Raw genomic sequence first — 106436 nt, 5'->3', positions numbered from 1 at the left:
GTGAGCCGAGATCATGCCACTGCCTCTAGCCTGGGCAACAGAGCAAGACTCCATTTCAAAAAAAAAAAAAAAAAGACTCCGTTCCCTTAGGGCTTCTGGTTCATGCCCAGAAGTCAACAGGACATCAAGCATATACACGTGCTAAGCACCTGACTGCAATGGGGTTGATCACAGCAGAACTTGTGTAACCTTGAGCGGAAGCCCTGTGTGGCATCTGCAGCTGGCCTCCCGGTGGGTGCAACACCCCACTCAGCCCGGGGGTGCAGCTGCTTCATGATGGAAGGGGTTGCGAGAAGAAAGGCGGTGCTTGCTATGGGCCCAGTGAACACTTAAGGGCCAATGAAGGTTGGTGGCAGCTTACATTCCTGGAAAGGTTTTTTAAACCCACTTTTATTAATTAATTGTAAGTAATACAAATATTCCAAAAATATAAACAGACACTTAATGGCGTCCTGCATTTCAAGTTTTTGAATACAACAAATTTATCAAACCATGAATCTGTAAGCAAGGTAGTCAGAATCCCATAGCCCAGTCACAGTGGGAAGCAGATCCCCTACCCTCCAAATGGCATCTTGAAGGGGCAAAGCGGCACGAAATGGAACATGATAAGCAAAAAAGCTCACGAGGCCCAAAGAGGAGGGTCCGCTCCATGGGCAGGCCCTACAACGTTAAAAGAATGGGGCAGCTGGCCCGACCTCTGGCCTCCTCTTCCCTGGCTGAATGTAGATATTTACCAGCATTTAGAAAAAAGGAGAAAAAGACAGAACTAAACCCGTTTAGGAAAAAGGGACCGAGGGACAGCAGTGGTTAAGTAATCCACTGAGGACCTGAAGGGGAAAATGGACTTACCTTTCTCATATACTTGGCCTGGCTAGGACACTGGGTGCCAGACAGCCTTCTGAGGGGATTTTCTTTCTAAATGAGGCCTCAGGAACAGGTAGGGGCAGCAGAATAGAATAGCATCCATTTCCCAGGGAAAGACTGCCTTTACATTTCCCATGCTTTTAGCACAAAGCAGCGTCTGGGCCACTGTTACCAGAGGTGAGTTTATACATTTACAAAATGCTTAAAATCTTTGGGAAGCAGGAGGAAGCTAAACAGAAGGTCCCATGTTAACTGAAGGCAAATTCACTCAACCTCTCTAGTAAGGGACCCATGGGCCTACAGAGTGTCCCCTCTACAATGTGCAGAGTGGAAACCCTTACCTGACCCTTTTCCAAACTGGTCCTGTGTCCAAAGCTCCCCCTATGAGAGGGACACGAACATCAGGCTTTTGATTTAGAAGCCCAATCAGAGAGACACACTGTGTCCCTGAAGAGGCACCTTAAAAGAACTGAACCTGGCAGGTAGGCAGATTCCTGGCATGGCTTGAATTGGTGCTGACCAGGCATGGTGGCCTATTGCCTCCCAAAGACCAGTCTCAAGTGGGAGGGGCTGATGGTGGGAAGCCCTAGAAGAGAGTCTGGGATGAAGCGGCCTCCTCCCTGTCTTGCCCTCCAAAATTGAGTCTGGCCTGATTCCTTTGAGGAGCAAATTTTACAATCATCCCTCGCCCTAACACACGGTGAAACTGGAAACCCGACAGCAAATAATGACTAGGCTGGCTCTCGTCCACAAGAACAGACCCTGGCTAGGTTTGGCCGAGTAGCTTCTCTGGGGCAAGTGGGAATGGCATTGCTGTGGGGGAGTTGCAGGTGGGCAGGCAGGGTTCTGATGGGAGTGAGGCCTAAAAAGCAGGGGCTTCATGCAGATGCAGCAGGGACACTCCCACCAAGCCATCCTGGGCTTTGGTCATGGGTCCCACACCAAGCACTTGGACAAGCCTGTTAGGAAAGGGGGTGGCGCATGCTCTTCCGCCATCTGGAAAAACATGGAGATCCAAGGGAGGGCGGAAAGGGTCCTTGCAACTCAGTCAGCTTAGAGCCTCTTATTGCTTATTTAGTCAGAAAAGCCTGGCTGGGCCTAGACGGCAAAAGATTTGGCCAAGGGCTAACCCTTAGGGTGGGGCTTGGAAGAGAGGCCCCTCCTGCAATATTAGGATAGCAGCCTAGGTCAGGCCTTGGGTCCGAAGCCACAGCTGGCTCTAAGAGTCTGAGCTCCTGCTTTCCTTCAAGAGACAGTATATTTCTGGCTAGCACATGGGGTCCTTCTCCCTTTAGGTACACCGGGACCCCACAGGCACCAGGGAGTGATGCTGGCGGAAATGGCCACATGAGTTCTGGGGACTCTGTTCCACTTTATGATTCCAAAGAGAAAGACAAGGCCTTATAACCTTGGGACAAGGAGGGAAGGTGGCACCACAACGCTAGAGAAAAATGCCAGCCAGCCACCCCTGAGAGCACCAAGCTGCTGCTCTACCACCTGCTTTTCTCAAAACTTGTTAGTTCCTGAGGCTGGATCTAGGGTGTGGCAATGGAAGGGATGATGGGGAGGAGTCCTGAGTGGGTGGTGTCCCTGCACCTAAAGCAATTCACAAATGCTTTGTGATACCTGCCTCCAGGGAACACAGAGATGGGAATAGGAGCGCCCTCCCACCCCAGGAGGAGGGAGGGAGGGAGGAGAGAACCCCACCCACCCCAGGGAGGCCACGATTAAGGCAGTGATGCTGAGGTGGGGCTCCTTTTTGGGAGGCCCCTTGTGCTCCCAATTACAGCAGCACTTCCTCTTGTTTTCCACCCTGGGAAAACTTCCATTTCATGATGACTTTAATTTTAAAGCATTCACTATTAAGAACCTTTGAAAGCAGGAGACACCCAGAGTGCAGGTCTGAGGGGCTCACTCACTCCTGTTACCAGAGGCAGAAAGCATGCGCATTAGGCTGGCAAATGGCAAGAACACTCATTCCCCCTCAGCCCAGGAAGAGCAAGAGTTCTGAGGCCCTTAAGAGGAAAAGCAACAGCCAGGAAGGATGAAGGCTGGAACAGACAGAGCTCGGTACAGGACAGGCCCTGGGGGAAGACACAACAGGAAAAGAGCCCTGCCCAAGAAATGGGAGGGGCTGGGGCAGCTTAGTTCTTCCCAGCCTTTGGAACAGAAGTCCTTGCACCAGCACCAGCAGAGAATCCCTGAAGAGCAGACTTATGGAAATGATCCCGAGCTTAGCTGATCCACAAGCCATGGGGACACACGTCCACGCTTTGAGGATTTGTCTTTTCCCTGCAACCCCAGCGCCGCCGACATTCATTACAGGCCCAGGACTGTAACTTTGTCAGAAACAAACCAGGCCCAACACTCTGTGTTTAGAAAGAGAATTTTAAAACACAGTCAAAAGAACGGAAATCAGTTATCTGTCCTCTTCCCGGGCAGGGAGAAAACCTCCTTCCCCACAGGTTTGAGACTATGGCTAGGTGGTGAGGAAGGCAGGCTCAGCACCCCAGCCTTGGGGAGACATAGAAAAGGCCCATCCCAGGCACTCAGCCGGAGGGAAGCATAGCCTTTGGGCCACAAGACCTGATGGCCACTGGGTGCTGATCTGGAAACAAGTTCTCATCTTCCCAGAAATGTGATCTTTTGTCTGCAGCAGCTGGCTGGAGAAGGATTTCAGAAAGGTGTGTGCCTGGAGTACCCAAAGGCATACCCTTCCTTTATCCTTGGCATAGGCCTTACAACACTGAGGAAAGGCCATGGTTTGGCAATGGAGTCTTCAATAGTCTTCATCCCTATACAACTCAGTGGCTCTTAGGGTGACAGGAGAGGAGACAAGCTAACTTGGGAAGAGTCTTGGTCTTTCAGCTTCTCCCCCACTGAAACACTATACACTGGGGCCACAGTTCATGGCAAAACACACACACAAACACACTCTCTCTCACAGTCAAACACACATCTCAACAAGTTGGCGGCAGGTAGCTCTGGGTATCGTTGGTCTAGCATTCGCCCACTCGGCATCTAAGCTGTCCTAAAGCTCTTTCCAGTTACTTCTCACTGTTTCCGGGCCATGTGGTGAGGCACTCCAGCTTCTACTCTGTCACGCTGATCGTAAAGGCACAGTGTGGCAAAGTCCCCTACTGGGATGGCCGTCGCTTGGAAGCAGGGCAGGCTAAGGGGCCCGCAGCTGCCCAAGGCTGGTGTAGACGTCCTCTGCTCCGCTCAGCTCCTCAAAGATTGGGATCAGGTTCAGCAACTCAGTGTCTGCCATGTCATCAAACCAGGACTGCACAGGCACCTGGTGGGGGGAAGATGTGGTGTCAATCTCCCGACTGCTGCTTCCCCCTCCCTCGCCCCAGAGCCCTAGAGGGTGGCTGGGTCTTCCTGGAGGGGTGTACTTCTCTGGTGGAGCCCACAGTTCCAGTCTGCTTCCTCTCCCAATCCCTACCGTGGAGACGCATCAGGAGCACTCACTGCATTCTCGGGGTGGAATATGTAAGAAGCAGGCGAGTTGTCCAGGATGAGGGTCTTCCTCAGGTCCCTCCCCAGGCGGCTGAGGTCCTTGACGTAGCAGCCCTGGTGGAACACGCAAGACTCACGGAATAGGCGGGCCCGGAACACCCCACACCGGTCCAGCAGGTCTGTCACAGGGTCGGCATACTAGGAGGAGAGAAGATGCCTTAGTTTGGATACACTCCTGGTCCTCCTGTATAACCCTAGGGACCAAAAGGGAGCTGCTGGACCACCCCTGTGGCCACCACACCCACTCCTGGTTCTTCCCTCTCACCCCTAGGTACCTTGGCCAGGCTGGCAGTGAAGAGAACACATTCAAAGAGTTCCCCCATGCGTCTCAGGAACTCATCCACATAAGGCCTCTTGAGCACATACACCTGAGGAAGAGCAGAGCAGCCTGTTGGAGGCATCCCTGTGATGAAGGTTTGCAGCACTGGGTACCTTCACCAGTTACACAGCAGCAAGGAGCTCTCAACCCCTGCAGCCCAGCCTCCTGGGCTACCTGGCTGGAAGCCTGCGGCCCCCTGAGACCCCACAGACCCGGAGAACTGGCTGTACCCCCTCACCAGGCTTCCAATGGATCAGTGGTCCCAACCTCAACCTGGCTCAGGAAGAAGCGCACACACCATGTCCCAGGAGCCATCTCTGTTTCCGGCGGCGGACCATCAGCTGCCTCCAGAAACAAGTAATCAAGAATAGGCCTCACAGATGGAAACAGCCTATCCTGGATTACTTGAATCCAGCCACAGCCTCTATGGGAGCTTTCTGTCCTTGGCTCCGACAGGACAGTCTGTCCAGGTCATGATTAGGTAATGAATTGCACCAGGGAGAAGTGACTTTTTCCCCTCAATGACAATAGACTAGACAGACACCCTGCCGAGTCTTGCTCTGCACCCGATCTTGTGCTTGCTTCTGCCAGCCACCACTAACACCTTTGTCCACCGTTACGATCTTGCACATTTTGGCAAGTCCTTTGGCCACCTGACCCCCCATCGGTCTGCATTCTATTGCTTCCATGACTCTAGCCTACACAGCTGCTACTAGAACCATTTCCAAAAAGGTCCTTTTTCTTTTCTTTATTTACTTATTTTTTTTAGAGATGGGGTCTTGCTATGTGAGGCCAGGCTGGTTGTGAACTTGTGGGCTCAGGCATTCCTCCTGCCTTGGCCTCCCAGAGTGTTGGGATGACAGGTGTAAGCCACGGCACCTGACTCCCAAAGCTCCTTTACCTGCATTACTCCCGAGCTCAAAGAGAGTCGGCCTGCTGTGACTCTCCCTCCTAGAGTAGGCCTGAACTGGCCACCAACTCACCAGACCACTCAGAGCTCTGCAGGAACCCTCTGTTCTAGGCAGCCACAACTTAACTTCTGTTAGCCTGCCATTCCTTCGACCTCCAACAAGCCCCTTCCTCATCCCAGCTTTCATCAAGTCTGGCATCCTTTCACCCACCTTGGGCAGGTAGTGCTCCCTCATTTTAATCTCATCCTTTTAAAAATTATTCATACCCTTCCTTGTTAGCCAGGAGTTCACAGTGTATATCTGTTTGAAACTATGCCTTCATCTTTTCTACAAGGGTTTAGCACATCCCTATACCCTCAGCTAGACTGTCAAAGGGCTGCTGGACCAAGCCTAGTCCTGACCGGGGCCTGGCGCTGGGCATGGCAGGCCTTCTGGGCAAGCAAGCTGAGTAAATGGTCTTTCACTAGCAGTGTCACATGATCCTTAACCTGGGACTGCCTGGGCTGCAGGCTGGAGCCTGGTCTGTTTAGATTTGAGTGCTCTTTACATTGACAGACACACACTGAGCACTTCCTCAGGCAGAATCCAATGGAGGGCCCCAGGGAAGGCAGTCAGAGAAGGCTTCACAGAGCAGGAGATGTCTGGGCTGGGGAGGAAGAAAGTCACTAGCTATTCACAGTGGGGGTGGCAGGGGGAGCATGGGCAAGAGGGCATTCCAGGCAGAGAAAATGGTTACTACTGATTTCCCTGCCTGTTACAGGCAAAGAGATACCTGGTTAAGGTATCTTAACAGGTATAGATACCTTTCTTAAGGAACAGAGAAATGTAATAAATCATTTAACAGTGCTGGCCACGTGAGGGGATGGTGGTTAACAAACGATAGCTATTATTATTATTAAATAAAATGTAAACTATTCTTTTAAACAGCTTGGTTGCAAAGAGAAAACAAGGGAGACAGCTGGGTGGGATATGGGGCTGAAACTCTTTTTTTAAGGTGAGAAAGCCTTGAGTGAAAGATACCAATAAAAAGGGGAGGCTGGAGTTATAGAAAAGGGATCAACTGACAGAACCCAAGCCCTGAGACGGGTGGAGGACCCCAGTACAGGTGAGGCAGAAGGCAGACCCCCCACCCTCTGGGCTGGGTGTGGTCTGGCTGGCAGCTCACCTGGTGAGTGGTCCCCTCAATCTCTATAGGCACTATGAAGTCAGCATTGTTGATTGGCTGGAAGGCAGAAAAGTTAATGCTGTCAGCATGGTGGCAAAGAAACATGAGGCCCCCACCGTACCCCTAGGTGGGTGGGGAGAAACAGGTCTTAGAGACTCCTGGAAGTGCCTCTGGCCACCTCATTAAGGGGTTCTCACCCTAGTTCAAGATGTGATACCCCATTCTGGTTTTCCCTACTCCTTAGCACCTCCACTCTGACAAATTCTACCTGGGCTGAGAGTTTTGGGGCCTGAGTTTCCTGAGGAGACAAGCAGGGGCAAGGGCCAAAGGTGATCCAACCACTCTTTTAGGCCTGCCCTGTACAGAGCCCTCGTGGCTGGCTTTCTGTGCTATGTGGCTCGGGGGCAGATGCAGCCTGTTGGGAGTGACTGGAGATAGCAGCCCTGGTGGAACACACAGGGTTCCTACTCAACATTCTTCAGTGGGGCCTCTAGATACCTGTGACACCAGGGTGGCCAAAATGCCAGAGGCCTGGCCTTTTCCCTTCTAATCACTCTTCTTTCCTCACCTTTAGGCTGCCTTACACATCTGTTGTCAGATTCACAAGAAGGCCCAAGATAAAGGTAGGAAGGGTTCCAGACATTGAGTTACCTTAAAGGAGCTATGCACAAGGGTTTCATCGAGGTCAATGACCACACAGATCCTTCCTTGATCTTCCTCTGTCACCTCTGGGAGCAGGCAGGTCCCTGGGATCTAAAACCAAGCCAGGTTGCTGAGATCTGCCTACCAAGAAAGCCCAATTGTACCCCTTGGCATAATTATGGGAAGAGCTGGGTTGTTTGTGGAGACACAATCACCAACCCAGGATAGGCACCACTTAAAGGCCAGGAAGAAAGGAGTTGTTTCCTTGGTTTCAGCCTCCCAGTGGGACTATTAAGTGATCTGGACATTGGAGGTGGTGGCCAGGGCAGGTGTGGGATGGACAGCAGCTGTGGGAAGAGGGCATGGAGCACCAGCTGTCCCCTAAAATCTAATGCCTTGCACATAGCAGGCCCTCAACAAGTATGGGGAACAAATGGCTTCCCAGGTCAGGGAGGTGGCTGGCCAGGCACCAAGGACTATGCACATCACCCTGCCCGTGGAGCTGGCAGGGATCACAGGGTCCTGGCTTCTGAGTACTTACCAGGCCAGAGTCACATACCTGGTAGAACTGGTACTGGAGACACTGGAGCAGATCCGACTGAGGACGAGAAGGAGGTGGTCAGCGCCATCTCACCGCCTTTCCCACCCCATCCAAACCCACTGCTTCTGTCTTAAGCCTGGAGGGCAACTTTCTCCCCCAGACCCAGCCACCTGGAAGCTCCTACCATGTCAAAAGTGACTTTTCCTAGGAGTGGGGCAGGAAAAGGGAAAGGCTAGAGCTTCCTTTCCACATTAGGCCTGATGAAGGATGGAGAAGACAAGTGTCCCTGTTTTCGGCTGCCACTGCCTCTCAACTGGACAAAGTGAGGAACAGGGAACTCAAGTAACTGATTCAGGGACACAGAGTCAGAGGCAGAACCAAAGTCTGAATTCCTCACAGTGGCAAACTCTCGCTAAGTCCTTAAACTCAGGCTTCTCCTTGAGAACATGTTGTTTTCCATGCCCTCCTTAGGGGTTATGTGGGGGAACAAGCCCTATAAAACATCAAGTAAGCCACATTGTGGGTACCCAAAATGTGAGGGGAGGGAGTGCAGAGAGATCAGCAAGCCCCCCACCCCAATTTTTGCTAATACAAATGTTATGACCGCCGGGCGCAGTGGCTCACGCCTGTAATCCCAGCACTTTGGGAGGCTGAGGCGCGCGGATCACCTGAGGTCAGGAGTTCGAGACCAGCCTGATCAACATGGAGAAACTCCGTCTCTACTAAAAATACAAAATTAGCCGGTCGTGGTGGCACATGCCTGTAATCCCAGCTACTCGGGAGACTGAGGCAGGAGAATCGCTTGAACCCGGGAGGCGGAGGTTGCGGTGAGCCAAGATCGCACGCCATTGCACTCCAGCCTGAGCAACAAGAGCGAAACTCCATCTCAAAAAAAAAAAAAAAAAAAAAAAGTTATGGTTTTAAGTGTTCTTAATGAAAACTTTGAAGAAAAATTAAAATCCTAGCACTTAAACAATGTGGCATTCAGTGTACTGCCTTCAAATCCGTGTCAGCAGACTTTTTCCAGAATGCTATATAATTACACACTCTGCCTTTTTACTTAATGTTGCAACTCAATACTTCTCCATGTTATTGAGAACTCTGTAAAAGCTAATCACTCAGTAATACCGTCATGTTGTATTTTATTTAACCATTTCCCCTACTGCAAAATGCAGTGATTTTTCACACTGATGTATGTCTTCAGCCTGGTCTTGAGAAAAAGGAAGGACAACCAGACCTCAGTGTTTCAGAGAAGTACCACTGGCTTTTGGGGCAGAATAATTTTTGTTGGTTGGGGCTGGCCCCACCTGTGAAATACTAGACATATAAAAAATACCCACAAAATCCCAAATGCCTTGCATGAGTACAGGAGAGAACTGCTGACAGGAGTTATTAACAGCATGGTAGAGTTTCAATTCCTTGGTTCCCTGTAACTCAGGTAACTTGGAAGTTAGCTTTGCATAATTGAGAACAACAACACAGGCTTTAGAGCCAGAGAAATCTAAGTTCAAATCCTGACACTACTATTTATTAACCATGAACTCTTCAGGTGCTACATAAACCCTCTACATAAATCCATATCTGCAAAGTGTGAATCCTATGATCTCCTTACAGGGCTGCTGGCTGGATCACATGAGACAATATATGCAAAGCACCTTGCCTAGTTCCTGGAACCTGGAAGGATCAGGATCACAGGGGCCCTCAGAAACCACAGTGACATGTGAATGGCCCACACCGCAAAAGGGAAGGAACAGAAAGGAAATACACTACTTATGGAAGGATGGAGGAAGGGCCCCCTCTCAGCCAGAAATCTTTGCAACTTCAGGCAAAGCTTCCTTGTCCGGTTGCCATTGTCTGCAGGGATCTCCCATTAACAGTCCCTTCATTGCTGGCATCTTACCACCCCAACCCACCTACCTTAGCAATGGTGTTTGCTTCCTCCTTATACGCAGCGAGCTCAGTGGAGGAACTTGACTGGCCAACATGCTGGGCGCGAAAACAGCAGAAAAAGGCCTTGAAGATGTTACGTCCACGAGGCTTCTTAGGAGAGGACTTGGAGACCAGGCCTAGGGTGGAGAGAATGACAGAGGCTTTAGCTCTAGGGACATTAGTTTCTGTCCACAGATACTACCATGCCCATAGCTCTTCTAGTTTGTAAGCTCTACTAGGGCACACAGTATACGGCTGGTGAACAACCACATACAGTTAACAGTCAAACATACACGTTTATTCCAGCCTTTTCTCTTTAAAGCAGGAATGTCAGGAATCCCCACTCTCTGGCTTGGGAGACCTGAGCTACAGAGCATTTGTTTTTCATTCCATCGGGGAAGATGGGGCCAGGCATAGAATCAAGGTGTTCTGCTGCTCCAGCTGCAGCACACTCAAAATTAATTCACGAAGATAAAAATCCTCCCTAACGTCAATTCCCAGGAAGACCATCGGTTCCAGACAACGGAGAAACCTGGTCCCCTTTGAGTTAGTGGAGCTGTAGTTCTGTTCAGCATCAGCTTCCCTAGATACTGGGTTAGTGGAGGCAGAACTGAGCCCAATTTGCCTAAAAACTTCAGGCTAGAGGCCAGGTGCGGTGGCTAACGCCTGTAATTCCAGCACTTTGGGAGGCCAAGGTGGGTGGAGCACGAGGTCAGAAGATTGAGACCAACCTGGCTAACACGGTGAAACCCTGTCTCTACTAAAAATACAAAAAATTAGCCAGGTGAGGTGGCGGGCACCTGTAGTCCCAGCTACTTGGGAGGCTGAGGCAGGAGAATGGCGTGAACCCAGGAGGTGGAGCTTGCAGTGAGCCGAGATCGCGCCACTGCACTCCAGCCTGGACGACAGAGTGAGACTCTGTCTCAAAAAAACAACAACAAAAAAACAAACAAAAAAAACAAAACAACAACAACAACAAAAAACCACTTCAGGCTAGAAACAAGAGACTAGGAACTCCAGAGCAGCCCCAGCCCCAAGGAAGAAACTACACTTTTTGTTTACAGCCTTGCCTCCCCTCCTCCACTCCAGCAGCTCTCTTTAAGGCCCCCTCCCCTCAAGGATGGAGAGCCTAATTGGTAAAACACAGATACCATGGATTAGCCCCTTAGAACACACATTCGCAGCCTCAGGTTCTAGGCTGATAGCCTTGCTTCTGCACTGCAGCTGCTTAGTCCTACCTTGATAATTTGGGCGGTGGAAACAAAGTCATTTTATTTTTATTGATTTTATTTATTTATTTTTTTGAGATGGAGTTTTGCTCTTGTTGCCCAGGCTGGAGTGCAATGGAGCGATCTCGGCTCACCACAACCTCCACCTCCTGGGTTCAAGCGATTCTCCTGCCTCAGCCTCCTGAGTAGCTGGGGTTACAGCCATGCGCCACCACGCCCAGCTAATTTTGTACTTTCAGTAGAGATGGGGTTTCTCCACGTTGGTCAGGCTGGTCTTGAACTCCTGACCTCAGGTGATCCGCCCACCTCGGCCTTCCAAAGTGCTGGGATTACAGGCGTGAGCCACTGCGCCTGGCCACAAAGTCATTTTAATAGAAGACTTGGCAAGACATCCCCAGAAAGGCCAAGCAGATACAAAAAAAAAAAAAAAAAAAAAAAAAATTATGAGCATTACAGGATCAACTAGAAATGGACTTAAGAATATCTTTTGTGCTGGGTGTGGTGGCTCACGCCTGTAATCCCAGCACTTTTGGAGGCCGAGGCAGGTGGATCACTTGAGGTCAGGAGTTTGAAACCAGCCTGGCCCACATGGTGAAACCCTGTCTCTACTAAAAATACAAAACAGCCGTGCATGTGGCACGCGCTTGTAATCCCAGCCACTTGGGAGGCTGAGGCAGGAGAACTGCTTGAACCCGGGAGGTGGAGGTCGCAGTGAGCCGAGATCATGCCACTGCACTCTAGCCTGGCCGACACAGCAAGACTCGTCTCAAAAAAAAAAAAGATTATCTTTTGCAAGTTCCTTTTGCTATAGATGAAATTTTCTGATGACTGTTGAGCAAGAGTGGAAAGATACAATGGGCACTGTGGCCAGGAGGTGGCGCTGCACAACCACTCACAGAATGGTCCTTGGTCCCAGTTCTCTTCTCCAGAGGGTCTTGAGTTTCCTAGAGCCTGAGCAGGAGATGGGCCCAATGATTAAACCCAAGCCATTCCAGTTTAAAGCACAGGGCAAACTACTGTGCAGGAAAATGGATGCCGGAAATGCCTCTGTCTTTGTGGGGAAAAGAAACGAAAGCAGAATGTACCACGAAGGACAAACTGCCCTGTGTTGTTCCTTGGGACAGAGATAAAGGGAAGAGGAAGACAATGTGGTAGGGGCTACCTAGGAGCAACACACCCAGAAAATGTACCAAGGTGGCCCTTGCAGAAGTGGGTAATGGAAGAGCCATTTAACATCCAGTTACTGGGCTGCCAGTACCCCCTGGAGAGGAGCAGGGAAAGATCAAACTATTCCCCAGGACCAAGGGTGAGAAAATGGCCTTTACACAGCAGTTGGACAAGTACAGTCAGCATCACCTAGGATAAGGGACTCAGCTCTGCCTCAACAGAAAGGCAGAGGACTTCCTGCAGGTGCAGGCTCAGCCTCCCCAGTTGGCCGGTACAGAGCTTGCGCGCGTGCTCTCTCTCTCTCTCTCCTCCCTGGGTTAGGCCAGATTCCTTAACATTGGTATGGCCATTGGAAACTTTTTAGAAAATGACTGGGGCTTTCCAGCAATTGGCCTGAAAGCCTGGACATCACTTTCAAGCTCCTGGCTCTGGAAGAGGAACCAAAATTTCCAGGGACAAGGATTTTGTCATGAAGTTGTGCTGGGGACATCCCCCAGAGCCCTTTATCAAGGAGAAAAAATTCAGCAGAGCCCAGCACTCAAAGAGACCAGGATAAGCTGAGCACGGTGGCTCACATAGGAGGACTGCTCAAGCTCAGAAGTTCAAGACCAGCCTGGGCAACATAGCAAGACCTCATCTCAAATTTAAAAAGAAAAGACAGGGCGGTCGTGGTGGCTCACACCTGATATCCCAGCACCTTGGAAGGCCGAGGTGGGCGGATCGCCTGAGGTCAGGAGTTCGAGACCAGCCTGGCCAACATGGTGAAACACCGTCTCTACTAAAAATACAAAAAGTAGCCGGGCGTAGTGGCACACACCTGTAGTCCCAGCTACCTGGGATGCTGAGGCAGGAGAATCACTTGAATCCGGGAGGCAGAGGTTGCACTGAGCTGAGATCGGGCCACTGCACTCTAGCCTGGGCAACAGAGCGAGACTCTGGCTAAAAAAAAAAAAAAAAAAAAAAAGAAAAAGAAAAAACCAAAAGACAGCAAGACAGAGGTTCCTTGGACTTTCCCTATTTCTATGCTGAAATTGGAGGGAAAGGACAGCTTCCCCACCTTGCCTGTATGGCTCACATTAAATTCTAAGCTCAGGGACTCAGGACAGACGCTGACACAAAGCTCCAAGACCAAAGCTGAACCATCGCTTTCCCTTTGGTTTATGGTTTCTTCATGCAGAACCACAATCAGAGGCTTAACCCGGGCACAGAGTCTTTTTTAAAAGGCCACACAGCCTGGGCTTTTCCTGAAGAGAGGCCGTCAGGAATGCACTCAGCATCTTAGTGACAGACGCTGTGAAGGCTGAGTAATCCTGAGAGGTTGGGGGGGTGAAAGGGGCAGCTGGCTGGGGGCATGGAAAGGCCTGGCTTGCGCCCGCTGCAGGGAGCCCAACAGGCAGAAGCGCCTCAGTCCTAGACGGGGAGGGAGCTTGGACTCTGCAGGGGATGAGGGTCTTCTCAAAAACCCAATGTGGCCGGCAGCCCCTGGGCCTCTGAGACCACAAATGCCTTGACCTTGGGGGCAGGAGCTTGAAGCAGAGTACCTCAGACCCACAACAACAAGGTCAATACCTCAGGCATCCCTCATTCCCCACTCCCTTGATGGGGCCCTGCTTCCCTCCATCCTTTTCCAGGCTGGCTGTCCTCCCTTCCTTTCTAAATACTACTCCAGAGAATTCATCAGAATGCATCAGCCTCTCCCAGCATGACTGCCTCCCTGCAAGGCCTACAATGGCCCCAACCCAGTGCATTCATCAGCCTCCGTGACCCTCTGCGTACCAGGTGCTCAGTAACTTTGCCTGGCTGAGTGAATGACTCCAGGGGCCTCCAGGGCCTGTCACGTCTACAGAGCTAGGACCTGGGGAAGCCTCCACTAGTTTGCAACAGCCCAGAAGAGTTAGATAGAGAAGCCTCCTTTATGTGAGGAGAGGAAGGTGAGCACTGAGGGAGCTGGGCCCCTGAGGCAAACCACTGAGTCTTTCTAGGCCACCGCCATGTTTACTGAGCATCAAGGATGTGCCAGGTCTGCGTTAGACACTTGACATCATTACCTCATTTAATCCTTACTATTAACACTTCGGTAGGCACTAGTTCCCCACTTTACAGAAGGGAAACTAAAGCACAGAGAGGTTAAGTAACCTGGCTCACGGTCATGCAGGTAGTATGACAGCAGAGCCAGGATTTGAACTCAGATCTGCCTGAACCCAGAGCCCAGGCTCTTAACCATTACCCTGTATAGGGTCTCATACACATTTACTCATGCAACAAATGGGAGGTGTAGGGGCACTCTCAAGGTCTCTTCTGGAAAACTTTTTTTTTTTTTTCTCTAAGACAAGAGTCTCATTCTGTTGCCCAAGCCGAAGTGCAGTGGTACAATCATGGGTCACTGCAGCCTTGATGTCCCAGGCTCAAGCAATCCTCCTACCTCAGCCTCCCAAGTAGCTAGGACTACAGTCTTCTTGGGAACTTTTGCTCTCTGCCTCTCTAGGATGAGCTGGTAAAGGACCAGTCTGGGGTCTAGCCCCTACCCCTTGCCCCAGGTTTTCTTGGGCAGGATGTCAAAGTTGGAAGGGGTAAAACAGCACAAGGCTCTGGGATTCCACTCCAGGGAATCCACCCCCACCCCTGCCTGCACCTGCTCTGACCAGCAGATACCTCTGGGGGATCAAGATGACAATGGGGCAGAGGAGGAAGGAGGGGTTGGAGCCAGGAGCTTTGGTCCAAGACCTGCATTGTTCCTTGGGTTTAAGGGTGAGGGAACCACAGAGTTCAGAGAGGGATCTGAAACTTGTGTCAAAGAGCCTTTCAATGGCTCCTTTCAGCCAGCACTCAGCATTGTGTCCTTGACAGCCAGGTGCAGGCCATCCCCTACCCATCTGTGTGTGATGGGGAGGGGCACAGCCTGCCTTTCCAGGAGAGGAACACTGGGCACAAGAGGATTTACAGGCCCACAGGGATTTCCTTCTTTAAAAACAGAACAAAAAAACAGAGGCCGGGCATGGTGGCTCATGCCTGTAATCCCAGCACTTTGGGAGGCCGAGGTGGGCGGATCACCTGAGGTTGGCAGTTTGAAACCAGCCTGACCAACATGGAGAAACCCTGTCTCAGCCGGGAGTGGTGGCTCACGCCTGTAATCCCAGCACTTTGGGAGGCCGAGGCGGGCGGATCACCTGAGATTGGGAGTTCGAGACCACCCTGACCAACATGGAGAAACCCCGTCTCTACTAAAAATACAAAATTAGCCAGGTATGGTGGCACATGCCTATAATCCCAGCTACTCGGGAGGCTGAGGCAGGAGAATCGCTTGAACCCAGGAGGCAGAGGTTATGGTGAGCTAGAGATCATGCCATTGCACTCCAGCCTGGGCAACAAAAGCAGAACTCCGTCTCAAAAAAAAAAAAGGAAAAAGAAAGAAACCCTGTCTCTACTAAAAATACAAAATTAGCCAGGCGTGGTGGTGCATGCCTATAATCCCTGCTACTTGGGAGGCTGAGGCAGGAGAATTGCTTGAACCCAGAAGGCGGAGGCTGCGGTGAGCCAAGATCACACCATTGCACTCTAGCCTGGGCAACAAGAGCGAAAATCCGTCTCAAAAAAAAAAAAAGGGATGAGGTCTCACTATGTTGCCCAGGCTGGCCTTGAACTCCTGGGCTCAAGCAATCCTCCTGCCTCATCCTCCCAAAGTGCTAGGATTACAGGCGTGAGCCACCATGCCTGGCCCCCGTAGGAAATTCATTGTACATGGTTTCCCCAACCAGGGAGGGCAGGACTCCAGCGGATGCCATGTAGCCCCACTACGAGCTGCTCTCCCTCCTTCATTCCCTGCTACCCTCTGCGGACACCCAGCCCTCCTCTCCTGCCCAGATGCAGATGTGCTTCTGCTTTCTCTGCCCCAAACATTTGGTTTGGGGCTAGATGTCTGAGAGGACTAGCACAGACCCAATGAGGGAAGCAGCTCTGGCTTAAGAAGAAAGTGAGCTGGTGGCTGAAGACAGGGAAACCAGGCCAGCCATCCAGCTCACTGCTGCGAGGCTTCCTACTGAGGCGGGGTGTGAGGAGAAGAGGGGATGTGAGGAGTATGCCCCCACTGAGGATCATCAGGGCTGGGGTCCAGGCTCTGCCAGTTACTGACTCAGCCACACAGCCTTTTGGAGCCTTAGTTTCCTCATCCATAAACTGGGATAACAGGAAGCCCTCACTCAGGACTGAAAGGATAAACGAAGTTAGAGAGTAAGGCACTGTGCTAACTCTAAAGCTAAATGCTGCGCTTGTTTTAATTAATTATCCAAGGGGAGATGACCACTAAATGGCAACATCATGGGCCTCATTCCAGGAGGCCAGCAACAGACCAGGAGCCCTCCCACCATCATCACGTGGATGAAGCCCAAGAAGATGAGGGAAAGGTGCCTGAGAGCTCTGATCATGAGCAGGTTTCAGAAAGTCAAAACAGCCCCTATACCTTCTCCCCAGTCCACAACAAAATTTGTTTTCCAGCTCACAAACTCCCTGACTGGGTATTCTGTGAAAAACAAAAGCAAGTAAGACTGTTTCACTTGAGACAAAAATCGCTGTCTCCCCTGGTATTCATCCCCACTACTCTCAAGAAGTATCAGGTAAGGACACTATTTGCCCCTATGCATGGGCCGGGGTAGGTGGCTCAAGCCTGTAATCCCAGCACTTTGGGAAGCTGGGCCGGTTGGATCACTGCAGCTCAGGAGTTCAAGACCAGCCTGAGCAACATGGCAAAATCCTGTTCTACCAAAAAAAATTAGCCAGGTGCACCTGCAGTCCCAGCTTGGCAGGCTGAAGTGGGAGAATCACCGGAGCCCAGGAGTTTGAGGCTGCGGTAAGCCGTGATTGCACCACTGCACTCCAGCCTGGGTGACAGAGTGAGATTTTGTCTTTAAAAAAAAAAAAAAAAAGTGTACATGTACAAACACGTGAACACGTGCACACATACACACAAATGAAGACCAGAGTGACCAGGGCAACACTGTTTTTAATCTTCTCCTGAAAGTCAGGTCCAGATACCACTTTTGTCAACAACACAGCTTTGTGTCCCAGCAAAGGAACTCCTCACACATCTGCCTGCGATTCAGCAGAAGGTAACCTCTGAGGCAATCAGATTTTAACAAGCCCATTCAGGTAGAAAGTTGCTTTCTTTTTTGGTTCATCCCCAGAAGTACTTCCTTCCCCACCACCTCCCATCCCCCACAGCAAAGGACTTAGCCTTAGCCTGGCTATCACTATAAAATGGCCCCTCTGAGGGGCCTCCTTCCTCTCAGCTATTGGAGGAAGGAGAGTATTTGGAGCATTTCCGGCCCTTCTTGGACGGCTGCCTGAACCCTGCAGCCAAGACACATTTGACTGGGACTCCCCCATGGAGAGAAGTCCTCCCAGGTCCTCTGCAAGGGGCATCTGTTCCTTGGCTATGGACATGCCCTAAAGTGCCAGGTGGACGGAAGAGCTCCTGGGACCAGCAGGTGAGTCGGCAGGGAACAAAAGAGGGTGAGATGCCTAGACAGCCCCCACACACAAAAGACTGCAAACAATGGGGAGGGTGTACTGCTTTCATGCCTGGCCACTGACACTGTTCTCTACAGCTAACAAGCAAGGCAGGACCGGACCCAGCTTAGCACCGGCTCCTGAAGTTCCAAAAAGTAGCTGTGAATCTAACTGCATGGGCATTTTTTGAAAAAAGCAGTTTTACACTTTGGGGGGCAAAGGCGGTGGGGATCACTCAAGGTCAGAAGTTCGAGACCAGCATGACCAATATGGTGAAACCCCATCTTTACTAAAAATGCAAAAATTAGCAGGGTATGGTAGTGAGCTCCTGTAATCCCAGCTACTCCGGAGGCTGAGGCATGAGAATCACTTGAATCCAAGAGGCGGAGGTTGCAGTGAGCCGAGATCACACCATTGCACTCCAGCCTGGGGGACAGAGCAAAACTCTGTCTCAAAATAAATAAATAAATAAATAAATAAAATTAAAAAAATTAAAAAGCAGTTTTAGCCATGTTGTTTGGCCCATACCAACATGTTGTATGCTAGTGCCCTCTCTGCACCAGCAACTGGGGCAGCTCTACCTAAGCCAGTGTCTCCATTAGTTCCCTTTCCCTGGGCAGGAGAGCTCCCTATATGGCTGTCTCTTCTTTCAGACCTGAGTCCTTAATGCCACCTGTGGGGCGAGGGTCACAGGTCACACACTTTCTTGTCTCTGCCCCTTCAGCAATCTGTTCTCTGACCTCAGCTAGAGAGGTAAGAGGACTCAGTTTTGGGAGCAGGGGATTTCTGGCAAGTTCTAAAGCACGCTGATTTCAGAATCAGCCTCTAAAGGAGGTACTGCCAAAACACCCTCCTGGGCAGCTCCAACGTACTTTAAAAACGTGCTGGGTTGGGGTGGGCCTCCAGAAGTAGCAGATCCTGGACCAGAGACAGAGGAGGCGTTTCCTCATAGACAAGTCAGCTGCAGGCTCAGCCCTGCAAGCCCCACTCAAGAGGACTCTTGGGGGATGTCAGGAAGTGATCTAATAGCCCACAGGGCAGCAGGGACAAGCCTGAGATGCCATCCAAGAAAACTCAACGGACTGGATCCTGCCCCTGCCTCAGCAGGAGACCCTGCCCTATGTAGCACCAGCCAGAGCAAAGGTATCATTGTGAGGGACTGGAAACCACACTTGCCTACCTGGAGTTACCCCTCCTTCCCCCTAAGGAGGTGTATAACAAGCCCCTGTGGGAGGGGCTACACACAGACAATCTCTCAGTGAGTGTTTCAAGTTCCTGCCTTGGTGCTGTGCCCTTGACTCCTGGAATGCTTAGATATAGTTGAAGCCTAGGAAGAATCCACTGCTTCTTTCCCTTCCAGGTATGTAGGCCTGCTTTAGGTTGATACAAACGTGAGCTGGAGAAAGCAGTGAGGACACAGGACAAAGCAAGGGTATCTGTTCTGACCAGGGAAAAATACAGTGGTGACACAAGGCACCCAGACTTGAGTTCGAATCTAGGCTCTGCCATGTGTAAGGTATGCAGCCATGGGCCTCAGTTTCTTCATCTGCAAAATGGGAAGACTACCTATTTCTCAGTGTCAGAATTGCAGGGAGCTCAGGGAGTGTCCTGGTCCTAACAAAAGCTTTGTAAGTGTCAACTGCTACTCATTAAGTGCAAAGTACTTTCATACTCTTACCTCAGTCTCCATCTCAAAATGTTCACATTAAAGGGACCATAGAGATTTCTTCTAACTCATTTCAGAGGTAGTAACAGGGCCAAACTGGAAATGATGTTTTCCGGGACTCCACAAAAACCAGTCGCACACACACATACACACTCATTGAGGCTGGCCAACCAGTTCCTCCTTCATATGGCTGGCCTCTGCAGAAGGAATGGAAGGAGTCTGCCAGGGAGGCGCCCATCTCCAGGGACATTCTCCTGCTCCCCCCACACCCCTCAGCTTCACCTATGACCAGCCAAGCCATATAGGTGAGTCCACTTGAGAAAGCACTGATCTAGAAGTCAGGAAATCCAGCTCTTGCTCCAGTTCAGCTTTTCAACAGTTCCGTGGCCTTGCTAGGGCACAATTCTCTGGGGTTCAGTTTCCTCATAAGCCAATCTGGAAAGGTTTCCCCTGCATGGTCCCTTAAAAGGTGGCTTCACCTGAAGCATGCACCTGAATCATGAACTCAAAAGCACTCTAAAAGGTGAAATGTTAGGCCGGGCGCGGTGGCTCAAGCCTGTAATCCCAGCACTTTGGGAGGCCAAGGCGGGCGGATCATGAGGTCAGGAGATCAAGACCATCCTGGCTAACACAGTGAAACCGCGTCTCTACTAAAAATACAAAAAATTAGCCGGGCGTGGTGGCGGGCGCCTGTAGTCCCAGCTACTCAGGAGGCTGAGCCAGGAGAATGGCATAGACCCAGGAGGTGGAGCTTGCAGTGAGCTGAGATTGAGATCGCGCCACTGCACTCCAGCCTGGGCGACAGAGCAAGACTCTGTCTCAAAAAAAAAAAAAAAAAAAGTGAAATGCCAGACAATGCAAATGTCTGACTGACACTAGCCATGTACCCTTGGGCAAAGTCCTTCCCTCTCCCTGTGAAAGTTTTCCTTACCTGTAAAGTGAGGTTAATTCCTCTTATTGGAAAGGAAAAGTTGTCAGGAGAACTAAGTGAGATACGAGATATACAATGCTAGGAATAGTACCTTGCCTATGGCAAGTACTCTATAAATATTGGCTGTAACCATTACTGGGTAAACAAGGATGGATCATTACTCTGTCCATTTACTCTGAAAACTTTAGGACTCCCCTTGAAGAACCACAGATCTTTAACATACAGTAAAACGGGACCACCAAGAGGAATTTTCCTGCTCGGGGCAAAACAGGCAGTTGGGGCCACTGCTGTGCCTACCTGGCTCTTCTCCAGGGGCACCTGTCAGAGCCACAAGGAGCATTTGGAACACATGCATGCCTGACCCACCTGCCCATGCGCTGATTCAGTAGATCCCAGGTGGGGGGTCTGTATTTTTAGCAAGTGTCACAGGAGACTCTGATGTGTGTCCCTGGCTGAGAGCCAATATCTAAAGGTTGCCAGGGTCTCTGACTAACCCAGGGCTAGAAGGCAATTCAGCCAAAGTCCCCTTGGCCCCTCTCCCCACCATACCTGCCTGGCTCAGTGTTTCTGCAAGCCTTAGAGGACTCATGCCTAGGATCCAGTTTTCTTCTCTAGGGGTAGTTCTGTGTGACGTGAGTCAGAAAACCTGGGTCTGCTGTCTCTACCTGCAGGCCCCTGTTCCTGTGAAAGAGGGGTCCTAGCTCTATTCTGCTGCGGGAACAGAAAAGCTGGGATCTACTATCCAGGAAGCCTTCTGCAGGCAATTTGAGCCTTTCCATGAGTCTGCTTGGCTCTCACTGGGATTGGGGCCATATTTGTTCCCTGGGAACAATGCAGGTGGGAAAGTGCAAATTCAAGAGGATGGAAAAAGCTGTGGCAAGAAATAAAAGAAGGTATAGAATAAAAAGAGAGTAAGAGCAAAGTCTGATTTGGGGGCATGGGGGTGGGGGAAGGACTAGAGCACCTGGGAGGGAAATGGAAATGTCAGATCCACTCAGAGATCAGGTTCAAGGCTAACTCCCAGAATAGCTAACATAAAACAGGGCATACACACTTTTGCCTAGAGGGAGGCTGTGGCGCTCACTGGAGTACCCTGTGATAACAGATCCTGGTGCAGGCATACTCAGACCTGAAGGGCTGGGCATCTTGCCAGACAAAGAAACTCCATTCTATTTGGTCTCTGGTCCAGAGATGCTTCCAGTTTTAAGTCATCAACTTATCCACTTTAATTTCTAGTACTTTCTTTGTAAGATTTGCGTGTTAATGTGCTCATCTGCATCCCAGTTCAGAACTACTACTCCATTTCAGAAAAGTGAGGGAAATATGTCAGGGCCACACCCAATCCCACGTTCCAAAGACAAGCGAGTTAATTCCATGCTTCCCAGAGCTGGCCAGACTAAGACAAGATGAAAAGCAGATCAATGCTGCTTTTGTACTTTCTCAATGTTGTACCCCAAAACCACAGCAGCAAACAAATAGCTTAAGAACATCTATTTCTCTTCAAACCCCATTTTCTTTTTCCCCCTCTTATTAAAATTACCTAAAAGAAACCTCAATCTCTCTGAATTCATTAACTCTCAAAGCAGACAGTGAGAGAATGTAGCATATAGTTGTCTTGAATATTCGTTATATCCATATTTGAGAACCTCTAAGGAAGTTTAGAGACTCACAGGGGGCACATGCCTGGCCTTCTCCCACCCCCAGATGCCCAGGCACCAGACAGAATGGCCAAAGTCCCACAGCCCAGCCAGATAACAAATCACATCCCAAGTCACATGACACAAAGGGGTCTGTGCAGCAAGGCTGTTTGTAAGCCTAAGAGGTTGATCCTTCCAGAAGGCCCAAGCCCCCACAATCAGTGTCCCCTCTGACCCCCGGCCACCTGTCTTGAAAAATAAAACCCACAAGACTACGTGCTGTTTACACTGTGTCCTTGGGGGAATGGAGGAGGGCGAACAGAGTAGTCTAACTATGTAAAAAAGGAGGACATTAATATTTATCAAGCACCTACTAAGTACCAAGTATAATAGAAGGGTAGATATCATTATTACTACTTTATAGATAAGTTACTCAGAATACTAAAGTGATTTATCAAGTCTTATTGCAAATAGGAAAAGAAGGTATTTGAACCCAGGCCTGAAGCAATTTTGCTTCAGAAACAATGCTTTGAAGTAACAATGAAAACTTTAACCACCATCCCTGACCCTGGTCCCCACTCTATCCAATCTAAGAACCAAACTTATCATGATGGGAATAAAAGACAATACCCCAAATTACCCAAAAGCTAGCAGAAAAAAAAATTGTAGGAGGAATTGAAAGGGAAGCTATGTATTGATATGTACACACATACACACAATCCCATATATATTTACATATTGTCTTTCTTTTCCATGCTTATTTACAAACACTTTAATTCTTCACAGGTTGGGAGCATCAATTCACGTTGGCTAGAAATGTGACTTCTTTAGTATTTACCATTTTAACAAAATCCATGATAAGGGATTTGGAAGGTCCCATGGAGAGGATGAAATGACACCTCTCTGCTACCCCGTTTCTTAAAGACCTCTACGGTTGAGAAGAGAGGACAAAGGAGCACCCCCACCTCTGCCATCCTCCGAGGGATTTTTCACAGCAATTCCAGTGCTGCTCAGTGGAAAGCTCTGCAAGTCAACTGCAAACCCCCAGCCCCAGATGTTAGGCATTTACAAACTTTGTTGCTGATTTATCAGCGCTCCTCTGCAATTTTGGGGGCAGGAGCAAACACAAGCTTAAGTCACCACGCAGGCTCCAACCCTTACCCAAAGATGGGGGAAAAACTCCAAAGGAGATGCAGGAGGGAGCCTCGGCAGTCACTGTGAGAGCACAAAGAGGCCAAGACCCAGGGTAGGCAAAGGAAGGTGAGAGGCACCAGCAGGGCAGGAGGAGGAGCCAGCTATAAACATGCAGGCTTCCCGCCCCCTGCATAGCAAGCTATGGAAGGAAGCTCCAGCAAGATTCATGTCTAAGCTTTTCAAGTTAAAGGCTTGGCTACATCTACAGTGAACGGTGTCTGAACAACTTCTTGAGGGAATAAGGCAGAATTTCTCCCTTATGCGGATAACAAAAGAGCTAGCCATCCTGAAAACTTGCCACATCGTAATTTTCAGGGATGGTCAGTCTCTCAGAAGAATCCTTGCGATTAGCTATCAGAACCTGTCCAGTTCAGCATGTGAGAAGGTAATCCAGGGCATCATCGAGAGGAAGGGGCATCAGGATTCATGGACAACAAAAAAATCTCTGATTCCTCCAAAAGGCGTGTGGGTCACTGAGCTCCGGAAGAGGCTGCCTCCACCAGGTCTCATTTCACGTTGGGAGGTTACAGCGTGGGTCTTGTTTCCTTGGCTTTTCCCCATCTAATCCCAAAGCCAAGGTCACAACCTCTTAGCAATGGGGTGACAATCTCATATAGAGCTGCAATAAACAGCCATTCCTGCCAAGCTGATATTAACATTTCTTTTTTCTTTTTGATGTTACACACAATCCTGTCCTTGCTGTACCAGAAAGCCATTTCACCCATCTGTCTGGGAAGATGATCCAATTTTGGTGCTTTTATCATCAATGCTTTCAGCAACTTTGTTCTACTTCCCCTACTGTAATTACTTTTGAATCATCAACGCACCCAGACAGCCTTAAACCTCAGAGAACAGAATGCTAAAAAAGAAAAAAAAACCTGCAATGGCAAGTAACTTCACTAAATAGCCACCCAAGCTAGGAGCAATTTGTTTCTTTCCAGAAATTTGCTTATTAATAATAAGTACCTCACACTCCTTCTTCCCCTTTTTCCAAAGGCAGGCAAGGCATGGAGATGGGATGTTGTGGAGAGGACGGAGTGGGGAGAAGGAGGAACTCCAAAAGGAGCTAATGAAAACGTCTGCTTCCCCCGTCCCCCAGCTTTTGTTTTTTGTTTTGTTTTGAAGACGTAGGTTTTGTTTGTAAATGATGTGGGACTCAGAAAGTTGGTTTAGTGGTTGCTGGGTGCCTAAGCAGCCCAGGAAGAAAGTATGTCTTCTCCGGAATGCAATCAAATTACGTGGGGAGGGGCCGGGCGCGGTGGCTCACGCCTGTAATCCCAGCACTTTGGGAGGCCGAAGGGGGCTGATCACCTCAGGAGTCGAGACCAGCCTGGGCAACTGGCGAAACCCCTGTCTCTACTAAAAATACAAAAAAATTAGCCACGCGTGATGGCGCGCGCCTGTAATCCCAGCTACTTGGGAGGCTGAGGCAGGAGAATTGCTTGAATTTAGGAGGCGGAGGTTGCAGTGAGCTGAGATTGCGCCACTGCACTCTAGCCTGGGCAACAGAGTAAGACTCCATCTCAATTAAAATAAAAAATTACACGGGGAGGGAGAGACCCAGTGGCTGCTGGCTTAAACCACACACACAAAAAAGGAGAAACATTAACTCCAAGAAAAGCCAACACCAGCAACTTAACACTGTCAAACCAGTTGCTTTGCTTTCTGCTGTTATCTATTCTGTAGCCTGCCATTCACCCTGGTGGATGAAACTTCCAGCTCTGATTTCTAAGACGCCCCGGCGCAGTCCAGCTTTCCCTTACTCCTCGCGTGGCCCCACGATGCCCAAGGCACACTCCCTGCAAGAGAGTCCCTGCAAGAGAGGAAGACCTAGTGGGGAAGCACAGGGCTCCTCCCCCTACTCATCACCACTGCCCCCTCTTGAATCCCCCCACATCTAGGTTTCTTCCCCTCTGGCTAGCTCTTAGGGTCTTTTCCTGGGATAAAAAGGGAGTGGGAGGAGTCAGGAGTGAGCTATAAACACACGCAGGCTCCCTTCCTTTTTCAGCCATCAGCACAGTTGAGCAGCCAGCAGAGGCGGTGAAGTTGCTGCCTGGGTCACAGCCTGGTTAGTGATGCAGCCAGGAGAGCAGAAATCATGGCAACACCGAGGTCAGGGAGGCCGGAGCCTTCTCGGGGGTTGGGATCTGAGTAGGCAAGGCTCATCCCTTCTCAGGGCAGGCTTATTTAAAGTCCGGCCAGTGATGCAAGAGGAACACACTGCCTCCCTCCCCCCACCCTTCCCCCCTCCCAGCTCCTCTCGTTCCACTGAGGGAATTTGGGAGAGGCTGACACCACCAACTCAGCGGCTTTGCCCCTAGGGAAGTTGGGGGAGCTCCTTGGAACGTGAACCCCAGGAATTAGTGACCTGCTGACTAATGTTGCCAAACGGGGAGACGTGGGGCGCACGAGGCCCCGAAGCTGGCCGCCCACCAGGCTCTAGGCCTCAGTGTGTTCAACTGCAGCACTGGCCCTTCGCGCTCGGTGGAGAAGGGGAGGGAGCGCTCCGGATTCGGCCCCAGGAGCCAGCTCCCGCCCCAGCCTCCGGGGCCAGGTGGCCCCGGTCGGGGGGCTCTCCAGAGAAACGCCACACTCGTCCTTACACCCCGCGGAAAATCTGCCGCTATTTTGGACACATTCCTCAAGGCCAAAAGAAGAACGTGGCGGAGGGGGAAAGAGTTTCGAGTCTCCCACTGTGACCAAACTAAGAGGTTCCACCCTCGGGCCCCAGCTTTCTCCCGCCCCGGGAGAGGCCTCGGCCTCCGCCTCACCCCCGCGAGGGCCTGCGGGCCCCCTCGCGCCTCCACCTGACGCTCTGGAAGGCGGGGGCCGCCAGCCGCTGCCCACAGAGAACTCGCACTTTTTCGCTGCGCGATTCAGAACCACGCCGGGTCTGATGCCATCCGGCGAATTATGTAACCAGGGACACCGCTCCCGGGCTAAACAAACGCGGCTCTGTGTGTGCAGCGGCGGCCCCGGGGGAGCGCACCGGGCAGGGAGGGGCTCTGGCCGGGCCTCCGGGTCGGGCTTGTTTGCTCAGCGAAACTGGCCAGAGGCAGCCGGGCGGGAGCCCGACGCCGCCAAGGTCCCGGGGCCCGCGCTGAGCCGGGAACCCGCCACGTCTGGTGTGCCAGGGCCCGGGCCCCTCCCCCACCGCGACCGCCCCCGCCTCCAAGAGGTGAACTTGGTCCCAAGTCCCGCCGGACGCCGTCACCGCCAGCTAGCTGCCGGAACGACCTCGGGCTTGGGGGGGCCTGCAAGTGCTGGACTCCAGTCCCGGTTCCGTTCCACCTGGGGCTCCCTCCGTCACCTTCCTAACCCCTCCCCGCGATCCCGGGGCAGCCGCGCGCGGCGGTGAAGGAAAGTGACGACCCCACCCCCAACTCCGGAGGCGGTGGACGCGGAGTGGCCCAGTGCTTCGAGAGCGACCCCTCCGTTTCTCAGCCCCGGGGGGGAGGGGTTGCGGGACAGGGTGACAGCTGCGCCGAAGACGCCCTTTCCGCTCGGGCGCCGGGATCCCCGTGCAACCCCCACGGAGGTCTGAGTGCCAGCCGGGATGCGGGGGCGGATGGACCGGAGGGGTCCAGTCGGGATCGCTGGCTCTAAGCCCTGGAGGTCAAGGGCCGAGACCTGGGTTCGGGGCTGTGCTAGCCCCCTCCGCGCCCGGGGGCGACGCAAAGTTTTGGGAAGTTGCTGCCCCTACCTTGCTTGGTGAGCACCAGGGCGTCTTCCCTCCGCGCCTGGGTGATGATGGAGCCGTGTTCCATCTAACAATCCCGCGGGCCCGGGCTGGCTGGGCGGGAGGACGGGCGGGCGCGCGGGCTGGGCTGGGCTGGGGGGCCTGGGCGGGGGCCCGCTCCGGCTCCCGAGACTCCGACTTCCACAGCTGTTCACATCCCCCCTCTCGTTTCCTCCCCGGACCGGGAAGGGAGGCGGCCTGTACAAAGGGCGGGCGGCCCGGGCAGCGGCTCCCCCGGGTGCCCCCGGCCCCGATCCCCCAGCGGCAGCTCCGGGCTCCTCAGTTTGGGTCCAACATGGAGAATCCGGAGCGAAAACAAGAGGAGGAAATGGGACACGGGGCGGTTTCCAGGCTCCCCCCTCCCCTCCGTACTCCAGATAAACAACCCGCGGCTGCAGCGCCCACCCCCGCGCGCCTCCCGGCTCTCGACTCGGCCTCTTCACGGCCAGCTGGAGCTTCCCGCTGGGGGCTGCGTCCTAGGCCCTGGGACCCTCCATCTGTGAGCGGCCGGGGCTGCGGACAGTCGGGAGCTTTGCTATTTTGTTACGGAAAAAGCGAATCCTCGAGGGGGGTGGGGTGGCGGGCGGGCAGGCTGGCGGGGGAGACTTGAAACCGTTCCGGTGCTCCGATTGGCTCTCTTGGAGAAAAGGGGCGTGGCCCCTCCTTACTATGCGGTGAGAGGACCTAACAACATTCCAGGCGCCACGGCCACGCCCCCGGGCCACTCCCCCCGCGCCAGACTGCGGCCTCCCAGTCTCCTCGGCCACACCCCCTTCCCAACTATTTAAAAGGCCACTCCGAAGCTCACGTTCTGGTGCTCTGTGCTGGGGTGTTCTTGTCTTGGAGGGCGCACTCGGGGAAGGTGGAATGGTTTCGCCCTTCAGGGGTGACCAAGACAAGCCGCTAAGCCTAACCTGACTCCAGCAGGGGATGGGGCGGATCGGAAGTTACCTGCTTAGCCCTAGAATCAAGGACGTACCAAGTCACGTAAAAGTACAACCGTCGAGGCCGGGCGCGGTGGCTCACGCCTGTAATCCCAGCACTTTGGAAGGCCGAGGTGGGTGGATCACGAGGTCAGGAGTTCAAGACCAGCCTGGCCAAGATGGTGAAACCCCGTCTCTACTAAAAATACAAAAAAATTAGCCGGGCGTGGTGGCGGGCGCCTGTAATCGCAGCTACTCGGGAGGCTGAGGCAAAGACTTGCTTGAACCCGGGAGGCGGAGATTGCAGGTAGCCGAGATCGCGCCACTGCACTCCAGCCTGGGCGACAGAGCGAGACTCTGTCTCAAAAAAAAAAAAAAAAAAAAAGTACAACCTTCGAATCCCGAAAGGGGTGTGTGCGTGTGGGCGGACCTAGGACTCCAGAGTATAAGAGCTGGAACTGACCTCGGGACTGTGTCCCCCCAAACACTGAAAATGAGACCTGAGGTGCTGGGCTTTCCTCACAGCCACCGACTTACTCCCATTTAGGCGGCCCCGACTCCGCCCCTCCTCCCTACCTCCCTCATCCTACCCCTCTCTTTTTGCCCCCACAGTCCCAGCTTCCTTTAGATGGATGGAGGTCTCTCGGAGGAGCTTCAGCTTTGTGGACTCAGGCTGCCTTCCCCACTTGCTCTTTAGGCCTCGGGGCACGCTCCGCTGGCTACGGCTCCTGGAGTCTCTGCTCAAGGTTGTGGGTGCTTTTGTTCCCCAGGGGTGGTAGCTCCAGAAAGGCTGGTTTCAGCTCAATATCAGGTCTTTTCCAGTGATCTACATCTGTCCACAGGTGACATGGGCTGCCTTGGGACAATGGTAGCTGTTCAAGTCAAGGCCGGCAAGAGTGGTGTAGAGTGAGATTGCACTGGGTGACTTCTGAGCTAAATCCAACCCCAATATTCTGTGATTCAGTGGCACTCACCCTGCCAAGGAAGGGGCTTCCTTCCTGCTGCAGTTCCCATTGCCCAACATGCATCAGGTCTTACTGATGATTAGAGGACAACTAGGTCACAGCTAAACTTGCCAGGTACTATCAGACACCTGCTTCCTATGGTCCCTTCCTCATGAGGACAGGTGAGGTCATGATCTGCATATGCCTGTGTGCCATACAGTGATCATGTGTGCCTGTTTCTGCTGTTCCTACGCACGTATACAAAACCTTTTTATATAACATCATTTTAATGGAAATGCTGTTTTTCCAAAATGAAAGTGGCTGTTACAGATCTGAATGATGCTTATGTAACTTTAAACACTGAATTTGGGTAGATCTTAATTCATTAACAGAAAGGGAAACGGAGGAGTTCTGACATACCCACCTCCCATCATTAAAACAGTAGATCTTTAAGGTAAATCTTCAATAGTCAGGTTGCTAGGGGGGCCTTTTTAGACCCTTCCCCTGCCCTCTTCTAAGGTAGATTAGTTGCAGTGGGAGGAATGCAGGCAGGAGCTGAGGACTGAGGATTTAGGGGGGCCTGCTACCCATAGCACTGTAGGGCAGGACACTTCACTTCGTTATGCTTCCATTTCCTCATCCATAGAGACAGTACCTCCCCTTTTGTAATTTACAAAGTACTTTCACATATATTATCTATTTCATTTGATCTCTCACTTCTTTGAGGTTGATAGAGCAGATATTATGCCCATTTTTATAGATGCCTGTTTTGTAAATGAGGAATCAGTCTGGGAAGGTTAATTGACTCACCTGAGACCTCACAGCTTGTTAAGAAGAGGAGACAGGATGTCTTTGGACTTTAAGACTAGAACCCTTGACACTTTAACATAGTTCCCTTCTTATCTATAGGATGGAGGAGACACTAGAACCTAACGCTCAATTTTCCTGCTGTGAACTCCAATTGCATCACCTCTCCTGGAAGCCCTCCCAGATGCCCGCCCTCATGTCAGGGTTTTATAGCCTCATACATACTCTCTCAGACCACTTGGCACCCTATCTTGCAACTGTGTGCTTATTGGCTTCCCAACCAGAAGGTGGATTGAGACTAGGGGATGTCTTATTCTTTACTGGATTTCTTGTGCCTAGCAGAGTGCCTAACACAGAACAGGTGACTTGTACATGTTGAGATGAAGTCTCACTCTGTTGCCCCAGCTGGAGTGATGTGGCGTGATCTTGGCTCACTGCAACCTCCGCCTCCCCGGTTCAAGCAATTCTCCTGCCTCAGCCTCTTGAGTAGCTGGGATTACAGGCACCTGCCACCATGCCCAGCTAATTTTTCTATTTTTAGTAGAGATGGGGTTTCACCATGTTGGCCAGGCTGGTCTCAAACTCCTGACCTCAGGTGATCCACCTGCCTTGGCCTCCCAAAGTGCTAGGATTACCAGTGGGAGCCACCATACCTGGCCTTGACTTTATGTCTGAACCAGTGTTCTTTTGTCCAGGGATTTGTTCAGTGACCTACAGCAGGAAACACATTTTATGTTGTGAGATAAATGATACAAAAGTTTCATGGACAATACTTACCCTGGCTATGTGTGCACACTCATATTTTCTATTGCACGTATTGTGTTCTATTTGATGGTTTTAAGGTGCCAGCCATGACCTTCTAAATTGAATTCACAAACCACCACCGGATTGTGACCCAGTGTTAAAACAATGCTACTTTCACTCCTGGATGCAGTAGATGCCTTCATGTGTGTCTCAGGGCTCTGGCTGTCCCTGAAAGATGCAGAGGAGATGGTCCTCAAGCATTTCTTGCTCTGAGGTCAAAGAAAAATTTATGTATAACAGATAGAACCCCTTCCAAGGCCAGAGGCACAGGGGTACAAATAGAACCCAGCAAGGAGGGGTAAATGAGGGAGGAGGGGCAGTTCCCAAGAGGCCTGGTGAGGACCCCTGTGCTTCCAGAGACTACAAAAGCAGTGGAGGCGCTCCTGGAGCCTGGAACCCCAAACATAGGTGGGGCTTGCTCTCTTGATGCCACAGGCTTCTCACTGCTCTGTCCACAGATGACTAGGAAAAGGTCTGCACTCTGGAAAGCTCTGTAGGGTCATGGTGGGCCTCTTTCCTGTAGTTGAAGTGGTGAGGGTGGTGGGAGGCAAGTGGACCTTCTAACTTCTGCCTAAAATAGCCTCAAAAATAACATCCTGCCTACGGGGCCTGGGCCAGTTGCTGGTTGTGTAACTTTAGGTGGTTCATTTTAGGTGGTTCAAGGGAGATAGCTGAAGCCAGGTCTAACAACTCTCCCAGGAGAAAGCCCACTGACTCTCACTTGGTTCCCTACCTGCTGTATCCCCTTTCCTCTGGCCTCTCTGACTGCATGGTTGGTAAGAGGCAATTTGGAAACAACAGCAGTGTCCCCATTACCCCCAAATGCTAGAATGGGGGGCTATGTGGGGCAAACATGGAGTGGCTGTCCCTCTGTCTCCTGCTGTGGCTACTGAAGTTGGACTGGGTGTCCCGAGCCAAGGCTGGCGAAAGGGAAACAGCTGGAGGAGCTTCCTCCATGGGAGATGCCTAATTGCCCTTTTCCCCACAGAAAATAAGTACAAGGTTGGGCTACCGACCTTTCATGATTATCTCTGATGTCACTGAAATATTACTTTTTTTCTTAAAACCTTTTTTTTTTTAAAAAAAGGAACACACTGATTTTCTTGGTTTTTCTGATTGTCCCTGCAGTCTCAGTTCTGCTTTGTATTGTTCATGAGTAGGTGGATGTCAATGCCAAGATTCCAGAGCTTGGTGCCCTCCTGTCACAAGGCTTGTATGGTATGGTCCTGTCCTGGCTTCCCAGGGCAGAGTATCGGGGCTGAGATGGGGTGGGGTGAGGGAGAGAGACCCAGTGGCTAATGACTGAACTGCTGTGAGGGTGCCAGATGCTGAGGGCTGCAGAGGGAGGGAGGAGCTAGTGGTAGCGGGGATAGCTCCTCTGTGCAACAGCGTGGGAAACCTCACTGCCTGCAAGGTGCAGGCATGCTCATCACTCCAACACCACCGCTTAATTACTTAACCTCTTGACTCAGTTTTCCCTTAAGATGGAGAGAACAATAGTACCTACTCTGTAAGTTATTGTGAGGATTAAATGAGATGATGTATGAAGTGTTTATGCCTGAAACACTGAGTGCTTAATAGATACTATGCTCATCATCATCATTCTCCTTTCCTCCAAAGCTGTTCCTTCTGCATCCATCATCTGCCCAGTTCCCCAAGCCGGAAACCTGAGGTCACCCAATTCTCTCCCACCTAACTCATGCCTACCCCCTATCAGTCCTGAAAACCAATGGCTCCTCCACTCCCAAAGGTTTGTCAGGCCTTTTCCTTCTTTCCATTCGAATGCATGACTGGCTGCTGTCTCAGGGGAGGTTGGCAACAGGCTTCTCATCAACCTTTTTCATTCTCTACATCCCAAATTCAAATCCATTCCCAGCTCTCCTAGAAAATGCAAATCTGACTCTGTCTTGTCCTGATCCTGTCTGTATGGAATGATTCAGCAGTTCCCTGAGACTTCCAGAAGGAAGCTTAGATGCCTAACTGGGCACCCATGGTCCCCAAGATCTGTCTTCTGTCAGCCTGCCCACCCCATCTCCAGCACTTTCCCCCACAGCCCCCTGTGCTCCTGTCAGGAGGAACTAAATGCCTGGGATCCTGTTACTGACCTCCTATGCCTCCCTACCTTTGCACAGGCAGTTCTCTCTGCCTGGATGCCCTTTCCCCCTCCTCTGTGAGCTAACTCCTTATCCTTGAAGATACAATTCAAGTGCCACCTCTTCCTCAAATCCTCCCAGGTCCCAGTCTGACTTAGAAGCTTCTCGGAGCTCCTGTATTTTCATTCTGGTTTACTTGTCTGTTCCCCCACTGCAGTGTAAGCTCCTTCAGGGCAGGCGCTGTCTCTTTCTGCACACCCCTAATGCCTCTCACAGAGCCTGGCACACAGTGCTCTGTTGGAAACCAGTTCCAGCGGGCACCTTCCTTTCTGGGCACTGCTGATCTCCCTGGGGCACTGAGCCTGGGAGGCGGGATGCCAGCCTCCTAGGCACTTTCTCCACAAGCCAGTCAGTGATGGAGTTTCAATTCAGGGCACAGCCTGCCAGCACCCTGCCCATCACCCCAGGCAGCAGCAAGCCGCCCAGGAGTCAGATGAAACAAGACCGAGGCCAACTGAGGCTTGGAGAAACCCACAGGCACACCTTGCCTTAGCATTCAGAAAGCGCCTGGGGCGGATGAATCCGGAGCAGCGCAGCCCCCCGACCTTCCCACCCCCACAGTCAGTGTTGGGGAAGTGTGCCATAAGGACAAAAATAACTACTCGGGGCCAGAGCCGGCGAGGTTGGCCGGGATTCCTGCCTCCCCTCTACCCACATCGGGAGCAGCCCCCTAGCCTCGCCCCACCCTCCGGTCCTGGGCGGCCACGTGACCTGCGCCCCAAGCAGCCACTGAAAGCCTAGCTCCAGCCCTTCTCCTAAATTGGGAAGCGACGAGACCCGATCGAGTTTCCCGGCCGGTATTTACATGTTCCCTATTTACAGACCAAACCTCCCTCTTCCCACGCTCCTCCCTGCTCCGGCAGTGGGCAAAGGAAAGAAGGGGCCTCTCCTGTGCCCCACCCCCACCTCTCCAATCCTCTAGCCCGGGTGCTCTCCGCCCTTCCCTCCCTCCCTTCTCCGCCGCCTGCTGGCCCCTTTGGGGGCACAGCTTAGGTCGCTGTATTCCAAAGCCCGGGTGGCTCTTTGAGGTCAAGTGGCGTGGTGGGGGTGGGGAGGGGACCGCCCTGACCGGGGCGGGCGGCCTTGAGGCCTTTCAGTGATCAACAGATTGGGGGCCCTTCTCCCGAGACCTCCCGGGGGCCAGCTTCGTTCTGGCCTCAAGAACTCAGTGGGGAGGCAAGGCAGGTTTTCACCCTCCAGCGCCTGCGGTGCTAAGCGGTCCTCCAGTCCTCCCTGTACCCCCAGCCCAGACTGCATACCCATCCTACTCGAAGACACTGGCTGGGAGTCACCGGGGCACGTGAACTTGAAGGACTAGAATCTCAACTCTTGGCCTGCAAAATGGATGGGAAAGTGAGAAGACTGGGAAGGGCCAGCCACTTAGTTTAGGCCAAGATCTATCCTTGTCAAGCAGGCCAAAGTCCAGAGCTAACTGGGTACCCTCTGTCGAGCCTGGGTCCTAGACCTCTGAGAGCTGTACTTTGGGCCTAGGGAAAGGGAAACTGAGAGAGGATTGATTTCCTTCAGAACTGGGTAGACAGATATTCCCTAAGCAGCTCATTCCAGTATAGTACAAACTCAGATAGCTAGCAAAGCCCTGGAAAAGCCAGCCACCATAGCTAAGGCAGGAGGATTGCTGGAGCCCAGGAATTTGAGGCTGCAGTGTGCCATGATGGGGCAACTGCACTCCGGCCCATGGGACAGAGCAAGACCCATCTCTTAAAAAAAAATTAAGCCCTGTACTGGAGCTGACCCTGGTCACATGAAGGGGCCCTGGCTTCTTTATTGGGATGAGGCAGGAGTAAATGAATTGGAAGTGGAGCACTGGCCACAGCCAACTTATTTGAGAGGGTGTGACCTTGTAGGAAAGAGGGAGAGTAGATGGTAGAATGGAGATGGCAGAGAGAGGCAGACTTTAAATATTGAGGGGGAGCCTGCATTTTTTGTGACTAATTAATTCACTCAAATCCTTTTTGAGCCCTTACTAAAAGTGAGTCATGCATTCATCTATTTGCATAATTACTGACTCCTTAACCGTGCACCAGGCCCTGTCCTGAACCTACAGTGAATAAGACAGAGTTTCTGGCCTCATGGAACTTACAGTCTAACAGTGAGGGGCAGTTATGGTACAAAGTGCTAAAGGCTCCAGCAGGGAAAACAGAGGAGGAGGGGGCGGGGAGGATCAGAGGGAAGGGGAAGAAGGGGAGGAAGGAGGAAGAAGGGGAGGAGTGCGAGGAGGGAGAGGGGGAGGGCAAAGTGGGGATAGCTCAGATGAGTGGGGAGAGCAACAGCTATGGAGGAAATGTTATCTGAAGTATAAACTAGAGTTCAGCATTTGGAAGGGAGAAGAGGAGGGAAAGCTAGCCTTCCAGGTAAGGGACACTGTGAGTACCTGTAAAGCCTTACAGGTATGTTGTAGACACTTACTTTTAATTAATTTAAAAATTATTTTAAATTAAATAATATTTAAATTAAAAATATTTAAATTAAAAAATTTTAATTTAAATATTTAAATTAAAAATATCTCTACAAAAAAAAAAATTAAATTTTTTTGTAGAGACAGGGTCTCTCTGTGTTGCCCAGGCTGGTCTTGAACTCCTGAGCTCAAGCAATCCTCCCACCTTGGCCTCCCAAAGTGTTGGGATTACAGGTGTGAACCACTGTGCCTGACCTCTAGAAACTTATAGTTCAGTACAGCCACCCAGTTGATGGCTGCTACAGGAACAGGAGGAGATGGAGAAATTGCGTTTGTGAGTGGAAGAGGGTTAAGCTGATGATGAATAATACCTGTCCAGACAGGGTGAGGGTGGAGGAATTCCTGCTCCTTTGGGTCCACACAGTCCTGCAGGTGTGCTGTAGTGGAGATTGTGGCACCAGAGTTATAGTTGCTTTAGAAAATCAGTATTTATTTTATCAGGATAATACATACACATAGCTGAAAAATCAAATAGTGCTAAAAGGCTTGTAACGCAAACAGAAGTCCCCCCGGCTTTTCTCCCAGCCCTTATCCTAGTCCCTAGGGTCAACTGCTTTCAAGTCTCAGCTGTTTTTTTTCTGGTATTTCCTTCCTTATTTCTACTTTTTTTTTTTTTTTTGAGACGGAGCCTTGCTCTGTTACCCAGGCTGGAGTGCAGTGGTGCTATCTCGGCTCACTGCAACCTCCGCCTCCCAGGTTCAAGTAATTCCGCCTGCCTCAGCCTCCCAAGTAGCTGGGATTCTAGGTGCACACCACCATACCTGGCTAATTTTTGTAATTTTAGTAGAAACGGGGTTTCGCCACGTTGGCCAGGCTGGTCTCAAACCCAAGACCTCTGGTGACCCACCCGCCTCAGCCTCCAAATGTGCTGAGATTACAGGCATAAGCCACCATTCTTGGCCTCTTATTTCTAAATAGTATATGTACTGCCATTCTGGATTCATCTAATTTGTTGACTTCTTGTCTTGGTAGTGGAGGATTTTGATTCTCTACTCGCTTCTTCACCTCCCCCACTTGTCAGGCCTCTGAGCCCAAGCTAAGCCATCATATCCCCTGTGACCTGCACGTATACATCCAGATGGCCTGAAGCAACTGAAGATCCACAAAAGAAGTGAAAATAGCCTTAACTGACGACATTCCACCACTGTGATTGAGTTCTGTCCCAACCTAACTGATCAGTGTACTTTGTAATCTCCCGTACCCTTAAGAAGGTTCTTTGTAATTTTCCCCACCCTTGAGAATGTACTTTGAGAGATCCACCCCCTGCCCGCAAAACAGTGCTCCTAACTCCACCACCTATCCCAGAACCTGTAAGAACTAGTGATAATCCACCACCCTTTGCTGACTCTCTTTTTGGACTCAGCCCGCCTGCACCCAGGTGAAATAAACAGCCTTGTTGCTCACACAAAGCCTGTTTGGTGGTCTCTTCATACGGACACGTGAGACACCACTCACATTATGTTTATATCATAATCTATAGTTAAATCCATATTCAGTGATTTCATTATTGAATTTGTAAATATTGTTTATTCTCGAGGCAAGTATTCTGGTTACATTTCCTTTTCTAAATAACTTTGTCATATACTCTGTTTATATTTCCTTCCTTGTACAACCTTTTTGTTTTTTCTGGAATTAATTGCCTCATTTTTAATTTGCTTGGTTTTTTCTTTGAATCTCTGGCTCTGTCTTCCCACACCCTTCAACAGTTCTGTAAAACGCCCTCTCAGTACAATTTTGCATATGGCCAAACCTGTCATATAATCTTACTGGTTCTCTTCTTCCCTTGGAGACTTTTGTCCTGGGGTGCCCCATCCTTGCACTTTCCTCCGGACGTGTTGCCCTCTGGGCTGTGGTACACCTGTCATCCTGGGTTTCTCATCACCTTTGCCCTTGTCCTCTTTCCTGGACTCAGTGTTTTCTTCTTTCTTGGTTTACTCCCTTGTTTTGGTGAAGCACATCCTCCAGTAGCTTCCTGAGAAAGAGTGCCTGGGAGGTAACATTTTAGACTTTCGTGTTACTTAAAATGGCTTTATTCCATCCTTACACTTGATTGATAGTTTTGGCTGGGTATGGAATTTTAAGTTGAAAATAATTTTCCTTCAGAATTTTGAAGACATTGTTCCTTTATTTTTCAGCTTCTAATTTTGCAGTTCAGAAGTTCTTGCCATTTTGATTTCTGAGACTTTGAATTCACCTCCGCCCTTCTCCCCAACCCCCACTTTTAGGATTGTTTTCTTTTATCTTGGCTATCTTGAAATGTCACAGTATATTGCTGTGGGTTGCTTTTCATTCATTTTTCTGGGTACTTGTCAGGTTCTTTAAATCTAATACAGTGGTTCTTAAAGTGTAGTCCCCAGTCCAGCAGCATCAGTATCACCTGTGGGAACATGTCAGCAATGCAAACTTGGGGCCCCACCTCACACCTACTGAATCAGAAACTCCGGTGATAGGGCCCAGCCATCCGTGCTTTAACTAGCCTACCAGGTATTCTGATGCATGCTAAAGCTTAAGAACCTCTGTCCCAAAACAATTTATGTACTTTAGTTCTGGGAATTGCTTTATAATTTCTTTGACATTTCTTCCTCCATTTTTCCTGTTCATTCCTTCTGCATCGCTGATTACTTGGATGCTAGGCTCCTTGGATTGATCCTCTAATTTTCGTATTATTTCTCTCTTATTAACCATCCCTTTGTTCTGTTTTCTGGGAGGTATCCTCTATGTTATATCCTAATCTATTTGCTAAGTATATTGTTATTACTCTTTTTATTTTTTCTTTATATAATTTTCAAGAGTGCTTTCATGTTCTCTACCTTTTCTTTCTTTTAAGATAATTTTTTTTAAAGAGAAAGGGTCTCACTACGTTGCCCAGGCTAGAGTGCAGTGGCTATTCACAGGTATGATCACACTATTGGTCAGCATGGGAGTTTTTGGGTTTTTTTTCCCAGGACAGTCTTGCTCTGTCGCCCAGGCTGGAGTGCAGTGGCGCGATCTCGGCTCACTGCAATCCTGGGTTCAAGCAATTCTCCTGCCTCAGCCTCCCAAGTAGCTGGGACTACAGGTGTGCACCACCATGTCTGGCTAATTTTTTTATTTTTAGTAGAGATGAGGTTTCATTCTGTTGCCCAGGCTGGTCTCGAACTCCTGACCTCAAGTGATTTGCCCGCCTTGGTCTCCCAAAGTGCTGGGATTATAGGCATGAGCCACCGAACCCAGCCAGCATGGGAGTTTTGACCTGCTCTATTTTTGACCTGAACTGGTTCCTTCTACCCTCTTAGGCAAGCTGGTGATTCCCTGATCCTAGCATAGCACACTACAGCCCAGAGCTGGGCTCAAGTGATGTTTTCATGTCAGCCTCTGAAGTCGCTGGGACTACAGGCATGTACCACCATGCCCAGCATTTCTTTTTCTTTCCTTTTCTTTTTTTTTTTTTGAGATGCAGTCTCACTCTGTCGTCCAGGCTGTAGTGCAATGGCATGATCTCGGCTCATGGCAATTTTCGCTTCCCGGGTTCAAGCGATTCTCCTGCTTCAGCTTCCTGAGTAGCTGGGATTACAAGTGCCTGCCACCACACCCGGCTAATTTTTGTATTTTTATTAGAGCCACAGTTTCACCATGTTGGCCAGGCTGGTCTTGAGCTCCTGACTTCAGGTGATCTGCCCACCTCGGCCTCCCAAAGTGCTGGAATTACAGGTGTGAGTCACGGCGCCTGCCCTCTTTTCCTTTCTTTCTTTTTCTTTTTTTTTTGAGACTGAGTCTTGCTGTGTCACCCAGGTTGGAGTGCAGTGGTGTGATTTGGCTCACTGTAACCTCCACCTCCCGGGTTCAAGCGATTCTCCTGCTTCAGCCTCCTGAGTAGCTGGGGTTACAGGTGCCCACCACCACGCCTGGCTAATTTTTTTTTTTTTTGGATTTTTAGTAGAGACAGGGTTTCACCATGATGGCCAGGCAGGTCTCCAACTCCTGACCTCAAGTGATCCACCAGCCTTGGCCTCCCAAAGTGCTGGGATTACAGATGTGAGCCACCACACCTGGCCTCTTACTTTTTTTTTTTTTTTTTTAAGAAATAGTTTCACGTCCTTTGGACACATGAATTATCTCTCTGAGGTTATTAACTTGAATTTTTCTTCCCCCTGTGTTTTGATTTGCATCATGCTGGAGGCTTTCTTCAGAGGTCTGGTGTTCCTTGGCTGTCCACTCCTGTTGAGAGGGAGGCTTTAGAGATCCAGTTGGAAGCTCTCCCTGTGGGCTCACAGTAGGGCAATCAAGTGGCTGGCTGGACTCCTTCATTGGAGGGTATCAATTGTCAGTGTTAATAGGCTTTTTCTCTGTCACATTTTGTTTTTTTCCAGAAAAGAATGATCTAGTTTCGTCTCCTGCTTGAAGGTTACAAGCCCCTCACCCAGAGTTCTAGAGCCAGCTATAGTGTGGGAGTTAGAGAGGTGTGTGGCAGGGAGACCGGGTGTTATTGTTCAGATGCTGACTGTATTAGTCTGTTCTCACACTGCTAATAAAGACATACCCAAGATTGGGTAATTTATAAAGGAAAGAGGTTTAATGGACTTACAGTTCCACATGGCTGGGGAGACCTCACAATCATGGCAGAAGATGAAGGAATAGCAAAGGGACTTCTTACATGGTGGCCGGCAAGAGAGAGGAGAATCAAGCGAAAGCGGAAACCCCTTATCAAACCATCCCATCTCGTGAGACTTATTCACTACCATGAGAACAGTATGGGGGAAGCTGCACCCATGATTCATTTATCTCCCACTGGGTCCTTCCCACAACACATGGGAATTGTGGGAACTACAATTGAAGATGAGATTTGGGTGGGGATACAGCCAAACCATGTCACCGACTTTCCCTCAGTCTTTGATCCCACTCTTTTTCCTGCACCTCCCCAACCCCTAAGTCCAGAATCTTTCTGTTTCAATATCTCCAGAATACATCTTCCTGTCTCCTACAGGAATCGGGAGGGGACACATTAAGTTACCTGATTGTGCTGGGGATGGCTGGGGTTCCTGACAGTCTAATTGCTCTTTAAACAGATCTTCAAGCAATCCCTGGAGTTTTAGACCTTGCCTCAGTTTTAGACCCCTGCTTATCCTTCTGTCTTACTTGGTACTTCCAAGTCCCGAGCTTTCCTGGGTTTCCAAGGGAAGAATCAGGTTGCTTCTCGTGGGTCTGTGCCTCCAAATGTTTTTGGTCTGCCCTTCTTGGACTCTGTGGGGTCGTTTACCATTCTTCTGTCCATTTTCTGTTTTCATATGATGGGGGCCAGGATTCTAAATCCTTGTTTCATTGAAGATGGACTTTGGGTTCCTGTTTCTTATTTTCCTTATCATCTTGGGGGTGATTTTTGAGAGGAGAAGGGGGCTTTACTCCACTATCTTGTGACCTGAAGGCAGAGATGTCTTCTTGAGGTGGAAGTGGTGGTGCTTGTGCCAGACACTCTTGCTGACAAAGTGGCTGAAAGTGGGCCATATGTTAGGAGGAAGGTGAGGAGGGGAGGAGAGAAGCTTCCGGAACTTAGAAAAGCTGCTGTGAGAACTTGATTTGGAACCCCTGCCCCCCGTCCTCCCAAGAGGGCCCAAGAGGAAAAGGATTACTGGGCCCCAGTGAGGCCTGGTTGAGGTGAGACCGTGAGAATCAGTGGTAGGTTCAGCAGGGAACAGGGATGGAGACAGTGAGCAGTGGGCAGCAGCTTCTAGCTCAGAGGAGGACATGAGGGGATGGGGGCATTCTAGAGCCAGAAGGAGGGCAGTGAAGTGGCTTTGAGGCAGGCCATTGGCCAGGGAGCAGAAGAGGACAAGACAGTATTGACAGCCACTGATTAGATGTTGGTGATGTGCCAGGGACTGGGCCAGGTTCTTCAAAGCAGGCTTAGTGGGAGTGGGCAGCCAGGAGGAGAAAGGAAAGGCGGTCTAGGTCAGTGAAGGAAGGGCTGAGTCTCAGAGGTGGGAGTGGGGCAGGTCTGAGTGATGATGGAGTCTCCTGCTCCAGAGGTGAGAGACTGCTCATGTGCAGACCCATGAAGCAGGGTGTCCCTGAGGAGGGCAAGAGGTGGGGTGGGAAGAAGCAGTGGTATAATGGTTCAAGTCTTCAGAAAGAATGGCAGCAGGTGGGAGAGGCCAGTTGTTTAGATGGGTGGCCTCTTGGGAACCAACGAAAGATACTGTTTTATTTTATTTATTTTTTAGAGATGAGGTCTCACTATGTTGCCTAGGCTGGAGTGCAGTGGCTATTCACGGGCACGATCATAGAGCACTGCAGCCTTGAACTCCAGGGCTCAAGTGATCCTTCTTTTTTTTTTTTTTTTTTTGAGACAGGGTCTGGCTCTATTGCCTAGGCTGGAGTGCAGTGGTACAATCTCACTGTAGCCTCTGCCTCCTGGATTCAAGCCGTTCTCCCACCTCAGCCTCCTGAATAGCTGGGACTACAGGCACATGCCACCATACCCAGCTAATTTTTTTGTATTTTTAGTACAGATGGGGTCTTGCTATGTCGCCCAGACTGGTCTCAAACTCCTGGACTCAAAACAATTCACCCACCATGGCCTCCCAAAGTGTTCAGATTACAGGTGTGAGCCACTGCACTCGGCCTTCAAATGATCCTTCTGCCTCAGCCTCCCGAGTAGTGGGAACAAGAGGTTCTGACTACCACGCCTGGCTTAAAATTTTAAACAGGAAGGGTGATCACTTCGGTTCACTTTATTTTATTTACTTATATTTTGAGACTGGGTCTCGCTCTGTCACCCAGACTGGAGAGCAGTGGCACGATCACGGCTCACTGCAGCCTTGACTTCCTGGGCTCCAGGGATCCTCCCACCTCAGCCTCCTGAGTAGCTGGGACCACAGGTGCACACCACCAAGCCTGGCTAATTTTTGTATTTTTGGTAGAGACAGGGTTTTTCCCCTTGCTGCCCAGGCTGGTCTCAAACTCCTGAGCTCAAGCAATCTGCCCACCTTGGCCTCCCAAAGTGCTGGGATTACAGGCGTGAGCCACCAAAAGGTGCCTTCAGTTCAATTTAATACTTAGTGAACATTTATGTAATGCACCTGCCCCAGGTTACATAGCCTGGGGGTATAGTCGCAACGAGTCACCTAAAATACATAGCCTCTGACTCTAAGCTGTAATAACTCAGCTCTCATGCATGACTCCACAGTCTTTTCCTGACGTCCTGGGACTATTTTCCGTGTGCTTCTATATGGTCATTCTATGCCGCCTCACAGATGTTGCTGATAGCACTCCTCCTGGCTGAGAAGGCTGCTCCTGTCATCTCATCAGGCAGCCCCTGAGTGTAGCTCGGCCAGGCTTCTGTGATTACAAGCCACAGAAACCAACTCTGGCTAACTTAAGCAGAAAAACAATTTATTGGAAGGTTATTGGGCAGCTCATAGATTCAACAGCTACACTCTACCCTTCTTCTGTGCTGGTAAAGGCTTGATTTTGTCCTGAAATTTACGTGCCCTGTACCCAAGGAAGGAGACCCCCTCCTCAGCCACAGGGGATAATGTTGATGAGTCTCAGCCAACCAGGGCACTTCCTGCCTCTGTGCCAGTGATTGGTTTAGGTTTAGGCATGCGAGGCAGCGCTGGCCAAGGACACACAAGGGGAAGCCCGCTAGGCCAGGGCTTTCGGAAAGAATCACAGAGAAGCTGACTTTATTAAAGGTGGAATTAATGCTCTCTGCCTCTAAAAAATAATATACTTGCCCATTGTGTAAGGTGCTTTTAGTTGGTCTTCTGTGCTTTCAGTTGAAAGGTTCTGACACATGAAGGCTAGCTATTTTTCCTGGGTAGCAGGTGGGGTGAAAGATGGGAAAATAAGCTGATGGCTAAAGGGTGAAATAAAAAGAGTTTGCAAAATAAAGGAGCTGATGCATTTTTGAAGGCAGAAGAATTACCTAATAGAAAAGAACTGATTGAAAATGCTAGAGAGAAGGGGACTAACTCAGGGAGAAGGAGGCCACCACTCATCAAGCAGACACTTGCCATATGCCAGGCACTGTGAAAGGGGGTGGGATACAGTGATGGACAGAAATACGAGGTCCCTGCTCATAGGGAAACTTTCAGTCTGGGTGGGGTAGAGAGACAATGAACATGTAAGTAACAAAATAAACAGGATAAGATAATGGGAAGTAATTTGGCGGGGCGGGGGGCAGTTAATTTTGATAGAAGGTGGTCAAGAAAGTCTCCTCTGAAGAAGAGGAGATCCGCCCACCTCGGCCTCCCAAAGTGCTGGGATTACAGGCGTGAGCCACCGAGGGGGGGCCTTCAGTTCGCTTTAATATTTACTGAACATTCATGTAATGCACCTGCCGCAGGTTACATAGCCTGGGGGTACAGGGATGGGCCAGCCATATGAAGAAACTTAGGAGGACTCCAGAAGACATCTCAGGGCCACTGTGGGCTCTGTCCTGACTACAGCAATGGAAGTCCAATGTCCATTCAGAAAAGGGAAAGAAATGGCAGCAAAGTTTGCCTTGGAGGCTCCTGCAGGCCAGGAATGACAGAGCAGCTGGAGAGATATATTTTCCCAGGGCTGGCATGGATATCACCTCCCCTGTGGCAGGACAGGTTGGGAACCCTGGTGTTGCTGACTTTCTGGAAGCTGGAGAGGTTTGAGTGGAATATTTGGAGTGCATTATATACCATAGGTGGCTTGTGCTGGCCACCTATGGTCTATAATTCGGTTGGATGTCCTTGATTTTCTACTGATAAATAGATCTGCTACTTGATTTTCTACTGTGGGTTTGAGGGAGGATACTTGGGGCCAGCAGATGAGTCACACCTCTGATCCTTACATGCCCAGCTGCCTCTGTCTCCCCTTGTCCATGCAGTCTGGAATTCCAATCTGCTCCCCTGTTTAACATCTCATCCAGTCAATAAGCGCCTCTGAAGTCTTAACTTTGTGAGTAGCATCTTTGACATGTTTGTGTCGGGTGGATACCATGACAGAAAGACAAGACTTGGCCTCAAGGAGTTTGCTGGTCAAATTCGAGAACATTGCATCTGAAACAATTTATCAGTAGAAAAATCAAGGACATTCAACAGAGGTATAGACCATGGGTGGCCATCACAAGCCACCTATGGTATACAGTGCACTGGTTTATATACCATCTACTGCATTAGTCCCAGCCTCCCAAACTGGCACCAACAGTCCTCTTCTCCTTGCCCACTACTCCCTTCTTCCCTCCAAGATCCCTTTGGAGGTGATCCATCAAGTTGGAGCCTGACACATAATTTCTGCTCATCGTGTGTGGCCTTCCTCCAGTTTCCTGGGGATGTGAAGGAGGAGGGAGGGACCTGTCAGCTGGATGGAGACTTCTTTGCCCAAAGTTGATAGTACCACAGTGGGGCTCTTCACAGGCAGCCATTTTGAGACCTGTCCAGCACAAGGTTCTAGTTTTGGGGGTCCTGTCACTTAAATAAGAAAATATTGAGTGCTTGCCTTGTGCCAGTGTCTGTTTGAAGAGGCAGACCACTGGCACTTTTCTTGTATTATCTAATTCAGTCCACACAACAATTGCCTTTGGTGGGAATTTTAATTATTCCATTTTACAGTTGGAGAAACTAAGGTACAGAAAGATAAAGTCACTTATCCTTATCAAACAACTAGTAAGTAGTGGAGCCACGATTTGAACCCAAGCAGACTGCCTGCAGCATCCCTGGTCGGCACCCCTGTGCACACTGCCAAATTGTCTTATTCTAGGAATTTCCCTTCCCTGCGCCATGACATATTAAAAACTCAGCTAGAGGTCATTTTGAGCAAGGAACCCTTCTCCACCCTGCCTTTCCATGAGAGGGAGTTGGGATCCCAGAGAAGAGGAATTCCAGAAGAGGCACTGCCACTTTGGCTATTTTTCCTGAATGTTCCCCAGGCAGGGAGCGCCAGCTTTTGATTTGCCAGGTGTCTCTCTGTTCTTCTAATTAACACCAGACCCAGCCTTTAGCCAGAGCCCTGCCTATAGCTGGAATCCACCACCATGCGGCTCAGGGGCCAGTTCGCTGTGACTGCCACAGAGGACAAAGCAAGTGCTAACTCGGGGTGGAGTCTTCTGTAATGATGCTCCCTTTGCCTCATCCATAAAAAGCTCCACTCAGATCTACCTCGTTTATGGTGGAGGCCAGGGTGGCAGAGTGTGCAGGAGGAGGCAGAATCAGGCTGAAACAGCTCCTCTTTGCCTCCCTGGATTCTTTTCCAAAATGCTGTCAGCACTGCCAGTTGGAAAATATTTTTCTCCCTCCCTTTGTCTTCTTTCTTATTAAGAAAAAAAAAAAAAGCCATCTGGTGTCAAATTCACTCCTGGCACATCATAAAGGGTAGCACTAAAAATGTCCCCGAAAAACTAAAAGCAAAACCACAGCAGTACACATGGGATTTAATCTCAGCATCCTAGAATTTCAGAGTTGATAGGGCCCTCCGGGATCAAACCCTTCCTGTAGACGGGAGGAAACTGAGGCCGGGAGGGATTATGTTATTCTTTCAAAAATGTTTACTGAGCGCCTACTATGTTCAAGACACTCTTCAGGCGCCGCAGATGAATCACGAACACAACAGTGAGGCAGAAATCCCCGCCTCCTTGGAGCTTTCCGTGGGAGGTTCTTGCCTCGGCCCTCGGGCCTGCGTCTGCCGCCGTTTTTAAACGGCCCCGAAGTTGGGAGCTCTGTCTGGGCCACCTCCGGGCTGGGGGCCCGGCCGGGGGCCGCCCCTCTTTTCCCGCCCGGAGCCGCAGTGTCCAGAGGGGCGAAGTTTGCGGCCGCCGCCGGCCGTGCAGTCTCCCGCGCTTCCCCCGCCGGAGCGCCGGCCCCGCATTCCTCCGGGTTGAGCAACAGCTTTTCCTCCGAGGGCGGCTGGCCGGGCAAGGCGGGGCCGCTAGCGCTGGGGCCCTCGCGGGGCGCGGCCCGAGTGTCCGGGGCCTCTGGCAGCGCCCCGGGTTTAAGTGGAGCGCGGCCGCCAGACCCTCCCCGGGGAGCCGAGCTCGGAGAGGGGGGCCGCAGAGCCCAGGCCCCAGCCTGCCCTTCCTGCAGCGCCGGCGGGATTGCCCAAAGACCAAGCGGGTGCCAGGCCTCACCCGACCTTGATGTTGGCGTTAGTCCGGGTTGACCGCCCACTCTGACGCTCTATACAGAGAGCTCCTTTGCTTCCATTTTTACTCCAATCCTGGAAATTCTTTGTCGATGAAAAGAGGACAGTTTATAGTGAACTCCAAAAGAGGGGTCCTAACCTAACCCAGCTCTTTGAATTTAAACACTTACAATAATCATGTGTGTGTGTATATATACATACGTATACATACATACATACGTATACATACGTATACATACATACGTATACATACGTATACATATATGCACGCATACACATATGCACGCATACACATATGCACGCATACATATACATGCATACATACATATACATGCGTACATACATATACATGCGTACATACATATATATGCGTACATATATATGTTCATACATACATATATGCGTACATATATGCGTACATACATATGTGCATGCATACATATGTGCATACATACATACATGTGTACATACATGCATGTATACATACATGTGTACATACATGCATCTATACATACATGTATATATACACACACATATATACATACATATTTGAGACAGAGTCTTGTTCTGTCCCCCAGCCTGGAGTGCAGTGGCACGATCTCGGCTCACTGCAACCTCCGACTCCCGGGTTCAAGCGATTCTCCCACCTTAGTCTTTGAGTAGATGGGACTACAGGTGCGTGCCATGCCAGGCTAATTTTTTTATTTTTAGTAGAAACAGGGTTTCACCATGCTGGCCAGGCTGGTATTGAACTCCTGGACTCAAGTGATCTGCCTGCCTCGGCCTCCCAATGCGCTGGGATTACAGGCATGCACCACCATGCCCCACCCTTCATATTTTTCTTTTCCTGCCTCTTAAATCTTGAGCTTAGGTCTTGAATTTTTTAGCTTTATTTTATTTTAGTATACTTTTTATTTTGGAAAATTGTTAGATGTACATAAAAGTTGCAACAATAGTGTAGAGAATTCCCATGTACTCTTCACCCCGCTTTCCCCAAAATTAGTATCTTACCTAACCATGGTACGTTTGTCAAAATGAAGAATTCACATAGGAACAATGCTATTAACCAAACTACAGACTTTATTTGGATTTCACGTTTCCACTCCTGTCCTTTTTGTGTTTCAGGATTCAGTCTGGGCCATCATCTTGCATTTAGGGGTTTGAAGCCCTTTAGTATGTAATCCAGATTTCATTGTGTAGAGTCTCTCCCCTTGGCAATGAGGCAGGAGGCAGAGTCCCTGGCACTGGATTGACCTCCCTGTCCTTGTCCTGATGGCCCAGGAAACACCTCGAGCCCTGGATATCCTGAGAATGCTATTAAGGGATTCCTGCTGGGTCTGCCTGCTGGCTCTGGTAGCACCTGGTAGAAGTCCGGATCCCAAGGCCTGCACCTGGTCCTACTGGATGGAGACAAGGAAGTCCATGGGGTTCTTTAGAGAACACTCAGAGCTAAGGAGGTAAGCAGGTGCATGACCTCCCTGTCTTTTTTTTACTTTTTATTTTTAAATTGAGATAGGTCTTACCCTGTCACCCAGGCTGGAGTACAGTGGTGTAATCATGGCTCACTGCGGCCTCAACCTCCTGAGCTCAAGTGATCCTCCCACCTCAGCTTCCTGAGAAGCTAGGACTATAGGCATGTGCCACCATGCCTAGCTAATTTTCTTTCTTTCTTTTTTTTGTTTGTTTGTTTGGAAGAGACAGGGTCTCCCTATTTTGCCCAGGCTAGTCTTGAACTCCTGGGCTCAAGTGATCCTCCTATCTTGGCCTCTCAAAGTGCTGGAATTATAGGTGTGAGCCACTGTGCCTGGCCGACTCCTACTGTCTTTAGGCATTTTGAGACCTGCTATAATTTTGGAAGTGGCTAGAGTTTTACCTGAAGGTACTCCCTTCTGTTTGGTTGTGGGAGGGGTCCAGATACCTGGAAACACCTGTATGGCCAACTCAAGTAGCTGGGAAGAAGCCTATGGTAGATTTCTAGTAACTACTCCTGCAGAAACCCCGATTCTTAGCTGAACACTGTCAGGAACTGTAAAGGGTCTGAGATTTTATCCTACTTACAAGCTAACAAATTAGCCCACCAGTGTCATAGCTTGTGATAGAAGCCCAGACTCCTAGGTCAGAGATGAAGGACAGTTTATTATTATCAGCAACAGCAGTAGCAAGAGTATCAGCCCTAATTCCCACAGGATTTTGCAGAAAGGGCCTGGTGATGCCTGCACACACAGTGGATTGCATTTCAAGACAGGAACCCTGAACTTAGGGAACCCAGATCTTTCAGAATGGTCCGTGTATATATATATACTTTTTTTTTTTTTTTGAGACGGAGTCTCGTTTTGTCGCCCAGGCTGGAGTGCAGTGGCGCGATCTCGGCTCACTGCAAACTCCGCCTCCCGGGTTCACGCCATTCTCCTGCCTCAGCCTCCCGAGTAGCTGGGACTACAGGCGCCTGCCACCATGCCCGGCTATTTTTTTGTCTTTTTAGTAGAGACAGGGTTTCACCGTGTTATCCAGGATGGTCTCGATCTCCTGACCTCGTGATCCGCCGGCCTCGGCCTCCCAAAGTGCTGGGATTACAGGCGTCAGCCTCCGCGCCCGGCCGGTCCATGTATATTTTATAAGGGGCAGCATGCCTGCCCCTTTGGGAGGGAGACATTGTAGATCTTCCAAGGCTGTCCACTATATCCTGAAAATGGTAATCTGGAACAAAGGACAGTCAATGCCTCACTTGCAAGATGTGTAGAAATGGAATAGAATCATGGAGCATTGTCTCCCAACAAACAAACGGCCATATAAGACAAGCATACATTTCCCAACCTCTCCTGCAGCTAAGTGTAGCCATGTAACTAAATTGTTATCTATTGCGTGTGTGGCAGCTTCTGGGAAATTTCAATGACTAGCATGCACCCTGGGAGGCTTCTTCCCATCTTCTTTTCCTAATGGCTGGAATGTGGACATGATGTTGGAGCTTGAGCAGTCACGTGGGACCAGGACTAGCATGCTGAGGACTGAGGATGGCAGGGCAGGTGAGGGGAAAGGGGCCTAGGTCTCTGATGGTGGTGGAGCTCACAAACTAGGTCTGTACTAGTTATCTTTGGATTTGTTTACATGAGAGAAAAAGACACTCCCATCTAGTTTTAACTTTTTGTTTTTGTTTTTTGGTATATGCGCCTGAACGTAATTCTCACTGATGCAGGGTTAGAGCAGAGAAGGACCAATGGAGGGTTAAGCCCGTCAGCAGAGAGAAGGGGTCAGGGGCCCTGCTCCCCTTTCCCTCCATCTCAGCTTCAGCAATGACAGTCGAGGGGAGCGGGGAGTCATCTCTGGCTTGTTCACCACCCACTGGCGATGCCCCATTCACAAGGGGGCCTGGCTGGCCACGCGACCCAGCAGCATCCATTTGAAGGCAGCAAGCAACAAGCTGGCTCCATTCACAAACCCTGTCCTCCTTTGAAAACCAATCACCGTGCGAAGCGTGACTGGGTGGTGGCTGGTTTCGGCCCATCTGTCACGCCCTTTCAGGGAGCCTGGTGGCGGCAGCCAGCCTGGGCCGAGCCAGCCCCTCTCCCTTTGTACCCCAGGGACATGCACTGTAACGAGATCACAGTGCCTACTGAATTATTCAGAGCTGCCCTGAGTGTCAGTTTTATTATAAACATGCAGATTGCTCCAGGCTCCAAACTTCCAAACCTCCAGCAGCCGTCTCCCTCCAGGATTTTGCAGTGGCTGCTTTGTGCCTGTGATTTCCCCAGGCCTTGATGGCCTAATTTCCCTTTGACCAGTTCCTACCTGCTGCTGGGCTCGAAAGCCCCGGCCCTTTACCCATTGCTTCCACAAGCCCTATTCTGTGCTTAAAAATTGTCCTCTCCACCGCCCCAGCAGTCCTGCCGCTGCCTCTCCCATCTCCTACTGGCTTCACCGCCCAAGTGGGTGACATCAGACTTGGAGAGTGCAGCTCGCCTTCCTCTGCTGGGAACATGGATCCTCCACTCCTGTGGGCTTCGGTGTGATCTTTAAGCCCACTAGGTCTTCCTGCCCATCCGGGTGTTCTAGACCCAACTCTGTCCTCTGCCCTTCCCCATATGTCCCAGATCCCTGGTGCTCTCCGAAGTTGATCCGGAGAATACCCCCCAGCTGGTAATGAAGCAGAGATGGTAATGCACATTTAAGAGTAATGAAATGCAGTGATATTTCAGGCCTGACAGACCTATTTCTGGCAGCCTTAGAATTAAAGTGTGAGGCTTTGTACTGCAGCTGCTACTAGGAGCCTTCAGAGTTTTTCTAAAGATGTGAATAAAGCTTCCAGGGTTTCAGCTCAGATCACTGTGGCTATTTATCCTGCTGCTGCTTTCATTGTACCTTTTTATTTGAAATTTTAGAGCTTTTAGATGAAGGGAACGCAGCAGTAAGTGCAAAGCATACAAAATATCCTGGTGGGGGAGAATGTCCCGGTTTTTCTCTCCAATTGTCCATGACAGCTCTGGGGAGGAAGAGCTGCTCACAGGGAGCACTGACTCTGTCTCCCCTTTGAGTGGGCTCCTCCTGAATTCTTGCCCCGCTGCAGTAGGAAATGGGGCCTCCTGAGAAAGCTTTAGGAGGGAGTCCATGCCACCAAGATTGACGGGGCTAGGTGTGGGCTGGCCGTCCCCCAGCGCCTCAGTGCTGTGAGCTTGGTATAGACTGTCCTTGGTTGGGGAATGTGGTGGAAAGGAGTCAATCCACACTAGGCCGACAGTGAGAGCTCTCGCTTCAGTCCTCCAGTTAGGAAAGTTGGGCTGCACTTTCCATCTCTGCACCCGGCTTCATCCATCGCATCCAGGAGGTTGGAGCCATTCGTGAGGAGAGGCCATGTAGGACAGTGGTGGAAACAGGGGCTCCACTGGCAGACAAACCTGGGAGCAAAACCTGGTGAGACCACCTGCACTGCCCAGAGCAAGCCACTTGCCCTTTCTGGACCTCACTGTCTCAGTTTCCCCACCAGTAAAATGGGGATAATAAAGCATCCATTGTCCAGATCCTCGTGATGCATGTAAGGTACTTGGCACATATGAAGTCACAATGTGTATTATTAACACTGAACAGTATGAATAATAGTCCCAGGACTCAGGCTATCTAGACCTCCTTCCTGCACCATCACTAATGTGCCAAACCCCTTTTCACTCCGGGGCTGTGTAGTGCAATGAGAAGGGGCTCTGGAGTCAAACACAGCCAGGTTCCAACCCTGGTTCCTTCATTTTCCAGTTTTGTCAGATCAGTTTGTGAGACTCAGATTTTCTGAGTCCCAGTTTCCTCATCCGTAAGAATAGTGATAATAAATATTCACCTCAAAGGGTATCAGTGAGGATTAAATGAGATCATGTTTATACAAGAACCCACACAGTGCCTGGCACACAGTAGGTGTTGATAAATAATTCCCTTCCCCCTTTCCTTCTCCCTCTGCTTCTGTTAAAAAGGAGAAGAATTTTATAATCAGCCACCAGTTTACAGGAAATGCAGGAGGAAGATAGGGATGGTAAATGGTGGTGGTGGTCGGGGGATTTCATCAGCAAAATCCAGAATTTGGGAAATTCTGTAGGACAAATGATGCAGAATCCTCAATGAACAAATGACAAGAGAGAAAAAGTGGGAGGGCCAAGTGAAAAGTGAAGGCCGGTCGGGCACGGAGGCTAACACCTGTAATCCCAGCATTTTGGGAGGCCGAGGTGGGAGGATTGCTTGAGACCAGGAGTTCAGGACCAGCCTGGGCAACATGGCGAGACCCAAGTCTCTACAAAAAAGTTAAAAATTAGCTGAGTGTGATGGCTTGCACCTGTGGTCCCAGGTTGTTGAGAGGTTGAGGCAGCAGGATTGCTTGTGCCCAGGAGGTTCAGACTGCAGTGAGCCGAGATCGCACTACTACACTCTGGCCTGGGTGACCGAGTGAGACTCTGTCTCTAAAAAAAAAAAAAAAAAAAAAAATGAAAGAAAGAAAGGAAAAAGAAATATGAGGACCTTGTTCAGATCCCAATCCAAACAAACCAACTGGGAAAAAATAAAAGAGGCCATCAGGGACATTTTGATATTGACTAGATATTTGATAACATTAAGTAATCATCGTTGATATTGACTAGATATTTGATAACATTAAGTAATCATCGTTAATTTTTAGGGTGATAATGGTATGGTAGTCATGTTCCAGAGAAGTTTTTATCTTTTGGAACACATAATGAAGAAATTAAAGATTAAATGATATGACATGGGGATTTGCTTGAAAATAATTTAGTGGGGTGAAGTGAGGGGTGGAAGTGAAGCAAAATCAGCCATGTATGGATAACCAAGCTGGGTGATGGTATGTGGGGGTTCATTAAACTATTCTCTCTACTCTTGTACATGTTTGAATATTTCCATAAAAGTAAAAAAAAAAAAAGAAGCAGCGGTCCTTTTAGATTAGAATTGTCTCTCCCACCTACCTCCTCCTTCATATTCTCCCAGCCCCTTCCTCACTTCAGTTTCTTCTTACCACCTACCTGGACTATACTGCAACAGCCTCTTAGAGTCTCCCAGCCTTTGATCTCTCTCCCATCCAATCTTCTTCCCATTCTGCTGCCAAAGTTATCTTCCTAAAACACAAATCAGATCATGGTGCTTTCCTGCTTGAAAACTCTTTGGTAGCTCTCTGTTGCCAATCATCTAGTAGAGTACAAAATCCTTATTATGTGATTCAAAGCCCTTCACAGTTAGGCTCAGCCTTCCTGCCTCCTTCCTTTCCCATCCCCTGGGATGGGGATCCCAGGCCAATCCCTATCCCCTCATTCAGCCTGGCTTTTGGTCATACCAGCCAGGCCATTTCATGCCTCTGTGACTTCTCTTATATAATTACCTGGCAGATCCTCCTCCCTGGCCCTTAACTTTATCTATTGAAGACTAAAATATTTTTCAAATCTTGGTTCAAATGTCATTCTTCCTTGGTGGTTTCTAGATGTCTTTCCAATGCTCACTAAATATCTGTGCCTCTCTGCCTTCTGGCATATGGTAGGATCTCTCTTCCTGGCTCTCTGTAGTTCGATGGGGCCATGTGATCAGCTTTAGCCAATGGGTTGTGAGTGGAAGTCATACATTTCACTTCTGGGTCAAGAATTCCAGAATTCAATTGCTAATTCAAAACCCTTTGAGCTGTCTTTCCCTCTGGCTCAGCGATGGGTGACATCCAGATTAAAACTATTCTCAGACCTGGCATGGTGGCTCACACTTGTAATCCTAGCACTTTGGGAGGCTTTGGTAGGTGAATCACTTGAGGTCAGGAGTTCGAGACCAGCCTGGGCAACATGGCGAAACCCCATCTCTACTAAAAATACAAAAATTAGGCAGGTGTGGTGGTGCATGCCTGTAATCCCAGCTACTCGGGAGGCTGAGGCAGGAGAATTGCTTGAACTTCGGTGGGGCGGAGGTTGCAGTGAGCCAAGATCATGCCACTTCATTCCAGCCTGGGCGTAAGAGCAAAACTCCATCTAAAAAAAAACACACAAAAAAGCTGTTCTCTCAGGCTGGAGGTTCTGGAGTGCACGTGGTGCCATGGAGTAGAATCTCCTGTCCACCTGTGGGCGCTATGTAGTGTGAGACACATAAATCTGAGGGGCCTTTTGTTTCTTCAGCACAACCGAGTCTACCCTAAGTCTTCCCTCTCTGAGTTGCAATCCACTGTGCTGTCCTCTGTGTTTTCACATTATATCGTGTATGTAATGTGTCCAGATGACACCCCCGTCAGGTTAGAAATCCTATGTTACGATCTTAGCATTCTGGCCCACAGCACTCAGCATAGTGCTCTGCAGAGGGGAGGGGTGAATGTACAGCAGTCCTTGGCTGTGGTGGATGCAGTTGGGCGTATGTGTAGAGATTGAGAGGTGTCATCCTTGCCAGGGGCCTCCGTACTCATTAGTCTTGGGGATCTGTTTTTTTTTTTTTTTAGACAGAGTCTTGCTCTGTCGCCCAGGCTGGAGTGCAGTGGCGCCATCTGGGCTCAGTGCAAGCTCTGCATCCCGGGTTCATGACATTCTCCTGCCTCAGCCTCCCAAGTAGCTGGAACTACAGGCACCCACCACCACACCCGGCTAATTTTTTGTATTTTTAGTAGAGATGGGGTTTCACTGTAGCCAGGATGGTCTCCATCTCCTGATCTCATGATCCGCCCGCCTCGGCCTCCCAAAGTGCTGGGATTACAGATGTGAGCCACCGCGCCCGGCCAGTCTTGGGAATCTTGACGGTTTGGGGATGGAACCAGGACCTGGCTTGATATCAATGCCCAGCATGCCCAGCTTCAGGGAATGAAGCATGGTTGGTCTAGGCGAATCCTAATAATCCCTTTCCCTGGTGGCTATAATTAGTTTAGACGTGGGAACACAAACCAGTTTTGGACGATGAAATGTAAGGGGAAAGTCTCGTTCCCTCCTAGGAAAACAGAAACAGGTGAGAAATGCAGCTAGTCTATTCTAGTTTGGATTTCCTGGATTGCAAAGCCTGAGACAGATTAAAATGCTAATTGTTTATGTGGTAAGGGATTCTAGGGAGCAGGGTAAAGGGAGGAGGGAGAAGGGAGTGGGGAGAATGAAACAGGAAAGGAAGACAAGCCAACCAAGGGCGTACTTTTGAGCTTATTATTATAATTGTCCCTCCAAATGGCAGGAGGCTGGGGCATTTGTTCAGAGACTTTCATTGGTTGCCAGTTGCCCCTCATTTTACTAAAACTGAATGTTTCCTGTGACTTCCTAGTGACAAGAATCCACTGGGTACGTTTCATCTTGGCCTGCTCTGTGCACCACCTCCTCTTTTTGAACTCTCTCTATCCTGGTTTCTACGGCAGTTCTCCCTCCAGCGCTTGTCCGGCCTCTCTGGCTGCTTCTTGGTTTCCTTCCCAGGCTCCTTTTCCTTCTTCCGCTCTGTGGCTGATCTCCTGGATTCTATTCTGGTTTTCCTCACTTCTACCCACTCTTACTGGGCAAACCGTTTTGCGAAATGGTTTCCACTGTTACTGTTGTGATGATGCCAGCTCCTATGTCTATGCCCCCAGCTCTCCCTCCCAAGTCCTGTAGGCATATAGCTCTTCATCCACACAACACATATTCATTAAGCTGTTTGAATATGCCCAGAGTTGTGATAGGGCAGTAAATAGGAACTCACCTTCTAGGAGTGCTAGCCAATATGAAGCTAGTGGCCAAAATACAAGTAAACAAGTAAGTAAGCCAGATATTTTTAGATAGTGACAGGTTTTATGCAGACAATAAAACAGGTCAGTGTGATAGAGGGTGTATGTGTGTGTGTGCATGCACACTATTTTAGAATGACTGCTTTGAGGAGGTAACATTTGAGCAGAGATCATTTAGTGGTATCTGTCGTTTGTGGTTATGCAAGTGCAAAGGTCATAGAGGCATGGAGGACTTATCAGTGTGTTTGGGGAAGAGGAGGAAGACCAGTGTGGCTGGAGCAATGTAGGCACAAGGGAGTGATGGGAGATAAAGTCAGAAAAATAGTAGGGGCTCATTCAAGTAGGGCAAGGTGAGCATGCATTGAACAAGATCCCCAGGTGACACTTATGTAACCTTCTGCACACATTTGAAAACCATTAGGTTGATGAAGAAGAAATGAGAAGAGAAACCCCATTTAAAAGTTCTTCTTTTTTTTTTTTTGGAGACAGAGTCTCACTCTGTTGCCCAGGCTGGAGTGCAGTGGCACAATCTCGTCTCACTGCAACCTCCGCCTCCCGAGTTCAAGCGATTCTCCTGCCTCAGCCTCCCAAGTGGTGGCATGCGCCACCACACCTGGGTAATTTTTGTATTTTTAGTAGAGACAGGGTTTCACCATGTTGGCCAGGCTGGTCTCGAACTCCTGACCTCAGGTGATCAAACTCCTGCCTCGGCTTCCCAAAGTGCTGGGATTACAGTCATGAGCCACCATGCCTGGCCTAAAAGTTATTCTTTGAAAGCATTTTGGAGGCCTGGTGTGGTGGCTCATGCCTGTAATCCTAGCACTTTGGGAAGCCAAGGTGGGTGGATCACCTGAGGTCAGGAGTTTGAGACCAGCCTGGCCAACATGTTGAAACCCTGTCTCTACTAAAAATACAAAAAAATTAGCCAGGCGTGGTGGTGAGTGCCTATAATCCCAGCTACTTGGGAGGCTGAGGCAGGAGAATCGCTTGAACCCAGGAGGCAGAGGTTGCAGTGAGGGAGATTGCACTACTGCACTCCAGCCTGGGCAGCAAGAGTGAGACTCTGTCTCAAAAAAAACAAAGAACAAAAAACAAAAAACAAAAACAAAAAGTATCTTGGAAAGAGTAAGACACACAAAAGTATTACATTCTATCACAACCTCCTATGTACCCATCACCCAGCCTCAACACTAGCAACTTTATTTTACAAAGGAAACTGAAAGTAGTAGCCAGGAATGTAGGAGGAAGACCAGGGAAGGATTGTGTCAGTGAAGCATGTCAAAGAGAGAGATCAACAGTGACAAATAAAGGGAAAATGTTCTGTAGGTTGAGCAGAAGTCAAATCCCTGCCAACATCATGGCCCTGTGTTGTCCCATGGGCTTCTCACAGTATAGGTGGCTAAGGTGCCAGCTGCCCCTCAACCTGCTTCTCCTCTTATTTTCTCTGTCAAAGAGTCTTCAATGGTTTCTGTTTGGGATGAAAGCAGGGACTGAGACTTGGACTTGAGCTCAGGGAGTTTATTTTGGAGATGATCCTGGGAAGCAGGGTGCGAGAGCAAAAAGAGTGAGGCAGGGAAGAAGGAAAAGCCACAAAGAGTATGTTATTGAGCTGGTTACCACTGCGAGCAAATGAAGCTCGATCTGGCTGGGCCCATAAGGAATTGAGTAGAGTGCATCTCAGATTGGCCCCCAGCAGCATAGGAGGCCAGGGCACTTATTCAATGGTCTCTCACGCCCCATTTCTTGAGCGCTGTGCTGGGGATATTAACCTCCCTGCATTTTTCTGGGCTGCCCAAGGCAGAAAGCCAGCCAAGGCAGAAAGACAGCCATGTGGACTGTCTGCCACAGCTGCACCCAAATCTGAGCAGGGAGAGAGGGTATAGAGTACAGGACACCTAAAGTTGTCTGCTGCAGCTCCATCACGGCTTGATAGGATCTAACCTCCTTCTCATGACACCAGTGTCATTAACCTATTAACCAGGCCAGAAACATGGGAGTTATTCTAAATGTTTCCTTCATCACCCTGTCTCCCTCGTTTGTCTCTGCAGCCACGCTTTTAGTTCAGGTGGTCATTTCTTGAGGACCATGGTAATGATCTCCTTATCTTTTATTAAATGCCAATGACACTAAAAAATGATATATATAAGAAATTGGAGGCTGGGTGAAGTAGCTCACACCTGTAATCCCAACACTTTGGGAGGCCGAGGCAGGTGGATCACCTGAGGTCAGGAGTTTGAGACCAGGCTGGCCAACATGGCAAACCCTGTCTGTATTAAAAATACAAAAAAAAAAAAAAAAATTAGCTGGGCATGGTGGCGCGTGCCTGTAATCCCAGCTACTTGGGAGGCTGAGGCAGGAGAATTGCTTGAACCCGGGAGGCAGAGGTTGCAGTGAGCTGAGATCATGTCATTGCACTCCAGCCTGGGCAACAGAGTGAAACTCTGTCAAAAAAAAAAAAAAAATTAGAGGTGATGTGGAGTCTGTGGAGGGGTACATGACTCAGTACTAGGGACTCAGAGAAAGCTTCCAGGAAGAAGTGACTTTTAAACTAAAATCTGAGGACTGAGTAGGAATTAGCCAAAGAAGTATGATGAAAGTTCAGTTATAGGGAAGACCATGTGTGAAAGCTCAAAAAGGGCATGGCAAATTTAAGACACTAAAAAGTGTCAGTTTATCTGAAGTGCGATGGAGGAAGAAAAGAGAGATTGGCCAGATCATACAGGACCCTGCCAACCATATGAACAAATATTGACTTTATTCAAAAGGCAATGGCAAGCCTGAAGATTTAAGACAGGAGGGTGATGGGATTGAATCTGAGTTTTAGTAAGATCACTTTGACTAAAGTATGGGAAAAAATTAGTAGATCACACTCATTTTTGGCTATTTGGCTACAAACCCCTTGTTGGGTGCCTGGCCAGTGTCTGTTCCCTGCCTGCTACCATAGTCATGGTTTTCCTTTAGAGGATTTCACATCTTCAACCATGTGATTTGGGTGTGATGAGCTCTTCTTCCCAACCATTGCTAAGTTAATTAGTGCACTGACCACAGTGGCTGGTTCAGGGATGGGCACTTGATCCATTTTAAGTGAGTGAGAGAATGTGAGTCTCAGGACTTTTATAGCAGCTACTAGTATGAAGATGTAAGGTGTGAATTGCTATAGCCATGCCATGACTGTTATGGGAAAATCTGGAGCTGTTGGAAGACCACTATATGAAACATGATGATGCCATGAAAGGCAGAGAGAGAAGGGGGGGAACTGACTTCATGGTAACATTGTATGAACTTTTGGATCAAGCTTTATTTACTTTTTACTTTTTTTTGAGATAGGGTCTTACTCTGTTGCCCAGTCTGGACTGCAGTGGTGTGATTACAGTCACTGCAGCCTTGACCTCAAAGGCTCAAGTGATCCTCCCTCCTCAGCCTCCTGAGTAGCTGGGGCCACAGATGCACGTCACTGTCCCCAGCTAATTAAAATTTTTTTTTTGTAGAGACAGGGTCTCGCTATGTTGCTCAGGCTGGTCTCAAACTCCTGGGCTCAAGCAATCCGTCTACCTTGGCCTCCCAAATTGCTGGGATTATTGGCGTGACCACCACGCCTGGCCTCAAGCCTTATTTAAAGCCACCTCTTCCTCTGGACTTCACAGTAAATTGAGCCAATAAATTCTCCATATTGTTTAAACCAGTTGAATTGGAGATTGGTTTACTGCAACCTAAAGATTCCTAAGTGATACAGAAATGAGTTCCATAAGGTGTTTCAAGAGACAGGCCCTAAAAATGGGATTGTCCAACCAAAGAGGTAAGATGAAGGATAAAGAACCCCTACATTTTCGGCTGAGAAATTGGCCATCTAATTAGCTATACAGTTTCCTGTTGTGACTTGGGGTGCAGATTGTGTGCCTACTGCGGCTGCAGCGGTACACTACTTAGTAGAAAAATGTAGAGTGTTGGATTGGGTTGGCTCCTTCTTGTTACTATTAATAAAGTACTGTAAAAAGGTAAGTTGCTGGCTGGGTGCAGTGGCTCACGCCTGTAATCCCAGCACTTTGGGAGACCAAGGTGGGCGGATCACGAGGTCAGGAGTTCGAGGCCAGCCTGATCAGCATGGTGAAACCCCGTCTCTACGAAAAATACAAAAATTAGCCCAGCATGGTGGTGCACACCTGTAATCCCAGCTACTCGGGAGGCTGAGGCAGGAGAATCTCTTGAACCCAGGAGGTGGAGGTTGCAGTGAGCTGAGATCATGCCACTGCCCTCCAGCCTGGGTGACAGAGCGAGACTCTGTCTCAAAAAAAAAAAAAAAAAAAAAAATGGTAAGCTTATGTTCAAACTAGCTTACCCCAAAACAGAGAAGGAAGAAAATACAGCTTTGATAAGAGAAGCCCTTTCTGCCTACGGTAAAAAAAAAAAAAAAAAAAAAACAAAAAACAAAAAACAAAAAACAAAAAAACCATGGCTGAGAGGACTAGAAAGCCCTGAAAACTTTGTCCCAAGGTATGTTAGTATTAGGTTAGTGCAAAAGTAATTGCGTTTTTTGCCATCGAAAAGAATTGCAAAACTGCAATTACTTTTGCACTAACCTAATATGAACAGAAGCAGGGATGGGGGAGTGCATTGTATGGGATATGGGATATGAGATATGGGATATGGGATACAAGATATGGGATATGGGATATGGAACATGGGACCTGGGATATGGATATGGTCTATGGGATATGAATGTGGGCTATGGGACATGGATATGGGATATGAGATATGGGATATGGATATGGGCTATGGGATATGGATGTGGGATATGGATATGGGATATGTGGATGTGGGATATGGGATATGGATGTGGGATATGGATATGGGATATGGATATGGGATATGGGTTATGCCATATGGGATATGGATGTGGGATATGGGATATGGATGTGGAATATGGATATGGGCTATGGCCTATGGATGTGGGATATGGATATGGGCTATGGGCTACGGATGTGGGATATGGGATATGGAATATGGGATATGGATGTGGGATATGGGATATGGATGTGGGATATGGATATGGGCTATGGGCTATGGATGTGGGATATGGATATGGGATATGGATATGGGCTATGGGCTATGGATGTGGGATATGGGATATGGAATATGGGACATGGGACATGGGCTGTGGGATATGAGATATGGGGTATGGATGTGGGATATGGGATATGGGATATGGGCTATGGATGTGGGATATGGGCTATGGACTATGGGATATGGATGTGGGCTATAGGATATGGAATATGGGATATAGGATATGGGATATGGTTGATGGCTTATCCCTAGCCCTTTCCCAAGCACCTCCTGGTTTTTACTCCTCCTAAAACAAAGGTGACCATAACTTCCATGACAGATGTAAGTGGGACACAGCCTATTGGCAACGACCAGATTTAGAGTGCCTCCCAGGCAGTTTCTTCAAGTTGTTCAAAGGTACAGTTTGAGACTAAACGTAAGGCTGGGTATTTGGGTAGAGAACTAAGACCTATTTGCTTAGTGAAAGAAATACCCAGGCCAGACTCCAGACTCAAAGACTAGTCTCACAAAGAGCTCTGGTTTTGGCCGGGCGCGGTGGCTCATGCCTGTAATCTCAGCACTTTAGGAGGCGGAGGCGGGCGGATCGCCTGAGGTCGGGAGTTCTAGACCAGACTGACCACCATGGAGAAACCCCATCTCTACTAAAAATACAAAAATTAGCTGGGCTTGGTGGCGCCTACCTGTAATCCCAGCTACTCGAGAGGCTGAGGCAGGAAAATTGCTTGTACCTGGGAGGTGGAGGTTGCAGGGAGCCGAGATCACGCCATTGCACTCCAGCCTGGGCAACAAGAATGAAACTCTGTCTCAAGAGGGGGGAAAAAAGAGCTCTGGTTTCATATACTAGCTCATAGAATCAACCAGAAGCAAATAAACTTGAAGGCCACAAAGAAACTTCAAGCCCAGATGACAATGGCTGGAGACTTTTCAACTCCTAACATAATTCTCAGGTCCCAAAGCACAACAAATTTGTCTTCACAGAACCACTGCTTTAATGTCTTCTGTGAACATTAAAACAGTGGTTCTCACACTTTTGTGTACAGAAGACGTTTATTAAAAATACAGATTATTGGGCTTCATCCCCAAAGAATCTGATTCCTTCCATCTGGGATTGGGCTTGGGGATCTGCATTATTAACAAATATCCTTGATGATTCACATGTGGGTGGCCAGGGAGCCCCGCTTTGGGAAACACTGCATTGAAGGAAATTATTACTTTTTTTTTTTGAGACGGAATCTCGCTCTGTTGCCCAGGCTGGAGTGCAGTGGTATGATCTCGGCTCACTGCAACCTCTGCCTCCTGGGTTCAAGCGATTCTCCTGCCTCAGCCTCCCCAGTAGCTGGGATTACAGGCCCATGCCACCACACCCGGCTAATATATATATGTGTTTTTAGTTTTTGTATTTTTAGTAGAGACGGGGTTTCACCACGTTGGTCAGGCTGGTCTCGAACTCCTGACCTCGTGATCCACCGGCCTCGGCCTCCCAAAGTGCTGGGATTACAGACATGAGTCACGGCGCCTGGCCTAGTATTAAATTCTTTAGGGATGATCAGCAGGACTCATTTTGTCCTGATAGTATCTGTGCACTGTGTAGGGCCCAGACTGAGAGCTCAGCACAGCCTTGTCTATTAGACCTGAAAAGCATGGGTTTCTGGAACCAAGGTGGTTTTGGGAAGTATGCAGACTATGATTCCAGGAACTGATTTGCCCTGAGTCCCTGCTCCCTTACTTCTTGATCATGTTTGATTCTGCCTTGGTTCTATTAGGATTGCTTTGTCCAGACACTGACCTGGCAGTGAGTGTGCCTGGGATCCTCTGTCAGTGTCCCTTGTATAGTCAGAGAGTTCTGGACACATCTGTGGGAGGTAGAGAATGTGACAAACCCTGGGGAGTGTGTTTACTAAGCTTTTCCATGTTTATTTTCTTTCCTCCATCTCACCTTAGGACAGGGAGTATTCTGAAAGCCTTAGTGAAGCAGTGACACTTTTCTGGCACCTTGAATGACTCATATGTCTCAGTGCCACACACCCTCCATTGAAGGCCTTGGGATTGTCAAGGTCAGGATATTTAAAGTCACATTCTTGGGAGTGATTTGGACATTGCCAGGTCAGCTCAGGATGAGGGAGGTGCACAGAGACAGCTGTCAGTGTCAGTGCCCATAGTTTATGGTGAGTCTAATAGTAAATGCCAGTTATAGGTATGGTCTTATCATTGTTTAGTTATAGCTGGTGATGGCCAAGTGACTATGGGTTTCTTTCCATTCATTCTCCTAAACTTTTTTTGTTTTTTTAAAGTAAGTGTCTTGCTCCGTTGCTGAGGATGGAGTACACTGGCATGGTGACAGCTCACTGCAGCCTTGAACTCCTGGCTCAAGTGATCCTCCTGCTTCAGCCTCCTGAGTAGCTGGGACTGCCGGCACATGCCACCATGCTCAGTTAATGTTTTCACTTTTTTTTTGTAGAGACAAGGTCTTTCTCTGTTGCCCAGGCTGACCTCAAACTCCTGGTCTCAAGTGATCCTCCTGCCTTGGCCTTCCAAAGTGTTGGGATCACAGGCATGAGCCACTGCACCTGGCGTCATTCTCCTAAACATTTACTTTTTTTTCTATTTTTCTTTCTTGTTTGCTTTTTCTTTTCTTTTTATTTCTTTTTTTTTAAACTGAATCTTATGTTTACTGAGATCTCCTAAACATTTAATTCAGCACCTACTATATGCAAAATGCCAGGGAGAATACAAAGATGTGTAGACATAACTGTACCCCAGATGAACTCACAGACTAGAAAGCAACTTGGTGGCCCTGCAGAGAGACTCATGAGCGATAATCATACTCACAGGTAGGGTATTATAAGCTCACTAAAGAAGAGCTTCCAACCTGCACTGGTGGAGATAATGGTGGGGCATAGGGATATCTTCTGAAAGCAAGGTCCTGAACTGAATATACAAATTTAAGCAGAAGTTATCCAGAACAACTGCTGTTTCTGGTCAAGATGCAATAACAGGGATGGACTTTACCCTCCTTCCTGGAGCAATTAAAATGTTGTATAAAATATATGAAGCAATGGTTTTGGATATCAGACAGCACAGGACAGTGATCCCTGAGAGAGGGAAAACAAGTGAACTGAGCTGTACATTTGCTCCATCCTACTGCCTTGAGAGAGTTTCCAGGCTGCTGTGCAAAGAGGAGCAACCCAGGCAGAGTCCAGTAGTCTCTCTGAGCTGAGGAGATGCAACAGGGAATTCAGGGAGGCCAAGGCAGCTATAGTTTTAAGGGCAGTGTACCAGACAGGAGAGAGCTACAGAGAGATGAAGGAGGAGAATAAAGGTGGGGGGGCAGGAGGTGGGAGGAGAGAGAGAGCGAGAGAGAGAGGCAGAAATCTGCAGAGGGTCCCATTGAGTCTTCAGCTGAGTACTGATCAGAGCATGTATGTGAGGAAAGTATCTGAGTCTAGGGAAACAACCACACAAAAGGAGCAGAGGAAATAATCCCTGGAGTATATGTTCTCACCAGCCAGTTGAAAAACCTCATAAATCACAAGACATCAGACAGAGTACTCAGAAGGGTATTATCTCAGTAGTGGGGCAAAGTTAGTACTAAACTAGTGGATATTATGGTCCTAACTAACAAAGTTTAAACACAATCAAACTTGAAAAGATCTGTTTCCAAATAACTGTGTCTCAGAACAAAGTTCAAGAGTATTTACAGAAATATAAAAATATGCAACACCCAACAAGGTAAAATTCACAATGTATACTATCCAGTCAAAAATTATTGGATACAGGCATACAAATAATGAGGAAAATATGACCAATAACAAGGAAAATAAACCAATCAATAGAAACAGACCCAGAAATAACATAGATGTTAGAAAAAGAACATTAGTAGACAAGGACATTAAAACAGTTATTACATGTTTAAGAAAATAAAAGAAAGATTAAGTATGCTAAATAAAGGCATGGAAGATATTAAAAAGATCCAAATTAAACTTCTAGCAATGAAAAATATAATGTGAAATAAAAAATATACTGGATGAAATCAATAGCAGAGTAAACACTGCAGAGGCAAAAACAAATGAATCTGAAGCTATAGTCATAGAGACTATCCAAACAGAAACACAGAGAAGAAATATTGAGGAAAACAAAAAAGAGCAGAGCACTTCAAGTGGCCTAGTATTTGTGTAATTGGAGTCCCAGGAAAAAGAGGAGAGTAGAAAAATATTTGAAGACATAATGGCCAAATATATTCCAAATTTGATGAAAACTGTAAGTCCACAAATCCAAGAAGCTCAATGAACCCCTAGCACAAAAAACTGGAGAACTACACAAAGACACATCATAACCAAACTGTTTAAAACCAGTGTGAAACAGAATTTCTTACAAGCAGCTAGAGGAAAACAGGATACACTATGTACAAGGGTAGAACATTAAAAATGACAGCAGGCTGGGCGTGGTGGCTCAAACCTGTAATCCCAGCACTTTGGGAGGCTGAGGCGGGGGGATCACGAGGTCAGGAGTTTGAGACCAGCCTGGCCAATATGGTGAAACCCTGTTTCCACTAAAGATACCAAAAAAAAAAAATTAGCCAGGTGCAGTGGCTCACGCCTGTAATCCCAGCACTTTGGGAGGCCAAGGTGGGTGGATCATGAGGTTAGGAGTTCAAGACCAGCCTGGCCAAGATGGTGAAACCCCATCTCTACTAAAAATAAAAAAAATTAGCCAGGTGTGGTGGCAGGTGCCTGTAATCCCAGCTATTTGGGAGGCTGAGGAAGAGAATTGATTGAACTCGAGAGGTGGAGGTTGCAGAGCCGATATCATGCCACTGCACTCCAGCCTGGGTGACAGAGCAAGACTCCATCTCAAAAAAAAAAAAAAAAAAAAAAATTAGCCGGGCTTGGTGGCACGTGCCTATAATCCCAGCTACTTGGGAGGCTGAGGCAGGAGAATCACCTGAACCCAGGAGGCAGAGGGTGCAGTGAGCCAAGATTGTGCCACTGCACTCCAGCCTGGGCCACAGAGTGAGACTCTATCTCAAAAAAAAAAAAAAAAAAAAGGCTGGGCATAGTGGCTCATGCCTGTAATCCCATCACTTTGGGAGGCCAAGGCAGGCAGATCACGAGGTCAGGAGATCGAGACCATCCTGGCTAACATGGTGAAACCCTGTCTCTACTAAAAATACAAGAAGTTAGCCAGGTGTGGTGGCGGGCACCTGTAGTCCCAGCTACTTGGGAGGCTGAAGCAGGAGAATGGTGTGAACCCGGGAAGCAGAGCTTGCAGTGAGCCAAAATCACGCCACTGCACTCCAGCCTGGGTGACAGAGCAAGACTCTGTCTCAAAAAAAAAAGAAGAAAATAAATAAAAGAAAAAGAAAAACAAAAAGAAGTCTGCTGTCATTCTGTGGCCTAGGCTGGAGTGCAGTGGCACAATTTTGGCTCACTGCATCCTCTGCCTCCTGGGTTCGGCCGATTTTCCTGCCTCAGCCTCCTGAGTAGCCGGGATTACAGGTGTGGGCCACCACACCCAGCTAATTTTTGTATTTGTAGTAGAGACAGGGTTTCGGCATGTTGGCCAGGCTGGTTTTGAACTTCTGACCTCAGGTTGTCTGCCCTTATTGGCCTTCTAAAGTGCTGGGATTACAGGCGTGAGCCACTGCACCTGGCCGCAGACTTCTTTTTGAAAACAATGAAAGCCAGAAGGCAATGGAGTAACATCTTTTGAATATTGAAGGAAAAAAATTGTCATCCTAGAATTCTATACCCAACAAGAGTAGCTTTCAAAAATGAAAGGGAAATAAAAACTTTTTCAGACATTTAAAATATCAAGGATCACCAGAAGACTTGCATTATAAAAAACAGTGACATGGCTGGGCGCAGTGGCTCACCCCTATAATCCCAGCACTTTGGGAGGCCGAGGCGGGCGGATCACGAGGTCAGGAGATCGAGACCATCCTGGCTAACACAGTGAAACCCTGTCTCTACTAAAAATACAAAAAATTAGCTGGGCGTGGTGGTGGATGCCTGTATCCCCAGCTTCTCAGGAGGCTGAGGCAGGAGAATCACTTGAACCGGGGAGTCGGAGGTTGCAGTGAGCCAAGATCACGCCACTGCACTCCAGTCTGCACAACAGAGTGAGACTCCATCTCAAAAAAAAAAAAAACAGTGACAGAAGTCCTTCAAACAGAAGGAAAATTATACTAGATAGAAATCTGAATCTATACACAACAATTTAAGAGCACTGGAAATGGGGAATTCTATCTAATAAATGAATAAGTAATGACAGAACAGAGTAACAAAATTTTGTATGCTCTCATGAATTAATGAATATAGGCAACGATCAACAATGACTGACAATGTGACAAAAAGAGTGGCAGCCAGGTGTTATATACCACCCATGTGAAGTAATATTGTCAAAAAATAAGAACAAAAAGAGATAATAATAACCAAACCTGACCCTGGCCACTGGATCTAACTATCAATTTACTGGCTTTACAACAGACGAGAAACATGTTAAATGATATCACTGTATTTTAATTTTTTTTAAAAAATCCAGATTTGGGAAATTCTGTAAGATAAACAATCAGATTTTTTTTTTTCATTAAAAAAAGTGCAAGGGGAGAGAGAGAGATTTACAAAGAGAGAGAACTATAAACAAGAGACTTCGGAGACATATCAATTAATCACAATATATAGATCTTGTTTAGATTCCTACTTCAAACAAACATACTAAAGAAGGAAAAATAATTAAAAATCATTCAGGGAAATGTGAACACTGGCAGGTATTTTATAACATTAAAGAATTATTGAAGAAAAAAGAGTTACCTATCCCAATAGAGGAGGAAGCTCGCTTCAAGGGGTCGGGACAGCATAGGCAAAGCCATCCTCTTTAGTGAGGGGCGACAGTTTAGTAGTTACAGGAGAAAGGACACCTGCTGCAAAAACATCCTCTTACTTTCCCTCTGGGCTAGAGCTGGCTGTGGTGCTCTGATTTCTGAGAAAGGAAAATGCAGCATATTGACATGGAGACTATTTCTGTCCACCTCTTCTGGCCTCCCTGGGTGTAGCAGGCACCTAAGGGCAGGGGAGAAGTGTTACTGAGGGTTTTCAAGGCCACTCTCAGCAACAAGGGAAAAGGACCTGGTGGTTTGGGTGGAACAGAGGCTTTGAGTACACTGATCTCATCCCACTCTCCCAGCTCTGCCCTGGCATTAGAAGACAAGGAAGGAGGAGAGGTGTAGCACAAAGAACAGGAAAGTATGGAGGGAAGTGAAGAGAAGAAGGGAGGTGGAGAAGAGGGAAGAGAAGGAGGGGCTGAAGTTAGAGCTCAGGATATGTTCAGTTGTTTTAAAGTAGCAACTGACTTAGGGCCCCTAAACAGTAGGTAGAAGACAGGCATAGTGGCTTGTTGCACTTGTAATCCCCATGACTCAGGAGGCCGAGGCAGGAGGATTGCTTGAGGCCAAGAGTTTGAGACCAGCCTGGGCAACATAGTGAGACCTTATCTCCAAAAAAAAGTTTAAAAATTAGCTGGGTGTGGTGGTGCGGCCTGTAGTCTCAGCTACTTGGGAGGCTGAAGTGGGAGGATCGCTTGAGCCCAAGAGTTAGAGGCTGCAGTGAGCTATGATCACAACACTGCACTCCAGCCTGGGTGACAGAGTGAGACCCTGTCTCTAAAAGACAAAACCAAAACCAAACTCCAGTAGGTAGAATGCTACCCTGTCTCCTCTCCCTACTTGCAGTTCAGTTCAGAGGCAAAGTAGGGGTGTAAGGAGGGATAAGGGGGATCCTCTGGCTGCAGAGATTGAAGAGTTTGCTCAGGGTCAACAGGACAAGCCAGGGGACCTGACCCCATGTATCCACGGTCACCCGTGGTGAACGATGTATGCCATGGTACCTTTGTTCTGTGGTTTCCTGTTGTACCAAGATGCCCAGTGAGAAATAATAATAATCTTATTAGTTAACATTATTGAGTACTTACTATGCCAAGCCCTATTCCAAGTGTTTCCATATTAACTCTTTTCATCTTGTCAAGAACCCTTTGAGGAAGGTACAATTATTATTAAACCCATCTAATAAATGAGGTAACTGAGCCCAGAGAGGTTAAGTAACTTTCTTAAGGTCACACAGATATTAAGTGGCCCAGATGTAACTGAACCTAAGAAAAGTCTAGTTCCAGAGCACATGCTCTTCACAACTACCCAGAATGGTAGTGGTGACCTGGGCCAAGCCTAGTGTGACCTCAGCCCCCTCCCTCAGACAGAGCTTTAGAAAGGCTCCACGTTCTTCCCCCAGAGCAGTTGGGGCCCAGGGCTAGAATTAAGTCTTCCCGGTGTTCTAGAAGAGACTTTGGAACAGCACTAGAAAAGCCACCCTGAGCATGAAAGGCTGGTAGGGCCTCCAGGCTGGGGGAGAGTTTGCCAAAAACAACAGCGTGCCTACCCTAAACTGTTCTGAGGTTGCACAGCCTGGACGTCAGGCTGGCTGGTCCATGATTCTTATCAGCTCTCCACAGAGCAAGCGCTAGAGTCTGCAGCATTCCCATCTCGGCATATTCCATACTCCGAGGGCCCGGGGAAGGCACTGTCCCAGGCAGCACTCTTGGTGGGAGGCGGGGAGCTCGGGAAGGTCCGTATGTGAATCCCAGCCTGGCTCTTGGTGGGCAGCTGGGTCCCCTCCCCAGGTTCTGGCAGAACACCATTGAACAATTTAGCCTGAAATAGCGTAAGAACTTCTTTCCTATTTTTTTCCAGGCTTTTGGATGAAATTATATTTTACAAATGACTCATTATTATATTTATAGCTTCTCTCCAAATGATTCAAATTGTGGTTTGTCGCCTCCCTGTCTCTCAGCTCCCCCCAGCTCGACAGGAAAAAGTGCTGTTTACTGTATGGCCAGGTGTGGCTGCAAGAGCGGCTTTGCCTCTCCCTGTAATTACGTTTGCCTAAGCCCTGACAAGCACCCCGGCACATTTAGTCATGAGCAGCCTTTGTTCCAGCATGTTGTCGGGAGGCAGCATCCGACATTAACTGGGCTTGGAATCTGCTCCTGTAGGAAGTGCATGTGTGTGGTGCGGGGTGCGGGGAGTAGGGATCGTGGGGGAGGCTGTGACAGAGGGTGCCTTTGTGAGGGCAGAGGCTGGAGAGGCTGGGCTGCAGCTTCTCCCTCAAAGCACCCTGTGAGAAGGCTGGGATGGGCTACGCCCCGGAGGGCCTCAGAAGAAACATTATTCCTCTCCACTCCCAGCCTCCATGGAGGAGTGGAGAGGGCCACTGGTGGAGAAGCTGGTGGCTCATACATTCCAGGCTGTGCTAGCGGTTCGGCCAGTGACACTCCATGGTTTCTCGTGAGGAACCACTCTGGCTCTTTCAAGAATGGGGAGTTCTTGAATTCTCTCCCGCTTTCCAGGGAGCTCTCAGCCACAGTGATTGCTCAGCACCCCTACCCCTGCCCTCCACCCAGCTCCCAGGAAGGTGTGGTAAGATTACAGCAGCTTGCTTTTAAACAGGCCACATTTGAGAGGAGGGGTGGAGAGGAGGTTGGGATGAGGCCCCATTTGTAGAAACAGTTTATTCCATTGGTCGTCCATGGAATCAAGGTCCTCTGGGTCTGCCCTGGCTGGGTAAAGTTAAAATCCCATAAATTTTGCAACTCATGGTGACATTCTCAGAGCTGGCAACAACCCTCTGCCCCTCTGGGTCCTTGGACCTGGGGTGTGGTGATACGCAGACACCCCTGGCTGGCTTGAATTGAAGGCTGTGGGGCTGCAGAAAGGACTGGCCACCCTGAGTGTCCTGAGGCCCAGAGGCAAGCAGGGAAACAGGCTACCCTAGGAGAGAACGGCTTTGCGGGAAATCTCTCCGTTCCCCTCCCTTGGCTTTAAGTGAAAAGCGAGCTCCTGTAGGTTGCAGATTCTGCAGCTGTGGTGTGGCAGTGGCTTGGGAGGCTGGGCTGGATAAGGTCGGAGCCTGAAGTTGTCCGTGGTCCAAGCCCTGGGCCCTAGTCTTGTCCCCAGACACAACCCCAGCCTGGGTTCTTTGAGTCTGCTTCCATTTTCACTTCTTGGCACTGCCTGTGTGAGTGGGAAGGGGACTCGGAAGGAGGTGATGTGGGAATGGGTGTGGACAAGCATAACGTCATTGTTGGTGAAATCAGTCTGAAGCCCTAACCAGATGACTTCCATCTGGGCTGAGCTGGGTCACTGTGAGGTGTGTGAGACGGGCCTGAGTGTGGCTGGGGCCAGAGACGTGGAGTACAGGGACCTGTGCCTCTGGGTGTTCCCTGGAGGTGGGAAGGGACAGCTGAGAGAAGGACAGGAGAGGGTCCTGGTGAGGCAGGGGAGGCCAGAGGGAGGAAGAGTGTGGACTCACCTGGGCTGTGGGGACCTGAACTTCTTCCTAAGGCCTGAGGGAAAGAGAGACTTCCTGACAAGAAGTGCTGCCTCTTACATCCCAAGGGACCAGAGCCAGGGCAGCGGGACCAGCTGGCAGCCAGACTGAGGGGCAGCCAATGCCACCATCTGAAGCCACTATCAGGCCACCGTCTTTTATGAGACTGCAGTCTTGTATCTACCCTACTCATGCTGTCACCTTTTCATTTGTCTTTTGACAGTCAACATGCCCGAGTGCTGTGAACGTTATGAGAGGGCCTTGTTGGGAACACGTGCTCCTGGGAATCAGCCCTTCCCTCTATCCTGTTCCCACTCCTCCCCGACGATGCTCCTGCTCAGAACCCACTCCTCACATCAGTGAAGCAACGCAGCGGGCACCCTGTGGACAAAGCTGGATATTGGCTCTGAATAAAAGCGAATCATGGGGAAAATCAGTGTCTCAGTAAAATGGGGTTTTCTTAGTAGAGACCAGACTGTGAAGGACCTTGCTTCATTCCATCTTTGAGGAGGATGATGATTTAGGGACATTGGCCCAAGATCAAAGTGGTATTTTTACGTTGTATTTACTTAGCTATTTGCCATCTACCTCCTTATTTCCAGGTAGCAACTTCCTTCTTATATCTGAGATGTTTAAGAGATGATGAAACCAGCTTGCACACACTTCTCAAAGTGTGTTCGCATCCATTATTTCACTGGGGACCGGCTATTATCCTCTCCATTTTCTTTATAAGGATATTGAAAGAGAGATTAAATAACTTGTTCAAGCCCGCATAGCTAGTTAACAACTGAACTAGGCTTAAAACCAACATCTGAAGGCTCCTATTCCAGTGGCAGCTGCTGTGTGCTTCTTCTGTTTTCCATCAGTTTGGAAGGGATCATAAAGTCTACAGCCACATGGGTGGGGTCAGCAGAAAGATGATTGACCACCAAGCCTGAGGCGGGTGAGGCTGATCTCCTGAGCTCAGCCTCTCTGCACAGGAGTTCACAGAAGTGATGTGATCCAAAGTTGCTGAGGGAAAAGCCCTTATTTGTGGAATTAACTGCAGGTCTCTCTTGAGGTCAGAATGAATGTTATTGACGTTATTGTTTGTATTGTGGTAAGGTATACATAACGGAAAATGTACCATTTTGGCTGGACACGGTGGCTCACGCCTGTAATCCCAGCACTTTGGGAGGCCGAGGTGGGCGCATCACCTGAGGTCAGGAGTTCGAGACCAGCCTGCCAACATGGTGAAACCTCATCTCTACTAAAAATACAAAAATTAGCCGGGCATGGTGGTGGGTGCCTGTAGTCCCAGCTACTCGGGAGACTGAGGCAGGAGAATCACCTGAACCCAGGAAGCAGAAGTTGCAGGGAGCCGAGATGGCCCCACTGCACCCCAGCCTGGGTGACAGAGCGAGACTCCATCTCAGTAAATAAATAAATAAATAAATAAATAAATAAATAAAAATAATAAAATAAAATGTACCATTTTAACCATTTTTAAGTGTACAGTTTAGTGACATGAAGTACATTCACACTATTGTGCAACCATGATCATTTTCCATCTTTTTTATCTTGCCAAACTGAAACTCCACACCCACTAAACAATAACTCCCCCTTCTCCCCTCTCCCCAGCTCCTGGTAACCACTATTCTACTTTCTGTCTCTGGGAATTTGGCTACTCTAGGTACCTTATGTAAGGGGAATCATACAATATTTTGTGCTTTTGTATCTGATTCATGCTGACTTATTTTTAATTAGATCACCATTTCGACTGCAGCAGGAATGCTGATCAGTGATGTGCCATGCCTATAGAGGAGTAAAGAAAAGAAAAAGGAAAGAAAGAGCAAAAAGGAAAAAGAAAACAGGAACATTTTGGGGTGGATTTCTTGACTGTCAGGGGTACCAGATGTAAGGGGGCGGTGGTGGCGGGTGGATAGGAAGAAAGTGTTACATAGAAAACAAAATGCTGTGCTTTATCATTCCAGGGGCGGGCTGGCATCTATCCTGGAGGTAGATGCCTCTGTTTTGAGGATTATGCTATGATGAACCCTGATAGGGAAGCGCTCTGGTGAGAACAATGAGACTTTCTGGGCATGCGGAAGGCAAGACAAATTGTTTTGCCAGATGAATCCCCAGGAACTTGGAGTTTGGGTAGAAGGGTCTAGAAGAGAAGGGGAAGGCTGGAGAGAAGATGGTTTAAGTTGGGACTTAGGGGACAGTGAGAAGTTTTCTGAGGTGGGAGATGGTTGGTGAACTTTCAGGGTAATGTCTATTCGTAGATTCTCATCTGCTTACTGTCATTTCCTCTCTATGACCCCTAACCTTGAGTAAAAGTCTGCTGCCATGTGAGTTGGGGGTGGCTGGGGCAATGCAGGGATGGGGCTAAGCAAAGGGTGATAAAGAGGGGGTGGGAGAGGAGAGCAGCTGCGGGAGGAGAGGTGCAGATAGAGGGTGAGAGGTGGGAAGCAGGGAATCCCAGCCAGAGGTCACCAGAGGAATCACAAACCGTCTGAGCATCTTGGCACCCAGAAGGTGGGGGGTTGTGACAAGATTTGAGAGAACTGCAAGCTTGGGGGGACACAATGATGGAGTCCCTACCCTTAGGGGAATGGGGCTGGGGTCACTGCTTGGATATTACAGGGCAGGCACGCCAGTTAGACAGCCTGAAGGAAGGAGTGGATGGATTTCTCTTCTTGGAGACCTTTGGCAACATTTGGACAAGGCACAGCCTGGGTGATGAGGAAGTCCCTGCAACACAGCTCAGTGCCTCCAAGATTTCCAGATACACAGAGAAGAGGACTGTGTTTCTCAAAACAGAGATGGAGGTAGAGCCAAAGCCAAGCCCAGAACATGTCTCGAGCTTTCAAAACACCTTCTCTTTAAAATCATCTGAAAGCAGAGATATATGGCAGTTGACTATCTCTGATGGAGACATATACCTTTATTTATTTATTCATTTATTTTTAAGACAGGGTTTCGCTCTATCGCCCAGGCTGGAGTGCAGGGGCGCAATCTTGGCTCACTGCAACCTCCGCCTCCCAGGTTCAAGTGATTCTCCTGCTTCAGCCTCCTGAGTAGCTGGGACTATAGGATGTGCCACCATGCCTGGCTAATTTTTGTATTTTTAGTAGAGACAGGATTTCACCATGTTGGCCATGCTGGTCTTGAACTCCTGTCCTCAATTGATCTGCCTGCCCTGGCTTCCCAAAGTGCTGGCATTACGGGCATGAGCCACTGCGCCTGGCCAACATAAGCTTTTTGTACCCCCCAGACATAGCAGGAACCCAGTGAGAAGGCCGGGCTGCTCCCACCCAGAGACCCTGGAAGAGCCCGGCATGGAAAATGGGCCGTGCATCGTGTTGCCGGGAATGCTTGGTGATTCTCTGGCCAGGTCCTGGGCTGAGTGTGCGCCGGGGATGGAGCCCTGCCTGGAATCAGTGATGCATCCTGAAATCTCTGGACCAGCCTGCATGGTGACGGAGACCAGAGTGAGGCTGGCCGAGGACATTTCCCTCTGGTCCTGTCCAGCCTTGGCCCCGAGAACCAAGGCTCTAGGCTCATCTGGCTAGATAGATCCTGTTTTTGGCCCAGCCCAGCATCCCTTTGTTACTTGGGACTTGGGGAAAAAGGCCTGGCTTGGCTCACACTTGAGGAGGTTTGCCAAATGTGTTACTTACCATTAAAAAGCTTGTAAACCTGGGGTGCAGGATGCCGTGGGGGCCTGGGCTGGCTCGAGGATGTGCTGTTTAGAAGTTCCAGAAGTTCCCTGCTGGCTGGGAGGGAAGAATGTCCCTGCAGAGTCAGAGGCGAGCCTGCCCTGGGCCTGGGCCAGCTTTCCCTCTCGCGGGCCTCTCTGCTCTGGGGGAGCTGTGTGTTTCCTTCTACTCAGGCAGCTTGGGAAAGACCAGAGGCCCTTTCAGGGAAGGGAGAAAAAGGGAAACAGGCCTGAAATGACTGTCGTGAAAGCCCACTTCTGAGCTTCAGCCCAGAGCACAAATGCATTTTCTTCTGTTATGAGAATGTGGAGAGTTCCAAGAGGTTGTTCAGGGGAAATACAGAGCCTCAGAGCTCTGGTACTAGGAGGACCTTAAAGACCAGTTAGGACAGCCCCCTCATTTTACTGGAAGGCTAATTTGAAACAGAATGGAATTTGGCAGGGGCTAGGATGCCTTTTTTCTTCGGAGGCTTCATTTCCTGAAAGAGACAGTGTCCGTGATGAACTGATTTCACTAATTCGCTCATTCCATTTTTTAAAAACCTCAGCGGTCCAGATCTGGCTTCTTTGGAAGGTAACAGAGTTTGTGGCTTCCAGGGTGTTTTCAGTTTGGGGCCATAATTTCTGTTTGTTCATTAAAAATATTTGTTCACCATAGGCTTACTGCCAGGTCTTCCTATGCACAGCATCAGGCTGTGCTTGTGAATGGCTGAGGGAAGCTGGAAATAGGCGAAATCAGGAAAATACTGGAATAAGGCAGGGGCTGATGTGGTCTAGGAGAGTTAGAAGGTGGAGGCTGGCAGACTTGTGATTAAGGGTGGTGTTTGGGCACCCTCAATGAGGAGGCCTCATAGCTATGGAAGAGACCAAGAGACCCTGGGTAGACATCTGTGCAGGGCCTAGGGACTCAGGACCCCCTGTGGATGCAGCTGAGCTGCACCTGAGAGGTCTCTGAGGTGGACAGGCCCCTGGTGGCACAGGAAGCTTCAGAAAGAGGAGACTTGCATTGGGGCAGCCAGGCATATCAGAAAAAGATCTTAAAAAAGAGAGAGAGACAGAAAGCAGGTGGGACAGAGTGAAGTGGGGCCTGAATTAATTATAAATGGTGGTGGCTATATCCTTTTTTGGGAGGGGCCCAGGAGGCTGCCAACTTTGATCTCATTTTCTGGACAGGCCTTTAGGTTACCTCTTCTATCCACCACCCAATCACCAGAGAGTTAGTGCCTTCTGACAGAAGCAGCTCTTGGCAGAACACACGAGACATAAGCAGCTGGGGCTGGGGGCAACACCTACTAGGGGTGGGCTGGGAAGGAGACAGACATATGCTGGTGCAGGAGAGGAAAGTGTATCATAGCCTCCTGTCCTGGGAGGCAGAGTGGAAGGGCACGCGGCAGGGTTCAGGGAGGGGCCATCTCTGTCTTATTCATGTGGTAGCCCCGGCGCCTAGCTCAGTGCCAGGCACACCCTAAATAACAAAATCACTAAATAACGGAATGAGTGAAGTTAGCATATGCCTGAACACACAGAGTGCCATCCTCTTGAATCCTTATGTTAACCTATATTTTTCTTCTCCAGGATTTATGGAATAATCAGGAATCTGCCTACTGTGAGCTTTCCCCTTTAGAAAGGTTTTCTCATTGCTGGTGTGACAGAGTGCACTGAAGCTCTGTTTCTCCAGTGATCTCAGCATAAAGACCCTCCATCTGACAGGGAAAGGACGGGTGGGAGGAGGGCCAGGAGGACCTCTCAGGGTCCAGCTGGCTGTGCAGGATGCAGAGGGTGGGCTGGTACAGAGGCTGAGAGCAGAGGTCAGGGTGAGAGGAGGCATTAGCAGCTTTGTTAATTGCATCATGTCTTTCCTCCAGGTGACAACACTAGGCCTATGCCTCATCCCCAGCAGGTGACCAATGGAGGAAAATAAAACAGAACTTCAACATGCTCGCTGACGAACTTGAACCCCTGGTACTGGTTGCTCTGAGAAGCCATGGGTTTCCTTCCTTGGACAATTTCAGAGCCCATCATTATGGTTTATGGAAAGGAAGTGGCACTGAGAGAGACCCTTGCTTCTCCTGGCAGCTCTTCTCCCTTGAGAAAGCTCCTCAACTTCTCCTGAGCTTGGTTTCAGAAGTGATTGTTCATCCTCTCCCACTGGGAGTCCTGGGATGGGCTCCGTATATTACTCCAGCCGCAGGCGGATGGGTGAGATGACCTTTTCAGGTCACTCAGGAGATCCTCCAGTTTCTCAGGATAATCTAAGCATCTCCCTTTCCTTTAGAAGCTGTCAGAGCTAACTCAGCGTGGGTGTGGGCTCTTCGCAGCTACACCACCTCCCCTCCAATATTTAGAAGTTCTTTGCTGGTTCTTAGGGTCTCCTAATCACAGGTCTTTTTTTCTGGGCTCTGCCTGAAAGGCCACATCCGTTTTTTCCCTGAAAGCTAGCTAGGTCCTCTGGGCTAAACACCACCGCCCCTCAGCTCTAGAAATGGCTGATTTTCATTACGCCCTTTGCCAACCAGATTATTTCTTAAATTGCTTTCCCCCCTGCTGGGTGTTCTGGGACACAGACGCCAGTGTGTGGGGTCCCCGGCTTTCCTTTCTCCCAGAGCAGCTGGAGGAGAGCCTCAGTTTCTCCACCGCACACCCTGGCCTGAGGGGCAGCAGCCGACCCAGTCGGGGGAGTGGGCCTCCTGCGCCCTCGGAGGCACAGGACCGTGGGGCCCCACCGAGGACCCCCTGAACGGCAGCCCGCCGCGAGGCAGCTTGGGGACCAAACTGCCGCGCCCCAGAGCCCGCCGCCGCCTGTCCCCGCGTCTGAGGTCCACAAGGAAGAGCTGCGGGAATGCACGCCCGGGGAAGAGGCTTTGTGAACCGAGGCTCGGCGCGCCCCCCGCCCGCGCCCCTCATGGGCAGCCGGGCCCAGCCCGCCGCCCGGGCCCCTCTGGGAAGGGCTTGGAGGCGACGCGGGGAGGGGGTCGGGGGAGGAGGGAGCGTTCCTGCAAATCACATGATTTTCCCGCTTATATAAATCACAGCTTGTTTTTCTCAACCGGCTGCAGACTTAAAGGTGCAGTGTCTTCTTTCTCTCCCAAGGGCAGAGGTTCCCCAGGGTGCTTTTGACGACCCCTGAGCTGGGGTGGGGTGGTTTCACCAAGCAGGGGTCAGGGTTCAGGGTTCAGGAACCCCCCACCCCATCCCCCATCTCCGGGATGTTTCCTTTTAGCTCGGGACCAGGGAGGGGCATGGAAATCCGGTCGCCAAATCAGCAGGCAGAGCCGAGCTGGGGCGGCCTCCAGCGCCTCGCCTCGGTCAGCGATCACTCTGGAGACCAGCGATCCCCGTGGGGGACCCTGAGCTGAGGGGTTACAATGAAACTGGCCGGTGGCAGATTTGCAGTGGCCAAGAGCAGACTTCTAAGGGTGATGCTTACTGTTCTGACCAGCCCTGGTTATTTGTTTGAGGCTAAGTTATGTGAGAAGAAAAACGAGCTCAACACATATATCCAGCACCTATCATCTACCTATTAGGCACTGTAGGGAGAAACCAAGACCTTTTAGACAGTCGTCACCTTCAAGTGGTTTATAGGATTTAGGTGATGAGATATGTAGATATAGACATAGAGGCAGACATGAGATATAGAGATTAAATAGCACTAGTCAGTTTCAATGCCTGTTCCAGGCTAAACAGAAGAGCGTTACAAGGCTGTGCATAATTACTTGCTTGATCAACAGCACAGATAATGAGTCCTTCAGGCCTTGGGAAGAGGGCTCTGGAGGCCCTGACTGAGAGGTGGGCCAGAGGCAAGGCAGGAGGGGGACAGGCAGCTGGGGGAGGAGGGACGGCATGTGTCAGGAGGGGAGAAAGGAGCATGATGTTGGAGTAATCCCTTTGCTAAACTGAGGAACTGGAGAGAGGAGGAGTAGGGGATGAGGGTGGGAAGCCGTAGGGGGGCCGGGTGCAGGTGGCCTTGAGTGCAGGGCTGAGTGTGGACTTGATCTGGTGAAGGCAGTGGGCGAGCCTGCAGAGGTGGGAGGGCAGGTGAATGGTATGATGAAGGGGGTGTTTTTAAGGACCAGAAGTCTGGCAGCAGTGCGCAGAATAAACTCGAAGCATTGATGGAGACCCGTTGGAGGCTTCTGCAAGGAACCAGGCTGACGTAAGGTCACAGTGCTGGGGTGTTAAGAGAAAAGGTGAAAATGAACAGCGAGAAATAAGAGATTTTGAAGAAAGAATGGAGATAATTGATTGTGTATACAGCAAAGGGGAGAAATCACCAGAGGTGATGTTGATTTTGAGCATGGATGGCAGGGAGAAGATGGCAGCCCTGCAGCCCTTAGGTGGAGGGGGGGTGCGCGAGTGGCCAGGGGAGGAGCTCCTTTTGGAGATGGCGTTTGTGAAGACAATGGACTCTTAACTGGGAAATGTCCAGTGGGCTGGAAGTCAGAGGAAATAACTCAAGGGATGAAAGAGATCTTGCAGATCTTACAGGGAGATCACAGAAAGGGAGAAAGAGAAGTAGGGCCAGGGGACACCCACGTTTAGGAGTAGGAGCCGCTGGCAAGGCTGTGGAAGGAATATTCACACCCCAAGGACAGACCAACCTGGGCGCGAAGTGTCTCTGCCTGACCTTGGCCAAGTTGTTTATTCTGTCTGCACCTCAGTTTTCTCATCTATAAAATGGCACTAACAGCACTTGCATTACTTTCTGTGAGGACGATGTGAAATGTCTGAAGCATCTCACACACTGCACAGTGTCTGGTGCAGGGCAAGCACCAGCTGTTCTTCCTTTCCACACTTCCCTTCCTGCCACACCCTCTATGTCCTTTCATGGCAGCCACCTGAACACAGTTTCTCTCCTTTTAAATTGTTGTTGTTTTTCTTCTTACCCCTCCTCCTCTTCATCTCCTTCTTCTTTTTCTAGAAGAAACACACGGTCTTGTTTGCATGACTAATTATTTGAACTGGAAATACCCTCCATTATGAAGGAAGGAAATAATAATTTTTTTTCCTAAGGGCCTCTTAGCTGAAGCTGGCTATTACCTCACTGGATCCTTCCAGCAGCCCTGCAGGGTTTGGGAAGGCAGGTATTATCAGGCCTTTTTCCCCCACTACAGCTGAAGAAATGGAAGAATGGTTGTAAAAAGTTTTATTATTCTGTTGAGAACCACATGTCTAATCAGTACTCTCTAGCTCAGAGCTTTCTAAACTTCTATTTGTAGCCCTTTATTTTTGGAAATAATTTTACTCAGTAGTCAAATAAAATAGATATAGGCAACCCAGTTCTGGTTTCAGTGCAGTGGGGAGGTTCTGAGTCACGACTGCTTGGCTGTGCTCCCACTCCCAGCCCCAGGCCAGGCTGAGAAGTGGGGCTTTCCTTGTGGGGTAACCCAGCACCCAGAGCCTCTCCCTCTACACTAAGCTTCATTCTTTTCCTTTTCAGCCACAAACTTCCTGACTGTGAAAGCCAGGCCCCAGCCCAAGAAGGCTTTACAGACCCCTAGGTGTGCCCTCTGTGTGAGCCAAGTGTTGACTCTGGCGATGATGCCAGCAGCCCGGCTCTGCCCAGCTTTCAGCCGCACGAGCGTGAACCAGCTGAGCGGCACCAGCTCGGGGCAAGGCAGAAGGCCAGGTGCACTGTCTCTAGGCAGGCAGGATGAACAGCAGCACCTGATGTCACAGCGGCCGGGGAACCACCCTGGTTGGGGCATGCTAACCCACCCTGCTAATATGCTTTGGGTCCTAATTTCCTTTTTGAATGAGTTTCTTAAAAAAAACAACTTGTTAGGTGAAAAGACAGTTTGTGGTTTTTAGAATGATGATTTGAGTAAGGCAAGTATTGGTAAAATGCTCTGCAGATAGTTATCGCATACGCTAATGCTTACATAAGATAAACTCGGAATTAGATGAAAGTATATATACATTAAGTTTTAAAATATACACTATTTAAGGCAGATGAATAGACATAAAAAATAAAAGCAGCTTAAAAAAATAACACTGTTAACACAAGCAGAATGCTGCTTTATACAACCTTGATCTTGCCATCCCTTCCCTTCTACCTAGAGGACACCAGGATCCAGAATTTGGTGTTTATCATTCCTATGCAATGCTTTTAATGTTTTTACATTTTACGTAAATTATATTTTACTGCATGTATTCTTCTGAAACTTGCATCTTTTATTATTGTGATTCAGGGTGTTGTTCTGTTGCCCATGCTGGGTAGTGGTGTGATCATGGCTCACCATAACCTCTAACTCCTGGGCTCGAACTGCTACCTCAGCCTCCCGAGTAGGTAGGACTACAGGCTTGTGCCACCATGCCTGGCTAATGAAAACAATTTTTTTTTTTGGATACAGAGTCTCACTCTGTTGCCCAGGCTGGAGTGTAGTGGCGTGATCTCGGCTCACTACAACCTTTGCTGCCCAGGTTCAAGTGATTCTCCTGCCTCAGCCTCCTGAGTAGCTGGGATTACAGGTGCCTGCCACCGTGCCTGGCTAATTTTAATTTTTTGGTAGTTTTTAGTAGAGACAGGGTTTCATCATCTTGGCCAAGCTGATCTTGAACTCCTGACCTCGTGATCCACCCACCTTGGCCTCCCAAAGTGCTGGGATTACAGGCGTGAGCCACTGTGCCTGGCGAAAACACATTTTTTGTGGCAACTGAGTCTCATTATGTTGCGCAGGCTGGTCTTGAACTTCGGGCCTCAAGCAATCCTCCTGCCTCAGCCTCCCGGGTAGCTGGGATTACAGGCATGCGCCACTGTGCCTGGCTGAAACTTGCATCGTCTTTTCCTCAGTATTATATTTCTGATATTCTTCCATGTTGATACCTTTTTAAAGGAAATTTATTTTCACTGTATAACTTCAAATTGTATGAATATACTATAATTATGTATCCATTTTCTGGTTAATGGACATTAAAGTTGTACAGTGTTTTTTTTCTGTTACAAACAGTGCTTCTATGAACATTCTTGTACACATCATCTCTTGATTGTGTATGTGTGGGGGTTTCTCTAGGACATTTGCTTAGGAGTGGAATTACTGACTGGTTCATAGATTATGAGAATCTTCAATGATATTGGAAGTATTCTCCAGGCCGGGCGCGGTGGCTCACACCTGTAATCCCAGCACTTTGGGAGGCTGAGGTGGGCAGATCACATGAGGATCAGGAGTTCGAGACAAGCCTGCCCAACATGGTGAAACCCTGTCTCTACTAAAAAAATACAAAAATTGGCTGGGCGCAGTGGTTCACGCCTGTAATCCCAGCACTTTGGGAGGCCGAGGCGGGCAGATCATGAGGTCAGGAGATTGACACCATCCTGGCTAACACGGTGAAACCCCTTCTCTACTAAAAATACAAAAAAATTAGCCAGGCGTGGTGGCGGGTGCCTGTACTCCCAGCTACTCGGGAGGCTGAGGCAGGAGAATGGCAAGAACCCGGGAGGCGGAGCTCGCAGTGAGCCGAGATCATGCCACTGCACTCTGGCCTGGGCGACAGAGCGAGACTCCATCTCAAAAAAAAAAAAAAAATGAGCTGGATGTGGCAGTGTGAGCCCGTAATCCCAGCTACCAGCTACTCCAGAGGCTGAAGCAGGAGAATTGCTTGAACCCAGGAGACGGAGGTGCAGTGAGCCGAGACTGCACCACTGCCCTCCAGCCTGGGTGATAGAGTGAGACTCTGTCTCAAAAAAAGAAAAAAAAAGGAAAAAAAAAAAAGTCTTTTCCAAAGTGGTTATTGTAATTTACACTTTTATCCACAGTCAGTTACTCCACCTCCTTACCATCACTTGCTGTTGTCAAACTTTTAATTTTTGTGGAATTGATTGGTGTGAAATGCTTTCGTGTTGTGGTTTACATTTCTCTGATTACTAGTGAGGTTAGGCATCTTTTCACATATTTTATTTTTTTGCTATACGTATCTCTTCTTATGATAATTACCTTTGCCCATTTTCTTCTTTTGGAGTGCTTGTCCTTTCCATATTGATTATAGAATTCCATTAAATATTATGCTTACTAGTCTGTTATCAGTTAAATGTTTTGCAAATATCTTTCCCATCTGTTGATTCTTTTCACTTTTTTTTTTCTTGAGACAGGGTCTCAGTCTGCTGCCCAGGCTGTAGCACAATGGTGCGATCACAGCTCAGTGCAGCCTCGAACTCTTGGGCTCAGGTGATCCTCCTGCCTTGAGCTGGGAATACAGGCATACACCACCATGCTTGGCTATCTTTTCACTTTTAAAACGAGTGGACTTTTGATGAACAGAAGTTGATGTAATATAGTTGAGTTTTGTATTTAAGTTTTTTATATTATTAATTGCTCAGCTTGTACTTCTGTCAATAGTGTATAAGAGTGCCTGGTTTTCCACACTCCTGCCAACACTGGGCCTGAATGATTTTAATTTTTGTTAATCTGATAGGTGAAAATTGTGTCTCACTGTTTTGACCTGTCTTAATTATGGGTAAGCTTGAGCATATTTTCACAGGCTACTGGCCTTTTACATTTCTTTTTCTGTTTTCTTCATTTTTCTATTGAGTAGTTTGCTTTTTCCTAATTGATTTGTGAAGGCTTTCTGAATAGTAAAGAAATATACCCTGTTTCTGCTGTGTGTGTGGCTACATGCTGCATGTATATCTCCTCACTGCAAGCCATTGATGATGGAACTAGAAAAACCTGAGCCTCTGTACCACTTTTGCCCTCTTTGGGCCTTGAACACTAGCTGTGTTGCACAAGAATGTAAAAAGCTGCAATTGGAGGCTTTGTGGAAGTGGCAGGAGGAGCAATGTAGTTCTGTGTAAGTAGGAGCAACTAGGGTAGGGAGTGTGTACACTGTGGACGCCCATCTTCTATTAAAGGGTAAAACAAACAGAGATGGGAGAGAAAGTTTGAGTTGGAGCAATAGGAATGTGGCCTGCATTCTCATTTCTTAAGTGAAACGTTACTAATGCCCTGGTGAGGAATTCTGAAGTGCCTTGTGTAGCTTGGCTGCCCTTGGCTGGTGGTGAGAGTGGTGGAATGGAATAGTTCTGAGGGTCTGGCCTGTACCAGGCATGCAGCCCTGATGGAGGCTCAAGAAAGCTGACTTGCTCCAGGTCACAGGGCTGTCAGTGGCCAAGCTTGGATTCAACTCTGGGACTAGCTCGCTCTTCAGCCCTGTTGTCTGCAGCATACTAATGGTTCTACCATGATTAGTCTCAATTAGGGGAAGGCTTGGCTTTTATAAGGAGATTTGTCAGGAAAGCCTCATAACAAAAGAGTCAAATTAGAACATATTTTAAATAGATTGCCATCTCAACAGTGAAATTTCATATTTCTATGTTTTAATGTCAATAATTGGCTTAAATAGTCCCTCTTGGAGAACACAGGTAAATTAACAGTAATTATAATTGGGCTCTATTGAAAAAGAGCAATAGACTTAATAGTCCTGTTCATGCCTGAAAGAATGTTCAATGGAGAAACCAGCCAAGATTCCATTTTTCCCTGTCTTGCATTCAGTACAATTTGGATGACATTAAGCTTTCTCTTCACTCATTTACTCATCCAACAACTGCTTACCACATTCACATTGTGTGCCATTTTGTTAAGAGCTGAAAGAGTGGTGAACAGACCTAGGGCCTGCCCTCACAGAGCCTACAGTCTAGTGAGAGGGATAATCAATAAACAAGTAAACAAACAAAAAACAGCTGTTGTAAGTGCTGTGAGGGACATACACACGTGCTGCGACAGAGAATAATATGGGATTGACTTTAGTGGGCAGGTCAGGGAAGGTCACACACATTCTGTGGGTGATTGGGTACTAACATTTATTTTGGAGTTAAAAATACCTCCTACAGGTCTTTTGCTGCAGTGATGCCAGCGGGAGCATCAGGAGCTTGGGCTCAGAGCAGGACACCTCGGATTGTTTTAAGAAAATGGCAGACGAACTGGGCATGGAGGAAATCGCTAGCTTTCATAAGGCCAAGCTAAGGAAAATGGGGATGCAGAACACCCTGCCAACCAACCCAAGAGACTGCTGAGCAGGAGAAGCGGTGTGAGACTTCCTAAGAGCCTGGAGGATTCCCTACCCCATCATCTTCCAGACTCCAGCTGCCATGTGGAAGAAGCTGATTATAGCAGGGTTTTTTTTTTTTTTTGCCATGCCATGAGGTGTGTTTTATTTTCAATAATCATACAATAATTTTCTATAATGGAAAATCATACAAATAATTTTCTATAATGAAAATCATACAAATAATTTTCTGTAATGAAAATTAATACAAATAATTTTGTATTAATCATACAAATAATTTTCATTAAAGAACATTATTTGCACGATTACTGAAAATAAAAAACACCTCATGACATGGCCAAAAAAAACCCCAAAAATCTTCCTATAATCAGCTTTGATATAAACAGTTTTCTTTTAACTGAGGAGAAACAGCACCAGTATACAAAGAAGAAAAGCAGGGTATGCACTTTTTTTCTTCTGGGGTCTACAAAATAAAAATAGCCATGAGGCTCCCTGGATAGTTTTTCTTGCTGATTGCAAACACCAGATACCCCGAGTGCAGTCTTTTCATGCAATCTGGATGTGCATCCTGGTTTTTCACGGAAATTTCTTCCTTGGGGTAAAAGATGACCACCCATATTTAATGGGAGGGCCCAAAAGCATTTAAGGGGAATATAAATCCCAGAGGTCTATCCAGAACTAACATGAAAAGCTCCTCTCTTGAATTTGCTGCCCATCAAGGCAAAGCATCTTCCTTGAAGCAGGTTTGAAGGATTTGCTTCCTCATCTCGCCTCCTCTTTTCGCACCTGCCAGTCCACAAGGGCTTGGGTGACAGCACCTGGCCTACACACTTTTCTAGGCACAGCAAAACTGTCCCCTACACGGATTTTCTTTAGTTCACAAACACATCTCCTCTCATTTTGGTTGTTTGAGCCACAGTGAGAATGCTGGGCTTTCAGGAATATAATTTGGTGATGAAGGGATTCACCCTCTCTGCCCAGGACTTTTTTTTTTTTTTTTTTTTTTTAAGATGAAGTCTTGCTTTGTCGCCCAGGCTGGAGTGCAGTGGCACCATCTTGGCTCACTGCAAACTCCGCCTCCCTGGTTCAAGCGATTCTCCTGCCTCAGCCTCCTGAGTAGCTGGGATTACAGGCGCCCACCACCACGCCCAGCTAATTTGTTTTGTAGTTTTAGTAGAGATGGGGTTTCACCATGTTGACCAGGCTGGTTTGGAACTCCTGACCTCAAGTGATCCACCCGCCTTGGCCTTCCAAAGTGTTGGGATTACAGGCGTGAGCCACCGCGCCCGGCCTGTCCAGGACTTTTTGAAGGGGTTTTGTTTGTTTTGCTTTTAGGTATGTCTATTTGTTATTTTCTTAATAAAAACACCACTAGCGGCCAGGTGCGGTGGCTAACGCCTGCACTCCAGCCTGGGTGACAGAGACCCTGTCACGAAAAAAAAAAAAAATCTAAAGAGAGCCTCTCTTTCTAGCCAATGTTTAAAAGCTCTCAGTGTTGCTCCTCTCTCTTCCTACATTTCCTCTTCCTAAGCAAAGTAACATAAAAACTCTAGACAATTGGCAGGTATTTGTGTGTTCACCTGTGGGAGAGAGTTCACTTTTCAGGGAGCGGGAATAAAGGAAAACGATTGTCGAGTGCACGTGATTTAAATTAAGTCCTGGCCTCCATTAAAGTGGTGTTGGGAACCATCTGGTGGCCAGAAAGGTTTTAACACAGGCCAGGGCTCCCTGCTGTCCTCTCGTGGCAAGAGGTGGTATGACGCCCTAGGTAGGAATCCTTTGCCCTGCGTTGTTCAGGATTACAGAAAAGATACAGATCAGGAAGGAAGGCAGTTAAAGTCAACGTTTACTTAAGGCCCTAAAGCAGATGGGGCTCCGGGAGGAGCCAGGACAGCACCGACGCTGGCATGGTATCTGCAGTTACTGCCTGCTGCCCACAGGAGATTGACAAAAACCCCAAATATGATAATCCCAATTCATAATTTTGGGTGGAGCGGGGTGGAGTTTTATGACATATTCTCAATTAAAAATATCTTTATCCTGTTTTTGAATCATAGAATTTTAGAGCTGGAAAGGATCTTAGAAATGAGTCAATAAAATTTTATTGAGTTTTTACTATGTGCCTCTGTACTACGTGCTGTTAGAGACTTAAGGATGAATTAGATATGAATAAGCCCTGTCCTCAAAGAGTTAAAGGTGTAGCAGAAAAGTCATACAATAAGGCGAGTAAATGCCATGTAATGTGGTAGGTGCAATAACATTGGGAGAGCATGCGATACTGTGAGGACAGATGTCAGAATGGCCCCCTCTACCTGAGGTAAGTGAAGGCTTAAAAGAGAGGAGCTAGCACCTGACTTGTGTCTCAGAGAATGAGGAGTTTTCCAGGTAGGTGGGTGAGGGTGGGGATCAGAGAGGGAGGCCCAGGCAGTTGAGAAGCACACGCAGGCAGGTGGGACATTGCATTCGGCTGTAGCATATGGTATGAGGTAGGTAGCAGATGCTGCATAAATCCTTGCCGAATGAATGCATCTATGAATGATGATGGTGGGAATGGTGAGAGAGGAGGATGAAGAGGTTATGGGGGGTGGGGTGCAGGTCATAACACTAAGGAATTTGAATGTCATGCTAGAAGAGGTGAGGGAGGGTGTGGGTGGAGGGCCTTTGAAGGGTTTAAGCAGAGGAGTGACATGATCATATTTATATTTTAAAAACAATTTTGGCAGCAGCGAGAAGGAGGCCGATAACTAATTAGTAGGCTACTGAAATAACCCAGTGAGTGATGATGAAGTCCTAAGGCGGAGAAATGGGAACATTGAGGAAAGCATGGATTTGAGTACTGTTGGGAATACAGAATCGGTAGAGGCAATGGAAGAGGGAGAAGGGTCTAGGATGGCTGCCACCCAGAGTTTTGGCATGGGGTCTGCGTGGAGCAGATTTTGACAGGAAGGTAAAGAACATAGTGGTGGTGTTTGTGGCACCTCCAGGTCGATGTCTAGAGGATATCTGAATACATGGGTCTGGGTTTAGGATCACAAAACTGAATGAAGGAAACCTGGAGAGTGTGTGGAGTGTGTGACCAGTGGGGAAAGTGGAGGATGAACTCTGGTGACCAAAGGATGGGTGGGGAGGGGCAGAAGAGGAGCTAGGAGAGGAGGAGAACCGAAGGGGAAACTGGCCTGGGGAGGTGTCCTTAAAGGGTCAGCCAACACTGGGCGAGAGTCCACCTAACAGGATCAGAAGCCTTGGCCAGACGGAATTGCTCTTGTGTTTTCTGCACCATGTGTTTGCTTATTTATTTGTTCAATGCTTGTCTTCATATTTAGTAAAAGGTTTTTCTTGTAAGAGCACCCCTCTCTGCCCCAAGTTTCTGTTCCGTAGATGGAGGCTGGTCACAGTTAGAGTTGGAGTGGGCTCCCTGCCTCCGGGCCTCTCCCTTGCAACCCCTCTCCCACTGTGATCTCACTGGCTTGGCTCACATGTAGTTCTGATCACTTTTCCCCGTCACAATTGTTCATTCTCACTTTCTTAGTCTCCTTCTCTCAGGGCTCCCCACTGCCTGCAGAGTAGCTCTCAAGCCTTGCATTCAGAGCCCCTAAAATCTGATCCCAACTTTTTCTTCCTGCTTGAGCTCAGAATTCCTCCACTCACTTCCCCCAAGCCAGAGCCTCAGGCACACTGGAGCTCACTTCCCCTACCTCTGTGTCATCACCCAAATTCCTTCCATTCTTTAAGGTCAAGATCAAATAGTCCTTCTTTCAACCTTCCCTGATTCTTTTAGCCCAAACCATTTTAAAAAATCACTTTTCTGAACTTCTACAGCCCTTAACATATTCTCTATACTTTTGTAGTAATTTAGAATCCATTTTATTTTCTCTAACCCTGTTCAGGTAAAAGGATCTTGTATTACATTCCTTGTTTTCTCTCAAGAGCCTAATAAAATGTCCAGCACATATACAGGTACTCAATGAATATTAAAAAACAATTGAGTCAGGTGCAGTGGCTCATGCCTGTAATCTCAGCAGTTTGGGAGGCCAAGGTGGGAGGATCCTTGACGCCAGGAGTTTGAGACCAGCCTGGACAATATAGGGAGACCTGGTCTCCACAAAAAATTAAAAAAATTAGCCAGGTATGGTGGCATGTGCCTGTAGTCCCAGCTACTCTGGAGGCTGAGGTGGGAGGATTGCTTGAGCCCAGGAGGTTGACATTGTTGTGAACTATAATTGCTCCACTAGACTCCAGCCTGAGTAACAGAGCAAGAGCCTGTCTCAAAAAGTAAAAAAATCGATTACCGAGAAATCCTTAGGAAATAATTTAAATGGGAGAAGCAGCAATTAATATGTTTTTCTAAACTAGAAATAAAGGGTTGAAGCAGAAACATAATATGAAGAGGCACTGGGAGGAATCGGGAGGTAGGAGGCAGAGTCTGAGGCAGAGCTTGGGTACCTGCAGAACTGCAGAAAAGGACTAAGAGGTAGATTCTGGGGCTACCAAAGGGCAAGACACCCAGGATTGGGTCTGAAGATGGTTGATATGTGGGTCAAACCTAAAGCAACCCTCTGTTAAGGCACGATGATATATAAGTCGTGGCAAGCAAATGTTGAGTACTTAACTATTTATGGAATCTACCTGGTTTGAGTGTAGTCTGTGTTCCCCATCTGCATCCACCATAGTAATTGAAAGCCTTAGGTTATATAAATTTAGCACCTACATGTCAAGCGCGGCAATGGGTACTTCTCATTCATTCTTTCTGAACCTTAATCTTTCAAGATGGGTACTGTTATTATCCAGTTTCTATAGGTGGGAATATGAAGTTCAGCGAGCTTCAATATCTCACCCAGGGCCACAGAGCTAATAAGTGATATAGTGTTTCAACTGACTTCTCACCCTTGTGGCTCCCGCGGCTGAGGTAGGCTGGATGGGGATGGGGCTAGGAATGACGTATGAGTGGGCTGAGGCCTGTGGATGCTGTGGGGAACTGTGATGAGGTGAGGCAGGGCTGATCCAGGCTTCGTGGGGCTGAAGCTTTTACAATTTGGCGGGAGGGTGCTTTAATAAAAAACATGCTAAATTAGGTACAAAAGTACCTATTTAGGTACTTATTTAGGATGAGACAATAAATCACAAACAAATTATTGATGCTTTGGGGAACCAGAATCCTTTTTCCTAATACCCTTTTGGGCAATTTACCAAAATTGCTCATGCAGAAATGCTTTGTGATTGCAGCCTGGCTTCCCCTCTCCACCTAGACCCCTTCACAGCTCCCAGCAACTTTCAACACTCCTAGGGGCCTTGAAAGTGAGGGGCCGTGAAGCTGAAGTTTCATTAGCTTCACTGTGAGTCCACCCTTGGAGGTGACTGAGGAATGGGGCAGAGATCAGAGATGGGAGAGAAGGGTTGAGGGGAGGATGTGCATTGCACACACCACCTGATGATGAACAATGAAAGGGCTGGGGAGAGAGGGAGAAAAGAACTGATGTCAGTTTTCAGACCTTATTAAAAAATGGTCCCACATCAAAACAGCCGCATGACAATGTGATGTCCCCCTTTCCACTGTGGCAAGCGCCAGTAGGTGAGCAAATATTGTGCTGAAGAGGCCTGCCTTCCTTGTCTGTGGTGCCAAGGAGGTGTTGGCTTAATGATGGGCACACCTGAAACTTTGAGTTTTAAAAATGAAACGGTCTATCAGCAACAAATTTTTTTCTTTTTATTGCAACCACGCATAGCAGAAATAGTTGCATGTGTGTGCATGTATGTGTGTGTGCGTGTGTGAGAGACAGAGAGAGACAGAGAGAAAGATCATCTATACTGGTGAATATAAGTATTCTCAATATCTTTTTACATTTGACTATTTCTCTAAAAAATTAGGATACTTTGAGGAATTAGCTAGGAAGTCTATAACAATTTCCTTTATAAAGAAAACAGTTAAAGAATGTCTAGGCCAAGAAGCCTGGGCCATCTCCCTGTAATGCAACCTCCTTCCTTGTTTGTCTGTGAGCTTCATCACAGGCAGCTCCGCAGTGCTCTCCTGGAGACACATGTGTGGAGCCAGGGGCTGTGGGTCTGGTACAGAAGGTGAGTATCCTAGGAGGGAAAGGGATGAACGATAGTCCCCAAGATAAAATGAAGTAAGTGGGGTCAATTGCTGCTGCTAAGAAGAAAAAAAGAGGAGGATGGAGGTTAAGTAGAAGTATTTAATTGGCATTGGACACACTTTAATTGCAATTCACGGAAATTTAGTAACAAATTCCTTTTGCAGTTTAATACATTTTGCAATTTTTTTTTTTTTGCACTAAGATTATTATGGAAGGGTTACTGCTGAACAGTCACTAGCAATTTAGAGTAAATTGTTCTTTGGATCCCTCCCAGGCCATCACTGAGGAACTTTAACTAGGAGGAAAGGTGGAGAGATGGTGGTCACAGCCTGGCCTGAGGGGCAGGAGGAGTGGGTATGACTGGGGCCCAAGTTCATTGAATCTTTAGGTGAGGGGCTTGGGTGATAGTTCAATAATTAGTAATTAAAAGAAGACTTAGGAAGCTTTTGAGGACAAACATTGCCTCATGATGTTTGCTGAGGGATTCCCATTATGGGGGCTAGTGATCGGCCTCACCCACTCTGTGCTTGGAACAGAGCAAATGGCACAAACATGGGTAGAAAGGTGTGATAGGCAGAATAGTGGCCCCCCAAAGATGTCCAAGCCCTAATCCCTGGAATCTGTGAAAATGTTAAATCACACGGTAAAAGAAACTTTGCGGGCTAGGCATAGTGGCTCACTCCTGTAATCCCAGCACTTTGGGAGGCTGAGGCAGGTGGATCACTTGAGGCCAAGAGTTTGAGATAAGCCTGGCCAACATGATGAAACCCCGTCTCTATAAAAAATACAAAAATTAGCCCAGCTTGATGGTGCACATCTCTATTCTCAGCTACTCAGGAAGTTGAAGCAGGAGAATCGCTTGAACCTGGGAGGCAGAGGTTGCAGTGAACTGAGATCATGCCACTGCACACCAGCCTGGGTGACAGAGGGAGACTCAGTCTCAAAAAAAAAAAAAAAAAAAAGAGAGACTTTGCAGAGGGAATTAAGATCATGAACTGAAAATAGGAAGATTATCCTAGATTATCCAGATGGGCGTAATGTGAATCATAAGAGCCTTTAAAAGTGGAGAGAAAGGCAGAAGAATGAGTTAGCCAGGTGAGACAGAAGAAGAGGCAGGAGAGACTCGAAGTGTGGGAAATACTTAAAGTCTGGCTTTGAAGATGGAGGAAGGGGCCAGGGGCCACGAACGTGGCAGCCTCGAGAAGCTAGGGGCAGCCAACGACAGTGAGCAAGGACATGGGACCTCAGTCTTACAACCGTGAGGAGGTGAATTCTGCCCGAAACCTGAAGGAGCAAGGAAATAGACTCTCCCTTAGAACCTCAGGAAGGAAAAGCCACCCTGCTGACACCTTAAATTTAGCCTGATGAGACCATGAGACCACGTCAGACTTCTGACCTATAGAACTGTAAGATAACACATTTGTTTCAAGTTGCCAAATTTGTGGTACTTTCTGCAGCAATAGAAAACTAATACAAAAGGTGGAACACTACTTAATTCCTTATATTCATGGTCCTTCAATTTTTGAGGGTCATAGGCCCTTTGAGAACCTGGCGAAAGCCAGCGATCTTCTATCTAGAAAAATTCACATCCGCACAAAACTTTGAATACAGCTTTGAGAGATTCATGAATTCACCAGAGCACACCTCATGGACCCAGGGTGAAAACATTTGCAGATGATAAAAAGGCAAAAGGTATGTTCAGAAGAGACAAACGGGTAAAATGAGGCTTCCTAGGGATAGCATTGTTATCTCCCACCAAAGACTCTCATAGTACTCAGGAGAACACTTAGCTGGGTTGCACTGAACAGATTCAATTTTAATAAAATGAATTTCTAGACACTGAAGCTGAAAGGCAACCATCTCAGCCTGATCTTTTCCTGATGGACTCCTTGGAATGAGGCCACATTGTTGAGTAGAACAGTCAGTCTTTATGAGATAGCTACTGATATCTACTGATTTGAGAATCACTCTGAAAAATTAAAATGTAAAAATTACTAAGAAGAGGTATTGATTTTATTCCCCTGAAGAGTATGCAGAGAAAAAGAAATCATAGATAGTATTTTTTAGTAAATTAAATTTACTATAAGTTTGTGACAAGAACTGTTTTGGGGATTATTGATGTTATATAGATTTCCTATTTGTTTAGAGCAGTGCTGTCCAATAGAAATATAATGTGAACCCCTTAGGTAATTCTAGTAGCCACGTTAAGAAAAGTAAAAATAAGCAAGAGAAATTAATTTTTTTTTTTGAGATGGAATCTCACTCTTGTCGCCCAGGCTGGAGTGCAGTGGCGAGATCTTGGCTCACTGCAACCTCCGCCTCCTGGGTTCAAGCGATTCTCGTGCCTCAGGCTCCCCAGTAGCCTGGGGAGGTACAGGCGTGTGCCACCACGCCCAGCAAATTTTTGTATTTCAATAGAGATGGGGTTTCTCCATGTTGGCCAGGCTGGTCTTGAACTCCTGACCTCATGTGATCCACCCGCCTTGGCCTCCCAAAGTGTTGGGATTACAGGAGTGAGCCACCGTGCCTGGCCAAAATTAATTTTAATAGTGTACTTTATTTAATCTATCTAAAATAGTGTCATTTAAAACATGTAATCAACATGTCAGTGAAGTAGATTCCATTTTTTCAAAGTAAATATTTGGTATCTAGTGTGTAGTTTGCACTTACAGCACATCGCAGTTATGATTATCCATATTTTATGAGCTTAGTAGTCACGCGTGGCTAAGGGTGACCATATTAGCGCAGGTTTAGAGAGCAATGAAGCATTGAAATGAAAATCTTGAGGCTTAAACCTTATTTAATAACAACTTACAGAGTATGTGTATTATATATGTGTGTGTATTATGTAAAATCTCAGTAAAATCTCAGAAATCATCACTAAGTTACCACTCTGAAGCTATTTTCATATATATGTATAGATTATATACACATACATATATATATATAATACACACTCACATATATACATATATATATAAAAGTAGCCTCAGGGGCCAAAGTACTTATGTAGAAAAATGCTTGTCATTTGCTACTCCCTTTGATCATATACACAGTGACAGTAGTGGCAATAGTGTGTGAAGAAAGAAAAAATTAAAAATCTAAATTTTTTTTTTAGCAGATTTTAACTTAAGCAGGTTGACCTAAAGCAATTTATTTGAACTTCTCTGTACATAATAGGCCTTTAATATGGATGTTTATTTTTTGACATTAAAAACATAATTCTAGTATTGGAAAAGGCCTTACAAATCATTTATTTTTTTAAGTGAGGAAGTACAGATTAGAAGATGGAAAGAAAGTATAAAGTTACCTTTTTAGCCTTCCTTATATGGTGTTTTTTTACATAGGAACCTGAAGTTCCTTCTCTCCTTCAATCACCATTACCACTACCAGTTACTGCTTACTGAGCTAATGCTATGGACAGGAGACAGGGAAATACTGGGTAGAAGAGGGCAGTTCCCTGGCAAAGGCCCCACTCTCAAGCCCAGATACCCATTGCCCTAAATGAGAACAGGCATTCCTGTTTTTGCACCCAAAATGTTGCCTTTTGGTCTGCCATGCCTCCCGTCCTGTACCCATATAAACCCCAAACGCCAGGCTCCAGAAGCAGACAAGGAGAAGAGCAGATGAATGACAGAGAAGGAGAGAAGAGAAGGAGCATTTGAACGCCAAGAGAAGTTCAGCTGGGGTTGAATGGAGAGCAGATTGGCTGCTGGATGGCCAAACTCCAGGGGAAGATCATCTTCCCACCCCATCCCCCTTTCAGTTCCCCATCCATGCCTCTGAGCGCCATCTCCACCATTCAATAAAACCCCTGCATTCATCCTTCAAGTCCATGTGTGACCTGATTCTTCCGGGACACTGGACAAGAGCTCAGGATACAGAAAGCTGCCACACTGGCCCTCTGCCCTTGCAAAAAGGCCGAGGGTCCGCTGAGCTGGTTAACACTAGCAAGGCGAAAAGCACACACTGTAACACATGCCTGTTGGTTTCCAAGAGTCACAGGCTCCCAACCCTGGATGCTGCCATGGGGCCAGAGCCCAGCACCCTGGCTCCTTCACATGTCCATCTGTGTGCTCCCCATCCTGTAAGGGGTTTGATCAGTGGCAGCGACCTAACAGATGAGCCACACCCCTGTCACATGTCCTGCAAGGGGGGTCAGGGAACTCTCCTATTTCACTACTAATATGTCAGACACTAAAACCATCTTTATTAATCCTGCAACAACTCTGCAAGGTAGATCTTTTAAAAAATTTTTATTTTCATTTCAATTTTTTTGGGGTACAGATGGTTTTTGGTTATATGGGTAAGTTCTTTAGTGGTGATATCTGAGATTTTAGTGTACCCATCACTTGAGCAGTGTACACCATACCCAATGTATAGTCTTTTATCTCTCACCCCTCCCAACCTTCTCCCCACAAGTCCCCAAAGTCTTCCCACGAATTTTCTTATGCCTTTGCGTCCTCACAGCCTAGCTCCCACTTATGAGAACCTATGATATTTGGTTTTCCATTTCTGAGTTACTTCACTTAGAATAATGACCTCCAGCTCCATCCAAGTTGCTGCAAAATACATCATTTCATTCCTGCAAGGTAAATTTTATTATCTCTATTGAACAGATGAAGACACAGACTTAGAGGGGCTATTTAACATGCCCAAGCTCATAAAGCTCATCAAAGCAGAGCCAAAAGTCAAACTTATTGTTTTTATCCAAAGCCTGTGCTGTTTCCAGGATAACTATGCAGCCTCCATCAGGCTGGGGAAGGAGAGGACCCAGATGGGCTTGTTGAAGTACCAGTGGGTAATTGGTGAAGTGGTCAAGGGTAGGAGGAGTGCAGGGTAAGAAAGAAAGAGCAAGGGAAGGAAGTTGAGGTGCGGCATAAGCAGGGAAAGCTGTTGGATGCAGGGTTGGAGTTAGTGGGGGTGGTTTCCTCCACCCTCCACAGGTCGATGGCTTGAAGGCTGGCCAGGCAGGTGAACTTTGAGGAAGAAGACATGAGTGAGGTGCTTGAGTCCCTTAAAGAGGAGTTGTGGCTCCTGGCTGGTTCTACAATATTGCTCATTGACAGATGGGCCTTTTCCTGCGTGGGATTCTGAGGATGGTAAGAACAAAGTGAGGGTTAAAGGCGTGTGCCCACTCTAGTCACTCAACAGCTTTGAGCTTCTTGAGATTTGCAATGTGCATTCAGTCAGTTCCAAGCAACCTTTGATGTTAGCTGTCTCCTGGCACATAGTTCTTGATAATGTTTAGTTTCACATCCATAGGTTTAGCTTTTTCCCTGTTCCTTGGTGTCAGAGTTTCAAAACAGTGGAAATTTTTTCTTACATGATGAAAATATGTGAATAAAACAGACACATTTTGCGAGAAAGACAAACACAACGCAATACCAGTCTCAAGACACTGACAAGCATAAGGGGTATGTGGGTATCTATTTGAGTGGTTATCCCCAGGGCATAATATTTTCACTATATCCTACTGCTGGGGTGGCAGCCAGACTGACTACATGATAGGGGCTGGGTGCTTGCCTTCTTCTAGGTCCCATACTGTTTCAAAGTATAGTTCAAAAAAAAAAAAAAAAGAAGGAAAAATTCCAAATAGAGAATCGACATGGTTCTAAATCCACATAATATAAACTCATGGATGCAAGCTGCTCATGATTCCACAGACCTTTACCTAAAATTCTTTTGGAAAATGCATCAATTTTAGGATATATAGATAGACATGATGATTACAGTTGTATTTTTTTAAAAGTGAGTATTACCAGTAGTTTAAAAAACACTGTGGCCGGGCACAGTGGCTTACATCTGTAATCCCAGCAATTTGGGAGGCTGAGGTGGGCTGATCACAAGAGGTTGGGAGTTCGAGACCAGCCTGGCTAACATGGTGAAACCCCGTCTCTACTAAAAATACAAAAATTAGCTGGGTGTGGTGGTGGGTGCCTGTAACCCCAGCTACTCAGGAGGCTGAAGCAGGAGAATGGCTTGAACCCGGGAGGCGGAGGTTGCAGTGAGCCCAGATCGTGCCACTGCACTCCAGCCTGGGCGACAGAGCGAGACTCTGTCTCAAGAAAGAAAGAAAGAAAGAAAGAAACAAACAAACAAAAAAACCCACTGTGGGCCGGGTGCAGTGTCTCATGTCTATAAACCAGCATTTTGGGAGGCTGAGGCATACGGATTGCTTGAGCCCAGGAGTTTGATACCAGCCAGGGCAACATAGTAAGACACTGTCTCTACAATTTTTTTTTTATATCATTCTGGTGTGTGGTAGCTTATAACTGTAGTCCCACCTACTTCGGGGGCTGAGATGGGAGGATCACTTGAGACATGGAGGTTGATGTTGCAGCGAGCTATAATTGCACCACTGCACTCCAGCATGGGCAACAGAGCAAGAACCTGTCTCAAAAGAAAAAGAACCACTCCCTCCACAAAAAAACAAACCAAAAACACAACACTGTGACCTTTGTCAGGTAGGCTATGGAAAAACAGGCATTCTCACAGATTGCTGGTACTAAATGCAAAATGACATAATCCCCATAGTTTGGCAACATCTATGAAAACTACATATAAGTTTACCCTTTGACCCAGTGATCTTACTTCTTTTTTTTGTTGTTGCTTTTTGAGATGGAGTCTTACTCTGTTGCCCAGGCTGGAGTGCAGTGGTGTGATCTCAGCTCACTGCAACCTCCGCCTCCTGAGTTCAAGCCATTCTCCTGCCTCAGCCTCCTGAGTAGCTGGGATTACAGTCGTGTGCCACCATGCCTGGTTAATTTTTGTATTTTTAGTAGGACCGAGTTTCATCATGTTGGCCAGGCTGGTCTCGAACTCCTTACCTCAAGTGATCTGCTTGCCTCAGCCTCCCAAAGTGCTGGAAATTCAGGCATGAGCCACTGTGCTCAGCCTCAATGATCTCACTTCGAAGAATTTAACCTGAAGAAACATCTTCAACAATATAAAATGGCACGTGTAAGATTTTATTTGCAGTATTATATGTAATTGCGAAATGGAAATAACCTAAATGTGTATACACGAGAATACAGAGTGAATAAATTATATTACATTACATACACATAATAGCATATTAGGCAGCTTTTAAGGAGTGATTTTCAGGCTTTGCTGCAAGTGAAAAAAGCAAAGAGCAAAAGAGAATAATAGTATGCCACTACCATAGATAAGAAATAGGGGGACACAATACACATATATCTACTTCCTTTTAAGAAAAAGACATATTAGAAGGACAAAACAGAAAGGACTGAAATTTGTTACTTGCAAGGGGAGAGTGGGAACAGAATGGAAGTAATACGGAGAGAGAATGACACATTTCCAATCCAGTGTATTATTTTGACTTTTGGAATCATGTTAATGCTTTACATGTTTATAAAATAATCAACAATTTTGGGGAAGAAGTCCTAAAATTGGATACAAATAGAAACAAAGAAACTGAACTGTACATAAAATGGAGAATCACACAGAAGGAAAAAGAAACCCAACTTACTCAAGTAACATTTGGACAAAGTATCTTGACTATATATCCTGAGTTTAAAAACAAAAGAGCTGTGAGAAATTTTGAGCTCTACTTGACAGCTTTATTGTTGGTGGTGGCACAGGTGTAGCAGTTCTGAAATTATTTTTTGTATCTTATAGTACTGAGAAAATAATTACATTAATAATTGTTGGAAGCCAGAGTTCTTGCTTAGAGGAGGGAGATTCCAATACGGAATGGGGAAAGGTAAGGAAGAACCTTGTGGTGGTGCTGGATTGGCATGGACTCATGCTTTTTTTTTTCTCTCTCTTTTTAAAACAAACAAAACAAAACAAAACAAAACAACATCCTAGCTATGTTTGCTGAAAGAGCAAGTTTCAATGAAGAGATTTGGTTTCCAAATCTTGTTTTCAAAAAATCATTCTCTGCTATAAGGAACCAGAGCTTCTTGAAGATGGGACTGTTTTCATGGCTAGAGGAGGGAAAATGCAACATGGGCCTGAAAAACTTGTTAGGCCAGAAAGTAAAGAAGTGCTAAAAAAGCATGAAATTATGTCAAAATGACACAGAAGCCAGTTGATGGGCTTTCCCTGGCTAAACCTGGGATAATTTGAGCATCAAAATAAGTGGTGACATTAATGGATTACATCCCACTGAATAAAATAGAATCCATGAATTCATACTGACACTAAAAAACAAGCAAGCAAGCAAATGCAGATAGGGAAGGGAGAAGGAGGGCTTTTTACAGCAGGGTGTCAACTAATGTAGAAGTAATGATGAGTTAGAAAGTCACCATTTATGCAATTACTGTGGAGTACTGTTAAGTATGCAACAGCAAGGAAAGGGGCCCCAGGTGGGGAAGAACAGTGAAAAATTGTTCTGAGAGATGGCTAATCAAACAACCCAAGGGCACAACGACCTTGTGGCACAAACACCTGTTCCGCAAGTAGCTCCCTCCAGCATGGCCCTATAAAACTTCCTTCCAGGCTTTGCCTCTTTGCAGGAGCTTTGCACACAGAACTCCTTCTCTGCTGTGCTGCCTGTTGCATCCTTGTTAGGCAATTGTCATGTCTTAATCTTCCTTTCCTTACCTACAATTGTCTTGGTAAATTCCTTTACAGCCTGCACCACTAGCCCTAGATAGTCACACCTGCAACAATTACCGTAGTAATAATTTATTCAGGCAAGAATTGTCAGTGGATGCTGGAAGTTGGTAGAAAATTTAATGGAGAAGCAGATATTTACACAGTCCCAAAGTATATTCCTACATATTATTTATTAAATACAAGGAGAAAAAATGAGGACAAATCTAGTGGAAACCACTTTAATCAAGTGATCAAGGTCAAAAACATCCTCCCAAATAATACAAACTGACTGTAGGTGTGTCCTGATGTGATGAACATAAATTGCTTATGTAGTGTCTCTGCCAAAAATGTATAACTTTAATTGAATCACAGGGAAACAATGGGGACAAAACAATGGGCCTGTATTCTTCAAAAATGTCACTGTCATGAAAGACAAAGCAAGACCAAAAACTGTTCCAGATTAAAAGATACTGAAGAGACATGACAACTACATGAAATATGTGATTTTAGATTGTAAAAAAAGATTTGTATAAAGGATAATATTGGGAAAACTGGGGAAATTTGAAGATAGAATGTATATTAAATGACTTCCAAAGTTGTTTAAGCATTTATTATCATATATAACAATAATCTAGAGATAAGACATGTCCTCAGTGACCTCATTACCTGGGGACCCAGGTGTCTCCCATCTTTCTGCTCTGCCATCCTCAGCAGGTTGGCTTTTCCACTGAGGCTGGTTTCTCATATTCTCCTAAGTACATACATGCTGATGTACTTAGGAGAGAAGGGTCATAATCTCTGCAATAAGCCTCAAAAGGTTCAGCAAAAACAAAATAAATACATATAATTCACATATGTACTAAAATATCTTCCTGAAAAGTATATAAAACATAGTATATAAAATATACTATAACATTTTCTGTGAAGTTTTTAGGCCAGATTCCATATTTGCCCGTCAAATGGACTGTCTTTAGTTCCTTTAGTTTGTTATAGGGGTAGCTAAAAAAGTAAAATGCAGCATAATGCATCTATAATTCCTTTCAGGCTAAAGGTGACAAGCTTCATAAGCAGGATATTTCCCAAGGTACTAACTTTTCCAGATTGCTCTAATCAAACTCATTTGGTTATAAGCCACTCAAGCTAGTTCAAACAAAAGGTGATAATTGTACTAAGGGGGACCAATTTTCCTGGCATTCGACAAATAGGAGACATACTGGGATTAGGCATCAGACAGACTAGAGCTGGAGAGTGGCTCTGGATTTAAGCAGAAATATGTGGGCCTCAGCTCCCTGCTTTGGCATTAGTGTGAATAATGATACCTTGCATATTTCTGTGTCCGATGGCAGGCCTAGGGATTGGTTACCCTTGAGCTAGGTATCTGATTTGATCAGTTGTGATGCTCTTGCTAAAAGTAACAAAAAGCCCAATCCAAAGTTATTTAAGCATTTATTATCATATATAACAACAATCTAGAGATAGAGCATGTCTTCAGTGACCTCATTACCTGGGGGCCCAGGTGTCTCCCATCTTTCTGCTCTGCCATCCTCAGCAGGTTGGCTTTTCCACTGAGGCTGGTTTCTTTCATGATTCCAAGTTGGCTGTTATAGCTTCAGGTGTTACAGGGGTTGACAACACTGGGAGACTGAAAATGAACTGTCCTTCTCTTGTGTCCCATTAAAAAAAAAATTTCTCAAAACAAACAAAAACGGGATACATGTGCAGAACGTTCAAGTTTATTACATAGGTATGCATACATGTGCCATGGTGGTTTGCTGCACCTATTGACCCATTTTCTAAGTTCCCTCCCCTCACCCCTTACCCCATAACAGGTCCTGGTGTGTGTTGTTCCCCTCTCTGTGTCCATGTGTTCCCAATGTTCAACTCCCACTTATGAGTGAGAACATACGGTGTTTGGTTTTCTGTTCCTATGTGTTCCATTTTTAGGGCAGGGAAAAATGTCTCCAGAAGGCGTCCAACAAACTTCCCCTTACATCTCATTGGCAGATTAAGCAAGGCAAATGACAGTCATCGTGGTTGACTTAGACTAATCAAGGTTCATCCTCTTAGACTGAGAAGGTGCTCAGCCTGTCATAATACATTCGGCTAAGATAACAAAGGAATTTTTCTATTAGGATGGAAAAGGAAAATGGGAGAATGGTATTGAATGCAGTGTTGCCCTCCCTGGCCTGATCAGTCATGGTGATGATAAGTGGTTATTTGGTCTAGTAAATTATCTTTTTTTTTTTTTTTGAGACAGGGTCTGCTCTGTTGCCCAGGTTGGGGTGCAGTGGCATGATCTCAGCTCACTGTAACCTCTGCTTCCTGGGCTCAAGCGATTCTTCAGCCTCAGCCTCCTGAGTATTTGAGACTACAGTCATGAACCACCATGCCTGGCTGTTTTTATAGTATTTGTAGAGATGGGGTTTTGCCATGTTGCCCGGGCTAGTTTTGAACTCCTGAGCAGCTCAAAGCGATTCGTTTGTCAAAGTGCTGGGATTACAGGTCTGAGCCACTACATCTGGCTAAATTATCCTTTAGGGAAAGAAAATCTGTGCACAAAACAAATTCTCTTAGAAGATGTGGGCAGGCAGGCAATTATTGGCATCTCAAATATACGAATATTTGCCACATCATAAAACATAATGAAGGTAATTATCTGATGGGCATATTATTTTATCTATTTCAAAATACAAAATAGCTTCTTGTTAAATTATACAAATATACAATCCTTTTGAAAAACTTAAGCTATAAACAAAGAAAATAATCGCAGTTGTAAAGAGAAGTGAGAAGTATATTTACTACTATGGTATGATCTTTAGGTCTAGATTTAAGTTAAAAAAACCCAAGGAGGTCAAGATAATGAGAAGACAAGCCACATACTGGAAGAAAATATTTGCAAAAGACATACCTGAAAATGGACTGTTATCCAAAGTAAACAAAGAACTCTTAAAATTCAATAATAAGAAAACAATTTGATTAAAAATTTTTTTTGAACAGACACTTGAACCTGAACAGACACCTCACCAAAGAAGACATACAGATGGCAAATAAGCAGGTATAAAGATGGTCAACATCATATGTCATCAGGGAATTGCTAATTAAAACAATGAGATATCACTACACACTACACCAGCAGGATAGAGACAGCAAGGAAGTGCCACACTTACTAGAATGGCCAAAATCTAAAACATTGAAAATACCAAATATGGGTGAGGATGTGGAGCAAGAAAAACTCTCATTTATTGCTGGTGGGAATGCAAAATGGTGTAGCCACTTTGGAAGACAGTTGGGCAGTTTCTTACAAAACTAAACATACTCTTACTAACAATCCAGCGATCGTGCTCCTTGGTATTTACCCAAATGAGCTGAAAACTTTCATCCACACACAAATCTGCACGTGGATATTTATAGCAGCATTATTTATAATTGCCAAAACTTGGAAGCAACCAAGATGCCCTTCAGTAGGTGAATGAATAATTAAACTGTGGTAGTTCCAGACAGTGGAATGTATTCAGTGCTAAAAAGAAATGAGCTATCAAGGCGTGAAAAGACACAGAGTAGGCTGGGTTCAGTGGCTCATGCCTATAATCCCAAGACTTTGGGAGGCTGAGGTGGTAGAATTGCTTGAGCCTAGGAGTTTGAGACCAGCCTGGGCAACATAGTGAGACCCATGTCCACAAAAAAGAAAAGACATGGAGTAAACTTAAATGTGGCTAAGCATGGTGGCTCATGCCAGTAATCCCAGCACTTCGGGAGGCCAAGGTGAAAGGATGGCTTCAGTCCAGGACGTTGAGACCAGCTGGGCAACATAATGAGACCTTGTCTCTACAAAAAAATGAAAAGTTAGCCATGGTGGTGGGTGCCTATAGTCCCAGCTTCTCAGGAGGCCAAGGTGGGAGGATCCCTTGAGCCTAGCAGTTTGAGGCAGCAGTGAGCTACGATAGCGCTACTGCACTTCGGCCTGGGTGACAGAGTGAGGCCCTGTCCCAAACAAAAAAACAAATCAACCAACTAACAACAACAACATAAACTTAAATGCACATTATTAAGTAGAGGAAGTTAGCTGAAAAGGGTATATGCTGTGTAATTTCAACTATATGACATTCTGGTAAAGGAAAAACCACGAAGACGGTGAAATGAGCAGTGTTTGCCAATAGTTATTGGGGAGGGAGGGATGAACAGGCAGCACAGAGGATTTTTAGGACAGTGAAACTATACTTTGTTTTTTTTTTTTTTTTTGAGACAGAGTCTCCCTCTATAGTCCAGGCCGAAGTGCAGTGGTGTGATCTCAGCTCACTGCAACTTCTGCCTCCTGGGTTTAAGTGATTCTCATGCCTCAGCCTCCCTAGTAGCTGGGACTACAGGTGCGTGCCACCATGCCTGGCTAATTTTTTTGTATTTTTAGTAGAGACTGGGTTTTTCCATGTTGGCCAGGCTGGTGTTGGACTCTTGGCCTCAAGTGATCCATCTACCTTGGCCTCCCAAAATGCTAGGATTACAGGTATGAGCCACCAAGCCTGGCCTAGAACAGTGAAACTATTCTGTAATGGTGGACATGTTATTATACATTTGTCAAAACTCAAAGGACGTGCAACTCCAAGAGTGAACCCTAATGCAAATGATGGATAATGATATGTAGGCTCATCAATTGTAAAAAAATGTACCTACCACTCTGGTGTGGGATGTTGATAGTGGAGGAGGCTATGCATGTGTGGGGACAGGAGGCAGATGGGAATTCTCTTTACTTTTCTGCTTAGTTTTGCTGTGAATCTAAAACTGCTCTAAAAAATAAAACCCATTAAAGAACAAAACAAAAACAAAACAAGACAAAAAATGAAGGAGAAACCTGAAAATGACATGAAGAAAACAATTCCATTTACATTAGCAGCAAAAAAAGAAATACTTAGGAATAAATTTAACAAAAAGTAGTACAAAACTTGTACTCTGAAAACTAAAAAAGAAATTAAAAGATTATGCTTAAAATAAATTAATGAAGACATAAATAAATGGAAAGACATCTAATGTTCATGGATTGGAATATTTAATGTTGCAAACATGACAATAGTCCCCAAATTGACTTACAGATTAAACACAATCTCTATAAAAACTATTGTATTTGTTTTTATATTATATTAAACTATTATATTTGTGGCTAATTGTTTTTTTAAATAATGGTGCCAACACAATTACATCAGAGAAGAAAGGGAAAAGTCTTTTTAACAAATGGTGCTAGGACAACTGAATATCACATACAAAAGAATAAAGTTAGATCCCTACCTCATGCCGTAGACAAAAATTAACTCATAATGATGGATCATAGACTTAAATGTAGAAATAGTACTATGAAAATCTTAGAATAAAATGTGGGAGTAAATCTTTGTGATGCTGGGTTAGGCAAAGCCTTCTTAGACATGATGCCAGCACCAGAAGTGACAAATGAACAAGCAGATAAATTGGACTTGATCAAAATTAAAATAAACTACCTTAAAACCCCAACCTTTTGTGCTTCAAAGGACACCATCAAGAAAAGACAATAGGGGCCGGGCGCAGTGGCTCACGCCTGTAAACCTAGCACTTTGGGAGGCCGAGGCGGGTGGATCACAAGGTCAGGAGATCAAGACCATCCTGGCTAACACGGTGAAACCCTGTCTCTACTAAAAATACAAAAAAAAAATTAGCTGGGAGTGGTGGTGGGCGCCTGTAGTCCCAGCTACCTGGGAGGCTGAGGCAGGAGAATGGCGTGAACCTGGGAGGCAGAGCTTGCAGTGAGCCGAGATCACACCACTGCACTCCAGCCTGGGCGACAGAGCGAGACTCTGTCTCAAAAAAAAAAAAAAAAAGAAAAAAGAAAAAAGAAAAGACAATAGAATGGGAGAAAATATTTGCAAATTAAATATTGATGAGACTTATATCCAGAAAAATATAAATAACTCTTAAAACAACAATAAAAAGACAACTCAATTGATAAATGGATGAAGGATCTGAACAGACATTTCTTCAAAGAGAAGATATACAAATGGCCAAAACGCACATGAAAGATGCTCCATATTTGTACTAGTCCGTTTTCACAGTGCTATAAGGAAACTACCTGAGACTGGGTAGTTTATAAAGAAAAAGGTTTAATTGACTCACAGTTTTGCATGGCTGGGGAGGCCTCAGGAAACTTACAATCATGGTAGAAGGTGAATGGAGAAGCAAGTACCTTCTTCATATGGCAGCAGGAGAGAGAGAGCGAGGAAGTGCCACACTTTAAAACCATCAGCTCTTGTGAGAACTCACTCACTATCAAGAGAACAGCATTGGGGAAACCACCCCCATGATCCAAACACCTCCCACCAAGTCCCTCACTTGACATGTGGGGATTACAATTTGAGATGAGATTTGGGTGGGGACACAGAGCCAAACCATATCAATATTATAGACCATTAGGGAAATGCAAACCAAACCACAATGAGATCCCACTTCATTTCCACTAAGATGGCTATAATAAAGAAAATGGACAGTAATAAATGGTGTCAAGGATTCAGATAAATTGGAAACCACACTGCTGGTGGGAATATCTTTTTGGGTAATGAAAATGTTTGAAAATTAATTGTTGCGATGGTTGCATAGCTTTGTGAATATACTAAAAACCATTGACTTGTATAATTTAAATGAGTGAATCGAGTGCATAGTCTGCTGCCATTTTTTAAATTAATTACTTAATTAATTTATTTTTGAGACAGAGTCTAGCACTGTCACACGGGCTGGAGTGCAATGGCATGATCTCGGCTCACTGCAACCTCCGCCTCCTGGGTTCAAGTGATTCTCCTGCCTCAGCCTCCTGAGTAGCTGGAATTACAGGCACGCACTACCACGCCCAACTAATTTTTTGTATTTTTAGTAGAGACATGGTTTCACTATTTTGGCCAGGCTGGTCTTGAACTCATGACCTCCTGATCAGCCTGCCTTGGCCTCCCAAAGTGTTGGGATTACAGGTGTGAGCCGCCGCACCCAGTGCCATTTATATTTAAAGAGAGGATGGATATATATACATATATCTGAAATATTGCTTATACTTTAAAAAATGGAAGAACAAGCCATAAAAATAAATGGCCATTTATATAATAAGAAATGGGGGTGCATTTATGGAATGAAGTAGAAGCTAGATTTTTCTCAAATAGACCTTGTTTTATAGACTTTAGAACCACACAAATAATTTATATAATTATAAAACAAAATTAAAACTAAAAATGCAACCCCTAAAAATTGAAATCACAATTAAGCACATCAGCCTGTGTACTGAGCTAGTGGCATAATCACACATGAGAAACTT

At 47.5% G+C, this 106436-nt stretch overlaps 1 protein-coding gene and 1 long non-coding RNA gene across 3 annotated transcripts; both read right to left on the bottom strand.

The window, feature by feature from the left end:
- Positions 1-357: 357 nt before the first annotated feature.
- Positions 358-27490, bottom strand: CTDSP2 (CTD small phosphatase 2). Of its 2 annotated transcripts, none has more exons than XM_003824826.5 (8): positions 26923-27490; positions 9882-10030; positions 7983-8021; positions 7433-7534; positions 6782-6838; positions 4662-4754; positions 4339-4524; positions 358-4162 (listed from the first exon to the last, which is right to left on the bottom strand). In XM_003824826.5, the coding sequence occupies exons 1-8, from the start codon at positions 26984-26986 to the stop codon at positions 4037-4039; spliced, it is 816 nt and encodes a 271-aa protein (XP_003824874.2). In that variant the 5' UTR covers positions 26987-27490; the 3' UTR covers positions 358-4036. The 2 variants fall into 2 exon arrangements, with proteins under 2 accessions (XP_003824874.2, XP_063449451.1); XM_063593381.1 differs by having other exon boundaries at positions 7965-8021; positions 26923-27485.
- A 22824-nt stretch (positions 27491-50314) lies between these two features.
- Positions 50315-77200, bottom strand: LOC129393498 (uncharacterized). Its single transcript, XR_010108905.1, has 2 exons — positions 74428-77200; positions 50315-53637 (listed from the first exon to the last, which is right to left on the bottom strand). It is a non-coding gene; the product is annotated as an uncharacterized LOC129393498 (long non-coding RNA).
- Positions 77201-106436: the final 29236 nt, after the last annotated feature.

This window comes from Pan paniscus, chromosome 10, assembly GCF_029289425.2.
Source record: "Pan paniscus chromosome 10, NHGRI_mPanPan1-v2.0_pri, whole genome shotgun sequence".
In the NCBI taxonomy this organism is placed as follows: Eukaryota; Metazoa; Chordata; class Mammalia; order Primates; family Hominidae; genus Pan; species Pan paniscus.
This window is presented reverse-complemented; position numbering and strand designations above follow the sequence as displayed.

Coding starts and splice junctions, on each gene's coding strand:
- CTDSP2 (XM_063593381.1), bottom strand. CDS start 26,986: ATGGAACACGGCTCCATCATCACCCAGGCGCGGAGGGAAGACGCCCTG. Junction 6,839..7,432: donor TTGTGCATAGCTCCTTTAAG/GTAACTCAATGT, acceptor TCTGCCTTCCAG/CCAATCAACAATGCTGACTT. Junction 4,525..4,661: donor TCACTGCCAGCCTGGCCAAG/GTACCTAGGGGT, acceptor CTCTCCTCCTAG/TATGCCGACCCTGTGACAGA.